This window comes from Accipiter gentilis, chromosome 28 (genome assembly GCF_929443795.1).
Source record: "Accipiter gentilis chromosome 28, bAccGen1.1, whole genome shotgun sequence".
NCBI lineage: Eukaryota > Metazoa > Chordata > Aves > Accipitriformes > Accipitridae > Astur > Astur gentilis.
In genome coordinates, this window is record NC_064907.1 from 1,892,383 (window position 1) to 2,006,212 (window position 113,830).

A 113,830-nucleotide genomic window follows, 5' to 3' on the forward strand; every position below is an offset into this window, starting at 1 on the left:
ACACTATTTCTGATGCAAGCCAGGATGCCGTTGGCCTTCTTGGCCACCTGGGCACACTGCTGGCTCATATTCAGCCGGCTGTCAACCAGCACACCCAGGTCTTTCTCTGCAGGGCAGCTTTCCAGCCACTCTTCCCCAAGCCTGTAGTGCTGCATGGGGTTGTTGTGACCAAAGTGCAGGACCCAGCACTTGGCCTTGTTGAAGGCTCCCTCTCAGTATCTATATGCAGTTTTCATGGTATTTTTTAAGCTATACTTGGCCCCTGTATATTAGTCATGTCCTTGGAAGTCCCCTGCCATTCTGAGGTTTCTGGACTGCTCTCCTGCAATTCCCTTGTCTAGAAGGAAAGCTGGCGTAGTCACAAATCAGACATAGAATGCAGCACATTGCGGACACTCTGGAATCACTGCCTTTTTAGTTCATAATTAAAATGCATTCGCATATCCAAAAACTTCTGCCACAGTTTAAGCTGCTACATCCAAGATAGCTCCTCTACCAGGCCTTGCTAGCAGCAACTGTGATGAATAGAATAGGAGTTGGAAGGGACCTACAACGATCATCTAGTCCAACTGTCTGACCACTTCAGGGTTGACCAAAAGTTAAAGCATGTTATTAAGGGTATTGTCCAAATGCCTCTTAAACACTGACAGGCTTGGGGCATTGACCACCTCTCTAGGAAGCCTGTTCCAGTGTTTGACCACCCTCTTGGTAGAAAAATGCTTCCTAATGTCCAGTCAGATAACCAAAGCATCACCTAGTGGTCTGTTCATGATCTGGTAGATGATAGTGCTGTGAAGCACGTTTTTGACTGGCCTACAGAGAGACCTATGTAGTACTAAAGAAGTTGCAAAATAATACAATTGAGATGCTGTTGCCAGGCTTTCAAGAATCAGGAACCAGGATCTCATGTTTTATGTGTTCAACAACTACTAGATTTAACAGAAAAGCTCCCAGATAACCTTGCTTAGGCTTAGCCATTAGCTCCTTCCCGCTGCTCCCTGCTGATTACGAATACATTTGTTCTCTGAGGACACTTTTTTTCCCTGACATCTCAGGGAAACAGGCTTAAATTTGGTATTCATGCTACATATATTTAATTCTACTTTGTACACAGAAGTCATTAAATGCCATGAGGCATCAATATGGATGTATTTTAAATTGAAAAAGTTATGGGGTGAGAAATTGCATTAGAGCAGTTGTTTGATTTGGAGAAGGAATCTCCTTTCTCATATATATCTCATTAAAGGAAATCAGTGCAAGTTCCATCTCAAATAATTTTGAACAAGTAAAAGCCAGTATGATTTTTATGGAGAGAGAATGACTGAAAGCTTCTACTTTGCCATATCCAACCATAACTGAAGTTTGCATTTATATCAGATATAACTTGGGTTCAGGTTCTCCATGGGCATTTTAGAGTGATTATCAGTTCCCTTGCAGCAGCAGAAAACAATCACCTATAATTGTATGTAACCTATTTTTTTAATTGAAAACTTGTATGTAACCTATTTTTTTATTGAAAACTGTCTTGATAATACAAAATGGCCCAGATATTTGTGTAATTTTATTTCCCCATTAAAAAGTTGAGCAATCAAGACAACTGGTAAAAGTAACTAATTTTCTTAACTATTATGTGGAACTTGTTTGTTACAAAACCTTTGCAATAGGCTTCCTTCAATTTCTGATGTCTCTTCTTCTAGTCTGTTACAGCCAGCCTGCCAGAGTTCAAGGAGCTTTTGAATGATGCTCTTAGTCATATGGTTTATTGGTAGGTAGTTCTGTGAGGAGGAGGGAGTTGGAGTCAATCATCCTTATGGGTCCCTTCCAACTTGAGATATTCTATGGTTCTATGATTCTATATTATATTTACCTATACTGTTATCATTGTGCTGTGCCCTGTTGTTGCTGGGATATCTTGGATGCTTCTGGGAGCTATGCCCTCCCTAGGATGCCAGACATTCCTGGTTTTGGACAAATTTAGAGTCATGGAATCATAGAATCAATTAGGTTGGAAAAGACCCTTAAGATCATCAAGTCCAACCATTAACCTAGCACTGCCAAGTCCACCACTAAACCATGTTCCTAAGTGCCACATCTGCACATCTTTGACAATACCTCCAGCGGTGGTGGTGACTCAACCACTTCCCTGGGCAGCCTGTTCCAATGCTTGACAATGCTTTTGGTGAAGAAATTTTTCCTAATAGCCATTCTAACCCTTCCCTGGTGCAACTTGAGGCCATTTCCTCTCGTCCTATTGCTTGTTACTTGGGAGAAGAGATCGACACCCACCTTGCTACAACCTCCTTTCAGGTAGTTGTAGAGAGTGATAAGGTCTCCCCTCAGCCTCCTTTCTCCAGACTAAACAACACCAGTTCCCTCAGCTGCTCCTCATAAGACTTCTGCTTCACCAGCTTCGTTGCCCTTCTTTGGGCACACTCCAGCACCTCCATGTCTTTCTTGTAGCAAGGGGCCCAAACTGAACACAGTACTCAAGGTGCGGCCTCACCAGTGCTGAGTACATGGGGACGCCCACTTCCCTAGTCCTGCTGGCCACACTATTTCTGATGCAGGCCAGGATGCCGTTGGCCTTCTTGGCCACCTGTGCACACTGCTGGCTCATATTCAGCTGGCTGTCGACCAACACCCCAGGTCCTTTTCCGACAGGCAGCTTTCCAGCCGCTCTTCCCCAAGCCTGTAGAATTGCATGCAGTTGTTGCGACACAAGTGCAGGACCCAGCACCTGGCCTTGTTGAACCTCATACAATTGGCCTTGGCCCATCGATCCAGCCTGTCCAGATCCCTCTGTAGAGCCTAGGCTCCTTTTGGGTCCTGTCTTTGCTTGTAGTTTTTTGTTTGTTTATTTGCTTGTTTTTAATTTTTTTTTCTTTAACTACATATAGCATTGACAACAAAGAATGCCATGTCAAGGAATTGCTTGCGCTTAAGGCAAACCTGTCACTTGCTTCATTGTAATTCTTATTTATTGAAATTGGGTCTCAAAACCTTTAAGGAGTTTGTTAACTGTCTTCTAACAAGTCGAGCACCACACACTGCTAGAACAAGACTTGGTGGTACTTCTTGATAAATGTGAGAAGTAGCTCTCAGGGTACTGTAAAAGGGTGGGAGGAGACAAAAGATGTCTCACACTGGATCAGCTTTGAGGGCGAAACTTGAGACAATGGTAATTAATGACAGAATATTATGTGATGAGTCACAAATGTACGTTTTACTAATGTGACAAACAGGAGCAGTGAGAAATGAGATTGCATGATAGGCTGGGTGACTAGTTCTTTCTCTGCTCATTTCATGGCTTCATGCACTGGATCCTATGCTTTGTGTGTGCTTTATGATTTTCTAAGTATAACTAAAATACGTGTAGGTTGATGTGAAGCAGAAGACAGTTCTGTGACACTGCTGAGTGCGCCTAGCAAAGAAGAGATCGTGTTCGCTATTTGGAAATATTTTCCATATTTTCTCATTGTCTATGATTCTGACTATGATCTCTGTATGAACTTGAGCAAGTAAGTCATTCTATTTCTCTGCTTTCAACAGACTGTTTATAAAGACATTCATTATCTTCTTTTTAAACATGATTTTGATAATAGAAGGAAACTTGTTTTAATTATTTCTTTTCCTAGGGACTTTTTTACCAGCTGAGAACCAAATGGAATTTCACATAGAAGAGATGCTGAAGGAGACAGGAAAGACCTTCTGCCCATGCTTACCTGAATTAAGAACAGTGACTGTATTTTCAAGAGTTGCTCCTCCTGATGCCTTGTCATACAAGAACAGTGAAGGATCAAGAAACACACCTGATCTAGGCACTCTGGATTTTTCTCAGCATTTGCTCAAATATTAAGATATTGGCTGTCCTCCCCTTCCTTTCAGCCCCCTTCCCTTCCCCTTCAGACTCTGCAAAGTGAGCAACCCCTTGTCCCCTGCCTGGGCTGTGCCAGCGGAGGGCACTCTAGAACTGCTTTTGCCAGATCAGACCTTGCCCAGGATATCAGTTCAGGGTGGGATTCTGAAAAAAAGTGTTCAAAACCATTTGAGTAACCTGTTTCACCCAGATGCTGCTACTAGATTTCTCAGCATTTTATGCATTTTCCCCTTCTGTGCACTTTAGAAATAACCTTCATTGATTAAGGCCCAGACTACGTGTAAAAATGTGAGCAATCATAAATGGCTCCAGTTGGTCTGCTGAAGTTTAGGTTGTCTTGTAGCTCTTTGCACATAACAACCCTTCTTTGTATCTTAACTGTTTGCAAGTGCTGACTTCACTGCTACCACCAGTGGGACAATTTGCTTGCGCTCTGACTTACTATATAGTAGTCAGAGAAAGGAAAAAGGGAAAGGAAGTATTTTAAAAGGCTGTAGAAAGCTGTGCTGCATACAAATGCCTTGTTGGATAGCCACAAATCCAATCTATCTGCAAATTCTTATCTTAGGAAGGGGTCCTGTCTAATTTTAATTCTAAAAATACAAAAATCATGCAGTATGTGGATTTAATGGAACATTTTGTCATATTTACTGTGAAAAGGAAGTCAGAATCATTGATGTTAAGAGTCATCTTTTGATTTCTTGGAGGAAGTCTGGAGTCAACTGCTGTGACAGGGGAAGTAGCAGAGTTGCTGGGGAGTTTTATTCCTAATGTCTCAGAGTAATATCAGATTAGGCTAATCTTTATGCTGCTAGTATAAATCATCCACTTTGAAATGGGTTTTGCATTTGCATCTAGGGTTGTTAGACCCCTCTTTGGGCCTGCCTGACTATAGCTAGTTGGTTGAGTCAGTGCTGCTCTAATTAGTGAGAAAAGCACTGAGCCCTTGCTTCCTGGAACACCAAGACTCCATGGTTTAGTCTAGATATCACAGAGTCCTGCAGTGAACATCTCACTCATGAATTAAAGTTACTATCTTTCAGTGAAACCATTAGAGTGAATGAAGTAAATGCATTGTAGATACACTCATTTCTACTGGTAGTAGAAATATTTGCTAACTTGACTATTAACCCTGGACTGAAGGCTAGAGTTTTGATAACTGCTGTATCATAAAATTTCAAATAGTTATGAACTGGAACCTGCTTTACATCAAGAAAAGTTCCATATGTTTCTGGCAACAGAAAGGTATTGCACTACATACTCGTTAAGCAAACAAGATATTAAGTAATTGTACAAGGAGGAAAGGAACCTACAGATAATATGGCATGAGATTTTGACAAGCACTATGACACTTTACTGCTTACTGAGTCTTTTTAATTTAAGAGCACTCTGAAGTGGGTTAATGGATTTCTTTCTTACCACTACCTTCTTGAATATTTTTAAAGAAGAAAGTTTAGAGAGGTTTTAACTTCATTTTGCTATAAGTTTTTTTCTCTTAAGTAACCTTACATGCCTTTGGCAGTGGGGAATTTACAACTATTTCTTTTAACTATTTCTTTAAACAAAAAAGAAAAGCCTGTATGCATTTGCTTAGAAAAACTATTAGAAAAGTTGTAATATTTAAGGTGATACTTTTTACAGGAGCAAGTTCAAATTAGTCTTTCAGCACTGTGAAGCCAGTATAGTTTTCCAGAAGTTATGACTAAGTAGTAATCTAGTATACTAGCAGTTATTATTAATTACTATTAACTATTAAAATACTATTTAGTGTGCTACAAACTATGAGATTATTACTAAGTAAAGCTGGCAATACTGGAAACTACTGTAGATTCTAGAAGCTTTAGAATATTTAAGTTTTGGCTTAGAGAGGGTTAATGTTAATAGACTGTGCTTCTACACTTGATATTTCAGTATTTTAAGGCTTTTAAAAAAAGCTTGTCTAAGCAAACATTTAATTCAGTATATTGTTAAGTTACTCTTAAAAATTGTGGGTTTCCTTACATGAGGATGGTGATTAACTTTTACAAATGAGAGCTGGGGGTTAAAACTGATAGCTCCATGAAAATATTGGCTTAATGCTCAGTAAAAGCAAATGGAAGGAACTGTCAGAAAATGGAGAATCAAAGAGAGAACATTATTGTGGCACTGTGTCCATCCATAAAGCCATATGGTATCTTAATACCATGGTCTGCTCTAGCATTCTATCTTAAAAAGAATATAATGGAAATGGAAAAGATCCAAAGGAGTGTAACAACTTAGAGAAGGCACTGCTGGAGACGGGATACTGAGCTAGATGGACCTTTAATTTGACCTACTACTTATTATCACAAATGTACTTTATTTTCTCAGTTGTATCTATTAAAAGTAAGTTACTTTATTTAAGGTACCTTTATTTAGTTTTATGTAATGAATACATGAATTTAAATGTTGGTTTTATACCCTATTACCTTAATTGCCATTTCCATCCAAATGTATCTTGGTATCATTCAAATTAAAAACAAATAAATAAGTAACATATGACTCATTCACTATCCTTAATGATAAAAATCTAAACAATAAGAATCTGCATATATATATTACACTATGAAACTATGTGAAACATGAACTGAAACAATGTGAAAAATGAACTGTATCTTTCTGGTTGTCAAAAATAATGAACAAATTTACTTTAAAGGTTATATTTTAATGATTATGCTGGTCTATGAGAATGATCTGTGTCTTAGGAATTAAGGCACAGAAGATTAAAATAACTTGCTTAAATCAATATTTCCTGCTTATTGATTTGAAACATGCTTAAAGTTATCAAATACATGTATAAGACTGTAGTCAATTCACCTAGAGAGAATATTATTACACCTGACTAATTTCATATCAGCATTTCACAAAAGGTAATTTTTTTTCTGGTCTAGAAAAATGAGAGTAATATCTGGAGTATTCAATCTTCTGATTTGTTTTGTTTTTCCTTCTGGATATTAGATTCACTGTTTCACAGTTCAAGCATTTAAACTTTCAGCCTGAACAAGTAAGATTTATAAACTACAGTTTCTTTGTATTTAATGTTAGATGTAAATAGTAATTAAAAAATGAAATAAACTTCAAAAGAAAATATCTTCTCAAAAACCAATACATTATAATTTCTATATTTATGTTCTAGTTATATAATATGGCTATTTATTAACATTGTAAAAAGTCTTCCTCTAAAATGTTTTTAAAGGTAGCCTTTACAGAGAATTTTTATAAAAAAATCCCTATTTTACAATGTTACAAAGAGAAAATTTTGGCTTAATAATTTTTTTGGATGAAATATCTTTCTGAACTGGGTATTACTCGTTTTAGCTATCTTACAGTAATTTCTACAGTATATTCCAAAATATTGCAGGTAATTTCAGACTTGTAAAGACCATCTTCTCCCTTTCCCCCACAATTATACAGAAGCTTAAGTTTTATAAAATTATCCCTGAAAAAGTCTTATTTACTGTAATATTCAAGGTCTAAAAAACTTAGTGGAATGATAATCCAGTTTTATTTTGACATGTGCATGTAAATCAATGCCCCCAACATTTATTTTAAAATTCCACACAATGAAATTACAAATTTGCAAAAAATGTAAAATTCTCAAAATGCAGCTCTTTCTGGAGAAATGCTTGTGGCACATACCCATCTTCCCACAAAAGACATTCCCATGACTACCCTACTTATTACTATTATATCTCAAATCTCTCCTGGATTTTGTGGAAGGAAAGAGAACAGAGCTGCCCAACTGAAATGAGGCTGTCCCTAATGACTCCAATTTTCCAGCATCAGGCCAGAGCCCTACCTCATTCCTATCGTATCTTTCTTTGATCTCCTTACTGCCTACACAAACTGGCTATTCAGAAATAATTTTGGCCAGATACAGGCACTTTTTGGCTAGCTTGGGAGCTGAGAATCTGTGCATTTCTCCAAGCTACACACAGATAAATATCATATGTATATTCCTTCTGGTTAGGAGTGCTTGCATGCCCCGACAGTGATTCTTAGCCATCCCAACCACAGAGTACAGAAGGCTGTTTGGGGATGTTTTCGTTGTGGGATGTGTTCAGGACTGCCTATGAGCTTGGGCATTAAATGTAACTCATTTGACTTTTTTAATCTTAAAATGAGTGTAATAATATTTAAGTACTTCATACAGGTTTTGTTTGAAGACTCAAATTATATTTGTCATGACCTGCATGAACATGCAAAGATTTTCAAATGCAGATCCAGAAATATGAACCCATATTTAGACATATCAGTAAATAATATAACTTTCAAAAGCAATTTCCATTGAAACTTTTAATATGTTTCTGTGATGCCAACCAACGTCTCAGACATACTGTGTGACTTTCGTACCCATACTGATACATTTCATACTGCATCTTTTTTTACCAGAAATCTCCTAACCATTCACAGAAACTTTTATAAACTTTTCTACATTCTTATGAAGACATCACCATTTGCCAAATGCTATTTGTACCTGTGTAGGTATTAGCCACTCAGTGCACCACAAAAGTGTGCACTGAATACTGAAGGACAGATCATGTTTCAGCTACTGTTTGAGCTAGACTTACTCTAAGAAATTGAATTCTCTCTTCTCAGTGAAATTACAGAAAGCAGCAGAGTACATCTCATTCAAAGAATGGTAATGATCACTGTTGAGCAGATAGCAGATGACCTTTTGGCCTGCAATGTCATATCTTGTGAAGAAGTGAATACCATTGCCTGTGAAAAGTTTGAACAAGAAGACTCAAGAATGATGATTTACATGATTCTGAATAAAGGTTCAGAAGCCTGCAATGTTTTGGTTAAGTCTCTTGGGAAACATAAGCCTTTTCTCTTTCATGATCTGCAAGGATATTGTAAGTATTACTGCTTATATTTTTGTCTTCTAATCAGGAGTTAATTATAGAAAAAAAACATGAAAAACTTGCAATGCACTCATTTTTACAATAGTCTTATAATTCTGTAGTTAAGTAAACTCTAATTTGATCTGTATGGTCTAAATTGTTTCATCTGAGAGAATAAGAGAGTGAACACTAAGAAATTTTACAACTGTTAAGACACAAAGAGGGGAAACCCAAATCCAGTGAAAAATTCTGAAAAGCTGAAAATCATCTGTGATCAGATAGTTGAAGTTCATACAGTTAAACACATCCCATCACTTGTTTATTATAAGAGAGTTGTGGGTGAGCTGAACACTGAATTATATGAGTTCTATGGACAAAATTAATATAAAATCTAATGGGGATAGGTAATGAATTTTTCAAACATAAACCTCTTCCCTGGAAGCTGAAACTACTTGTGCACAGGCTGCAAGTTCATTATGTTGTTAAAGGACTATCTTATTGTATAAATGTAAGGCATACACGTAGGCTAATCTTTCAGCACTCCCAGAGAGGCATGACATTTATTACCAAAACATTTCCCTAAAATAGGTTTCCCTGATTTCCTTCAGTTTGTGGGACTGTGCTTCTTTACTCCACCTGCTTCAAAAGTCTGATCTTGAAATACATGTCTGACTCAGCCCTGTCCCTTAGTTTCCATCTATGCACTTTAAAAAGTAGTGCATACAAAACTTCCAGGACTCCCTTTAGAAGCTGTTTTTTTTGTAAGCTTCAGACTTTCTAGATGTTACTACATTTTATTGCGTCTAGGATGGAAGGTTCGATTAAGCTCACCTCCAAACTGTATGAAAGCAATTCTTAGACTAACAAAAAGTAACACAAATGCAAAAGACATAGTTTAAAAAAAGAACTAGATTAAAAGTTCATTCAGTCCAACTGTCAAAAACTGTTACTGATTTACAAATCTATCTCTCTCAATACTCCAATACCTTTCATCTATCTATAAATGCTGTATTTCCATATTAAAACCTTATTACATGAAAAACTCATACTTTCATCATGCATTTGCACATATAAACTTTCATATGCCTGTATGCAAGCTTACATTTTTGGAATCCAATGCACGAATAGGGTAAGTCCAAAAGGCCCTCAAATAAGGAATTAAGTGGAGCCAGAGTGGTGTCTGCAGACTGTATAAATCTTCTGCCCAAGGATTAACTACAGCCCTTATCAATTAAGTCTTACCTAGACAGTGGACAATAAATACATCTCATGCTTCTTGCTTATCACCATTTCATTAATTTAGCAAGTACATTCAGGTGGTTCTTCCAAAAGTACTGAAATTTTAATTGACAAACTCATTGACTATTTAATTCACTGTTACATGATCTGTTTGCCTTAGGTACTACCAGGCAAGTGGAACAAGAACAATTAAATTATTTGATTCAGGTTTTAAAGTATGTGTATCTATCTTCAGCTTTTCAAAAATACATCCTCTGGGTAGTGACGTTGGCATAATTTTTTATTTTGGAACTGCCTATACTGATGTTCTGCTGTGGAAAAAAAATATACATAATAGCAGGAAAGGGCAGCTGATGCTTAACGTCCTTGTGGAGGAACTGAAAAATCCCTGCATTATAGAAGGAGAAGCTAGCAAAGGAAAAACAACTCGTCTTAAAAGAATTGCTGTACTCTGGGCTTCTGAAAATTGCTCCACTTTGAAAATCTGCCAATTTGTTTTCTTTATCAGTCTGACTAGCACAAGACGTGGAATATATCACTGTCTGTGATCAGCTTCATTTTGAACACCACCTCATCTGCAAACAAGGTTTCATGAAAATGCTACTAGTACAAAGGCAAAAGGTTCTTTTACTGTTAGACAGATATGATGAATTCAAACCCCCAAACTGTCCAGAGATAGAAGCAATGATTAAAGAAAACCACAAATTCAGGAACACGGTTATTATTGCTACCAGGACTGGATCTATTAATAAAATCAGACAGTTTGGGTCACTGATTGCTGTAATAGGAGATCTATCAGAGGAGAGTTGCGAGAAGCTCATTAACAATGTCTTGACAAACTGGTTCATGGTCTGTTAAACCAGCTTAAAGAGTCCACTTACAAGAAGAACCTTATGAAGACTTGACTCTGTCATCATTGCTTGTGCCATCCAAATGGGTGAAAGTAATTTTCATCCAAGCACCCAGACTCTACATTTCTCTGCTTTGTATGACTTGATGGTGGAGAAAAACAGGTACAAAACAAAAGAAATAACAGAAAATCATATGATGCTGAGAATAAATCATTGTGGAGGCTTAGCTTTAGATGGAATATTTGATCAAAGATTTGATTTTCAGTCTGAGGATTTAGCTGACATAAAAGAAAAAGTCCTGCTAGCTTCAGGTCTTCTAAATAAATACACAGCTCAAAGACTGAAGCCAACATATAGATTCTTTCACAAATCATTTCAGGAATACACTGCAGGCAGAAAACTTTGCAAACTATTGACATCCTGCCAAGAAGCAGAGGTGAAGAAAAGGTATAGTTATCTACAGAAAATTAATATTATTTCCGATATTACTAATAATTATTTAAATTGATCGTCTACACTTGTGGATCCTCTCTAGATGCCACTAGAATAATTTTGGACTTACTGAAGAGAATTGATCAACATAGAGATAATTCTGAACTGTTTTCATTAAATAATCTGGCTTTGGAAAGAGAATACACAAAAAAATCAGAAAATATAACAGAAAAGGAAGATTTAAGAGGAACTGACAAGGATATTTTTGCAGAGTGTGTCATTAATTTCTTTTATGAAAGTTCTTCAAAATCAGCCTTGAGCAGAGATTTTGAAGAGGGTTTTTTTGTGATAAAAGTATTTACATTAATACTCAAAATATCCCAACTTATTTCTCAGGTTTTTTTAGATACTTATGAAGTTGTCTTAGTGTACTAGGACTCATTAAGTCACACTTTTTTGGAAATTACTCAACAAGTAAGGAAATAGATGACGAAAATGTGGAAGATCTTCCAATTAATTCACTTAACACTTGCATTCCTGAAAAGGCTGTCTCCTTATTCTTCAACTAGAACCAGAGCCTTAGATCTTTAGAAATTACACTGCAAGATTTCAACAAGTTAAAGAAATGTGATATTAAATATCTGGGCAAAATATGTTGCTCTGCTGCAAGCCTCAAGCTACACATCAGCAATAGCGCTGGTATCACAGGACATTGAAAGAAGTCCTTGAAACCTGTGAAAACTTCCAAGATCTTACTGTGGAGTCCACACCTCTTACTGTGGAAGTTCAGCAACAGATCACAACAATGGCAAAGCTGAAAACCTATATAAAAGAGATCTGCAAAGTGAAAATCTGGAAGGTATAGTAAATGAGATCTTTTAGATAAATGTGGATGAGAAGGCAAAACAAAGGGGCTCATGGCTGCCTTGTATATGGAAGATGCCTGGTTTTGATCAGTTTGACAAATGTTATATTCCTAGAATGCAAATCTATATTCTTGGTGAAAGTGACTGCAGTCTACTCAGTTACGTAAATTTACTTATGTTATTTAGTTGTGTAGGTCAGGTCTGGCCTCTGAATTCCTGTAAATTGCCATTTCATTATATTCTTGGTTCTTGGTACACAATATATTAAAAAATCTGTTTTTTAATAAAATACTAGGTGGGAGAAAAAATGTAACTCCGGTGCAAATAATACACAGTAAATGAGATGATGTCTATACGCTAGCTGAATTTTGCAAGTGCCGTGGGATACAGCACACCATCACTTTAACTTAGTTTTCACAACAGATGCATATGGTTTTGACAACCAGATGAGAGTGTTGTAGCCTAATCTAGACCTGTAACATTGGACAGAAATTTTCCCTCATTGCTTCCTACATCTCTGTCATAATATCTGGCTAAGCATTTTTTTGAAAGAAGTCTAGTTCTGATGTTAATACCTAATGTGATGGAAAATCCTCACTATCTTTTGATAAGTCATTCCCATAATTAATGAAATGCTTCTAGCTTGAATAGTTGTTTTCTCTGAAAACTGCAATGGCATTATAAAGAAAAGTGTAGTAATTATAGTGTAGTATACTCCAGACATATCTGAGGTGAAGGATTGTACAATTAGGATGAGGGACATGTATTTCCTTATGCTGTGAATGACACACATCCAGGATCCTTCAATGTTATTGTTAGAGCAGGGCACTAATGGAGGATGGGTGCATCTGCTGCTGGACTGTGCTCTGAGCTTTTCCTCATTCAAGCTATCAATGAATGTATCTTGTCTTGAGAAATGTACACAAGCACTGATGATACCAAATCTCAGAGATAGATGATCATGAGTCCGCAAAGCACTCTTGCAGTGATAAAGACTAAGCACATTGTGGGCAGTACCAGTGTACCCTAGGAAGTGGTTATTCCCTTCTATTCTGCACTCTTGAGGCCAAATCTGGAATATGATGTGCAGTTTCAGGCTGCTCAGTATAAAAGAGATACTAACAATTTGGTTAGAATCCAACGGAGGGCCACTAACATGGCTAGGGAGCTGGAACACCTGATAACCTGATACACAAGGAGAAGCTAAGAGAACTGGGCATGGTTTGCCTGGAGAAAAAAAGGCCAATGGGGAAACTAATTGCAGTCTTCCATTACCTTAAGGGTGTTGTAGAAAAGATGGAAACTTTCAGAGCTGCACAAGTAAAGGGCAAGAGTCAACAACGTCAAGTTTGTAACAAGGGAAGTTGCAATTGGATATAAAAAGTTTTTTACCATGAAGGTGATCAAACATTGCAACAGGGATCTGGAAGTCATTTAATCACTATCCTTGGAGATTTTCAAAATTCGTCTGGACAAGGCTCTGAGCAACCTCATCTAACTTTAAAATCAGCCCTGCTTTAAGCAGGAAATCGAACTAGATGACCTCAGAAGTCCTAACCTGATTTTTTTGATCATTCTATGACATATGACCTCAAGATTATTCTGGAACTACATATAAATTTATGCTCTCTCCTGTGTGCCCACATATGCCAAGATTGTTAGGAAGAAAAGCATAAGAATATAGTAACAACAGCCATACTGATTCAGAGGAAGGGTCCATCTACCTTGGTTCATTGTCTCCCACAGCACTTGTAAGTGGATGTCTAAGGAAGAGCAAGAACAATGCAAGAATCTATAATAATTTCTTCTCAATAAACTCACAGCCTCTGTTTTAAGCTCAGACCAGCTGCCTGTGTTTATGATTTGTTTATTCAGTGAGCACCCCAAAGGGTCCTGCTAGTACTTGTCTGTCTTTGCTTTGAGCCCATGTAAACTTCCTGCATCTGCATCATCCTTTGGCAAAGGGTGTGAAGGACTATGTCCTTAATGTTTGTTTTGGACTATTTTCAATTGGTGACCTCTTGTTCTTGTACTGGAAGAAAAAATCCAAACAGTCAGTCTCTACCCAACCTTTTCCTTGCACTCATTATTTTGTAGACCTCTGTCATATTCTCCCTAGGTTATTCCTTTTAGATGTTCGTATTTTCACACAAAGCTATTATTTACTTTTCACAAGAACCTGATATCAGTGAAGTGTATCTGTTCCACAAATGAATTTGTTCCTGTATTAAATTAAAATGCTGTGTACATCTATGTGGATTTTTTTTTTTTCAGCAGGTGGACTTATTGATGGAATCAAGAAACTTGTGAATGCTGAAGGGCTTGTAGTTCACATAGGTATGGATGAAGGTAATACAAAAAAATTAGGTAATTTCCTCTCTCCTATTTTACACCATTATCAAGTATATGGTGCTGAGAATGTGAATGTTTTAACAAGTTGGTCTTAAATTTGTACACTATTAGGACATGAAAATCCTATCATCTAATTTAGAGAAGTAATTTCTTATATATTTGTGTTGAAGTCTTGATGTGTTCTGTATCCTGATCATCACAAAGTATTTCAGTGCTCCTTTCAAGTCAGTAATGCATGCTGTAGTCAAACAGATCTAACATACTGATCCCAGGACTGGCTAATCTGCATGAACCACAAGTCAGGAGGTTGCAAAGATGATACAGTTCCCTTCCCTGACCTATTGCTGACTTTCTGCAAGGTCAGCCACTGGATACCAAGGTTGAAAAGCTTGAATAATGTTTGCTAGGGCCACACAACCCAGTAACTGAAATAGAGACGGCAATTCATATGTCTACCCATCCTCTCTTTGATGGCATGGTAAAAAAATGCTTTTCCTGGATTTGTTCCACAGGAAGATCGCATTTGATCCTCTATGAGTTACTTTCTCTGGGCTGAAGGGCAGTTCATATTGATTACATGATACAGTAGCTGAACAGGAGGCTGTGTTTATAATTTTTTTTCAAACAAAACCTGTCATATATTTCATGGCATCAAAATATAGATAGTTGTATGCCAGACAGTAAACATCTAACTCTGTCTAGCCATTTGCTGTGATCAAGACATTATAAACATATCAAAACAGTTTATCTAACAATGTGACCTGGGTTGTTGGGTTTTTTTCCCCATTCCATTCATAGCTGAAGGTAGCAGAAATTTGAGAAAGCTATGCTTATTATACATGAATCAGTTGACAGCTATTGGGGATGACATAACCTACATTGTAAGACCGGTCTCTGGTGAACTGGAAGAAATCCAACTAGTCAACTGCTGTATCTCCAGCAATGCTGTGGAAATTCTAGGTAAGAATAGTAATAGTAACTTTACAAACTGAATAGGCGTGTTTTGAAAATCAAAACATAATTCTATAACAGAAGAAAAAAGCATATAAGGATAAAATCAGAAACACTTAGGTTCACATTAAGATTCAGTTAGCAGAGATGTAGAATGAAGTAAGGAAAGTTTTATATAAAGCTTTTATATAAAACCTAAGTATAAAGGTTATATAAAAGAGAAAGATAAACTATTGCATAGCTCTGTAAACAAACAAAATAGGAAAGCAAATAATGGATGATGCAAGCAAAACTAGTTTTCAAAGTTTGTTTTGTTTCAATCATTACCAAAAATATTAGTTCTGATCAGGTACCTACTCAAATCATTTAACAAGGTCAAAGTAGTACAAATAAGGATAAATAAAAATTATTTAACTAAAACACATGAACTTAGGTTAGCAGAACCTAGGGAAATTCACAATTAAGTATGTAAGGAACAAGCTGAAAGAATCATTGAACTATAGACAACTGTCTCTGAACATTTGTGGAGGCAGGAAAGTGGAAAATCCAGTATCTTTTCCTTGAAAGGAGGAAATCATAGAGAAGCCAACCTCCGTCTGATACAAGAAAAATTCCGAGACAGATTATCACACATTTTGTAAGCACTTAAATTATAGAGATAAAAGGTAGTGTGAACAAATCACATCAAACCTTTCCAGGGAACAGGGTAATAAGATTGTGAAAAGATAAGTCTGGATCTATCATAACTCAAATGAAGTTTTTAACCTATCCTATACAACATCCTTAACAAGAAGCTAATGAAATACATACAAATAAAATGGGTGCACAACTGGTTGAAAAATTACTTTCAAAGAGTTATCACAAATGTTTCACTAAGTGAGAGCACATTTTCATACAATCAAATCCTTCCTTGTTCTAAACAATATTTTAACTGATGGCTTAAATGACAGAATGGAGGATACATGTATAAAATGTCAGATGATACTGAGCTTGGAAGGCTTACAAGCCCTGTTGGAATACAAAACCATAAATAAAATTGGATGCATTTAAGAGGTGGTCCAAAAACAATGATAGGGGATTCAGTATAGACAGATGTAAAGGGCTGTAGTGGGGAATGAGACATGAATTTCATTAATATAAAATGGAGATTTACCTGTGTAGCAGGAAAGAATCAGAGCTCTTCTGTGGAAGACTGGAGATATGCTATTGCAAAAAACATCTGCTGGTGAGTCCTGAGCAAGAAATCTGTGCCCAACCTCAGTATCATAATTTAAAAAGGTACGGAGAAATTGAGAGAGAGCACCAAGAACAGCTAGAGGTTAAGAAAATGTGACTTAGGAGGAACGGTTTGGTTTTGTTTTGGTTGAGAGACAAGACTGAAAAAGATATGATACATTTTTTATGCTCTTTAAACATTGCTACAAAGAGATGAGAATCAACCATTCTTCTTGTCCACTGGGAGAAGAAAGTAGCTAAATTTGCACAGAGAATATTTAGCTTGGGTATTGGCAGAAACTTTTTAAATCCGGGAAGGTAAAATAGTGCCTTGGGAGAATATGGAAATTTTCAAAGAGCAAGATAGATAAATATGTATCATGAATGGTTTAGTCTTATCAGTATCCTGCCCCATTACAGATGTTTAGACTCTAAGTTCCCATATAGTCCCACTCTTCCACAGTTCTCTGATTCTGTAAAATATACATTTTTATATCATAACAAAAAAACTTGACAGCTTTGTGAAGCAGGAGGTTGAAGTCTCCAGGGCTTAAACCACTAAAGAATCTCCCATGTGTTCAGACAGCTTTGCCCTGCTTCTCTGTTGCAAAGACAACTTAAACTTGTCTCATTGCCACTAAAGATTCATTTAGCCACCAGAATATAAATTATACAGAACCATTATGCCAGCTCTTACAGCTGGCCAGGTCCTTTATTATATCAATTCCTAGAGACACAGTTAACAACAAGAGAGCACAGTTTGCATCAGAGAGGTGTCAGAAAAACAAGAAGACTCTGGAGGTTTTTAAAAATCTTGTCTTGCTGTTCATTAAAAAACAAAGCTAAGGAAGGTGCAATAGAAGACAAGTCATGCTGCACTGAAAACATGCATAACAAGTTTTTTTCCTCCCATAGCTCGGAATCTTTTTAATTTGCCAAAACTGAATGTACTTGCTTTGTCGGAAAATTATTAGAAAAGAAAGGAAAAGATGTTATCCACAGACTTTTTAAGTCAGAAGTTTTCTTTATCTAAATCATTTGAATTGGGAATGAGCTTCAATTCTAAGACCTATCCAGACAGAAATTCAAGAATTCTTTCCTCTTTTAAGTAGGATATAATTGGTATCCTGAACCATGTCCTCTCAGCCAATGGGAAGTTTTTAGAAGTAAGGAATATTGTATGCAATTGGCTGCTCTGTCTTTGCTATCAAAGCAACAATCCTGGAGTTTTTAACCTACCAGTATTTTCTTCACTGTTGAAATGTGATTTGGTTTAACTTTTTAAAGTGATTTTACAGTGAGCTGTTATAACAACAACAAAAAAATTGCACTTATTTTCATTTAGTTGATGGCTTAAATGTCCTGCCTAGGATGAAAGTGCTGATGCTTGCCTGGGGGAATGATGTAAAGGTTTACCTAAAAAAAATTGTTAAAACTACTGGAAACAATGCCACAGCTGACGAAACTTGGGTTGAGGAAATGGAGCCTCACTGATGTGGAGGTTAGAATTCTAGGTAAGGAAGGGTACTGTGGATGAGCAAAGGATGAAGGACAAAAACTAGACAAAACTCAAAACCATTTCAGGACACCCAGCAATAAGTGAAATAGCATCAAGTCTGAGTAGGGGATAGAGAGAGATATATGATATATATAGCATTAGATGAGCTAAATAATGCTCATGTTTCTGCTCAATGAGGACCATTTTTCGCTGCATAAGTAGTGCAAGGAAGACTGCAGGCAACTGGAGATTCTTGTGAAGAATCTCCTTGAGAGGGAATTGTTTCTGATTGATGGATTTATTATCTCCTCCATAAACATGGCAGGAATAGAATTGGACTCTTCTTACATTAAATTGTCCACTAACATAACATCTGTTACAGAATGTATGTCAATAGTAGAGTTAAAAAAGGCCAATGCTAGTATAACTTTTATCAAGGTAGATAGCTGAAGATTGGGGAGATATAAAAAACTGCATGGATTCACATCACTCACCCCTTCTAGGGATACAGTAGAAATGAAATGCCAAAATGAATGAGAATATTCATGACCTTGATCTTGCAATGCTTTTGTGTGAGTGGTCATAAGCAGCAGTCCATCAGCCCATTTAAGCTAATGACCTCTCTGTAGTTAAAAGGATCCTGTTGTATGCAACATACTGCAAGGTTATGTTTTAACAAGGAAGAAAAGTCTAGATATGAAAAAATTTGTGATCTGTGGCTGCTATATTTTACATTCTTGGTTCTAAACAAGGAAAAAAAGTAATATGCAAGCACATGTTTAAATCCTTTTCTATTAAGTGTGGTAGTGTTTTAAGCATAGAAGTTCAACTGAATTCAGTAAGACTCAATTCTTCAATATCCTGAATAGGAATCATTCTCTTCATTAGGGCTTGAAGCAAAAATAAATACATAAATACATAAATAAATATATGTTCACAGGCAATTTTTTTTTGAGAAAGAGCACCTGCAGAACCTTCAGCATTTGGACTTGGCAATGAATTGTGTAGTGAATTGTGTGTGAATTGTGTAGCAAGCGAAACAGCTTTCCTTCATGCAGCCACTGATCTCTCTCAAGAAGCTGATATCTGTAGATTTCAACAGCAAACAAGATTAGGTGTCTGCATCACTGTTAATGTGCAAATATTTAAAGGAGAATGAAGTCACTGGATGGAAGTTTTATTGCCATGATCTTGGACTTATGGGGGTGCAAAGAAAAACTGCGAAAAACAATTTCAGCTAGTGCATTCTTAAACAGAACAAGCTTTCCCATGGGACATTCACTTACAATCCTCCATATTTGAGAAATGCTCTTTTCTATAACCACTCATTGAATCAGCAGCTCTAGGGTTATTTGGATCTCCTGGTCTGCTAGTGACTGGCGTGAGAATAGTATCACATCCTTTTCTGGGAGAAACAGGTCAAAAGAAAGTAAGAGAGAGATCACCTTGCATTAGCCCCAAATCCAGCAACCTGTAATGCCTCTCAGTCTTTAAATGGTTTCAAGGAGTGTTTACTTTATCTGTGTGTGCTTTCTATAAGCTCATTTTTATTAGCTTTAAAGTTTAACTGTGTAGATTAAGGAAAGCTCTTAATAAAAAGGTAACAATGCCTGCAACTTGATGGATAGTAGGTAGGTGTTTTACCAGGGTTTTTTTTCAGTTAGATAGTGAAGTTGTCTGACCTAGCACAGAGAAGCTTTTCCTACTGGCAGGGCAATTCTAGTATAGCTACATCTCTATCATACACTACAGGAAAATGTATTGTAGAGACAGAATATGCCAATGAAAAGTTAGAACTCTAAAATAACAACAGTATCATTAGAGCATATTAGCTCTACAAAAAAGGGCATGGTCACACAAGTGACCATGAATTAAAGAGAGATGTAACCAAGAACTATTCTGCAGTTATTAGCCACAAACAAATTCTTACTCCACAGCAAAACCCCAGAGAGCTTATTTCAAGTGACTTTCACCATTTTTAATCTACCACCATTTTGACTAGTGAGAAGAAGTCAGCATTTATTGCTTTCTTTCACAGTAAGCTACCTCACATGTGACTTGCGCTAAGAATTTACACGTGGACATTATAACAAGTTGCCAGTGTACTCTTAAGTTCATACTGTGGTCCACTTTACAGGAAGTTGGTTGTTTTCTGATACCCTTAGTTCCTGGTGTAGACAAGACAGAATGCAGTCTCCAGGCCCTCATAGTCCACAAATATCCCAGGAAAGAACCATGTACACAAGGCAGCTCCAAACACAGCAAAAGAAAACAGAGGATTTGGTCACATCTGTAGAAAGCAGTGGCCAACCAAAGACAGCGGACTCTTGTTTCCTGTCTGCCACTGGAATGAAGGGACAGGAGCACCAGTTAGAGCTTCTGTTTCACTTCTCTAGGGAGTGTTGAACCATGGGTGCTTGTATGTCATAAACCCCTTGACTCTGTGTTATCTCCTCATAAGCACTTGTACTTGTGAGTTCTGTTTTGTGCCGGAGAGTGCTTCAAAGCTGTTTCATTCATCTCCCTGTGCCCTGCCAGTGAAAAGAAATACAGCATTTTCCCTGTAGTTAGGGTCCTTCACAGGCATGATCCCAATTCAGCGAAAATGCTTAAGTTATCTCTATTGACAAAATCTGACACAGGCTAGAAATACTTTTTTTTTTCCAAGCAGCAAAACCCTATATCAAATATATAGACTGAAAACTGAATAAAAAAAAATAGAAAAATGGGTTTAAAATTACTAGGGTGCATCTGTGAAAACAGACACATGGATTTCTGTAGTAAATACTTATTTTCTATTTTGACACAGAAAGGAGATCTCAAAATAATACAGTTTAAAAAAAAGAAGATAGTTTCATCATCATTTATATATTTCGATCTTCTCAATTGCTTAGTTGCTTAGCAGAGCAACTTTGTGCTTCAAAGCTCTATTTGAGATTGGTCAAAATGTGAAAGAATAACCAAGCTCTTGGTAAACCCTGCATCCCTCTTCCCACAGCTGTATTTGATTTCTTTCCCTCCTACTCTCTCAGCAGGCTATATTTCTCTCCAAAGACTGTAGCTAATGTTGGTTACATTAGACACAATGAAAAGTTGAATAAATAGAGACCATTTTTGTTCTGCCTATTCCTTTGTTTACACTTTGTCACTGGCACCTGATGCTGCAGACCCAGGCAAATTTCTTGCCCTCTACATCTTGTTCTGTAAGAAAAAACAAGTAGAAAAGCACACTCTCTGTTTTCTGGTGGATATTGAATTGCAACATACTGAGTATCCTTGTCTTGAGATGTCCACTCTGATAGTTAAGACATATGATACAAAACCAAAGAGCTCTATTAGGCCTCATAATTAATGTACTAGGAATTGGACAGGTGTTTGAAACAACCAACATATCTTCAAAGGACTTCATTTTCCATTTAAAGGTAGTTGTGAAAACTCAGATCTAGAAAGTGGCTGACAGAAAAGGGTTGATAGGTATTGCTGAACCTGAAGAAGAAAGTCTGGGTAGTCCAGGCAGGTGGCCTTGTAAGAACAAGATCTTGGAGAGATGGTGGTAAAAATTGAGTCCTGGAGGTTGAATGGAGATGGGTGACCTTTTTTTGAGGATGATTGCAATTAAGGCACCTCAGGGAGAAATTTAGGGAGCAAACCAGGAGCTCGGACAAGATGCTGAGAAATTAGAATGACCAAGCAAATATTTACTTTGTACTCCAGGTGGCTGTGTGGTTTTGTGGCCACTTGGCACCTTGGCCATAATAGGAACAAGCTGGAAACCTGAGCTATAGAACAGGCAGATTTGGGTAAGGCCTAGAAAGAAAATAAGAGCCAGATGAGGGCTTATGTCTGATGCTATGCCAAAACCCAAAGGACTATGCAAACACTGAGACAATCACCTTCCTAGAGCTACAAATGGGATATGTTATTTTTTTTCAGTGGAGAAAGGGAAAGGAGAAGAGAACTAAACAAGTCCAGGAAGTCAAAAAAATGAAAAAATGATGTTGCTCAGATAGTTAGTGACAAATCTGTACAAGTTTGATTTGACAGTGCTCTCAAATTGAACTGCTGACTTCACTTGTTTTTAGGCTTTCATGTTATTCAGTCTTACTCTCTCAGTCTGAAGACCTTTCTGTTTTCTATGAAAAAACTAACAAACCCATGCATAATTTAATTATTGTAATTAACGGACTATTCTCTGCTTTCCAATATGTTGTGTTGTCTTTTATCCCGGAGTGTCATGTTTCCAGAGAGAGTGCGTTGCACTGGCAGCCTTTTGCCCTCACTTTGTGCTGACGTAACTAAATACATACAATGCATATCAATGGAAAATCAGGCACTAGAAATGTGGAAGATTATGTTGTGTAGAGGACTGGAGTGTGTTCCATGTCTTGTGAGATCAGAAACAAGTGCCATTAACTCTAGTCCTTGGAGGAATCCTTTACTTTTGGTAAGCAGTGGAAAAGCCTTTGTTAAGACTGCTGATACGGGCAAAAAAGCAAGCAGCCAAAGAGCAATGTTTTAACCACTTCAAAAATGGGTAACCGAGCCTTTGGAAGACAATTCTAAAGAGGAGTCAATTGTATCCCTGATAATCTCAATCCTGCTAGAAGAAAGGCATAAGACGACCACACCTGAGTTGTTCCATGGTGGAGTCAGTGAGTAAACCTACATTTTGATGTGCTGTTTTCCTCACTAAACCAGCATATTTCAGTACTTCTACAAAATATTTCAAAAGTGAAAAATTAACCAGCAGTGTTCTTCCCTCCTTGCTCTAAAGCAAAGGAGCCTGAGACATATATAAAGGTGATTTTTCACATTCCCACAGTTGCTTTTCCCCGGTTTTCCTCCACAGTATCTTGGATCATATTCTTTTACACTTTGTACGTGCTTGTAGTAAGCACAGTAGTGCTGCCTGTAAACTGAACAATTTTAGGTTTGTTTTTACAGCCTATCCCCTTCCTTCCTAAAAGTCTGATGATTAACACGCCGAGTTATAATGCTATTGCTGCACATGCACGACTTAGGGATAAAAAGATGCTGATGAGATACTTAAAATGTCAAAACATAGATATATAGAAAGCAGGAAACTGCACCCTACAGAAGATCATTGTTTGTTGTTACAATACTGTATAGTGTATGCTTTCAATGATTTATGAACGATCATTTAATCTGCCTTCCCAGCCCTCTGGATCTGAATTAGTCTCTTGATAGCTCTGATTAACTTGGCCCCCTTCAGTCATATAATGCTGGTTTTGCTCGTAGATAAGCAGCTTTTGGTTTGTTGTATTTGGACTGTTTCCCACAAGTGGTATAAATGTGTTCTTAATACTTCTTACAAGTTTGTTAATAAGATTAGAAGGATGATTGTAATATTTGTTGACTACTATCCAGTATACTGCTAATCCATTATGGTGGTGAGGAAAGGGAAGTACACAGCATGGATTTGAACATAAATCTCAAACAGTAGCACTTGTTAACTTTCAGCAGCTTATGTATTTTATTGTGCTCATTGCTAATTAAAATTCTTACACAAAAAGCTTGCTTCACCCTAGGCTTGACCTGCCTCATATGATGCACTGAGGTGGCAATTTCCTTGACTTAGGGTAGTTTGGGCATGTGACAAGTATTCTCTGATCACCTTCCTTATTGTGAGTCTCTAATAACTAGCTAGCACGCAAGAAGAGCATTAAAGTCCTCATTGTGTTAGTTCTCCTGTGTGAAAACATAATGGGTTCCACTGGAAGGAAAATAAGATTGGGACTATTTCTAACCATAGAGATTCCTTCACATATGGCAAGCAATCCTTTCAATTTATTCCCCTGCATTTGCTTTCCTTTTCTCCTTTAACTTTACTTCTTTCTACCCCCATTCCTTTTTTCCTGCAAATCTTCCCTGACATCCTTTTTTTATACAAAGATATTTTTAACAAAATGTATTTAACTAAATTTTGACAGTGATAAAGGAGTGATTGGATTACTTTTGTGGGAGCTGCAACTGCCAAAATTCTTTCAAGACTGGGACATCAAAAAATTAGCTTGAGATTTGGATCAAATGGTGCCACCTGCCAAAAGGCAGAAAATAACAATAAGACTAGATTTGTCAGTGTTAAAATTCAGAATTTTTTCTCCAAATTACAAAAATGTTATAGGGAAAACAGCAAAGGGTTGTTCCTCCTCAAGCCCATGAATATCCCAGTATCCAGACAGAAATCTCATTGATCTGGAGACACTTGCAGAAACCTAGCTACTTCAAGGCCTTCTTCATGGCACATAGATGTCTCAGGAGCTCTACTCACAATCCCTTAGGTTGTCTACTCAGTTACCCTAGACCACTCCAACTGAAGGTTTGAAGGTACGAATGTGGAGCATGCCTAGCTCCGCACTGCTAGTAGCAATAGTGTTCTGGCAGTACATTCGCTGCCTGCCCCATCCTGCCAGCAGGAAACAAAACTTCTCCAGGAAGGGAGAAGGCGAAGAAAACCCTGGAGGCCACAGGTTGAAATTTGAACTGGCCAATTGAGATGCGCCAGGTACACCGAGGTGACCCTCCTGGCCAACAGGATTAAATGACCACAGGTCAGATTCGACCGGGGTATAAACGGGGTCCCACCGGACTCAGAACAGCAGGTCTGCAGTCAGGGACTCCGCCTTAGGTCGGGGCACCGCCCGAGGTAACTCCTTGAGGCAGAGAGCCCTCAGCTTTTAGGTGAGTGATATGCGCGTTTTGAGCCATCACTTTAAATCTTGGGGGTTCTTAAGTCAGCTGTGTAGTATTAATTCTCTTTACATCATTGAGCCTGTGGTTTTACAAAATGTTACTGGACTTCTAACTAACTTTTACTGAAGAATAAATCTGAGTTTTAACACCTGTTGGATTTGGTTAGTCGTGCATCCGTAACAAGTGTCTTACTAGAAAACTGGTAGGAGGTCATGCACTGAGGGCAAGAGGGCATATCAGGTCACAGATAAGCCTGAAAAAGACCTAAACAACCCCTGTTCTGAAAAATATATTAGAAGATGAGAGTGAACTTGCATGATTGGTAGGAAGCAAACCTTTTCCAGCACTACATGAAAAGAAGTAAGGGTGACTAGGAGGTTTTTCCTCAGGGTTTAGGAAAAAAACATTTCATTGAAGCCACAGGCTGGAACGTGAGTCAGTGTATTAATATACCACAACAGTCATGGTTACGCTGTTATAACATATTCGTCAACTTGTAAGCATATATCTTCCCCAACCTTGAGGGATTTTCACTGGCAGATTTGCAAAAGCATAATCATCTGAGCCAACACTCAGAGGCAGCTATGCACAGTTACGCTCCACTGACGTCACTGGGAGTGCCTCTGGTATCTTCAGTGGAGCCTGGGCTTCACTGCTCCTTCACTTCCCCTGATGCTTGAACATGCATGGTCTTGCCTTTTGCAGTGTACTAATGCTAGTCTGTGCCTGGCACAGAATCACCCTTAAAATGTTGTACTCCATCTGCTGACCATAAGAACATCAGGATAAGCTCTGTGAATTTTCAGCAAAGATTAAACAAAAATTACAGATTGAAGGGAAATGAATTACTGAGCCACGGCTCCACATAAACAATCAATGACTCTACTGCTGCTAGATTAGAAATCAGGAATCACTCCTCAATATTCACTTAATTTCAAGCAGGAAACTTATTATTTATATCAAAATGATGCAAGAGCAATTTGGGTTTTTTTAATTAAACCTGGCACCGAGTTTCCATTTTGAAGACTGATCTGACTCCTACAAAAAAAATCCACAATAAGATTTCAATCTGCAGTTTAAAGGTAGAGGAAAGCCAGCTTTGTTCTTGAAAATATGATGTTCATATGTTGTCAACTGTAACAGCAGATTTGCTAGCCAAAATGCTAAAATAAAGATGGAATAACAAACTGAATGTAAACCATCCCATCTCCTGCCCTAAAGACAAAATAGAGAATATTTCCCCTCCAGACTTGATTAGGAGAAGTTTTGTGACAAATGAATATAGTTAATATTGTACTTGAGCCAATATTATTTTATTTAGCAAAGGCTCTAAGAAAACATTATATTAACTTCATGTTACCGTGAGAAGTTGAAAGAATCCAGAGGTGCAGGGTTTTCTTTTCTTAAAGGAATTTTTCAGAGGAAAGTACAAAATGTAACCTAAAAAGATGGAGACTTGTGAAATTTTTATTATTCTTTGCTTAGTATGATTAGTGCTGTGTATTTATTTTAGTTTAGGAGCTTCAATAAAATATATAAAATAGAAATAGATACTGACTCACGTTTTTTTTCAATGAACAGCATATGCTGGAACTTTTCTGACCCTGGAATGCATATGAGCCAGTCAATGATCTGATCAAGTGCTCCAAATAAATTATGGGCGTCTATTATATTTATTATCAACCACTGGGTGTCACTGTGTCTCTACAAATGCAGCTAAAATGGCCTTATTTTATTAAGGAAACAAATTCATATCAGTTGCATTTGCAATATACACCATTATTGTGTCTTTTTATGGAACTGCCAGGTTACTTGTTCTCCCGTGTATACAAAACTCTTAAGATACCTTAAGTTCTATATACTGAACAGCAAATGAGCAGAAAACCAGCAGCCGACTAGGAGGTAGCCCTAGGAAAAAGAGAGAATCCTTCATTTACTTTATACACAGTCTGTAGCTGTGATTGCTGGCACTAGCACGGTTCATTTTACATTTCTTTGTTTGCAATGCGTTGGCTACAAGAGAAGTGGCTACCATAAATTTTGTCCAACCTCTGCAACTATTGTATTATTAAAGCTTCATACCTTATTGCAGTTAGAGGCCATTCTCCTTTAAAAGATTCATAGTAGCTATAAATACCAACTTTAGCATGGAATTCAGCCTGTAAACAACATGTGCTCCAGAAGGAAGTTCTTTCTTGAGTGAATATTTTAAAAAGATTGATTGTGGCATATAACAGCTCGAAACTCTGGTTTCCAACCTTCTGTTTCACCAGCAGCTTTCACTCCAACCGAGGAAGCAAAGGCCAGGATGAATTTTAGGCTCTGGACAGACCATTGTACATATTACATCCCCCAAATACTTCTCCAACTATTTAGGTTTCAAGAGACAGAGCATTGTTGTCAATAAGAGTTACCACACCCTGCTCGCAGGGACAGAAAAACTAACCTCACCAGCACTAGCCCAGCCTGGGGCTGAGCTGTGCTGGGCTCCTGCCAGCAAAGGCTGAGGGGTTTTTGCAGGACTGACAGCGGGTAGAGCAGACGCAGAAAGAGGTGCTGCTGTCAGAGGAAGAAGGAACCTGGATCCTGCTCACCATGATGTTTTAAAAGTCCTCACTGGAGAGCCCAAGCGTGTGAGTGGCCTCTCACAGCCTTTTTTTCATACGATTCTGCCATGTATTGTTGTCATGAGCTGCACATATGCAAGGCTCAGAAGAAGTATGTGGTGATACTTTCCTGGCATCTGTGGACTTAAAACCAGCAGGAGCAGAAAGTATTAAGACTGGCAGGTTCTCCTGAAGGTTTAAGATGTGACATTTCTTTAGCCTTGATCCTATGGTTGCCACAGAGCAAGGACAGAAAGTGCTGGTGAAGTGCTTTTTTATTTAGGGTTAAATTCATGTGATGGATTCAGCTATCTGAAGCATTATAATAGAGACAGGCAGCTGTAGGTTTCAATGACAATATTCTGATTGATCAATCACAGCAAGAGAGGCAGGAAGGTCAGTGTCCTGATGAAAATAAGAGAGAGAAGTACTGGCTTAGTGTGAGCCATACATATTTTGTCTTCTAAGGTCTGAATATGCATTAGAAACATTCCCCAGTGAAGAGCTGGAGCAACTATGCAGTTAGCTCTGCCTCTGTGAGTCTGTAGATGGCTAAGCAGTTGCATAGATTGAGGCCTTGAGGCTGCAGTTAGAATTGCCTAAAACTTAGTTTCTTGTACTCTGGAACATGAAAGATTTCCCCTCTAACCTGGAATGGAAGCTACGGTCATTGTCATCCCCCACAGATTTCTCTGGTCTTCTTGCTTTGTTGTTTTTTTTTTTCTTCTCAAAAGGCGACAAAGCTGACTTATCTCCTGGGGACACCCCGGTGGGTTTGCTGCCGCAGCTCAGTGGCCTGGCATAGTGCTCTGCTCTCTGGCAGAGAGCCCAGGACACTCAAAAGCCCCTGGTCTGTGTCCTGGCTTCCCAGCTCCTAACCCCAGCTCAAGCAGCCTAAAAACTGCAGTGTCTACACTTGGCACCTGGTCCTCCGGTGGGGAGAGAGGGGAGGTCTAGTGAGCCCCTGCATGAACTGAGGCTCCTAGTGCTCCTGTGCTTGGTGTTAAAGCCTGTGGAGTTGGCGAGAAGGGAATCCTCCAGCTGGACAGCTAACCATCGGCTAGCCTCAAAAGCAGGTACTCGTGCTTTGCATGTTCTGTAAGCACGGAGTAAATCTACATGGGGGCCACCACCAATCTGCCATTAGTCCATCGCCTGCCTAAAAATTAATTCAAACTCTGAAGCCCCAAATCAGGTCTATACCTGTGGAAGCAAGATTTATGAAGAACTGCTCTCTGAGGTGCTGCTTCTCTCCTCCCAAGTCTGTAATGGCAACATCCTCATCCCCCTGTCGCGGTAGAGACGGACACGACAAGTAATAGATCACGCAAAATGGCTACTTTATTGTTCTAACACACCTTTTTATCCCCTTCTTCAGAGTATGTGTTAGTATATGATTGGCTTAGTTAGTAACTAACAATTCATGATTGGTGAGTTTGTCAGGACGGTTCTTCTTATCACTATCTTGTTTTCGTACTGGTCTTCTCGGATCTTTCCAGACTTCTCAAGGATATACTACAAGCTGCTCAAGGTCACGCTGTTCTCGAACTGTCAGGAATTCCGTAGACTTGTTGCATCCCCCGACAATTCCCCCTTTTTGTATTTGTGCTAAAAATATCCTGGCTGCCCTCTGCAGGGCCCTTTGCAGAAGGCTGAAAAGACAGGGCAACATTAGAAGCATAGTTATCACAATCAAGATCACTACCCCCACAGTCTTGAGCAGAGATATCAACCATCCAGACAATCCCCAACCCTCAAATATCTTTGTCCTTGTGCTAAAAGCAAGAAATCAATTCCAGCTCTATTTTATAGCATAGCATGTCTGACACTATCAATGTCTAGCAGTAAATCTGATAATACTACACCAGTCTGTATTCAGGGACCCCAGAATTTGTGATTCCTGGGGTGGCAATAAGGGTTAATGCCCGATCCGTGAAAACCAGGCATTCCCATCCATTGAGTCCGTGACCTGCTGCACAGGGGTCTCCATCAATAAGTTCTTAAACTTTGTCAATGTCAGTGTAACCCCCTATGAAACCTGTGAAAAAGGGATAGCTTGGTGTTGTTGTACTAAGGTATAAGAAATCTTGTCCAGTCACGTCAGCCAGGGTCATCCAGATGTTTTCTTTGGTTTGCGGTGGTATCCATGCCTACGTCCATCCGAGGACTGTGAGGTAGATGAACCATCTGTACATTCTCGTGCTGTCTTGCTCCGCAAATTCAGCCCAGCAATCGGTAGGTGCCAGCTTTATGTGGGCGTCCCCACGGAGGCAACGATGGCCTTGCCGTACACCAGTCCGATGCTCTTCGGAAAATCCCGGTATTTATACATTTGTAGAGGAACGGATTTCAGCACACGTGGCCAGCGGGTGCCAAAAATCCGCCTCATTTGCAACCTATGACACATGCGCTCGCTGGCCAGGCGCGCTGCATGAGTCATAGTCATCCTCTCTATTGGTTCATGGACTTTGTGATGCGGTTGCAATGCACAGAGAATCTTGACCTGTTATATTGGTCAAGGTGACCTACACTTAGTTTTTGGTTGAGGTGGTATTAATATTGCCGCACCCTCTGGGATGTTCCAGATGATGATGGTCATTCAAATCAAGCGGGAGTCCATTGTGGGCCTGTATCGGTAGAAACACAAGCATAACCTCGCCCCCAGGTTAACAGCTCACATGGTCCACTCCACTGACCAGTAACTAAATCTTTAATGTGTACTTTGATGCCTCTTTGTAAATTCTGTGTTGAAAAAAGAGAAGTGTTGAAAAAAGGAGGTAGAGAAGAATTATCCCCATAATAGAAAAAGCTAAGAACATAAACCACGTTATCTAAACATGCCTGTGGTGGTTCCCCAATCATTCCCCCTTTTTGTTTTTGAAGCTGCTGCTTCAGTGTGCCATGTGCACGCAGCTCTACTATTTGTGGAGAACCATTTTGATACACTACTTTGCTGTTCCAGTTGTTGTTTTCATACCATACTACTGCTGCTTTACCTGTTTTTCCAGAACCATCTGTGAAGACAGTAGGGCTTTTCACAGGTTCCGGCTGGCTTAAGCTTTTTTGACCAAATGGTATTTCTCGAGCAAATTTCAGGAGCGGGTGCGACGGTAGATGATACGAGATCTGTCCTTGAAAACCCGCCATAGCCACTTGCAGCTTGTAATTGTGTGCCAGACACCATTCAAAGTACCAGTTTTGAACAGGTAAAACAATAGTAGCTGGATCACGTCATGTTAGTTCTACACATCATTTTCTGGCTTTTACGATTACATCAGCAATAAGTTCAAACAAGCCAGGAGCAGTTTTTTGTGGCCAGAAATGACAAAAACATCCATTCTAAAATATGCAATGGGTCATCCCACTCAGAATTCCACTGCACCAAAGCACCAAATGGCACAGTTTTGTCAATTAGTACAAAGAATTGTACCAATTGAGACAGATCAATTTGAGAAACAAATTTCTGGTGTATACATTGTTCCACCCTGTGAATTACATTTAACACTTCCTTATTCAATATTCTGGGTTCTGTTGGATCATTGGAATTTTTTAATAAGTCTAATAGAGGTTGTAACTGTGAATTGGTGAGTCCAAGATAGGGCCTGATCCAGTTCAAGGATCCCATTAATTTCTGTACATCACTGAGTGTCTTAACTGCAGGGTTAAGTTTCACAGGTTGGGGCACAACCTGCTTATTTGTAATTGTCATTCCCAAATATTTCCAGGGTGCTATTTTTTGCTCTTTTTCAGGGGCAATAACTAACTCATATTGTTGTAGCAAATTCGTGGCCAAATTGTTCATGCCATTCAACTGCTCCTTGTTGTCTGACGCTAACAGAATGTCATCCATATAGTGATAACTATAACTAGTAGGGAATTTTTCCCGTACAGGTGACAGAGCTTGTGCAACAAACGATTGACAAGTGGTTGGTGAATTTTTCATGCTCTGTGGCAGAACTCTCCATTGATATCTTTTTGCTGGTTCTGCATGATTGATAGAAGGCACAGAGAATGCAAAAATTTTTTAAATTTTTTTTTTTTTTTTTTTTTTTTTTTGTCTTGTGAAGCTAGTGGAATTGTAAAAAAAAACAACCCTTAAGGTCCATGACAATGATTTCCCAATCTTGAGGGATCATGGCAGGTGAAGGCATGCCTGGTTGCAGAGCCCCCATCATGGCCATGACAGCATTGATTTGCCACAGGTCATGCAAAAATCGCCATTTTCCTGATTTCTTTTTTTTTTTTTTTCTTTTTTTTTTTTCACAAACACTGGAGCATTCCACAGACTGTGAGATGGTTCAATGTGTCCGGCAGCTAGTTGTTCTGCTACCAATTCTTGCAGGGCCTTTAATTTTTTCAAGTGGTAGGGGCCACTGATCCACCCACACAGGGTTATTTGTTAACCAAGTTAAAACAAGCATGGGTTGTCTAACACCCTGCAGCACAGTGGCCCCCGTTAAAAATCTGTGATAATTCTCACCCCCCACTGCGACAAGCAATCCCTCCCCCATAAATTGAGGGGAGCTGCCATCACATATGGTTTAATAACTGCTTGTTGGCCCTCAGGATTGGCAATCGGAACTGGAGTGGCTGCTATCTTTGCACGTGTGGATCCTCCCAGCCCCACTACTCCCATACCAGCCTCCTCTGTTGGCCAGGTAGACGGCCACAGATAATCGGCAATAATAGTCACATCAGCTCCGGTGTCCAGGAGCCCTGCAAGCCTTACTGTAGTCGGAGATCTTCTGTGATTCGACCGTGTGCACGTCATAATTGGTCAGGATGATGAGGCAGTCTGAGACCAGCAGACCTGAGGGGGGTCCCGTGGAGCTGAAGCCTCCAGCGCATCGCAGTCGCTGTTCTGCTTTTGAAATAGAACTCGAAAAAGGAACAAGTTGAGCAATGCGAGTACCTTTAGGGATTGGTACTGGTGGGTAGGGGGTCGAAATCATCGCACAAATTTGACCTGTTAAAGCAGCATCAATAACTCCCACATGCACGATTATTCCATTCAACGTGTTACCTGATCTTCCCGGTAACAATGCACTCAGTCCCCGTCCTATAGGACCCCTTGCATTAAGAGGGACCTTAACGATGTCTTTCGTGGCTAGAGTTACTGTGTCGGCGGTGGATACATCCAACCCTGCTAAGCCAGCTGTCGCAGCTGACAATTGTTCGCAGAGAGGAATTGGCCGGCTGTCGGGAGGGGATTTGTTCTCCTTGCGCACCCTCTCACACTCATTTTGTGGTTTTCCTGTAGCGGCTGTCCATTAGCATGAAATTTGGAATGACACTGTTTTGCAAAGTGTCCTGATTTCCCACATTTCTTGCAAGTAATCTCCGGTGAGTGGTGCACCGGTTGTTTACCTGGTGATGTTTTGTGTGGAGAAGTTACCATGATGTGCCCTTCGCTGCCACACCCAGAGCACTTTCCAGAATTTCTCATAGCATTCACTATGCTGGTCACTGTGTGTACCAGCGTCCCAACTTTAGAACATGCAGCTACCATGTCAGGGACAGAAGGATCTCCTGGCAGAGCCTGTATGATCTTTTGACAGTCCTCATTAGCATTATCTTTTACCAACTGTTTGCATAGCATTTGTCTTAAGACCGCATCTTCTACCTGTTTTTCCAGGGCAGCAGATATTTTTTCTACAAATTGTAAAAAGGGTTCTGTGGGGCCTTGGCGGATAGTGATGTATTTTTGCTTCGGAGCTGCCATATCCATTGTTCGCTTTATTGCCATAAGGCCTATATTTCGTGCTTGTTTGAGAGCCAGCGGAGGCCATGTAGCCTGTAGCTGAGGGTTACTATACTGCCCTTCACCAAGCAAAGCATCCTCTCCAAGGCCTAATCTCAGGTCACCCTGTGGCAGTCGTGAATTATGCAGCGCCGCCGCGCGTGCCATCTGCCTCCAGGTGGATTGAAATACTTGCAATTGTACGGGCTGAAACAGCACTTGTGCTAGATGCATAATATCATATGGACACAGCAGATCTGTGCTAATTATACGAATAAGTTGCATTACCTCAGGAGAATTGATTCCAAATTTTTGTACTTTATTCTGCAAATCCTGCACTACTCTCCAGTTTATGGGATTGTGCTCATCGTGCCGGTTTGTGCCTGCAGCAGCTTTGAAAACAGGAAATGTAACAGGAGCCTCTGCTGTGTTATCTAGAGGCTTTAGAAATGCAGGTGTTAGAGAGCATGGGCTGAGGCGTTCTACTAGATCCCAGTTGCCGGAGTCGGCAGCATATCTTCTAACTCCCTCCCAAAATTGATCAGGGGATCTCGGGGCCACAGTTACTGTGGACGGAGGGAGAGTCCATGGCAGGGGTTCTTTTGGTATGGTTTTATCTGCGAGCTGCAGGGATCGCATAGCGTCAATTAGAGATTTTTCTGCCTCAGCTTCATTTTTGCTCTCATTTTCCGTGCGGCCCTCACATTCGGTTTGAGTCTCACCATCCTTTCGGCCCTCACTTTCGGTACGGCCCTGGCTTTCGTTACGGCCCTGGCTTTCCGGCTCAGTGTTAATCGCCACATTTTTCTCTTCGGGGGGGGGCTGATGGAGTCACCCCTTCTGCCGCTGCACCAGTAGGTGAGGAGGGCCCCTCATCGCCCGGTAAAGTAATTAATGGTGTAGGAGGAGGAGGTGAATAAGGGTATGATCTGATTTTGCTTGTGAGGGGTTTTCTGCCCGCAACTGCTGATATTGCAGCATCGGCCGCAGCTGTTACTTGAGCAGAAACTTTTTCATTGATAACATTTTCTGATTTCTCATCTGATTTCTTTTGCTGATCTTTCGCATCACATTCTGCTTTCCATTCCTTCAGAGTCTCACGTAATAGACGCCATACAATCGCCAACTTACAGAGCTCTTTCTGTCCTTTAGAGATCTCATCAAACATTTTCCAGCCCACTGTTTGCCATGCATCCACACTGAATGCAGTAACTGTTGTGGCTGTAAAGCCTTGCACCTTACACTGTATTAAAATCCGTTTCAGGCTTTGTTCTGGGGTTTTAACCCCTTTTCTTTTTAACAGGGCTTTCCAGGTAGACAAAATCGTCTCCTTGTCTTTTGTTAATTTCTGCCCCATTCTAACAGTTTAGTCCCCGGTGGCTCACCTTATTAAGTGTCTAGGCTCAGGTCCGGACCAGGCAGATTCCACTGCTCTCAGCTTCACCGGGCTCCGTCTCCACAGCTTTTCTCACTGCCGGTATACTCTTTCGCAGCTCTCGTCGCCGCTGGTATACTTCTCTCTAGTGCTGGATTTATCACCGTTAGATGATCTGTTCGCTCAGGCGCATCGGGGTCACCATTTGTCGCGGTAGAGACGGACACGACAAGTAATAGATCACGCAAAATGGCTACTTTATTGTTCTAACACACCTTTTTATCCCCTTCTTCAGAGTATGTGTTAGTATATGATTGGCTTAGTTAGTAACTAACAATTCATGATTGGTGAGTTTGTCAGGACGGTTCTTCTTATCACTATCTTGTTTTCGTACTGGTCTTCTCGGATCTTTCCAGACTTCTCAAGGATATACTACAAGCTGCTCAAGGTCGCGCTGTTCTCGAACTGTCAGGAATTCCGTAGACTTGTTGCATCCCCCGACATCCCCCTTCCTGACACCAGGCAGAGCCATGTGCAGTTTGGCCCTTCCCCTTTCCCAGCGAGGTTTTGCAGGGATGGAAATGAGAGGAGCAGTCTGTTGCTACCAGGATGGAGCCTGTGGTGCTGGATTATTTCTTCTCTGATCTTCTTCTGTCAGGAGGGCCAAGCGATGGACCATGCTTGCTCTCTGCAGAAGCTGTCATCAGCTGCTGTAGCCCAGAAGCAGGGCTGTGAAGCCAGCAACCAATTAGAAGGATTTCTTCTGAATATTTTGAAAAGTGCTCTCTTCTGCAAACCACCTTTCTGTTCACATACTGTAAATTTTGGGTCTTCAACTCCTTCCAACTCAACTCATCTTATGCTTTGTCAGAGCTGGCCAGAGCTTTAGACCTTGGAAACACAAACTCCTGAACAGCCCACTACATGAATTTTCAGAAAACTGGGCAAGCTTTTAGAGGAAATATGACTGTGATTTAGGAAAAGTTTGTTGAAACCAAACTACTTCCAAAGAATATGTTGGGTTTGACAGACCAGCATTTTCCAATGACATTACATTTTGTCCTCAAATTCCTGAACAGCTCCAGTCAGGTCTTCATTCTGGTTTGGTGACAGCAATGACATCCCATCATCCAGTCATGCCAGACAGCAAATCCAGTTTTGTAAAAGGACCTTTCTCAAGCTGCGAGTCTCTACTTTGCAAGGGGTCTTGCCACTACTTTAAATTACCATTTGCATTTTAAATTTCTCTTTCTTGAAGGGAAAATTGCAGTATGCTGATAAAAAGGAACACCAAAGGAATACATTTATAGTGAGATCATTTGTTCAAATGCAACCAACTGCAAGTGTTGATGACATTTTTGGAAAGGAAGGTTGAGATGATTACCTTGAGCCAAATAACAAGAAATCAGGGTGTTTACACACTCTCCTCCATTCTGCAAATGTAGAAGCAAGATCTGTGCATGTATGTCTCTTGGTTGAAGGCAAATAGGGGTCATAAGGTAGGAAATGACAGAACTAATAGGAATTTGCTGGCATTCAACTCACATGCTGTGATTAAACTGACACGTCCCCCAAAACCCAGCAGTTAAGAGACACTTGCAATACTGCTAAGAGGGATCTTCACCAGGAGCATCAATCTTCAAATATTTAGAATCCCTTTGTGCAGGATTACCTCTGAGGTCTTATTTGGTTTACCATGTTACACATGCTTTTATCAGCTATGTTTATTTTCTATCCCAGTCCTGCATCTTGTAATGATGTGGCACGTATATCCAGTTTCCTACCCCTAAATCCTTTTTTTTCACAGGCTAATTGTCTGAGTGCTCTCTGACATTATTTATTTACTTATTTATTTATTAACCATTTTGAATTGTAGTACCAGACAGATACTGTGATTTTAACACTGCAGTCCTTAGTGGTAAGATCACCACAAAGAGCATGCATGCAGAGGTTCTGATTTTGTTGGTCTGCACCGAGTAGAGTCTCAGAACGACATAAAATGTGCCCTGTTTCAAAAAGGCCTGTGGGCAATATTGTTGGATCACCAAGATCCAGCAATAAGAGTTTAATCCTTTAAATTTCAGGTGACTGGTAAAATCAGATTCGAAGATCATGATCCAAATTGGCCTCAGAAGTGCTTGATTCAAGACAAATCAAAATGTAATGGGACTTGCTTTTCAAGGCTATTTCTGATTTGCCTCCTTGCTAAGGAAATAAGAAGTTCAACAGAGGGGGAGAGACAAAGCATTCTGGAAATACCAAACAAGAATTTGGTACCATCAAACTTCATCTTGTTACCACTTAGATTTGTCTTCAAAGTGAGATCAAATGCAAACCAGCCATAATGCAGATTCAGTCCAAAATCTTTTCTGTCTACTCTTAAGCAACATTAAACACAGTGACAGCCATAAAAGTCCACTATGCGCTAAGGAAACTTGTTAAAACATGCATACTTTTGATCACTTGAGACAATAAATTAACGGATTAGCAAGCACTCCTAGACTCAGGACTTTAGGTGAGTCAAGTTGAAAATACTTACATTTTCTGACCTTAAAGTGAACTTTACTGAACTGTGGACAGATGGGGTTACCTTGCATTGTTTGTAAGGTATGGTAGTGGCACAGCTCCTGACAGATCAGGCACTTCCAGGCTCACCTGTCAATCAGAACTGAAGGAAGCAGCTGAGAATGAGAATTTTCTTTCTCTGGCCTTTTGTACACAGACATAAGATTTGTTCTGAGCTTCATGGTTACACTTCTGTCCCGTCTGCCCAGTTCTGTGATGCGGGATTTACCACAAACTTCTTTACAGGTCACTTAGGAGCCTCTAAAGTACATAGCATGTGAGGAGCTTATTGCTTAAGTTTTATGGGACTCAAGCAAATAAAAGTGTTTGAATAATAACAATTTCTCTTGAACTCAATAAACCTGGAGGATTTTTACATAGTTAAAATGGCACACAAGCCAGAAGTATTATTAAAACTGATTCATCTCAGGGCTGTTTTAGCCTGAGAATCTCACAGCTGGTTTATTTCATGGTTTCTGTGGCTGCAACATCCTCATGAAACCAATTTAATCCACCCTTATTCATTTTTCTACTGTGTTGTAGCTGTCATCAGTGTATAGACCCAGTGCTAACCTCAAGGATATATTTGAAAAATAAAGGTAAACTTGAGTTTATAGGTTATGGTTAAACAGATAAAAAACCCTATAAAATATCAAGGGCTATCTAGATCTTCAGTTCAATGTAAATTCGGAGGATTGCCATAGAAACAAGTGCATTTTTTTTTCATACTGGAAGAAACTGATGAATTAGAGCAGTGAGTTAAATAATTTAGAAGATAGTATGGATGACTGCTTAACTCTCAAGCAGCAAGCTTGTTCTATTTATGGCATAGTTTCCATTTTTTCTCCTCCTTTCTGTATGAATTTCAGTAATTTGCTTATTCATTAATAAAGTATTAAGTGAGGTCAGTGAGCCCACTGCCCTTTTCTATACCACATGGAAACTTTGAGTTTAGGAGATTTGCTTCTGAGGTCAGATGAAAAGGGTGCATAGAGAACATGATCAGCTTGAGGGCAGAGGTAGTGATGCTGACGTGTTGGCATATGTGAACAGTCCTGTGACTGTTTTATCAAATGTAGTGTGATGACACTGTTGCATGACTGATAGTTTCATTTCAGAGTCTGGAATGATGCTACATAATTATCCTTCTGCCTAGAAATAATAGGGCAAGTTGAATGTTGATCCAGCTAAATAGTTCCAGGAAGGGATTATTTCACTGGTAGAAAGTGCAGTTGTAATGCAGAGGATCCCATTTGAATTAGGCAATGCATTACTGGGTGCATAATCTCTTAGTTGAAAGTATGACATGGGCAGAATCTCTCATCATATTTGAAAGGGATGCATAAAGACAAACTGTTAATGGCCAGGCATTCAGACAAGTGAGAAGGCAGGAGCAAGGTCCCAAAGGCGATGGCAGAGGCTCTGGAACGGAAAATAAAGAGATAGGTGCTCTGGAGGTCAAACAGCATTGTCACGTGCGTTCACCTTGATACCAATGAATGTTCTATCAGTGCTGGAGAGATCACTGATGGGTATCAATGAGCAGTTTGGTCTCCATGTCTGTTTTAAGCTTTTTGCTGCTAGTCATTCGAACTCCCTTCAACAATAGTTTTAGCTCTCATCAGCCAAAAGGTGGACAAAGCAAATGCTACTTAGCAAAAAGAAGACCAAGTTGCTCCAAACTCTAATATATGCAGCTTATGCCACAGGACAAGATACAGAGAGGCAAGCAGACAAAGACAGTACATGATACAGTGTCAGGAAAAAAACCTGTCAGGAGTCTCCCTGTGGGTGAAAATGAACCACTGACTATTATGCACCTAGATTTAAAATCTAGGGAAGCAAAATTTTTGGGGAGCAGCAAGTGTCCAAAATCTACTTCAGTACCAGTCGACTGAAAAAAAAAAAAGCTGTGTAAAATGAAAACTTCTACTGAAAAAAGGACCTAAAAGGGGCAACTAAAAGACTAAATGCTTGCAGTTAACATGAAGACTATTTATAAGCAAGATACCAAAGGCTCAGAACAATGGCAGGACTTCTACCATACAGACTTCAGCTATATCAGCACACTCCACCCTAAGCCCAAAGCAATCAATTGACATGATTTAATATCAGGTTAATGGAAGGTATTTGAAGTAAGAAGACTGGCTTTCAAATATCTGAGGCTACCTTGAAAGGAGGAAAATGGAAAGTAATATAAAACCTGGCAGGTTAAATATAAATGCATATAAGGGAGTAGTCAGAGAACATAAGGTCAGAGAAGAAACAGTAAAAAAATTTTTTTTTTGTAGCTGTGCTCTCTTTGGAGACTTTAGGAACATTTCCCCATCAGACTCCTTCTTCCCGGTGGATGAATCTGAGGATGTGTGGCAGACTGAATTGTCAGTGGAAGTGGAACTATCAACAAAGTGAAGAGTAGCAAATCACGATATCCAGATGTCATTCAGAACAGAGTTGTAAAGGAACGCAAGCCTGAAATAGCTGAACTATTAACTGTTGTGTACGACTTCTTGTTTAAAACCACCTCAATACCAGCTGAAAGGAATTTCTTAAATTTGTCAGAAATAAGAATTCAAAACCATTGAAAACACCAGCTAAACCAGTAAAAACAGTGGTAGAGAATATAATCAGTGAGATGGAAAAGGGGTTAAACAGCAAAGTGGCAAAATTTGCTCATGGTACTGTATTGTTCATGGTAATCAAAATGAAAGCTGACTGTGAAGATTTGCAGGAGATCCTTATGATGCTAAGGGAGTAATAAAACAACAAAGGAAACAATGCATAAATGTAAAGTAATGCCTGTGGGAGAAAAAAATCCTATATACATGTTAGACTCAGAAATAGTTTCTATCTCTCAGAAGAGAGATTTTTAAAAGTAAATCCTTACTAATGAACAATTAAGCTGCTAAAATGCTGGGAATTATTTGGAAAAGAGTATGGCATGAATCCATAGTGGACCCAGAACTTGAAAACTCTGTACACTTCCAGTGCTGTCATCTCAAAAAGTTTATAGTAAAAATAGAAAAGAGAAAGAGAATGACAAGAAGGACTGTTGAGGCTAAACAATGGCTTCCCTGAGAGAAATGGCACGCGGCCCAGAAAACAACAGAGGGATGCTGTGATGGACTCTGTAAACAGAGAGTAGCAAAGAAAAGGTGAATAGGAGTTAATTGTCCACTGCCTTTTCTAATATATGAACTATGGATATCAAATAGACCTAGCAGGTGACAGATTCAAAACAAACAGAAGAGACACTTCACATAATACATCACAAGTTCTTAAATCTCTGAGCTGAGTGTGTACCAGGGAAGCATCACTAGATACCTTCCCTATTCTTACACTTGGATTCTTCCAAGTATAAGAAGAGGGACTCTCCTAAAACTTGGAGTCTAAGGGGTAGGATGCTATTCTCATGTCTTAGAAGAAGGTTGCTATTCTCATGCCATAAGACAAATTAATTTCATTCCTCTCCTTTCCATTTTCTGAGTTTATTTGTTAAAGGCTCTTATCATGTCAGCACAATATACAAGGACCTGGAATTGAACCACTGTAGCAAGAGCTTCCCGAGAAAGCTGGGGATAAACAGATAAGTTTAGTTTCTGTTGAACTTCAAGCAGAAGTCATTTTGGTTAAACACATATCTCCATAGAGAAAACATCCCTTTTAAGGCAGAACAATATTAGATTACAGGGTATGTGACACCATTTTTCCACATTCCAGTTTAACATTCACACAAGCTCTTCCTCCCAGATGTGACATTTCGCCTGACACTTACTGCATGTCATGCACTGGCCTGAAGGCAGTAGGTGAAAGTAACATGGCATTTAAAGAAAATGTTCCTGACTGGGTAGCCATGATCTGCAATTGCATGAAAATCACTACCGTTTATTTACAGTGGCTTGGTTAAAGATCTGTACCCGGCCCAAGGGCATAAAGCAGTGACCTAAAGTCTTAAACAGAATTCCACTTGAAATAAAATAAAACAAACGAAATATGCCACAGTAATAATATTTGAAAGATCTGCTGAGTGGTAAAATAAACACTGGCTGTATTTATCTGGCTATCAATCTGTGGAGAACATGAAGTAATTTGTCATGCTGGAATGGTGAGACTCATGAGCATCTTTGGGATCACTTAACTGACACACATGAAAACTTAGTGGGAAAACACAAGATCCCTTTTTTAACTTGGTATTACAGTCAACACTGAGTAAATAATAATTTCCCTTTCCTTTTCCCAGAGGTCATCAGTCTTATTTACCTCAGGAATTCCAGCTTTTCTCAATTTTAATTTAATATCTGAAACAATCTTGTAATGTGCACTAAGAAAGCATTTTTTGTATATTTGCATATTTTAAAAAGGAATTTACAAATAAGCTGGATTGGTTTAAACAACTGCATTTTAAAGCATACATGATGTTCTGTAAGTATATTTGGGAGACAGGATGTGTGGATTACAGCGGTTTCCCTCTGCAGATGTGATGCATAGGCTTGGGAACCGCATACAACTATCCCCATGGTACATACCATATGGAGGTCTGCGGTGCAGAGGAGGAGCTGGTGTGTGGCGTGTGCTCACACCTGCAGTGCCTGCTGCGTGTGGCATTCCAGCCACACGCCTGCAGCTCAGAGAGCAGCCCAGGGCTGTCTCTGTTGACTTGATGGAAGAGCAGTACCTGCCAAGCGGAGCAAAGCACCCACGGAGATGGGTGCTTGAATGGGTACTCAGGTGCAGGATATGCCCAGCCTCTCTCCCCTAATATGTGCCTGATCCCATTTCCAAGTCAGGCCCTGCATTCATACAAGGAAAAGGAGCAAGTCTGGGCTCAAATATGGCCCAATGAACAACACAGATGCATCCATGATTCTGGGGAATTTTCTACCCAGTCCTCCTTCTGCATCATATTTTTGACTGCCTAGTAGGTGGGTGAGAAGATGCTGACTGTTCTGCACAAGAAGAACAGAAGAAGCAGCCATTGCTCTTAGTAACAGCTACCTATTCAGGTACATAAAATTGAATCAGAATCACGAGGCTGTTCTTTCATTTTGTGTATCCTTGTGCTACATTTAGCACATGCTCCCACATTTTCAGCAAATAAGGTAGGAGCGCTACAGACACCCTCAGTGATGACACAGCTGCCTCACTTGCCATGTACACCACTGAACATTGAACAGAAATGTTGCTGGACAAAGCAATAGATAAACTTTCAAAGATTCAGTGCAGTGCTTAACAGCAATGAAAAAACAAATCCACGATATATAAATAGAAACACTGCTTATAATCTGGCAGAAATAATTTTAGAATGATTTCAAGTGGACAGCAGTATGCAAACATGTACAATATGCACAGAGATTAATATTCAGGGACTAGTATGAGGGGGAAAAGTGGCTGGAGTAGTGTCTGAGTATATATTCTGGGGTTACAGAGAGGGTAACAGAGCAAATGGCCTGGTTCTCAGAGGAGAGCTGCATGAGAAGTTCCAAAGCATTCTCTTTCTTTATTTTATATCCATGAGCAAAAGAAATAAAAATTACCCAGAAACAAAGGATAACCTACTTAGCACTGAAATCCTGAAGCCATCAACTCTTCCTGTAAATTCAGTGTGCTTTTGATGAAGACCTTATATATCCAGAGCAGGGAAAAGAAAAAGGAATGACCAGGAGAAACATTCTGAAAGGTGGCTTAGTTATCTATTTGGGGGATTTAAAAAAATGGTGAGGAATCAGTGAGCCTAGGGCAATGACAATGCTGAATATCTTGCCTTCTTTACATTTTGCATCTCCTTAGGCTTCTCATTAGAACCAGTATCTCTGATCTGAAACAGTAGGAGTCAGCAAGATAAATGTACTGTAAGAAACACATTTTCATCAACAGTTCAAAAGCCTCAGTAACAATGGTAAAGCTTCAGCTGTCCGCTGTGGGCTGTAGCAGCAGACAGCATGGGTGGAGCCTCAGTGCAAGTCTTGGCTGCCTGGTTTTTTTAGGGAGCTTGAATAAAGATATTTATTCTTGGAAGAAAATAGGTCAATTATTTTCTATGGCAACTGGAAAATAAACACACAAACTGGCAGCAAAACATCTATCCCCTGTTTAAAAAAAAAAAAAAAAGAGAGACCAAGTAAAATATTACTTTGTAATATTCATTACTAAACTATTTATTCAGTTAAATTCCATGTTAGCTTTTTACAGCCTTGCAGAACACAGTCCACATTGCTAGGAGCTGATGGGACAAGCCCAAAGAACTGCTGTGGAAGCTGAGCCCGAGCGTGAGCCTAAGCCTGACCCAGTCCACTGCTGACAGTGAGTGGGGAGAAATTTCACCTGGATGTTCATGCAGCAGGAAACATGAATCATGAGCACTGTCTCACTTCCAGCAGGATTTGTGTGTGCCTCATTTGTATATAAATTAAATTTACATCTTAAAAGATGTCAGTATTCCTGGGTTGTTGAGGTCAGAGGGAAGGTATTTATTTACTTGCTTCCCTTATCTCTGCAGAAGCCAGCATTCCTGGCTTTTAACAGGGCAGCCAGCCTGCAGTTCACTCACTTCTCTCAAGCTTGAGCCATCTTTGTTTCTGCAGATAGGTTCTTCTTTCCAAAAGTCAGAGGGTTTCCTCAGAGGAAGGAAAGGAGTCTCCTGGCTCCTTTCAAAAGAAATCTGACTTCCCCACCATCTTTCCTCCCTTTAACAAAAGGGAGCCTTAGACCCTCTCAGACTATTTAGGACTTTCAGTTGTACATCTCCCTGTCAGCCTGTCTTCCTCTTTGTTGACAATGGGTGATGTGCCAAGCCATTGATTGTGAGAAAAGGCGGGTAACATATACCATTATGGTTTATACTCATCAACTGAAACTCAGATTCTTATTTCTTATATAAATTCGGAGTAATTCACTGGATCTGAGTAGCAGGATTCACTTCAAACTTAGAGTCAATCTACGTCAATTGATGAAGCTTTACAGAAGTACAGCTAACATGGGAAGCCAGCCTATCTTCTTCTTGGAAAAACTCAGTTATCTGAGGTATTTAAAAAAAAAGTATCAAAATGGTGGACTGTAACTGAAGTCTGGTTTTATAAAATAATGGTATCTCTGAATACCATGAAAAAGGGACAGCAGGAGTGAGGTAGTAGAAACAGCACTGAAACATAAAAATATGAAAATTCTTAAAAATATCTTTGTATTCCGCATGAGCGGAGAGGAAAAATTGGTACTGCTATTAACAGCATGTTTTGATCTAAGCAGCTGTTAGATCAGGATCTCCTAAGATCTGCCAGTTGAGAAGAAAACTTAGTAATGGATTCAATCACATATCTTTTATGCAATTGGACTTATATGAATGTAAAAATCCCGCTTCTTTGACTGCAGAAAAAAATCAACCAACCTATGACAGCTTCTTCACTTATCCCTTCAAGACTCTTTCTGCCAGAACCTTAATCCAAGAGTCACTTCTCCAGGCTTCCCACAAGCCTACACAACAGCTGTTCAGACTGCTGAAGCTGCTTTTTCTCTCTCTTCCAGTGTGTGGTCTCACTCTTCCTATCCCGGAGTCAAATCACACACACACGTGCACACACACACGCACATACTTTTCCTAGCACTTCATGCAGCCAAAGTATCTCTGCTCACAGCATTCAAATTCCTGAGCATCTTTGTCTTGCCTTTATTTTGTGCTGAGTATCTAAGAATGCAAGAGTCCCAGGGCCAGAAAAGAAAGCAAGAAAAGGCTAACCTTGATCCAGGGACTGCAGTATTAGGGATCCTCAGTCCTACAAGTGGGCAGATACGGGCTCTAGTGCCAGGTTCCTTGAATTAATTTTCTTTCATCCAATAAAAGTGCACTGTGTGTTGCACCCTTTCTGGGGAATAGACTTTTTCATCTGAGTGCTTTAAACAAGGGGGCAGAATCAACACCTTTCCTTGCTTGCTCTAAGTGACAGAACACTATTCCCAGCATGGCCCAGCAACTCCGTCCTCTCCTTAGAAACTGAACATGTGATGTAGGAGTCATCCTTTGAGCATATTTTTCAGATAAGGTCTGTGAAGGGTCATAGGTAAAGAGGCATGAAGAGCTAGGATAACAACAGAGCTATATTCCCAGATTAGTTTACTTCTGAACATGTATAGTATCTACCTTTAGGTATCTAACTAACTTCTGATCTCTAAATACTTTTAAGATTAAATATTTTGAAGCAGTAGGCTTTTTGGACCTCCTTCTAGAAACTCCTGCCTATATGGAGCATAGCTAGAGTTTAGATAGTTTGCACAGTGTCTTCAGTTCTGATATTCTTTTTGAGTCAAAATAGTGCTCTTTACCTCAGTGATACTAATCTTCATTTTTTCCATTGCAAGTGAATCAGCGCTGGGCCCAGAAGCTGTGAGCCACTGGAGCATAACTCTAATAGGCTCTTACCCTTGGATAATTTTAACAAGTAAAGATGCCAAAGGATACTTGGGTTTGGAGAGCAAGACTGTTTTCACAGTTTCTATCCACTGTAAATACTGCATGAACTTCTATTGGTACAAAACACCTCTGTTAAGAGACCAGTCACAAAACTTTTTTTCTCAAACATCTCCTTCTTTACTGACAAATCCTTGGCAAAAGGAATTTTGGTAAAAACATGAGTTTCACTCTTCTCCTTTCTCATTTTACCATCAAAGTTTCCATATACCTGTTTCTTATTTTCCACTTGTGGAACAAACCAGAACCAATGCCATTCCCAGAGACAATGCGACACACAGGCTTGCTTAAATCAGAATTAAGTGGGGAGAGAGAAAAAAAAGACAACCTAACTAACTCTTGCATTTTCTAACAGCCCACATCCCATTTAAGCCATGGCCACCTTACACTTTGCAGGCAAAAATTTCTTGGGCAAGAGAGGACATATGGGGGTTTTTTGCTCTTCCTTTTAGTTTTCATTCTTTGTTCTCCTGCCACAGCTCCACCACCCTTCCTGTTCCCCGAATAGTAATTTGGTGGCATGTCTGAAAGAAGGTGGGGGAAAATGTTGTGCCAGAATATGGCAAGAGTGGCTGATAGGAAATAACGGAAGAAAAGAGGAGAGGAGTTGAGCCTTGTGGCTACAGAAGGCTAAAACAGTCATGCTGCATCAGGGGTAATCCAGTGAGCCATGTCCAGACCATTCCAGAGCAGACCCCATGCTGAGGTTGAAGGGGCGAGCCCTGTCCTCCTCCCCATTCAACCATATCTTCCCAAGATGCCATTTTAGAGGTGTAAAATGACCTTCCAATAAGGATAAAATTACACTTCAGAGAGAATAATTCATATCAAACAACCAACAATCTGGGTTTTTCACATGTTAAATGTGGATTTTAATGTGGAAAAGCACCCTGCAACTTTCTGGGTACTGGAGAGTTAACTAGTTACTCATCCTGATTGAAATTCTCCCGGCAGGCTGGTGTGAACAGTTTTAAACATCTACACATATTGCCGTAAAACATACAAATTTTTATTCCACAATACAAAGAAGAACAATGAATGTGGCTTACTACTCACTCTAGTGAGTAATTACCACACAATAGTAACAAAAGGCATTTGGGGAAGACAATGTAAGTGACCACTAAACCTATTTTTGGTCAGTATATCTATGGTATTGAATAACTGACTCCATTTGGTTTGATTTGCTGGCCATCTACACTGCTAAATGTTAGTTTGTTCCCAGCAGCTCCTTAATACCTTCTAAGGCAAAACTGGGATGTGGGATTGGGCATCGTGGTACTAAGTGAAAGCCCAGGGTCAAAGGCTTCGTGCTGTGCATGCCATTAGTCTGCTCGTGAAGGAGTCTGCTCTCATTTCCAAAAAACTGATAAAAAGAGGTGCTGACATTGATGCTGGATATGAGCAAGATGCTAACTAGTATTTGGAAGTGGAGACAAAGGAGAGAGGGGGAAAGACAGGGTGGAAGTTTTGGTGATGCTTGGTTGTCTAACATCCACCACAAAAGACTTCCTGAGAACAGTGTTACAGGGTTGTGTTTTACTTGGCTGAACTGAGCACTCCATTAGGTCTCTATTTATTTGGATTCCCTGATACTTTGATGAGATCCTAGAAGCCTCAGGAAATTAAAATGAGCAATATTTTTAAGGCAAGCAACATCATCTTTTTGTACAGCTGGCCAAGAAGGCTGTTGAGGTTCAGCTGTTTTCTACGCAAGGGCCTGTCTTGGAGAAAGCAAAGACATCAGAGTCTACCATTTAAAGGGAACAAGATGAAGTTCAAAGGCCTTATTAAATTTCAATCCTAAAAATACAGCAGGGAGGAAAGCCATTTTTCTGGTAAATGGGTCCACATTTATTTGCAGGCTCATGTAACTTAAATCTAAATCTAAGTCTAAATCTAAACTTTTTGCCAGCTGATGCAGACAGGGTATCTTGACACACAAGCAAGGAATTCTACATACAGGAGGAAATGGAACAGTAAGAGATAAAATGGGATTATTTGAGAAAACCTTAAATTTAGGTAAAAGAAAAATGCTTAAACTCTGTTAATGGAATACAAGTATTTTTTGTTCAGGGAACTGAAGAGTTAACCCATTTACAGATAATGTTACATTTTCCAAAATAAATTCTCCTACAGTGACAGCACTGAGTTGGTGAGAAGAAAATTAATCTCTTATCAATGCCCTGTTTATTTTGAACATCTACAGCTTTATGAGACTAATAGAATGATTTATCAGTGGCTCTGAAATACTATAAACATGTCATCCAGAGTTTCTACATGCACTTTTGCTTTGGGATCTCTAAGATAAATTCTACAACTGAATTGGTATTCACATTTGCTAGGATAGAAGATGATGTGATTCACATTTCTAGGATTGTTACTAGATGTGGCAAGCAAAGAAAAGAGGAAATATTAAAGGAAGAACTAAAAGGATCAACCCTAATTACTACTCACAGCAACTTATTATGAGGTCCTGCCAGCCACATGGAAAAATGCACTCCCTTTTAATGCTATTAATTCTACATCCAGAAAGAAAACCATAAAATAGCCTTTCTTTCTTTTTTTTAAGATGGCACCCAAGATTGCTCTAATTAGCAACAGGAGACTGAAACCACACAAGAAAATAGCTGAAACATAAGCTTAAAGCTTGGAAAAGAAGACAAAATTCCTCAATGTGCTTCCCTTTTTAAGACTGAAAATGGAATATCTAATTTATGCCACAAACCTGTGTTTGTGGCAAAGGTTCGTGTAGTCTGTTCTCTCACAATGGTGGAAAACTGCAGTATTTGATCAGAGGAAAGAAAAGCTCCAAATGCATTCAGTGGGACTGAATTCCTGTTCAGAATCACAACTGCATTTAGAATCTTTTGGCTGATTTGATCAAAACTTCTTACTATGTTCAGCACAGAGGAACAAGAAAATAATTGCCAAGAACCAATGTCACAGAAGGACATGTATTAGCAAGTTCCAACTTGTTAGTGGAGTAGGAGACACTACTGTGTTCTTCTGTTGTAATAGAGAGCTGCAAAATTCTCATAACTTGAATGATTATGTGCTTCAATATGCTAGAGGTACAAAGCATGTACATAGATATTTCATTTGATAAACTGCCAATGCATTTCTCATTGTCCACTTCTTTGGTAGGAAAAAAAAAGTATGTATGTGGGCAGGAAAAGTAACAACCCTGATACAGCTATATTCAAACCTGCATCCCTAGAAGTGCTGACAGTAAGTAAATTCGTATGTATTCTTGGTAATTTCTTGTCTTTATCAGTCATCAGGCCCATCACTCATGATGAAAAGGCATTCTTTAAAAATGAAATAATGCAAAACATGTGAGACCCAGAGGGCTTTAAAGGAGACTAGGTGGTCTGCTCACCTCTCCTTCTGCACCACTTCACTTACTTCTCTATTTGTTTGTTCGTAATGTTGGAGGATTTTGGAGAGATGGAGATCTGTTTTCTGGGGATGTGATAGAGCAGACATATAGCTAGCACTTACACAGGGTCAACAGGGCTACAAAACTCCAGAAGGAACATCTTGGGAAGAAGATCATACATAGTCTATGAGAAAGAGACCAACAATGTAGCTGAATGACACCCTTGAGTTCAATTTGTTCTTTTTCACTTTGATTACTAACAAATTTAAATGCTCTGTATACATACAGTCCCTGTGAATTTTTGGAAGACTAACTATAAAGAGAAAAAGTTAGTTCTAGTGAGCTTAAAATTTCACTCCAGTGTTATGATATTTAAATAATCATTAAGATTTATTCAAACAATATATATAGGTTTGTTTTGATATTTCTGTCAGCATTATAACCATTCCTACAGTTTTATTCTGCCTGGACACATACAAGATTGAGAGGGGAATAATTAAAGAATCATTCTGAGCATATGCAATCTAACAATGAAAGATAGACAAATCTGCTCTTGTATAATTTCTAGTTTCACTTCCACATTGATAGAACAGTTTTTAGACTAAAGATACTTTACTACACAGAACTGTAAGAAATAGATGAAAATTATATAAAAGAACATTGAGGTTTCATTGTGATGGCCTCAGACAAAAGGAATAACAATGTTGTCCATAAATCCTTATTTCCATCCCTTCATATACATGCAGCACCAATAATTAGAAGATCACATATGATTTTTTTCCGGCAGGACTTCTATTTCATTCAGAACGGTATATCATTACATTTGTCAGTGAATTCTCTAAAAATCTCATTAGATCCTTGCTGGCCTTGCAAGACCTGAATCTATTGAAAAGAAGCTCATTTTTCCTGATTTTTCACAGCAGCAGTCTGCAAAACCCTTCATGAGCTGGGCTTCTGAAGCCCAAGGTGGGTCAAAATCTTTGTTGGGAGACTTCAATTTACATCTAATTAAGTCTATGAATAAGTAAACCTTGCTTTGTGCCTGCCATAAATTCCATGCTCTTTGAGACTTTCAATTATCACAAATTCACTATTGAAACCACTGCTGAGCTATGAAGATCATCTTCAATAAAACATACCTCCTAAAATCTGCTGGTAGCAGTTTTCAGCACTGATTATAGCTGCTATGCTATAAGACATTGTCAGCACTAGCTTTTTCCTGTTGTTGGGGCCTGCTTTCTGCTGCTTCTTTACTGCTTTGATTATATAGCAGCAGTGCCAGAATTATTTATGTTAGGATTTTATACTAATGGGTATCACCATACTGTGAATGTGCCACTCATTTTTATGCATATTTAGAGGCAAAGTCCATATTATACTTCTTCTATTCTTGCTCCTGATTGGAAATCTAATTGTGAGGATTCAGCACTAATAAAATTAGTACAATTATCAGTGCTCTCAATTCTTAATTTTCTTTTAACAGTCCTGCAATAAAGACTGCAGATGTTCTCATTACAGAAAAAAAGAAAAGGAAGGGAAATTTCTAGCATTCCAGTTTTGACAGAAAAAATTTTAAATGCAAATTTTAAATTCTGACACCAAGAATCATTTAAAGAGAACCAGAAATCCATTAATACATTTGTATTGTAATTTTATTTTAAAGTCAGTCTTAGTTTTGGGGGATCTGCCTCACATTTTATAAGAATGTTTGATATGTGACTTTTTATTGTGAAACATAAAGCACTATATGGCAGAAATTTAGTTTAAAAGCAGAAGAGAGAACTTCACCAAAAGACAGCAGCAAAAAGAATTTGAAAATATTACTGCAAGTTAGGAAATGAATTCATCCTAGAAGAACAGGTGAAAAACCCCCTTTCATCACATTACTTAGGAAGCAGGATCTGGATTACTGTAATATCTGGTGTGGCTCACACTGGTTTCAATCCCAAATAAACTCTTCTGTGCAATTATATGGGAGAGGAGCTAGAGTCTGGTAGGCACCAGATTTTGAAAATGGCAAGAAGATTTTTGCTCATTGCTCTCACATTTATCATATTTTCATTCTATGCAACATCACTAAACAAAATGATAAATAGTAGCTACTTATATCCTACATTTAACTTTCTGTCATAAAGCTGTTAATAGTGTAAGTAGTCACCTTGACAAATATTAGGCACCCATAGATTCCTCACTAAATTATCTGATTTTTTCCTGATCCCAAATTTGCCATCCAGCCAAGAACTAATTTTGCAGCTTAGTGCTGTCAGACAAGAGCATGCTGCTGACCTCATGTTCCTTAATCTTGTCACTGACTTTAATAGATGACACCAGAATCTTGTGGATACTTTATAAGCACAGAGAGCTCAAACTTTCTTAAGATATGTGCTTCCTGACTCTGCCAGGCAATGAAGTACAATGAAAGACTGAGAGAAAAAAATCTCTAGTTAGTACAGTCACCTAGACAAAACTAGCTTTTATATAATCTGGGACAGTCTCACCTTTCTGTAAGAAAAAAGCTTTAAGGATTGTCATAGCTAATTTTTGGCCAGTGCTTTTAAAAGCCTGTGGACTGCACCCACACACCCACCACTCGGCAAATGAAGGCAGTTAAGTCAAGGGTGTCTTTCCAGAAGATCCCTGGACTTCAGTAGCAAGAGGCTTCATAAATAAACAATTTTTGACAACCCAAAATCCAAAGAAAAAGAGGTGATCTGGAGGCATCTACTGTGGCATGATCATGACAGCAGAAGCAACTTTACAAAGACACTGTCCAAAGTTAAGATTAATTGGTAGAAGGGAACAACTGTCTGACCCAAATAGTAAATACATTAGATTGGATTGACATACTGCAACAGATGCATAATTATCATCTTGCCTAAAAAAGGGGAAAGAAACTGGCAAGAAACATGATCATTTCTGACAGCAAAAATTATAAACAGTAAACATGCATGGAATTACCTGTTCAAAATCTTGTTGTTATTGACATTCTCTGTGCTCTCAGCTCTGATGGTGTTCATACAAAGACACATGGTGGGCCTGGCAGCTGCATTACCACCATTTTTAAAGTGAAATTTTCAGGCAAGAGTATGCATAACAACATAGTTCTGTTTCTTCATGTATTGCATATGATAGAATCAGAACCAGTGAAATCTTAGCCAGTGTATTTATTTCATAAGTTCCTTTCCCTGTAATACCCAGTGACAGTCAGGGAATGTACTCTTTGATATGTATTTACTGGTGGCTCTCAGAAGCATGGTACTGTTTGTATAGCAAAGACAGAGCATCGGTGAGAAGGGCATGGACCTCTCCTCCAAACAATTTATCTTCTCTGCAGCCTCACAGACAGAACTTGTCAAAGGCTGTTGCCAGAGCAACTAAAACCTCTCACAAAATAGTATTTCTGATGTGAGACAGCTGTGCCTCAGGAAAATACAAAAGCAACTATTTTCAAATGGCTAGTGTGGAAGTAACTTGTTATGAAAATGCCATACTGTGATAAACAGCCATAAGAAATTACAGTTTCATGGCTGGTGGGATCATCTCTTGTAATGTTGGTTTTCTGACAAATAGAAAAATAATCTACAAAACAGTGTTTATGAGGAGGCTTTTAGGATAAATTCAGCCGTTTTCTCCACAATTGAAAAAAAGCTCTTGATATTATAAGCCTAATGACTCACCTATGGGATAAATTCAAAGGACTGGCTGAAAAGGGTCATGATACCCTCATCATTTCCCTATGCATCTGTCCAGGGAGCAAGAAAAGGCAAGAAATCAAGCTGTGCAGAGCCTGCAGAACAGTAAGAGAAAAGAGGCTTTTGGGTCTTGAGGTTGAAGACTATGACTATGCTTTACTGCTGTACTACAGATGCTAAAAATACCACTTCCATGTAGGTTTCTTTTCCTGTTTGACTTAGCATGCAGAGCAGATCTTCAGTGAGAAAGCAATTCCCTTTCAGTCTTTAGCTAGAGAAGATGCATTTAGGCTTAAGAAGCTTTTTTAAAAAGTGACTAAGGACTGTCTGAAAACAGAGAGTCTTTCATTCATAGTAAACATATCTTTCACCTAGTCATCAATTTATTTATTCTGGTGGTTTTTTTTGTTGTTGGGTTTTTTTTTTTAATTTGGGCTCAACTTCAAGTTGAAATTCATAAAGAAAATGTTGATTAAGAGAAGGTAAGAGACAAAGAACTGAGTTACAGCGTATACAACAAGTTAAGTGGTATCAAGTTATTTGAGCAGGCTATTTTCCATTCCCAGACCATACAGCTTCCCCATAATTCTTATGCTGCAAAGCACATGAAGGTATAAAGGCAGCCACTGGCACTGGATACTTTAATAGATTACATTCAGAAATGGGGTTGTATTGGAAAGTGACTGTGACTGAAGAAAATCTCTAGGGCAGCAAATGTCATTTCTCAGTTTTCTTGAAGTTGGAAATAGTGATAAAGAAAAGATGTGTTGCTTATGAATGTCACTCACTCCTGCAGCCACCTTCATCTCAGATACAGAAGACAAAGGAAAGATTGGTGGGATTAGAAAGCGAACACTGACTTTTGCATTTGTATTTTTCATTGGGGATATCAAATTGCAAGGTGCTGAGCATGCTGTCCCTTATTGGACTAGCTTGATTTCAGTGACCCATATAATTTATTTAAGTTCACCCTTGAAGATTTTGCTGGATTAGGCTGACAATGTTTGATATTTTGCAGAATCAATTTCAGAGCTTTCTCAGTGGTGTATATTTCTTCAGAAGATGTAACTAGCATGATACTAATTTCAGATGTGATGGCTATGTTTTGAAATCTCCTGACACTAGATGTCATGACAGTTATGTCATCTGAAGAAAAGTATTATCTACTTTTCATAGAACATCTGTAGGTTTTTTTAAGAGTTTAGGACTCTGCTATGCTATCATTTGTCAAACTAATTGAAAACTAGTTTCCTATTTTCTTCTTCTTCTTCACTTTTTCATGTCATCAGTACTCAGATGCATAACTAGAAGTATAGAGAGATGGATTTTAGTGCCATAGCTATGTTAATCAGGAGTCAGTCTGTCAAAGTTAATGGATTATATCAGGCTCAAACTGAATAAGCATTGTTGACTCAAAGAAATCAGTACCAACCCCTTGAAAATTATGTTAGTAAGACCTTCTGGGAACTTTCTTCTTTATCAGATTAGTCTATCTAACCCATACTATATGGTCTCCACTTTACGTCATTGTTTCTTGTTTTCTCTCCCTCTTCTAAGTGGAAAATTTTCGTTTCCTTTAAAATACAAGATTACCGATATTTGCATTGCCTGCATAAGATCTACCTTTCCTGATATCCCACTTACCTTCTTCAAGAATTAGGAAGAGAAATGTGCCATTTTGCATTAAATGTAGTTCACTACAAGACACTGAAAGAGAGTGCTTTAACATGGTAATTTCATTGTGTGTTTGTGAGCCATTTCCATTTGAATCAACTTAATATTACACAGTTTATACGTCTGTTAAAAATGACTGTTAGCAATGTTTGGACACAAATATAAGTACTGGACAGATTGCATTTTAAAATGTCTGGAATGTAGCTATGAATATTTTTCTAAATGACGTTTCATCTGTCCAGCTTCCAAGTGCTCCAGCACTGGAGCACTTAAATTAGAGCATTTGTATTTACTAAACTGGTAATTTCTAGAAATCTATTTGAAGAATCCTTGTATCATTAACATTGTTTCTATACTGATGACTTTTAAGATTGGAACTTTGATCACTTTATTGCTTGTTTATATGATGCTATTGAAAAAAAATCAAACAACTATTACATAATATTCAGTAAAGGAGACACTGTATCTATCCTCATTTTCTTACTTTCCTGCATTTCTAACAAAATGAAGGTCTACCCATTGGTAATCAGCTTGCATAGACTGAAAACTTAATTTCAGAAATAAATCCTCTTATCCACAGGTGATTATTTTGCTTTTGTCTCTGTAACTGTCTCAGCTAAAAAAAAAATGGGGTAATGATGTGGAAGTACCTTCTAAATTACGAAAACGTATGTCTGCCCTTTGATCTTATCCTTTCTGTGGATCCAGTGCAGCTGTTTACTCATGTATTATGTGTAGAAAGACAGGAAGATTCAGACTTCCACATATGCAAAGATCAGAAATGAGAATACCATCCGTGGGTATGTGGAGCTCCAGTGGCATTTCATAAGTCTTCATTATCAAATGGGAGATACACACATCTACTAAGCCAGTTCTGAGAACAAATGCTGAGATAAGAAGCAAGAATTTCCAGAGTCTGAATGGAAACCTTGTGAGTCTACCAAATATCTTGAGATAAACTCCTGAAGTACCTTAGATAATGTCAGGGAATTAAATAGGAATTTGACTCTTGAGTTTAGTGCAAACATGGTTTTGCTTCTGTGTTAATAAGCTGAGCCAGTGTGTGTTCTGATAGATGGCAGGGAGATCAAGGTCCTCTACAAAAGGACCTTTGAACAATTTCCTCTGTCTTCAAGAGCTCCTTCAGACAAACTGACTGAGTGGAGAGTGGAGAAAATGCAGGCTTGCTTCATTTTCCACATTTTTCTCATAGTGGATTTCAAATAAAGGATCTTCTTTTTGAGGTCCTTAATTATTAAAACTCTTCATACTCTTCTCCTTGTTCTCTTGTGACTCTCCTTCCTTTGCCCCAAAACTTCCTTTCTACTTTAAAATCACTTTGACAATTGGGATATGAGCATGGCCCAAAGCTGTTACTTTCCCATCTGGTCATGAAGTCCTGTTTGCAGTTATTACTTTCTGGATGCTCTTTTACTTTAAACAGAATATATGCAAGCCTTGTAATATTTTCTGTCTTTGAAACACAAGAGAACTTTTTTTTTTTTTAAGATCTTAATCATAAATTTGTTTCTTGGACAGGAATATTCACTTGGCATTAAGCAACAGTAAAGGGCTTTGTTTTCACTTCAGGCTGCTTTAGAATATTTCAAAGGCTACAGGAAATATTCTTTCTATGATTTATGCTCTATCTTAACTGTGCTGCAATATTTCCAAAACAATATCGAAGGATGTTCTTTTGTGGGTAGCTAGGAACAAAAATATCTTGTTTAACTTTTGAGCTATGTATACTTTCTTGGCAAAGATTAATTTGAGAGATGGATAAAAGATAGCTTTTTTGCTCCAAGGAAGGGTTTTACTCTAGCAGATTGAATTTTGTCACCAGTGCAAACCTTTTACAGATTGAGTTCAATTATAAGAAATAAAACTAGGAGAACTGATATTTCTCTGGCTATTTCCCAGTGACTGTTGCTTTGACAGTTTTTTTGTAAGTCTTTGTCACACAAGGTATCCTAGTGTTTGTCCTCTATTTCTCATTGTTTGAAAGGAAACCAATCTCAGGGTCTAACACAACTCAGCATGGAAAAGGTGAGGAGTGAAGAAGAAAGACTTTTGTCAACCCTATCTTCTCCTGACTTGTATGTTGTTTTTTCTTCTCTTTTTGTCTACTACTGCAACCCTAGGTATGGGAATAGAAACATAAGACTCTTTCTAGAAGCCTGATGAAAGGATAAAGATCATCTAAAACAACACCTCCATCAGATTCAGTGTCAACTTGTGTGCAGAACTCTGGCAGAGAGGAGCACTGGCGTGCCAGAGGAAGGGAAATTTCTATATGATATTGTGCTAGGAGACTTGGGGATATCTGGAATTAACTGGCATTTTTATGCTTCAAGAGGCTGGGGATTCTTCACTGAGTAGAAGTATTTTATGACAATTCACTCTATTTTTAGAGTAGCTTTCAAGATGCAAGTTTTTTTGTCACAAGATTGTGGCAACTGTGGGATGTTGTTTGTTGGTTGTTGTGGGATTTTTGTGTTTTGTTTTGTTTTGTTTTAAGAATGCAGTAATACCTAGATTTATCCAAACAGATACTTTCTTTTCTCTTTATTGCAGATACTGAATGTGGCAGTTGAGTTTGATTTAATTGATGGTGGAATTCATAAAATAGAAGTCATGCAGTATTTCCTTTTTGTTTAACTTTCCTACCATCATTTAAAATATGAGCATTATTCATTTCTGAGATCTTTTGGAGACATTGTATGTTGAGATGAAGTGCAAGTTTACTTAAAAATAAAGACAACAAATTATATACTGTAAATGTTCACAAGTTTACATCACAAAGCCCATTCAAATTTTAATGGTAATATTTGCATTAAAATTCCATCACTTCCTAATATTTGCCCATCAGTTACACTCAGCAAATTAAACTGAGGTGGAATTCATAATATAATGACCTCTCTGGTCCCTGTTGATGGTCAGTGCATCCTGCCCAGATGTGTACAGCTAACTTCCACTCACTGACAGTCACACTTGTCTCCACATGTATATGAATGCATCCTGTTGTCATCAGGATGACTTTTATTCGAAAAGAAGTTGGCTCCTTTGACACAGCCATGCTTCCCCCTTCCCAAAATGTGCAAAGAGACACATTTCTCTTACCACTTTTGTGCTGAGAACAGACCCTCACTCACACACACCTCTCTGTGGCATGTGAAAGGACATTTCTACACATCTGTGGACCCTCTATATGCCCCTTTTGAAATATGCTTCACCTCGGTATTTGCAAAGAACTTTCTACAGAAGCTGATACTGATCTACCCACGAATGCAGCTGGGATCACAGTGGCAAGCTTGTACTTGCTTTCAATTCTCATATATTGTATTTCATTGCAAAGTGGCTGGTTTTCTTCCTCAAAGGCTGGGCTGTAGATGCTTTACACGCATCTACTGTGAACTTCTGGCAGTCTCTGAAACTCTAATGCTGATGGTCTGTGGCCATCACATGTGCACAGGCAGAATAGAAGGAAATATGGAATATATAATAACAGAATACATATTTCTAAACCTATTGAACATGTAACATGCAACAGTTCTGACTTAAAATTAATCTTATGAAGCAGAATTGCTAGTATGTTTGTGTGCCTGTGAAATGTGTAGTTAAGGAAGACTCACTTTCCTTCCTCTTGTCTCTTTTTGGCTCTGGTAAGAAAAATAGGCCATCTTTACAACAAAATGTGGCAGTTACAACTGAAACGTGGGCCTGTGCTCACAAACACACTTAAAAAGGTATGAAATTGTGTTTACACCCTTTTTAACTGCAAATTTCTGTCTAAAGAAAAATTAAGATGTTTTCAGTGAAGGTCTGGTTTTCTAGCCTAGACAAGCTGGAAGTCCTCTCCAAAACAAACTTATTTTTTCTAAATTTGACCTACCTTTAAGAATTTCCAAATAAGCAGCTATTTGTCCTGTTTCTGGTTTCAGTCAAGACCAAAACCAACACATTTGTATTTCATAATGCTGTAACTGAAGTTACTAAATTTTTTTGTTTGTATTAAGTTGAATACAACATACTAATCTTAAGTTGCAGGGATAAAAAACAGAACTGGAGTACCCAGAAATTGTTGATGCCCGTGCAAATCAAAACTAGCAAGGTCTGCAGAGTTCCAGCTTTTGGGTTTGCTCCAACACTCTTAATATTGCAAAACAGACTTCTTAGCTAGGAATCCTAAAGATGCTCAGAGAATTAAACATTTAGAGAAAGGAAAGGCTGTACAAATATTTACTTATGATTATTATTGTGCTACTTTCAGATCCAGGCCTCCAAACACTTAATAGGTGTACTTTAGTGGGAGTACTTCCACTGAGTTAGTAGAAATATTCATCAGCTTAAAGTTAGACACAGATGTGTTTGCAGGACTGGAACTTTATATTTTATATGACTGGTATTAAATTCACCTTCCAACTGTAGCTTGAAAGATCATTTCATAATGGCACTCATGGGGAAACAAGCTTAGAAATAATATATGGTCCTGGAAAAAATATTTTGAGTTCATAAATAATATGATAGAGGATATTTTCAAACTTTGGAATAACTTTTCCATTGAGGCAGGTTTAAAGACTGTTTAAAAGAAACATTAAGCTTGATTTAAACATTGGAATATATTGCCATAGGGAAGAGAGTATATGTTTTCATTTTTATGAATTAGGTTTTGCTGAATTATCTTATATACTGCCATCCCATTTGCATTTGAAAGGGGCTTGTTTTACAAAACACAAGAAAAGGACTTTTCATGCCTAAGGTGGATTCTCATCTTCTGTGAAAATGTGTCATGTATTTCTTGAATCTGAAATTTAGGTGTGCTCACATGCTATGTAAGAGAATTCAGTATGCTAGGGTCCAACTAATCCTTGCTTTTTGCCCTTTGCATTGTTAGTAACACTGATACAAAGTCTGTAAAACTCCATCAGGTCATAGTGCCACCTGCCCTGGTAGAAATGACCAAACGTGGTGCAGAGTAGCAGTGCATAGGGCCCAGCATGCTTCTCTACTGAAACAAAGCACTGCTCATAAAACTGTAGTGAATGGACAAGGGTGAGGGGGGGCATAATTCTCTCACTGTGGTGTATGTGAAAGTGGCATCTGATCTGGAGCCTGCAATGCAGTGCTGAAAGCTGAAGGAGGTGCCTGAGAAAGAGAAAAACCACAGGAAAGTGACAGCAAAGCCTTCTTTTATAGGACAGAGAATTATAGGCCAGCTGAGAGGGACAGTAAAGCACTGGGCTGTAGAAGCATTTGGGAAGACAGGATGCGGTACTAACAGTAAGCCATCTATTTTTGGTAAGATTGGGGTTTTTTTCCAGATGATTTCCAATTTTAGGCTACAATTAAATTTAAACTTTTAGGACTTTTCTATGAGGCCAAGTGGAACATCCTTGTATAGTTCCACACAGTACTAACAAACCTGAAAAATTACACCCAGGAAATATTTTTCCCCAACTTGTGGAAAAGCCATAAATGTAAGAAGACAGAAAAATGATAGGATTTTATAAAGACTATTACAAAAAAATGCAAAAAAAAATTAAGACCAAAGAAGATCTTCATAGGCTTCATTAAACAATACTGGGAATACTGCATAAAAAGATGATCATTCTCCATCATATACTCTGAGACTGCGCCAAAAGGACCACTGGCATATGCAATCTAGTCAAGAAACTAGACCTCTTTTAATGTGGTCAATACCTTATATTTAGGAGGTAAGGTTTTCTAATGCAAGATTCAGAACAAACAAAAGTGCCAGATGGTATAAACAAACTGAAATTTCTGTGTTTGTCTAAGGAGGACTGCCTGAGCAATATAGAGAGACAACCATAAAACTTTTCCTCTAGGACCTTTTTCCAAGCACAAGAAGCACTCTGAGGTCAGAAGGAATAAGCACAAAGGGGCTTAAATGCCATGTAATGCATAGGAAATTACAGACAGTGCTGTCTAAATTAAACCAAACTCTTCTTCAGCCTCTGGTGTGTCACTAAGAGGTGCAAAGATTATTTAAAGCTACCTTCCTTCCCAAGACACCCAATGCTGTACAGCTAGTTTCCTATGCTGTGAGCATATTTCTTGGCCACATACCTGAGAGACAAAGGAACTGGACTCTGCATTGACACAGATCTACTGGATGTGCTCCTACCATCCTCCATGCCACTTCACTGAAGGTATGCAAAATTGTAAATCTGCTCCAAATCCAGTCACTTGGTCGATCAAACCTCTGCATGCTGCATTCAAGATCTTTCTTCCTAGGAGACAATGAGTAATGTCATGACCAGGATTCATGAAACTGAAGTCTAAACTTGGTTTCTTTTTTAGTAAACATGTTCATTTTCTATCAGTACTTTTGTGACTCCCATAACAGGGATTGTAAGATTTATAGGCTTTCTAACAGATATATATACATGTCTGAATTCACAAGTACTTTGTAGTTCCCACTAGTTAATAAATAATTACTGGAAGGTACTTATTTTACCATCTTGAGGCGATATACAATTAAAGAGCTGTCATTTTGTATCAGCTTTGCCCATAATAAAGATTTGATCCAAATTCACACATTTAATGATGTCATTGGTTAACTACCATTCCAGGTGTAATGCCAATGAAATCTGTGGAGTTCCATCATTGATAAAGTCATCCCAATGCTGTTTTGTTTCAAGGCATTTGCTGTAGCAAAAACTCCCAAATTAGGGAGCAAGTATATTTTTTGGCTATGTCTATATTAGCAATCAGTGCAATAGAATTGGATCTGCAGAATGAAACACAGGGCAGAGGATCCAACCTCAACACTGTGTGTCTCATCCCATGGACTGAATACTTATTAGCAGTTCAAATGCATTAGACATGCTCTTGGAGAATCTCCCACCTAAGCTTCATATGGAAGGATCCATTTTGCATACTCCATAGCTTCTCCATGACACAAACCAAAGTACACAAGCTGGGGTTATGAGGAGATCCATTTCACAAGTGCACTCCTGACTGGCACTAAAGTGCCAAAGTAGATGAACCTTAATGTTCAGAGATGCGAAAGACCAGGATTAACCACTCAGACCTTACTTTGCAGCATTGTGTAAGAGGCCTAAAACAGGTCTGTGTGAGCTAATTCTGCCTGGAAGTACAGTGATTCCACTTGGGGTCCCAACAACACTGTGGGGTCCCTGAGCTCCTTAACCCACCATTCTCATTAGTGCTCATTTTTCAACTAGTTTTTCAGTCTTATCTCAACAACCTCTGCTCTGCCATGGGGTCCAGGCTGACATGCTGTTAAGCAACCATTGAACAGAGCTATTATTGCCACAATAACAGTTTTATGTAACGTGTAGGTGGAAGAATCAGGTTCTAAGGGAGACATCACTGAGTTTTGCGGCAGTGCATGATCTAGTCATCAGTTGAACCCAGACCTGACTCCAACTTTTATCTTTAAACACAAAACCATCTGTCTCTTTAGTACAAACAGTGTGAATTGTTACTGATCATAGTAAAGATGAATACACTTACTTTAGTCTTATAATTCAACTTTTTACTTTCCAGTTACCACAAGATTCACAAGAGATTAAGTTATGGGCAACAACTACCAAATAAATTAGTAGTTGCTTAACAAATTATTCTTGTTTCACTAAAGTTTGAGATGCCAGAATACTTTGGTATTAGTTTCCTTTGCTTTTATTTGCCTCAAGATATTTGAAAGATATTTATTATCTTAAACACTGCAGAAAAGTGGAGTTTGCAGGGAGAGGCAATATTTTACATTAGATCAACTTATTATTTTACATTAGATCAAACAGAAAAAGACTACCCTTTGGGATCAGAGTCTTTTCTCCAGGTCACTACAAGCATTGTTTTGAGCCCTACACTTTGTTTTCCATGGCATTATAAAAGCTTTACAGAAGCAGAAGTGCTACAGATTTTATGGGTGAAACTCTTAGTGATGGGTACTTAATTTGAGTCACCATAAACATTGTTTAATGGCCTTATTGTCAGTGAAGGACAAATATTGATGATTCTGCTGAGGTGTTCATGATCTGTGACTGTGCAGAGCACAGATTTAGGTGCTCAATTCCACCAAAGAATTGAGAAACAAAGTGATCATTTCAGGGCTGTGAGAATATAAAGGGTTAATGCACACCTTGTGACTGACAATCCAATGCATGAATTAAATAAATGGAGATACATTAATCCTTGGCAGAACAGATTAGTTTCAGGTCATCTTACATTAAAAAGCCATGACTAATACATAAACACTGTTCAGATCCAGACATGATTTTTTTTTTTAACACACATGGTGATGTCTGCATGTATGTGGCTTTTTGAAGAAGAGGAGTAAGAAGAAGAAAAGGGAGAAGAAGAAGAGGAAGAGGAAGATATCAAAGCCATCATGTTTCCTGCTTAAGGATTAAAAAATCCCCACTGTAGACTATGGTAAAAGGCTACGACTTGATTCTAACTTGGTAGGAGATACAAATAACAGTGTAGACAGATCAATAGTATTGCAACTAAATCATGGGTGGAAAGCAACTGTAAAAAGAAGGTATCTTACAAGCTAATACATTGGGGAAAAATAATCTGAAACATATAGAATGCAACAGGAGGAAATACTACTAGAAATGGAAAAGGACTATTTGTAGGGAAACAATAACACTGAAAGGACTTCTGTAATAAAGAACAGAGATATTCTCTGTGTCACCAGAAACTTGAGATAATTATTTACACAGAATAGACAGTGTAAAGGGAGAATAGAGTGAGAGAAAAGTGGGGAGAGTCTGATGAAGACTTGCTACCTTCACGAGGTATCTTTATGGGGAAGATCTGCTGATCTGTCTATCAAAGAAGAGATATAAGCAGCCTAAATAAATGAAAGACTAGAAAACTAGGGCTAAACTGTCTTCACCTTATTCATATGAATAGCCTTTTGAAATCAACAAGACAAATACTATAAGCAAGCCAGACACAGTTAGACCTTCAAGAAGTATTTTTACATGAAACTTAGATTTCTTCAGACAATGTGCTTCACTGAGTCACTGCCCGGGACTCAGAAATACTACTGATGTTTCTAAATCCCTGACTACAAAATCTTGAACATGCTCATTTTTCTGCATACCTCTACCCCTTTTATTTCTTACTTATTTAGTTTGGAAACCCTTTGAGGCAGAAACTTATTCTTGCTGTGCAAACACACTTAGCCAAGGACACATTTTTGATGGGAATTTCTAGATACAGTTAACACACATCAATACACATTCAGTATAGCCTTTTAAATACATATTCACAGCACAGGTTACTTCCCTTCACATCATCAGTCAGGTCTAAACTCCATTCCTATTACTTTGGCTTTTTTTGGTTTTAGTCATATAAATACATTTTGAGAAGGGTTATGTTCATCTGAGAGGGACATCTTTAGATTAGCTGGATTTGAGTAAAACATTTTAACTTCTGTACTTAGCCACAGGTGTAGCTTTCCACTATAATTTTGTCTAGTATTCTATTATCAGTTCACTGTTATAAGTCAAAGAGTATGTTGGTACTAGTGTAATATAGAAAGTAAACTTGCTCGGGAAGTTCATGAAGTTTAGGATTCCATTATGAATGTCCCTAAAATATTCTGCTAATGCAATTCAATTAATTTTTTTAACCAGAATTACCAGGTGGCCTTGGACAGCTGTGATTAGCACTAAGCAGCATAAAATACTGAATCCTGAAGGAAAAGATTACTTTGTCAGCCAAATGCACAAAGCATGAATTCCCAAAGAGGATCAACAATGTATGAGTTAATGGGAGATTAATCTTTCAGAACAGCAAGTTGTCATACATGTAGACTAGCGTATGTACTCTAAGCACTGTGAAAGGAAAGAATTTCTTCAAATTTTACATTTTGAGAATGCTTTGTTCTTAAAACACCACTACTTGCACAAAATTTTTTTGCAGCTTTTCTATCAAACAAGTTCATGAAACATAATACAACTGACCTTTACAATGTAATGCACTGTTGACAGCCACCCAATCAAATGGTGGGTGTTTGAAGATGCTTTTATTAAATGTCTTACGCCACATTTAGATTGCGTTATTCGCACAATGAAACAATATTAGAAAAGTCAAGATATTTTAGTTATATTTACAGTTTCAGTGGGTTTTTCTGGTAGCTGCTTAAGTATCAAGTGTAGTGGGCCACCTACGCTCCTTACTTCGAGTCATGGTAGAACACACACCCTACCAAAATCTCATTTGGTTTTAGGTCCATTTTCTTCTCCTCTACCTCTGAGTGACCCCATCTGCTCACACCACCCTATCCTTTCTGCACAAACTTTCCTCTGACCCAGCTATCTCCATCTAATCCCAAATATGATCTTGTCTCCACACCTTGCCTTCTAGCATTTCTCATTTCCACTTACACAAAACATTTCCTAAACTGAACTGCTGAGGAGAGATTCTCCATGCCATGTAAGAAGGCTGGAAGAGCATCAAAGGGCCCTGAAGTATTGTATCTGGTGAGGGATCTATTCCAGTGCTTAATCATCTTACACCTGAGAAGTCTTCCCTAGTCTCTGACCTGAATTTCCCACAGTGCAGTTTAACCATATTATATTTTTTCTTGATCTCCAATAAAAATGAAGAACAATTTGTTTCTATCCTTTCCACAGGACTCTCTGTGTACTTAAAGACTGCCCTCACATCTCTCCTCAGTTGTCTCTTCCTTAAGACTAAACAAACCTCATCCTTTCAATCTCAGAGGTCAGATTTTCTAGGCTTTTGATCATCTTTGCTGCTTCCCTCTGGTTCATAGATTTCTTAAAATGGGCTGCCCAAGCCTGAGCATAAGGCTCCAGATGAGGTCTTGCCAGAGCTAACTGGGAGAGTTACAATGTATACTTTTAAGGTGTGTCTTACACATTTTTATGCATCCTTCATTATATTCAGTTTGTGATCTACGAAATCTCCTAACTGTCTTGCCCAGAAAGGCCATCTACCTGTTCGTTCTCCATCTTTCAATCATGCAAATAATTATTTCAAACTGTACTACTTTGTGCTTGTCCTTATCGAAACATAATTTATTTATACAGTATTTCAATAATAAAATAAAATACTAAATTTTTTTCTATCATCTAAGTCACTAGTGAAAATGATGAAAATACTGATTTAGGAAATTACTTTTCTAAATGCACTCAATACAATCATCTGTTTTGACAGAACAACATTAATAACTAACTATCCTTTGAGTACAGTTTTCTAACCAGTTTTCCATTCACCATGTTATTAGATTTATTTTACCATATATCCCCAAGTTGCTTATATCATCCAAGACCAAATTAAGATAGGCCATTTATTATTTCTCCAGTATCCACATGGCCAATTACAGTGTTATAGAATGAAATTAGATGAGTGCTACATCACTTGTTCTTTATAAGCTCGTCCTGCTATTTACTTATTACCCTGCAGCCTTCTAGTAATTACAAATACATTGTTAAAATACCTGGTTTGATATTTTTCCAAGAATTGAAGTTCAGTCAACCTATGTCTTTTTTAAAGAGGGGCATTTTGTTTCTTTTTCTGTGAAACCAGGGAGAATAACATAAAGCTGCCTTTGAAGAATCCCTCTTGGTACAAGCCATGGCAGGATCAGTACCAGAGGTTGTGGGAGAAAGGCACAGATGGGCCAGGGTGGTTGCACTGAAGACTTTTCAGATGAAACTGCTACACATTCCAGACACATGGAAAATACATCACAGAAAATACACTGAACACACTTGGCAGAGCTGAACTCCCCTGTCACTTACTATCCTCTTCTTCTTTATAGTGTTAACCCCAATAAATGGCATTTTAAATGATACTTTACAGAGTCTGAGTGCCTTTCTTAATGGGATCCTAATGAACCAGCATCTCTTGGTGCAAAACACCATGCACCTAGACAAGCGCAAGTCATTCTTCCCTGTACAGATGTTGAATGTCACTTCTCATACTGAGTTTTGTAACTCCCCAGCTGGCCTCATGCTTCATGATTCCCCCTTTTCATCACTACAAAACACAGGTGCTATGTGCTTATTACTTTATTCATTTTTTCTCATTGTTCTGATAACATCAGTTTCATTTGTCATGCTACCCACTAGCTCCTCCCTTCCACACCACATGAGACTGTGTCAATGATAAACTGAAAAGCAGAGGCAGTGAATCACCCCTAGAAGCTATGTTCACACCTCTTCTAAAAGCAGCTTTGGGAGTGGCTGTGAGCACACATCAACCTGCCTGTTGCTTACCGACATGGCTGACTTGTGGACACCTGCAGCCAGACAGCCTGCCTGGATATGCCAGCATTGCATTAATTCTCTTTGGGTGCCCAGGCATACAGGAGTTTGCATGCTCCATTAGGCACTGTCCCATCATATCTGGGGCCATGTTTGCAGGTTCATTGTCTGCACAGACAGTGAATTCAGTCTTGAAGACAGCCTCAGTGCTCTGCCCCACAGACAGCATGGGTAGGTCTAATGGTTTCCTTGCGGCATTTGAATGTGCTGCTGTTAACTCATTCGGAAGTCTATGTATGCAAGGATTCAAGACCCAGTTCACCTCAAATTATTGATGTGAAGGATTGAGTAGCCACAGAAACAAAAAGCCATACAGATTAATTAAAATATAGACCAGCTATATACTGTGACTTCAAAAAAAATCATTAATGATCACATTATTTTATCTTCTACCTAAATAGTTTTCTGCTTGAATGTTTTCCAAATAATAATCCTTTCTTTGATATAAGAATGTGCTGGATTTCTGAAGATTTTTTTTTAAGGGATAGAGACCAGTTGTTGATTTTTGAACAGGATGCATATATTAAACATCTACACCTTCATCCTCATAGATGGTGCTGAAGTAGTGTGAGTTATGCCAGGCTGAAGTCAGGATGGTAATAACGTAAGATCTGATATTGGCAGGAGAAAATAAGTTAAATCCTCATAATAACATCAAAACAATTTCATAAATGGCAACAAAAGAAAAGTTATGAGGAACATGTTACTTATTTAATGAGTCCTTGGCCATCTTAAAAATTTGAATGACTAATACAGCTTCATTACTTACACAACCAGAAGTCTAAGTATGAAAGTTGTAAAGAGATCTTTTAGACTTGCCTGTGCAACCAAAGAGAACTTGTGTAGAAATAAGATGTAAAGATTTAACAATAAAGATGGTGTGTTTTGCTTTTCTCCAGATGTAATAAAAATTGCTCAGTGATATATTTTCTAATAAGCATGTTGGAATTCACCCTTTACTGTAGTTTTGTGGCTACAGACAGATGCTCATCTCAGTATGAGCATAACCCAGAGAGTGTATAGTGAAGCAGATTTAGGTACTTAATTACTGTTCCTCATTCATCCCTTCACAAATCCTCGGAGAGAACAGAATGTTCCCTGCCTTGAGTTACAGTTTTTCCTCTTCAGTTTTGCATCATATCACAGGGGATTTTCCAGTTCTTTTTGTGTTTTCTTGTCTTTGGTTCCAGGCTTTCCTAATCAAAGACTTAAGTAGTCTCCATTAATGGGGCATAAAATTTCAAATACATGAGAAATGTATTAGTATGCCTAACTTCTTTGCTACAACTATGTGCATGTTTAATTTGCTCCCACTGGACTTACTCCTTCATTTTTGTGTTGACAGAAAAAAGAAATTGAGCAACTGCATCTCTTCATTTGTAATCTTTGAACTGCTCATCTTTATGCCTGTATTGATACTGTGTCTAAAAATGCAGACAAGGATTTGATTGCTTGGAAAATAAGGAGACCTTTTTTTAAGGCCCCAGAATTCCAGATTACAAGATATGCTTACCTGTCTAAGGGCTGCAGGGTGAGATTTATTCTTACCTGATTTAGCCTGTTGCCAAAATAACTCAACCTAGCTTACTGTAAGATGTATTATTCCCTCAGAATAGGGGAGGAAAAAAAAAAAAGTCAATGGGAAGCTTGTTTATAGACCAGTCTAACGTGAACCATTAAATGGGAGAAACAAACACACATAACCCTATCCCAGCCATCCAATCAATATGAAATTACACTCATAATTAGAACCTGTGAATGAGGGATAGAGTTAATTTTCTTCACAATAGCTAGTACAGTGCTATGTTTTGGATTTGTGCTGAAAACAGTGTTGATAATTCAGAGATGTTTTTGTTATTGCTAGGCAGGGGGAGGGGACACAGCTGGGACAGCTGAACCCAACTGACCCAAGGGATATCCCAGGCCATAGCACGTCATGCTCAGCATATAAAGCTGAGGGAAGAAGAAGGAAGGGGAGAAGTTCAGAGTGATGGCTTTTGTCTTCCCAGGTAACCGTTAAATGTGATAGAGCCCTGCTTTCCTGGAGATGGCTGAACACCTGCCTGCCCATGGGAAGTGGCAGTGGGAAGTGGTTTTGCTTTGCTTGTGTGTGTGGCTTTTGCTTTACCTATTAAACTGCCTTTATCTCAACCCACAAGTTTTCTCACTTTTACCCTTCCGATTCTCTCCACCATCCTGACATGGAGGGAGTGAGTGAGCAGCTGTGTGGTGCTCAGTTGCTGGCTGGGGTTAAACCACAACAGCAAGGTTCGTTCAGCCATTCCTCTTCTCATGGGTTTGGGAAATAGCAAGGCTGTTTTTCCAGAAACCTATGCCAACATCTGTTTTATAAAAGTAATTTTGTATCCTTTTAATCACTTTTGTTGCTCCTTTGAGCTCTAGCAACCCAAAGGAACAACTAGCTTAACTGAGCTTTCAAAACTAAAACCAAATGAGTGCAGGGATCCCTCAGTGACTTCCCCAGCTCTGTTTTAAATATGTTGCAGAATGGCTCTTGAACCTTGTCTTGCCTTCTGAGGCTTCTCAGAAGACTTCCATAGCAGTGTCTATCAAATTCTGGGAAGAAAGAATACAAATGGCAAAGAAGAATAGGCAATGAAATGAGATCCAGGAGGGAAAGGACAAAGACTATATGTAGACAGAGATTCCTTTAAGCAGCTGAACTCAAGTTTTGGGATTAAGTACTGCAAAATTGTGTCCATATCTTTTATCTTCTCACTAAGCCATCGAGATAGCAACTGACAGTTCACCTCCTCAGCCTTTGGTATCTCCACAGTAAGTTGTTGACCTGTGTTCCTGATGCTCCTTTAAAAGGGAAAGGTATCATTTATGGAGAGATATTGTTCAGGTAGCAATTTTCTTCCAAAAATAATTAGACACTACAGCATTGTTGCAGAACATGGATTGGTATGAGAATAGACTACTTGCAAGCACATCTGCTCACAATTCATACTGATCCCAGGCTTGAGGACAAGATGAAGGAATGTGGGAAGCACTATTTCCAAGCTGTTAATTCATTGTCTGTGAGCAATGGCAGCAACTGTTTGCCTGTCAGAATTCCACATAAATAAAGCGTGATTGGGAGACACTCCCAATCCCCTTGGTTCTCCCTCTGTGAAGTATGAGAACCCTGTTCTTGAGTGCTAACACAGTTTTCCCAGAGAGTCAGTCCACAAATGGGGGTTCAAGAGTCAGAAAAGACTTTAGCAGGGGAGCAAAATGGTTTAAGACTCAAAGGCTGAGCTGTCAAGAGCAGCCAGCCATTTACCGGACAAAGAAAAAATGTTGAGGAAAGAAATGGAGAAGGAGAAAAAGGGAAGAGGAGGGGAGCGCTGAAGAAAGAAGTATGTAGGTCACAAATTTTCATGTGACTAAAGCAAATGACCAGAGGTCCACGCTTCTGGGATCTATTGAGAGCTTTCCTATGACTGACGTCTCTCCCCTTGTATCTCTGCAGGTTCCCAGTGGTATAATTCCTGCTATACCACTTACCTGTTTTATAGGCATCCCAAAGGGCTTTAAATAGTTGGAAGGAAAGTATCTGATGTGTGCCAAATTTTATCATTATTAGAGGAGATTAAACATTGCAGATAAAACGCATCTTTCTCCTTCGGACTGTCCCCCAAAGTGCTCTGCAGTTGTGTCAAACTCACCAAAAGACTAACTCTGTGGCCCACCATTTCAACTGATCTATAGCAGCTTTGTGGTTAAGGCACTCCAGAACTATTTCTTATCTCTCTGCCACTGACTTCTCCTGACAAAACACAATTTTCTCTATGTCTTAGCTCCTGATTTATAGAATGGGAATGTTCCTAACAGGCACATTACAAAGATCAGCCCATTTATGATGTGTTCACACAGTCCATGTAGTGTTGTACTTGTGGGGAAAAAAATTTCTGACCTGAACAATGTATTTGTAAGGCCAGAAAAGTAGATTCTCAATCTGCTGCTCCTGTCCAGCATCTACATTCCCCATTACCAAAACAGATGATATCTGTATGTAAAATTTCATGAGAGTGCATTAGAAAAAAACTGGACAAGATTAACACATACCAGAGACTGAAGTAATATGCACAATTATCTTGTTGGAAAAGAAAAAATAAACATAATAATCTGAATAAAACCAGGACTTGCAATACTTAGATAGGAGGCACACCAATTTTGATTTGAATGAGTTACCAATTCAGTGCTCATATATCTACTTAAGCTGTCAAAACATTACATGCTATGGAATATATTATATATATTAGATGGGTCAGATTTAGGCCACTTCCTTCCCACATACAAAATCGGAGGTGGTTAAGTAGGGCACAGATTTTCAGCTTGTTCATGAGCTCCCATAATCCTACTCTCAACAAGTCCTGTAGCAGGAGCCAAAAGGCAAACAGAAAGAATCAGAAGGAATAATTTCTATTTTTTGTTATTACTGCCTATCAGCCTGATGTTCTCAATGCTTTCCTCTGACAGAAGTTGTTAAACAGTCAGGCATGATAGGGAGCAGATGACTTAATCATTTGACCACATCTCACACTCTTCAGAAGTTGCCTGAGATTCTCATGCACTTACTACATGTTGTTGCAGTCTCTGTACCACTCCATCACTCCACACACCAGAAGTATTAGATTGACCTGATCTACTGCTCTGTAATCTGCAGACCGGCTGGCTCTTGTACATAAGGCTGTGGAAAAGGGAGAAGACTAGGATGCTGCAAAGCACTTGCAAATTATGTCTCAGTAGGGCTCAGTGTTGAAAATAAGAATATAAGAAATAGCCTACTGTGCTGGACCAGTATTCTGCCTCCACTAGTGGCTAGGAGATGCTATTCAGGGAGAGCATGCACTCTTGGCTGCTATCTCCCTGCTACTCCTCCCATGTCCACAATCATTGATTAAGGAATTCCTGTTTATTTTCTTTCATACAGTTTTGGACTGGTTTACTGGTTTTCCAGGAGTTTCTAATTCCATTTATCCTCTGCTGAAATTATCTGCCTCCAAAATTTGTGGCAACAAATTTCAGAACTTGACTGCCTGCTGTGTGAAAAAATATATACCTTTACCTGTTTTAAACCCTTTTCCCACTAGTTTAAATGGGTGACACCTAGTTTTATTACTGAAGGATTTGGTGAGTTAGCAGCTCTGCATTCACTTCACTGAGTGCCTTCACATTTCTCACTGAGCATTCTCCACTCAAGGGGCTAAATTTTCAATTTTAAGTCTCTCCTTTTAATGCAGTTGCTTGACATCATTAATCACTTGCCTTTCTCTGCACCTTTTCTAACTCCACTATGACTCCTTGTGATGTGAGGATCAAACTGCACACAGTGCCCAAGATGTGAGTACTAGATTTTTGTATTGCAGCAAAATGATGCTTTCTGTTATGCTCTCAGTGCCCTTTCTGATGAATTTTGACCTTTTTTTTTGTCCTTTTAACTACTATTGTATCTTAAGCTGATGACTTCAGATAACTGCTGGTGATGATTGCCAGCTCTCTTCCCTGGGGTGTAACTGCCAATTTCAAGTTCAACATCCCATAAGCACAGTTTAGAGTATATTCCCCCAAGATTAATTACTTGACTTTTTTATTACACTGATGCTAATTTGATACTTTTTTGACCACTCACTCAGCTTTGTGAGGTCTTTCTGGAAAACAGGCCTACCAAAAGGCACATTCCTCCACTGCAACTGCAACATGCAACTGCATGAGATCCCTCATGTGACTGGAGCACTTCCAGCACACAAAGCACTTTGCAGATACCCTGCAGAAGTGACTCAGCACCCAGGAGCATCTCTCCTCCTACCTGAACAGGCTCTCAGGTGCTGGGAGAGCAGGAGGTTGAAATAGCTGAATGCTTAGTAGGTATTTCCTATTTGCATGACAGTAAAAGTGTTCTTCAGCCATTTCTGGAATGACTAGAATATAAAATCCTTGCATTTGAGTGTTTATGATTTAATCTTTAGGATCAAAAAATTGAAAGAATTTCCTTGCCTGAACTGCTGTGAGAATTTTGCAGCCTAGAGAAGAGTTCACATACCTTCTCCTTCACTGGCTTCTTTGTGTAGTGACAGCTGGTCTGTCAGGTCCTCTGACCATTCAGTTTGTTTGTTCAGTCCTTTGGGATCCATCTTTTATGTCAGGCTATTCTTATCTACAGGGACATCAGAAACACCAATTCCCCTGCCATGTCCATGAGGAGCCAGAACACAGAAAGGTAAAGGAAGCATACTTCACATCCCATCATGGATTTAAATAACATTGTAGCGTAGTATCAGGCAGGAAAATTAATATCAACTGTAATGACAGAGCCAGATTACCTCACTGTTTTCAAAATTTCCCCAATATGAGACAGATTTAGCAATGAAAAGTAACAAATAAAAATCTATAAGTGGCCAGGGAAGACCTGGCCAGAAAAATGTCAGAGACAGGAGACTTATGTTACAGTCTGTAAGAATCATGCGAAGGGCTGTCAGAGTCAGAGTGGCAAACACCCTTTGGACTCTTTAATCTAGGAGCTAAAATAGTAGTACACAAGCCAGTTGCTTTGATGGGCTGTGTTTTATGTGCTGTATGAACTTTGCTTCTCTTTATCCATGCTTTGTTTCCAAAGCTTGTACTGAAATGAAATGCTTCAGAAACAGACATATTTTGGAAGCAATCTTTCAGTCTTCAGTAAAGTATTTGAAAGACAGTTCAATCTTCTAGTGGTCTCGTACAATGTGAAAATTATTGGTTCATTATCTTCATGGGTCTGTCTTTAATTTAAAAAAAAACTCACCACAATAAGATTATACCATAAAAGACAGATCATATATTCTGCCTCAGGTGGCCACTCCTAGAATCCAGAATGACTTAGTCCATACCCTAAATTAGCATTCCCTAGAAAAAATTAGCTGTTTTCCTTTAGAGCCTGTCTCTGCATGCCAGAAGCTTTCACTTAAACCTTTCTTAGCAGGACTTCCACCTGCTTCCAGGGCAAGGTCTCTCAGGCAAACAGTGTCAGCCTCTTACAGGACAGCAATAGCCTAATCTTAATTCCTGACAGTAACATAAGGAGAGACACTGAGAAAGCTGGGATTGTTCAACCTGGGGAAGAGATGGCTCAGGGGGATCTTCTCAGTGTGTGTAACTATATGGTGGTGAGGAGCAAAGAAGATAGAGCCAGGCTTTCTTTCACCCAGTGAAAGAAAAAGAGGACACATATTGAAATACAGGAAATACCATTTAAACATAGGAAAAAGCTTTTTTCACTCTAAGACTGGTATAAGACTGGAACAGGTTGCCAAGGCAGATTGTGGAGTCTCTATCCTTGGAGATAATTGGAGAAAACCTTGGAGAAAACCCAACAGGACACGGCCCTGAGCAACCTGCTTTAGCTGACCCTGCTCTGAGCAGGAAGGATTGGACTTAAGAGTCACCAGAGGCCCCTTCCAATCTCAACCCTTCTCTGTGATTCTGTGTGAACATCCATAGGCTTGGAAATATGAAACTTGTTGCTCTGCTTTCTTGCAGATTTGTCACAAGATACACAAGGGTTTGAATGCAACTCTCCAGCATGTATGTTTGGGATAGGATGGGTTTACACCAAGACAACTCAGGAGAAGAAGAGGAATAAACTTGAAAGACAGATGTATAACTTATGTTTGGACATTGGGCTCTGTCACGTGCTGTAAAGCTGACTCTCCACCAGGAAGTGAAAGGCAAAATCCCCCAGAACCAGCATAATAACAGTTCAAGAACATGTCTCAGAAGAGAACTTGCAGATACATTTGCCTTCAGATTTTAGTGGAACTTGCTTAAGGATTCTGCTGAATCAGGACTAAAATCCACCAATACTAAGAGGCACTTCACCTCTACAGGGTGACCTACTTAATTACACTAATACCTTTTAAGAGATTTATTCCTCTCCTGAGGTATGCATTTTTCCCCAGTGTTTTAGGAAAGCCTATGACAGACATTATGATGTGTTAAGTGAACTTCTAAAGATTCCAAATAGTCTCAGATAACAAAGAACACTTTTTCTTTAATGTGCTTTAGAGAAGTAAAGTAAATATATCTGGAAATTTAAGATCACCAGCTGAAGTGTTTATGAAGTTGAACATGAGCTATTTGGTTGTAACAATGCTTAATTGTAATTTAGTGGTATTATTTGCAAATTTTTTTGTCTTTTTTATGACTTGTTTTTTATGGGACTAGGCAATTTACAGTGCTGTGCCACTATGGGTTAGAGCATCATGCTACAAACTGAGATCCACCTTTTATTGTTTCATATGGCAGCCTGGCTTCTTAGATAGCTCTAGAAATCATTTTCTGCAAGTATGACTATGGACAAGTACCAGTCTCATTCACCCATCTTGAAGTAACACAGAGGTTTTAGGCCAAAAGAAATCCCTTTGAAGAGACTTCAGTTGCCTAACCAAACCCATTAGCTATTCATTTCCAGAAGAATGCAAAGATTTAACCACAGGACAAACATTGCTAATAAACATACCAGAGCTTACTTTCAGATAGTGCTGAAAACAGTTGTCTTTCTAGCATGACCAAGGTTAGATGAGTTCAGCACCTGTCGTAGCAAAATGTGGTAAATGTTGAGCATGTTTTTCTAAACCAGGTGTTGAACTCCCTTGACCTTATTCACATCAGCTGGACAAATGGACAACTGTTTTTCCTCAACAAAGAGCACGTGTGTGATCTTGACATACAGTAGTTTCTGTGATTTTGAGAAAGCCAAAGGGTAAACTCTGAAGTTTGCAGCTTAATAATTTCAAAAAAGTGGAAATCAGCCCTGAACTAAACACCTTCTCGAAGCTAAACTTGAACTTTAAAAGGTTTGTGATTGATTGAATAATTTAAATGATGCCTCTTACAAGGACACCAGTTCTTATTCTCTCTATTCAGCTCCTTTTTTCTGCCACCTGGAAACCTATAGCTGACCTGTCCCTTAAACATCTCCAGATGCACTTGTTTTTCAACCTCAACTACTTCTGAAATCTTTGGCACCCTAACCTCTGTAATACCATTTGGCACAGGGCTATTGCTTTCTATAAGATTTGTTTCCTTGACATTTATATTAGATAGGGTTTCCTTATTTCATACCAGTTCCTCCAGGAAGGGTAAGTGAATTTGTTCCATTCTGTAATGTGTTGGTAGTGTGATAATCACATACCAATTATCTGGGTAGATGCTTTCTTTCTGATTTAGGTCTTCTTTCCTCCCAAATTATAATTGCATTACCCTTTTCCAGAGGGAAAATATACTATTCTATATAATGGCTTTCAATGGAAGTTAATAACAGTGTTGTTCACAAGGCTTTGCCCTTTTACTTTTTTTGTGATTTTCAGATGCTTAGTTCAATGGACCAAACAGTTAGACCTGCCATTTACAGAGTATCAAGTTGTACTGGAAAAAAACACATTTGAAAAGTTTACAGTTGCATGTAAACATGAAATAGTAATATTTTAACTTGTTTTCAAATCATTAAAATACATTAGTATTTATATGCAAGTATGATGTAAGAAGAACTGCAAAGTGTACAGCAGTGTATATTAATGTTCACATACAGACATAATAAAAAATACAAACACAAATGCTTCTAAGCTATTAAAAGAACAGAAATTCTGTTGCCAAAGCAAATAGTATTTTACCAAGTAAAAATAATTAATGATCTCTTATTTTTATTCCTATTCTTGTGATTTTGTATTCTCCCTGCCCCTAACTAGCCACTTGATATACAGAAATAAAGTAATTTTAATTTCTGTGCTTAATTTCATGAATGCCCACTGTGAGCCATATCTAAAAATTGATTCGTTCAGAGAAGAGATTATCATGAGTGGGGAATTACTGTTGTATTTTTCAATTTAAAAAGGGGGTATGAAGTTAGTTCAATATATGGGCTGTCTGTTCCTAGGACTTTTCAAGATATGCATCATGTGAAACAATGAAATTATTTCCTACTTTGTCTATGTTCAGAAACAAAGGGAAGGAAACAGCCTTATAGTTTGTATACTGAACTGGAATTTAGGACATCTATATAGCATGTGCAAAATAAATGTCTGCTTACTTTTAGTGTTAACACTCATGGACTGGAAAAGGTTACTAAACTTTCCCCTAAAAATATATATTGCTCCTGCTTTTGCCCATCTTTATGCTTTCTGGCATAAGAGCTAACTGTTTTGAAAAGAAGCTAATTTCTCCCTCATGATATAGAACTAATTGTGAGTAATTATTTTTAAATGAAAACATGTTAAAACAAATAGACTACAAAAGACAAGCAATGTATGTGTTAATGTGGTGGGTGCTGGCAATTTGTCATGCAAGCGAAATTGTTTTTTCCTCCTCTTTTTCAAGCAGTTGACTGTTTTTACACTCTCACTGTAAGGCCCATGCACGTCGTGGTCTTCCTCCCTCCCACAGGAGCAGGGCTGCTGTACTGTTTCCAAAACTTGTAGTCAGAACATTCACCCTCCACATCCTCACCTATTACATGGGTGGCTTATCCTGGTCCTGTCCTTGCTACCAGACCTTCTCAGTTCAGGTTCACCACCTGCACTCCTGAACAGCAGCACCTCATGATGGCACTGAGGTTATTTAGTTCTCACATGTAGAGCACATGAACACCTCATATGGCAAATGCTTTAGCTGACAGTAGTAGAAAGGATTATATCTATATATTCCTACAAAGCCAACTTGATCTCATGTTCTGTTTGGTACATTTTTGCCATAAAACCATCTAACATGTGGTTAAGTGGGGCTGAACAGCAGAGCCATCAGCCCTGGCAAGGGGTAGTTAGTAGATCTTTTTAGTAAGACAAGCAGTTCTCACAGTAAGAGAATATGGTCTGGCCTTTCTTGCTGCACTACAGTAGATTTCACTGATGTGTTAGTAAGGCTCTCTGTCAGATAGCAGTCCCAGTCCTTGGAGGAGCTGAATCTGTCCCTGACAGGTCAACATGGTGCTCTCTCCTTCATGTCAGTGAAAATAGTCTTTTTTTTCCCTGAAAAAGTCATGCTTAGGACTCCTCCTGGGTGTCTCTCCAAGAGAAAGTCCTGTTTCTATCCCAGTTGAAAAATGAATCTGTGATTTTTTCTTCCTAAACTGCTCTTGCATGTTCTATATAATCCATGGTTTTTTTAAAAAAATCTGGACAGGATGAAAAACACACAAAGATTTTCCTGTCTTTTGAAATTTGTATCTCAAGGCTTGTAAAGGGTCAGTTATCTCCACACAGAGACTGTCTTAGTAGGTCACAGATGATTTTAAAACCAGTAAAGCATCAGCAAGGAAGGGCAGCACAGTACAATCTGAACCTCCATTACAGCTCAGATGGTACTAGTGACATCTCTGTAGGATGTTTTCATCTCTGCAAATTGCAAAGCTGCCATCTAGACTCCATTCACCTACTCTGTATCTACACTACACAAACGCAGATACTTTTAGGCACAGACTACTTTGTCATGAAAAAAGATCCTTCTGTCTTAATTCATTTAAAGGACACCAGGGCACTTCTCCAGCTACACAGTAGTATGCTGGAGGTACTGTCTGAAGTCACATACTGTGTGAATACACATATAAATAAGCATTCAAAGAAAAAGAGAGTTTACTGGTAACTGGGATTCTTTCAGTTTGTGTTGTCTATGGGTATATTGCAGCTTTATCCCCAACCTCTCTCTTCTGAGTCTGTGAAAATGTGCAGGATTTATGAAGCCAAGAGGAGCAGCTTAGGGCCATAGCACTGCTTACGTGCATAGTCTAGCTTTCTGGGGAGGATAGCTGAGAGGGTGGAGGCACTGAGCACTGCTGCAGGTGCTGTCCAAGCAAAAAAACCTGCTCAGCTATGCCAAGTAGCACATACACTGCATATCCTGAAAAAGTCCAGCTATTGGTGAGCAGCTTCCCTATTCTGGAAAAAGAGCCTAGTGCCAGGAAGCTGATGTTGTGTATACCCCAGCAGTGGTCCTTGGGATGCTGCACTGCTGCCAGAAGTGCTTGTGGAATGGTTACAAGATATGACCAGGCTCTTGCCGTTAGGATAGTCATCAATACAACAGCGAATCAACCAGCTGTTTGCCAGGCTCTTTACAGATCCATGTTCTGGAATTACACAGGTCTGTGTGAAGCGTCACTTAACCTTCATCTTGTAATACACCATTTTGTTCCATTACAGCATTATTATCCAGCCACAGGTTTTGTGTTTAGCTTGCATTAAATATTTTTTTCAGTAGTACATTTGATGAGTATCAGCCACCTTTGAATTAAAGATTTACGTAAATAGTAGGTACAAAAGTACTTTTGAAAATACAAGGAAAATAATTACTTAGCAGGGAACAGGTAGAATTCTGCCCCAAACCAAAATAAGTGAGACATTAAAACAGTTGAAATGGAGTTCTTTTACAAATATACATGAAGTATTTGCTTTATTACTATTACATAAAAGGCTTATAAAGTAAGCCTCAGTCAGAAGCTCAGCCAGCGCAAACGCTGGGCTGCAGCAACTGGATTTCTGGATGAGAAGTATGAGTTTAAGGAAGGCAGAAAACATTTTCCATCTACTAACCTACACAACTCCTGCTTCTCTAACAATTTAAACTAATAGAGCACCTGGCCCTTACTACTTTCTCCATCTTATTAGAAACACATTGACTCCAACAGCTGCTTGGGAAGCCAAGAACCACATTCATCACTGGGGTATCTCATCTGACATCAGTGAGATCAGAATTTGGCTTTAATCCTCCAAACCACACACCATTTTTACACAGGAACTATGTGAAAATTAACTTTGAGTGCTATGCTAATTTACTGTATTCAGAGAAGGACACTGAACGCTTCTCTTTGTTCAAAACTTCTCATAATAGCATCCTTAATCTGCTATCTTCAAGTGAAGAGCCTTTTGGTATGGGAAAAGGAAAAATTAGAACTGCTTCTTCTTCAGCCTTGGGGTGAAGACAGTGCTTGTGGCACTGTGTACCCACAACAGATACAGAATTGCTGGACCAGGCAGGCAACAAGCTACTTAAGAACACAGACTCAGGAGATACACGTAACCCCTTTTTTTCCCTAAAATATCTGTCTAAGACTCTGGCAACAGCCAGTACTTCTTAGTGGCAGTTGAGCTCTTATTTTGCAGCAGCAGATAGGGCTGGGCCTTCACACCACACACTGTCAGGAATATTATAGCCTGGAGAATAGCCTGGCTTCTTCTCATTGAAGAATGGAAACTTGCTGTATGATTTGTATGTTCTGATTTGTTTTGATTTTGGCTGCTGAATAGAAATAGGAAGACACAATAAGTTTTGTTTTATGGACAGAAAGTGTATGAAACAAAATAGGATGGAAAAGATAATTGTATAGGTACTGATTGGTTAAAACTACTCTGTCTTTTTTCTTAATCTACAGATCTTCCAGAGAATCTTTATTATTTTTAAGAGCAGCTTTAAAATGAAGCAAGGACTTCTGGTAGAAGACTTTTTACAGTTACACTTTCATTTTAGCTGGATTTTGGATGAAAATTATGTTTGTGTTCATAACATTTTAATGGTATTTCATCAATTCTCTATGGCATCAAAGTGCCCATAGTGTACAATTTGTCTCTTACACTATGTCAAAATTCTGGTCTTTATACATCAGAGCTTTCAGTCACAGACCTTATTTTTAATACCTGATTCAGGTGTATTTTAGGTGTTTGCACTTTGAAAAGGTGGCTCCGATAAAAAATGGTCATAGTTTAATTTTCAAACTAAACTTCCCTCTGAAAATCAAAATCTTCTTAGTGCCTTGAATTTGGATAATTAGTCACTTTCAAAAATTTAGGCTGGTACTCCCAATAAATTAAATCAGAGATGTCTATCTATCTCAAACACAGGATAAAACCACAAATGCTGGACACCCCTCTCACTGTGCCCGTATTTGTGCATGTGTATGCATGCATATATATATCACTTATGCAAAAGTTACTAAGTTTTTCATAACAAAGTTTTTCTAGCTACTTAATTATTTTTGTTGTTCCATAGACTGGGAGTAATAATTGCAGGGAGCTCTGAACAAGTTGACTTTTACGTAATTATAAAAAAATCAGCTTTCTGGAATATTTATTGTGTGATAAGCATTGTTTGGAAAGTAGTTTTATGTGTTATAAATAATTGACTTTTAATTAACCTTTCTTTTCACCGGCCTTTCTTAAAAGAAAAAATAAAGAAAAGGACACACGGCTAGAATTTGTTATGGTATTTATTACAGAGCTTTTAAAAATGTTTTCATAAATGGTTGACTAATGATGGAAAGATTTAGATCCTGCACTCTAACTTGAGCTTGCTCTAGTGATCTTATCTATAAATGATTAGCAGGTTTATGGGATAGGTAAAAGTGGAATTTTCTCTGGTTTTCAGTACAAATCATGCTCAGAACATGTTCTTTGGCATCCTGAAAACCAAAATAGAATAAGAATGTGGTTTTTAATATGAAATATTAATCTAAATTGAAGTATGTTCATCCTCTGGGGGTTCTATTCTGATTTTTAGTGATTACCAAGTATCTTTATAGATGACTGATTTGGTGATTGCTCTACCCAGCATTCAGCACTAGAAATATGTAGCTGTGTAACATTACAGATGGGATTTTGCCAATGAGACATGAATATAAATGGCAAATAAGAAAAAAGATGTTTTTACATTGTCCTCTGAAGAGGGCAACTTATGAACCTTCCCCCTGCCAAGTGCTATCCTACACATGTGGGAACTTAGGCTAGTAAAGTCAAAAGCAGTCTTACCTTGTCTAAATGGTATAAACCTGGAGCAACCCCATTGTTGCCTTCTCCAGGTATTTCTTTATGATTTTGGAAATGGAAAACTGAGAGATTTACATAGTTGAGCAATTGCCTACAAAGCCTGGGGCATGAAGCTCATTAATGCCCTAAATACACTGACCACATCTTACAAGGCAGTTGCTTGAAAAAGCCATCCAAAGGTATAAAGCCAAAATGTTTTTAAAAGAAGCAGAAGCAAAATTTCTTTCAAGAAATGGTACTATTAAAGAAACAGGTGCTACTTTGTACTCAGATATTAAGAGTTTGACTGCTAGTGGCATTAGCAGTCTTAATATACGCAAAATATGTTAGGTGCTTATTCACAGATTTGGGATGATGCTTCTCATATCCCTTTTGCTTTGGGGGGTTATTAGCAAAAGCCTTTCTTATGACTTTTGAAACATTAGAGGAGATCCTATGTTATGGCACTGAGAAGGGGACCAGTTTACATACTTTTTTTTTAGATACTGTGACAAGACATTGCTTTGCATATTATTAAATTTTAAAAGCAGACACCCTTTCTTACCTGAAATGAGGTACAGGTTATCTGAAGGGAATGTATATGACAATTAATGAGTAAAATGAATGACAGAAGTCTCAGTAGGTACTAAACCTTATAGGCTTAGTAAAATTATGAGATACATAAATGTTAAGAGGCTAATCTAAAATGAAAATATATTACAATTTTACATTTCATTATGCTTTAATTTGAAAAAAAATGTTAGTGTCTGTCAGTTTATATCTACAATTGTAGTTACCCTAAAGTCTGATAGGACATAAGTTATTTGAAAGCTAGTGCAGAAAATATTCCTTATGGTTAGAAATAATGAAAAAAAATCAGTATGTGCGTATGTATGCAGATGAGAACACAGATGCCTTTGTCTTTCTGAAATTGAGTGGGGAAAGGCTCAAATGAAGGGTGAAGTAATTTTGGCAATTTGATGAAAGCTTGCAGTACACAGGCAGATCTCTCGGAGGCAATGCCCTCATCAGAAATAATGCTGAAAGGATAATTGATAAGAAATGGATATCCACAAAATGCTGGAAAAGACCACCAAAGCAAACAAAGGCTTGAAATCCTGCCATCTCTGTATCACTTGCTTATACACAGATTGAATCTATTCCATGCCAAAGTAGTGAGGCCTACATGTTGCAGAGGAGCAGAGACTACTTTATTTTCATGTTACAACTATTATCCCATTTTAACTTACTGAGAATACCCACCAGGATACCACTTCAACATGTGTAAAATAAAGTACTGACAGCAGGATTTTATGGTTTGGAGTCCTGCAGTTTGAAGGCTCCATTAATTTCTTTGTGGGCTGGCAAATGGGAGTGGTGTGGAGTAACTTCGAAGAACAGGGAGTCTCCTCAGACTCCATTCTGTCACTCTCCCTACCAACTGTCTAGTGCCTTTCATCCATGCCACCTATTTGTTTAAAGCCAACTGTGATTTTAATGTTAAAAAAAGCACAAATTAGTTTACGGAGACAGGTGTTGATACAGAATGCTAAAGAACATTTCTTTCCTTGTTTGTAAATGACCACCAGAAAAGAAAAGAAAATTTAACCTGTATGAACAGCTGTTAAAATTCTCCTTCTGCCTTCAGGGGGTGATTATTTTCAGTTCTTCAGGGAAAGGTCATCCTGTTGTCAGGCCTTTTCATTACTCTTATACACCATCCCTAAAAGGTTTCTATTGCATGAGGTGTACACCAAGCTTGCTGCAGTGATGCAGTCTGACTATAAGCTACGTCCAAAGACAGCGTGTAGCTCTACTCATCAGGCACTGACTGACACTATGGAAAATTTTTGCTGCACATAATCAGGCCTTCACCACTCACATCTTTGTGACTAAAGGTGCTACTTGTTGTGGACTAAGTTTTTTCCACTCATTTTCCTGCAGTTGCTGCATATAAAATGTTGGGAATAGAATTTTGTTACCAGGGAAAACAAAAACTGACTGAACTGAAAAAATGCTGAAAAAGAATTTGCTCCAACTTTCTCCCCTCACAGCATATATACAGAGTATTAATCTTCAGACAGGCGAAGGATGATAACTGGTGTCAGCAGGCATGCACTGTGATCAACAATGATTTAATTCCATTCCAGTTCTAACATTTAAAAACATTATGCCTTCCAACTATCATCAATCAAGTCCTTGTTTAGGAAATACCAAATTAGTTGCTGTTGCTAAAAGGCCATCAATAGGTTTTTATATTTAGGGGGAATATTCCACTGTTATTGTTTGTTCAGATTTGGTTGTTGGCTATTAACTTTTCAATAGGAATGTTACAAAAGGCTTGTTCAGCACATCTGTATCTTCAGACTTGAGATGGAAGGGAACCATCTGCAAAGCATAAAGTATCCTTGGCACAACCATGATCTTACAGGCAGCTGCTCTCCCATCCATGAGAGAGGGAGCTGGTTTCAGTGCCTGTGATTTCCTTCTAAATTATTTTAAGTTACTGTGGTTCACACAACTGACTGGGGTTATTTTGGCATGTAAGTAATCTGATTAAGGTTTGATCACTAACTGGATAACTGTGGTTTATTAAACAGTCTAGTGGGAAAAAATAAATGTGTTCCATGCCTAGAAAGAATGAATAACAATAAGATATTATTCTTCAGTTATGAACTGAATTATTTAAATCTACCTTGACTTACCTCACTGAGTTCAGTGTAGCTTGTTAAGGAGAGGAAGGGGAAATTTGAGCCTGTTTTCCCTCTAACCCAATTTATAGTTCATATAGTCACACCCAGTTTATAGTAATTTTCTTCCATTTTTCATTTTACAGCTTACATTTTATAGATAATATTACTGTGTTTGGACAGATTAAGTTCCAGGCAATTTTGCTGCACATTTTGTGGCCTCCTACATAGTAAGTATCCTGCAGTGAGTATCATGTGTTTGCACAGTTGAAGGAAGAATGGATTAAATACAGACAAAGCATGACCATTTGAAAGTGTGGTTTTGTGTATGAGTAGTAGAAAACTCTATGAATATTTGAACAATATTGTTAAGATGAGTGAAGTAGGCATGTGTGAGCAGCTGGTTAACTACTTCATGACATGGCTGCTCCATTAAACTGATCTGAAATTGTACTGATTTTCTCCAAAAATGTCTGGTGCCAGTTTCAAGCTACATTTTTCATGGCCTGATCAGAATGTTGAGAATGCAGTGGTCCACAGATTACATCATATTTTTCTAACTGAACGCTTCAGTCAGGCTTTAACTTTTCAGTCTAATTCAATGCCTGTTAAAATCAATGGAGAGAGCTTGCGAGATTTGACTAGGCAGTGAAAATACAGAAACTTTAGAGGGTTCTTTATAGAAACACTCCCTCTAACTTTACTCTTAACTTAAAAGTTGCATTTTCTTACCTTGTTCCAGGATAAAGCTACTGTTTAGGAAAGATTTGCAGGAGTCCTATAAAATACATAGAAATCAAAATATACCCACTAACCTGAAATGCAAAGTAACTTTCCTGGGGCAATTAATCCAACTGATGGGAAAATCATAATCAGAAGCATAAGAGACATCTGCCTAAATCTCTACATTACAATAAAACACCTTTGTCCCCAAATGCCTAAATCAGCTTCTTGATCTGTAACACTGAGGATTACATTACATAGCAAGGATTATGTTGTGCTTATGTCTCTGTTACTTCATATGAACATGCCAATTAATACTGGTGTGTGTTCAGGTAAGTTTGGTGAATGGTTTCCTGGAGGAGTGGTTTACTGTGGAAAGGTTCAGACAAAGAAAGCGTCAGTCAGTACAATTACAGGACTAATCTAAATCTGATTAAGAAGATAAATGGAAATTTTCTATATACATTTAGATGCATTTATATTGATCCTTCAATATAGTTGTGCATGACAAGTTCATCCCTGGAGGAATTAACATGGGCATCCAGAAGAGGACTAGCTTTGCAGAAGCATGCACTGTGGTAACAAAAGTTATTCTGCTGTTTCTGTAAATTGCAGTGTCCAGTCTTTGCAAAAGGAAAGAATATGTGAACAATGGATCACCTCATCTCTTTCTTCTACCTTGACAGCTTAAGGAGAGAAAGTTTTTATTGGGGGGGGGGGGCTTATTTTGGGTTTGGAATTATGTTTTTATTTTTGCCTATGCTCCTCATTTGCATTAGAGTACCCTTTCTTGTCTACTCTTCTTTCCTGTGTCTCAATGTCTTCACATCTCTTCTTTTCCTTATCATTCCCCAAACATTTTCCTCATTCTCTGCTTCTATTTCTTTTTGCTTTAATCAACAGTTAATTCAAGTCTCAAGTGAACTCTCCCTTTTTAGTGGTTTGCCTCAGTCTCTAACCTCCCCTAGCTGTCTTTACTTCCTCTATAGTGGTTTCCTATTACACTGCTTCTAACCTCACTTTCATAACCTTCTCACTCTCCTATGTCTTTCCTTCCTGGTTCTACTGTCTTTGAAACCCCCTCTTCCTACCCTAGACATAGTGAATAGTTTCTATTCCCTATTTTCAGTTTTCTACTCCTTGTCTGACAGTTTCCATGGCTTTCCTCCCTTCTTTCAAGCTGTCTTAAGGCTGCCTTGCCTGCTCTTCCCTGCTCTTCCTTGCTCTCACTTCTGGCCCTCCATTCCTTTTACAAAATACTGTGTATCTCACACTTTTCTCTGCATGCCTGTCGTCTCCTGTCAGTTCTGGTTATGTATCGTACACTCTCACAATCAGCAGATGTGGGAAATAAGATATTTTTAAGAGATTGCTGCAATTCAATTATGAGAACAGGCACTGGAAAGACAGAGCACAGCTCCTCTAGTGGATAAGAGACCGGTGCTGGATGTGACAGTTTGATTTAGTAATCAAGATGAACTTGAACATATCCCATGAATGCATCCCTGTGCTAGAGGTGGGTTTCCCTATTCTGAAGAGTTTTGTTCGTATGTCAGTATTAAAGAATTTCCTAGGCCACCAATCTCACTCCAGTCCCGCAAAATTTCAAAAAGACTCTGAGCCATGTGCAGACTGAAACACTGCAATGGCTGCCTTTGCATTTCCCACCCATGATTTAGGCTTTTGAGTGACAGCTTTTTCTTTAGCATGATAGGCTTTCGAACCTGAAGTTGACAGATTCTATAATGAGACCAACTATCATACTCTTAATTCTGGCAACCATTTTTTTTTAAACTTTCTGGCAATCACCAACTAAAGAAATTCAAGGAATATTGAACTCCTGGTGAAGCATCTAAGTCCAATTTTAAAAGCAATGACAATCGGAGGAAGAATATCCTTGCCTTTTGTATTGAAGACTACAATGTACCAACTAGCACATCAAATTCTGCACATTGATAAGCCAGCCTCAGCCTGTGCAGTTTCCTGCCTTATGGCAGGAGACTTTGCCCGCAGAAGACATACTTAAATACAATATACCTAATTTTGAATTACTGTATTTAAATAATAATTCTGTTTCTCTCCTCTGAGGAAAGTATTTCCCCAGTGACAGATCAGCGGTGCTTCCATAAAGAGAAATGCAAAAGTGTGTGTGGGCTATGCTAAAGATTTCCTTATATCAGTTCATAAGGACAACATATTTTGACATATCTAGCAGAAAGTTGGAATCGCCATGCAAAGGCTTGGAAACGCTGTCATCAGTGGGTAGAATTAGCCATATTCTGCAGTTGGCAAAACAGTTGCTTGTTTTTTGTGTCCTCAAAATAATTTTAACACAACCTGCCACTTAAAAAAATTGGATTTCAGTTATCCTAACAAGGGAGAGTTTTCTCAGCTGAAGGGAGCTTCAAAAGGTGAAGCGTTTCCCTGCTGTTCGTGACTGCCAGAACTGTTCTTCCCTGAAGTTGCTGCTGGCTGAAGTTTCTGTTGTAACAGATCTGTGGACCATATTATGAGAAGAAAGGTCAGATAAGCACTGATCCATTTTTCTAGTGTGCTTTAATATATAAGTAATAACTATGAGATTGTAACCTGGTGAGCTAGACTTTGTGCAGCTGCCAGATACAGGAAAGTTTGTTCTGTTCAACTTTCGTTTCATTTAATTCTTCTCTCTAGTTTCTAATATAAACATTGCTTTCTTTAACATAATCTTGTTTCATGAATTGTTACTAAAGCAGGCTGCTCCAAAGTGATGTAAATGAACTTCTGACCTCTGGGGGTAAAAGAAAGGAGATAAAAGATACTTGACCCGTAGCACTCTGCAGAAGATAGGAAGCCAGAATGTTGCCAAGATGCTGGCAAGAGTTAGTACATAAAGCAAGTCAAAAAAGGGGGGGACATGTCAGCCGCAGGACCAAATACTGACAGGGACCAAATACTGACAGGTGTTAAGAAGAATTCTCTTTTACAGTGTGAATATTTTATTTTTTTTTTTACTTTGTAAAAACATTTGCCCTCTGCTGTCCTGCAAACAGCTTTATTAGAAGCACATTTTCAAATTATATAAAGAATCACAGCCAGAGCTGGTTATTTCAATAAAATGTATTTCACTTAATTTGGACCCACTTAATTGGGACAGATGCGTTACTGAAAAACCTTCTAGAGAATCAATTCACAACAGTACATAGAAAAGTCAGGGACTTAATTAGGACAGTAGTCACAAGTTTTCCTTAATGAGGTGTATTTGGCCACTGCCATGAGTTTACACGGTTTTTAACCAGGTGTTAAATATGTGTGAAACACTAAACTTCAATCTTTGCATAGAAACATTGCTGAACAAAGATTTAAAGAAGAACAATAAATGAAGTTCAAGATTATTATTTGTCTTTCCTTTAGCACTCCATTTCATTCTGACCCTACTGCTTCCTTTTGTGTGGGTTTCAGTGTCAGGTCTGGGAAACACTACAGATTTCCATTTGTGTATGTGAACGTCAACATTTTTAAAAATATTATTTCCTGAATAAGCTAGGGACCTGGACGGTAGCAGGCTTCCAGATCCTAGAAGGTCACCTGTGTCATTCCACTTGTGTTATTTTAGCTCTAATGTCCCAGTTCCAGGCCTCAAATTGCTCTGGAGTCCAGGTGAATGTGCAGGCCTGAATTATTCAAAATTACTGAAACACCGTTCAAACAGCTTTTTCTAGCAGTAGACATTTTGGTGTAAGGATTGGGAATGCAGCTTTATGTGAAGTAATGTCAGACCATAAATTCCTCCCCTGGTACCCAAAGGACAGAGACACATTTGTTTCATTCCATGGGACTTCCACCAGAAACTGCAGAGAGAGCTAGTCAGTGAAGTTCAAGGCCTTTCACCATTTTCAGTGAGGTTTCCCTAAACTGTGAGGTTTTAAAAATAAAATACACTCTTTATCATTGCTTGATATTTACATTCAGAGATCCTATCTACACAAAAAAAGGTATTTTTCTGTACAGCCTGAAATGTGAATTCAAACTGATGTAAAAACAACTTATGCTTTCTGAGGACATCATTATTTTTTAATGTGTTATTTGATTTAGTTCATTCATTTTGAGAACAGCTAACTGAAAAGTTGTTCTAAAATATAATATTTGTAAGGAAAGTTTGCAATTAGACTGCTGTAACTGGGGAAGAATATCTTTTGTTTTCAGCTTCACAAAGGATAAAACTGGAGTTCTCGTATGTCCTGTGGCAAAAGGGGTCAAGGACACTGTTAAGGAAGATTTTAGAAAATAAAGGATTTTTAGATAGGAGATGATTCTTCAGTTTTCTGCTAATGCACATAAAGTTAAATCTTTCACTCTCTATATTTAGGACAGGTTCTTTTCAAGGCATTTGGATGTCTAAACACAGGGGGTAGGTTCCTAAGGTACTCCTGGTGTTGTGAACTCACTCACAGTTAAATCAGTTCTCAGAAACCATAAGAGACAGCTAGAAATAATCTTTTAAAAACCAACACAGTACTGAAGAATGTGATCACATTTACTAGAACCTTCTTGCTTGTCTTGGGGAAAACAAAGAACTCCAAAGTCAACTTATTTTTTATCCTCACCTTGATACTCTCAGCTCCACAGGCTGCTTGAGCCTGCCCTAGTGATTCAGAAGAGGGTTGGAAAGAGGAACTCCAGTTGCTTTGCAGAGCAAGGACCCTGAGAATAAATATTTTCTATTCAGCTGTGAGCAAAACTCAGAAAACTGGAGGACAGAGCCATCAATCATGGGACGCTTTGATATTCATTCTGCTTTGCACAGTCTGGAAAATCTTCTGCTTGCAATACAATAAGAGAGAAAGAAGCAGCAAGCTTGTATGAGTTGTTATGGATGTGAGCTGTCTTCACATGTGCTTAGCTTTTCTAGGGACTGAAGGAGGTACTATCATTATGCTGGCTTGCTTTGTCCCCATCTGGAGCTGAACTGGTTTTGGGGATAACTAGGGTACTCTCATGAAGCATTAGGCTGTAAAAGGAGGAAAAGTAGGAAGCAGCTCAAGACATCAACAGAAGACAGAGATCCAATCTCTGCCCCTCCTCCATGTAAAGCCAGCTCTGTCCCTATAATCATCATGCTATACCATAGTATTTCCATACACATGATTAGGGGGCATACTCTTGAGGCCTCACATATTTTTATTTTTGCAAGTTAGATCTGCAGCCCTCATCTCAGTTCATGTATAGAAAATGTGACCCTTAATGCCTTTCAAACTAATAAACAAAGCAGTTATATTTGGACAGCAGCATAACTGTAGAAGTGTCCAACAAAGTGTCCCAGTAGAACTCCAGCATATTGCCTATTTTAACAGTCTGTAATTTGAGTGTTTGTTCTCTTGAGTACCTTCAAATTATGCCAATTTCTAGAGATTAGAGTCTAGGCTAAGTACTCTCCATGAACAGATGTACAGTGGATATCTGTTTTAGTTGGAATAAGGTATATATTTGAACTGATTGCTCATTGCCTGAAAAAGCTATTCAGCTGGCTATAAAAATTGTGGTTTTGACATGGGAATGTTCCTGTGGCATTGTTTTACATAGCAGTGGTTGAATCTGAAACTTTAGATTCTCTTCGGACACTTCAGCTGTGATGTGGTTTGAACTGGAGTACGCAAGGCTCTCTTTGATTCCCTACCAAGGGAGAAGTAAAATATTATTGCATGTTTTTGATGTCCAGAGAAGTCTACGTTACGTTCTCTGCAGGATTGCCTTGTTATGGTGCAGGTACATTACCTTCCTGGTAAGTAATGACAATTTATTTTTCTCATGCAGGAAGTTGAATTAAAGGAGTCAAGCTTATAAACTTGAATTTAGTCTAAATCACTTACTGGAAAACATTTCTGTTTAGAGACAGAGCAGTCACTAAATGTTAGTAAAAGACTCTTATTACTGCTGTTTCATAGACTGACTCAAAACATAATCATGGGCATATCCCAAGACTTCATCTGCTTCAGGCAATGCAGTTAGAAATTAGATTAAAAAAAAAAAAAGCATTGTGGATGCTGTGCTCCATATACAGCCTGAGTGTTCCTTGAATAAGTTCTTGAAAAATGTAGATGAAATGGGGATGTATTACCAAAAAAGTTTATGTGCACGCATGGATTTCCTCACTCCTTACAAAGTAATGCTGCCTCCTGATAGAAGAAAGAAATTAGAAAATCAGCTACTCACTTACATGAGTGTCTAGAGCTAGAAAAAGACTAAGGAAACGTATGTCACAAAAGACTCTGGATTTTGTGATTTAATTATTTTGACAAATAGATACGTTGTTGATTCAGGGAGACTGATGTAGTACAATAGCTGCTGCAGATTAAGTTCACAAAGCAGTGAGCGTTTTTCAGACCATCTTAGTCACCATTCATTGTTAACACAAATTAGCTTAATTTCAGTTAGTGGGGAATCTTCTGTTTACTAGGTTTAATCTTACATATAATTGGAACTTTATATTGAAGGAATTTCTGATGTATATTTTTAGCTGAGTTTTTACATTTGCATTACATTTGAATTAGGCATTTTTGAACCATGCATGAAGAGCAGCTGCAAAAAGGATGATCTGTGGTTTTTAGAGTACACTGTGAAAAATATGGAGCTGCTAAACTCCATTTCTGACTGTTCTTAAATGAATTGAGGCAAAGTTTCTTTTGGAGTTTTGCTTGAGTAAGTCCTATAGGATTTGGCCTAGTTTTGCCTGTCTTCAGTAAGAACAACAGTGTAACTGTGGTTTGTTCATAGGTTGTCACAACACAAATGGCCTCTTGAAACAAAGACCTAAAATGTCAACTTCACTACACTGTATGAGTATTGACTTTAACTTTGCTTAGTCAAGAACATTATAAAAAGAAAACTGCAGATAGATGGAAAAAAGGCAGAGACTTCAGAAGGAAAAAATTCAGTTGTTTAAAAATAGGTTGGGTCCTATGTGACCATTTAAAAAAAATTAAGCTATAACAGTCATATTTTTAAAAATAAAATATCTCTACTGTGCAACTTTTGCTTTCTTCCAACAGAATGGTGTTGTGTTGAATTTCAAGGCTGACCCTGGAAAGCATCTTAGGTGGCAAAGCAAAGATCAAGGCCAATGTCAATTTTTTCTAATTTATATTTCTCCAATGCTTTCAAAGTCTGGAGGCAAGATGAAGTCTGACTGGATTGAGGGTATTATATTCCTATATATGTCTCATGCAGAAATTTCTTGGGACTAAGAAAATCATAGAAGAAAAAATCCCTTATACTTTTTGGCTTAGTATAAGATGTGCATATGTGAAGTGTAACTCAGGCGAGGCTTTTCAAAATCTCTTGTTTCAGACTGATACTCATGACTGTGGCGGGTATCCTCGAATAATGAAATTGCTATTAGCAAATGACCCTCTTCTCCAGAATCACATGAATGCCACTGTGCTGTGCTGAAAGAAGAAAATGAGGTCGTATTTCACTTAAGGACAGAATGAAAGCTGGAACTGGTTTCATATTTCTCGCCATATTTTCTTTTCCACTCTCTGTCATATCTGCATGGATGATGGTTAACAGGGTGCTTTGCTTCTATGTGAGGAAGGATTTGTTATTGCTTGCTCACTATTTTCCGTAGCAACACAATGTCTCTGTTTAAGATCCAGTGGAGATGAGCAAACAGAAGAGCCTTTAAGAAGCAGTTTGTGAAAGAAGCTAAATTAAACTTAACCCCTTCAGGTTAACTGTACAGTCAGTATTTATTCTGGTATTAAAAAATGTCTTGTTGAGGGCCAGAATGCCCTCAATCTTTAAGCACAACAATGGCCATACTGGGCCAGATCCAGTCTCCTTAGCACTGAAAACCATCTCTGCCAGTACTGATGAACAGAAGAACACAAAAGCAGGGCAGACATGACATGATAAATGCCCTGCTATACCCATACAGTCCTTCCCTCCCCAAGTTCTACAAGCTGCAGCTGAAGAACTTTCTTGACTAGAAGAGGTGTCTGTGTTTTTAAATGCAGGTGTGTACAAAGTGGTTGGTTTGGAAATAATTTTATCCTTTATTTACTCCACTAATGGCAGGAGACAAATCATAGTCTCTCTGTTTGGTTGCACACTACAGTCATAGAACATGTAAGAAAAAACAGGCACAAATCTGAGATTGGAATCAGAGACTACTTGAAAGGTCCAAATAATTTACTGAACCTTTTAAAACCACAGAATGAGTATAGAAGTACATAGCATTAAAATATCTATTCTGATGACCACATTTTGTTTCCAGAGAATTAGAAGAGCAAGTGAATAGTAAATTAAGACTCATGTGAGGCTGTGAAAGATGAAGTATCCTAGAGACATACTCAGCACATGGAAAAGGCTACGAAAACAGTGGTAAGGATACACACAACAAAAGATTTGTGCCCTAGACTGGAAACTGAAATATGTGTAGGACTTCGTGCACAGGTGCTGCTCCTGTAGCAACATTTCGTAGAAGCAGTAGCCATTTACAACTCACATTTCTTTAGAATCCTTCTCCCTACTGTATACTACATTACCTACCTGGTGATAGCAATAGTAGCTAAGAACAAGAGAGAGAGGTAAAGAGCATTATCTGGACAGTTTTTCCTGTCATTGCAAAAGATTTTGAATTGAACAGTCCAGTCACCAGCACTGTCAACTCTCATAACTTTTATTGTAAGTCCTTCCATATGTGAAAGGTGCTTTAAGCCCTAAGTCCTGGAGTAATTTGCTATATTGTAATATCTGCACTTTTACCTTCCTTTCCCTCATGACTGCAGAGAAAACCTTGAAAACACACACTCTAAAGCCTGACAAGATATCTGAACAAATGAAAAGAATTACCAATTTTTAGCTCCCTGACTACCAAGTCAAACCCAGTTCACAGGACCCTTGTTCAGGCAGGCCTGCCAACACCTTACAGAGTTGTTTGACTTGGTACAACAGCCCCAACTCTGCATCAAACTGGTCTTTTTCTTCAGTGTCTGTCCAGCCAAGGGTACTGTCATTACTTTGACAATAGAAAACATCCTGAAGTAGTCATGTACTCACTCTTCAATTTAGAAAATAAAAAATTGCCACTGCTTTGAAAATAAGAATTAAAATAAATGTTAGCTAATCTGTGACTGCTCACTAGCAGCTCTTGGGTTTATAATGTTCGCTTTCTATTTAACAGAGATAAATTTGGATTCCAAGTATAATGCTCTGGTATTTCTACTTTTAAAAATCATTAGAAACCATATGGAGGTGGTTTGCAAATACTAGTGAAACATGCAGTGCGAGAGCAGCAGCAGTACTCTGGTAAAAAGGGCACCGAGTACATCAGGACACAAGGAAGGGTAAAGACTTAAGTCTGTAAGTAAAACCACATCTTTTTGTCAGCCTTATCTAAACTGGCATAAGAATACTGTTCTCTCACCCTTCTGGTTTTAGTCAACCTTGTTTTCGTGGTTTGTTTCATCACCAGACCCACACAACTGAATAGCAGCCATTTTACATGACTTAGGCTACTGTACTATATTGAAGAATGGATGTAGGATATTGTAATTAGGATTTTTCCTCTGCTACAACAAAATTGTGGTTATAGACACTTTTAAATATGATTAAACAATCTTAATATGCCCAGTCATAGAATTACGAAAATATCAAGCAACAGTGAATGATAATATAGTTTTTTTACCTCAAAAACATTAAGTTAATGGAAGCAACATACCGACACAAAATAAGTAGCAGCACAAAAGAGAGTAGGGAGAAAATTAAAAATGCCCAGGAATGTAGGTCTTCAATTTAAGCATGCAACAGCAACAGAAGAGACGCAAGAAGACACACAGAAAAACATACTGCAATTTGTGTAAATAGTTTCTATTTTCACAATCCAATCTGACAGTCTTTCTGTAATAGCTACATGTATAGCATGGGATGTTTCTTGGAGTAATTTGTAAGTTATACAACTATGTGTTTCTTGTAATAACTGCTATTTTTTTACCCAGCAGGTCAATGTGATAAACATAAGATAAAAATAACTGCCTTAAGGCTGAATCAATTTCTAAAATTTCTTTACATGTGGCTGAATCTATCATTAAAATCCAGACATGCTGACAAAGTACCTCAGATCCTATCTGGTGTTAAGGCTGTCAGCTTACCGCTCAAGAGATCTGAACAGAGCTCATCTTTCAAGCGTCCATTCACAGATCTGACGCGCACGTGCACCAGCTGCGGAAATTTGGGGGTTTTGCTGTATAGTAAAACGCAGCTCTCACTGCTGGCACGCCTCAGTCAGGCCCTGGGGCAGCAGCTCGGCCTGAATGTGGTGTGGCAGCGGGCTCGTGCACAGGCCCTCAGCTGGGCTCAAGGGGCGGCAGTGCTGCACAGGGCTGCGACAAAGGGGTGTCTGCGCCACACAGGGCTGTGCCAGAGCACCTGAGCCCGCTGGGGCACCCGGGGCCAGCGGCCCCGCAGTGGGACCTGTTGCTTTGCCCCCATAAGCTGTGTGGCAGGGCCCTCTTTCATCTTGTCACACTGTCCCTCAGGAACAACGCTTTCCCCTCACTGCCCCTGGGCATGGGTAATCATCCACAGCATTCAAAAGCAAATGAAGGAAAGGAGACTGTAAATTCAAAGGAATTTAAAAAAATACATATTATGAAGAGTCTTACCGCCATGATGTCTTCCAGGGGCTCCCACTTCTCCTGAGGTTGTCAGGGTCTGGGGCTGCCTTTCCTCCCTCAGCCACTGCTCGCTGACTCTAGTGGGCAAGCCCCAAGATTTAGGCCAGCCCAGCCCTTCACCCGGCATCTCAGCTGCTGTGGCAGAGGGTCAGGTTCTTCCCGGGGCACTGCGCCCAGGCCTCTGGGGACAGCCATCCACTGCTGGGGCTGCTTGCAGCCCTGCCGTCCCCTCAGTGGCCTCCGTGACGGTGTGCTGCATCCGTGCGCAGGGCTGCTTCGGAGCTGTCTCTGTTTCACCTCGGTGCACAGGATGGGGCAAGTGATACACACAGGGCCCTCACAGAAAGAGTGGGAGCCCTGAGAGAAACCCTCTGCTCTCCCCCTCTCCTTGCTTCAGGCAGCCCCAGCTTCTCCAGGCTCCCAGCGCCTTGCTGCCTTCTGGGTCCGTGACAGGTCTCTTCATTTCAAGGTATTACATGTATTTCTTACACTCTGATTAAAACTTAAGAGTATAGTTTCAAAAGGCACAGCAAGCCGATCTAAAGCTCACTGCCACCAAAGGGGGTGTGCGTGCTCACCTGCCTCCTCTCCCCTCCTCGCTGTCAGGCTGGTGCTGGCGCTTGCCAGAGCCCTACTTATGTACCAATTCCATTAGCTAAAATGGCAAAAACCCCACAATGAAAAAAGGAATATGTCTCTGCCATACTAATGAGTTAAATCACATCACAGCAAGGCCCGGAGTGTGCCAGAGCAGGTGTAAGAAAGGAGGTGCGCAGCCAGCAGCAGGAGGACTGGGAATAGGAGGGAGGAGAGATTAAGTCTCCTCTTGACCATGTTTGATTCGTTTATTGAATTTCAGTCTTTGTTTTATTTTAACTCTGAAACCCAGGCATAACAGCCTGGCATTGTCAGGCCTTTCCCCTCAGTCACTGGTACATGCCAATGGAGTGCTGCCACCATTTTGGGACCTGGCTCAAGCAGCCATCACTGCTCCTCTCACTGCTCACAAGGGCCACCAGTAATGAGTTTTCTCCTTTCTAAAACAAACAAGAAAAAATTCCTAGGACAGGAATTATTTTTATAATATTTAGGAAGTGATTTTACCATTATGCTACAATGGCTGAAATGCAGTCTGAGACCCTTTCATGAATGAAAAATAGAGCCTGGCACAATGCCTAGATGTGCACATCCCCAAGGTTTTGTTCAGAGAAACATTCTTCTAGAGAGTAATGTAAGCTTCCCCTGTGCAAGCCAACACACTCATACAAACACCTGTAATTTTCTAAAGTGGGATGTGAATATTTTTCTTAGAATCACACAATAAAACCATGAGGAAAATCCTGTGCAGAAGAAAGCATTATAATCCGCATGTGCAGTAATCTAATAACATGATCTAATAATGTGTTCGTATGGGCCTAATCTTGGAAAGCTCTCTTGGGTGTGATAAAATTTAGCAACTAATGAAACATATCTTTTTATGCCTCTCCTGGAAAACTGGAGGCAGCCAATCCATTGCTTTTTAGCTTTACTCTTATCCCTCTTCCCACCCCACAGACAGAATTGTTTTTATCAGTGCTGAAGGTAGATTGAAGAGTTTCTAGTGTAAAGACATAGGCATAGAAAAATGCAGTGGTTGAAGTTTAAATCAGCAAATTTGAAACAGGAAATAAAATATATTTTTAACACTGAGGTACATAACTGCTGGAGCAGTTTACCACAGGCATGGAAAACTCAGCATGTTTTGCACTCCTTAAATTTAAATTGGCTGTCTTTATAAAAAGATATTTTCCAGTCAAGTTTTTGGGGTAACCATGGAAATTTCTGGATAGGATAGGCAGAAGGTCAGGTCAGGCCAGACCATTATAACCATCCCTTTTTGCTACAAACCATGATTATCATCCTCTGTACCTAACAAGCCATAGGCTGATAGCCTTCCAGACAAGCAGTACATTTTCTAACTGTATTGGGTTTGTGTGGCAAGATTTTTGTAGTGGGGAGGGTTACAGGGGTGGCTTCTGTGAGAAGCTGCTGGTAGCTTCCCCTGTGTCTGACAGAGCCAATACCAGCCAGCTTTAAGATGGACCTACCATCTGGACTGGCCAAGGCCGAGCCAATCAGCCATAGTGGTAGTGCCTCTGTGATAACATATTTAAGAAGGAAAAAAAGTTGCAGGACACACAGAAATGGCAGCTCGAGAGACAAGTGAGAACATGTAAGAGAAACAACCCTGCAGACACCAAGGTCAGTAAAGAAGGAGGGGGAGGAGGTGCTCCAGGCGCCGGAGCCGAGATTCCCCTGCAGCCCATGGGGAAGACCATGGTGAGGCAGGCTGTCCCCCCACAGCCCAGGGAGGTCCACAGTGGAGCAGATATCCACCTGCAGCCTGCAGAAGACCCCACGCCAGAGCAGGTGGGTGCCCAAAGGAGGCTGTGACCCCGTGGGAAGCCCATGCTGGAGCAGGCTTCTGGCAGGACCTGCAGACCTGTGGAGAGAGCAGCCCATGCTGGAGCAGGTTTTCTGGCAGGACTTGTGACCCCATGGGGGACCCACGCTGGAGCAGTGTGATCCTAAAGGACTGCATGCCATGGAAGGGACCCATGCTAGAGCAGCTCGTGAAGAACTGCAGACTGTGGGAAGGACCCATGCTGGAGAAGTTCATGGAGGACTGTCTCCCGTGGGAGGGACCCCACGCTGGAGTAGGGGAAGAGTGTGGTGAGTCCTGCCCCTGAGGAGGATGAAGCAGCAGAGATAACGTGTGATGAACTGACTGTAAACCCCATTCCCCATCCCCCTGTGCTGCTGGTGGGGGTAGGTAGAGAATCCAGGAGTGTTGTCGTCCCCAGGAAGAAAGAAGGGGTGGAGGGAAGGTGTTCAGAGATTTGGTTTTATTTCTCATTACCCTACTCGGGTTGATTGGTAATAAATTGAGTTAATTTTCCCCAAGCTGAGTCTGTTTTGCCCGTGACAGTAATTGGTGAGTGACCTCTCCTGTCCTTATCTCAGCCCAAGAGCCCTTTGTTATATTTTCTCTCCCCTGTCCAGATGAGGAGGGGGGAGTAATAGAACGGCTTTGGTGGGCACCTGGCATCCAGTCAGGGTCAACCCACCACACTAACAAAGTTGACTTGAAAGCTGAAGGTGGAGTGTTCCTTCCCTGATTCCACTGAAGAGTAGATGCCCTGAGTGGCCTGCAGAGAACTGTGAATTTGGAGGATACTCTACAGTTAAGGCCAAATACAGTTAGTTCACCTTACGTGACTACAGATTTTAGATAAAGTCCAGCCTGGAGTAATGAAGGTGGTATACAGTCATGCATCTTCACTTTCCAGTTTCATTTAGTATTGGCCACTTCTGAAAGTATTTGGAAAATCTTTTTTTCCTATATTGGCAATTTCCCCAAAGACCAAAGACACAGATGTCATTTATTATCATTTCTCTAAGTACATTCATTGTAATTTTCTACTAGCAGGGTACATGCTACAAAAAAATAAAAAAAAAAAAAAAAAGGAGAATGGAAACCTAACTTCAAAAAACCTGACAAGTGTCAAGTCCTATTACCAGTTGACTTGAATAGCTGCACTTGATATGGGATATATTTTGTCTAATGCCCAGCTAGCAATAAGTGTTCAGAGGGAAAATTTAATAGAAAAGAAATAGGAAGAAATAATAAGCTGTAAACATCTATATATAATGTAAAACTGTACAAGATTCCTTAGCAACAGTAATGCAGTTAAATCAATATTCTGGCATCAGTGCTGTGCATTTCAGGATGACAAGTTTTGGTATTTTCCAGACTCTTCCACCTTATAGCTGCCCATTAATTACCTTCATTTGTCAGCTGGCAGTACAAACAGGGTACAAATGTTTAGTCTGCTGCATGTGTTAATATCTAGGAGCTGCAGTAGACAGAAGGTTTCCAGAACTCTGCTGTATAAGCACCCTATGAAATTGCTTAGCTCTGATGTTTGCTAGCACTACTAGCATGTTTTCTTTTTCTTACAAATAAAGTAACATATGAAAATGTCTCAAGCTAACACTAGCTTATTTGCATTCTTAACAAAACCATTTCAGAGCAGAGTAGTAATTCCACCTCAATTATCAGTTTTAGATGTGCTTACTTACAAGTTGCATTTTAACATTCAGTTTTAGGGCCAGACTGATTTACACAGTGGAATATTTGCGTAAGCCACCTTGTGTTCCCACCTCATGAATAACAGTGTAGGAGGAAATGGAGGTAGAAGCAGGTCCATAATCTAGCATGTTCTGTAGGTCTTCTCAGGCAGTGAAGCAATAGCAGAGTGAGAAAAGCAGCACATTGAATGTTACTGCTATGCTCCCACCAAGGGAAACAAACTTGATCCTAGGCATTGCCTCACTCAGTCACTTGCTGGGGCAGAAAGTGAACCAGAGTATAAACATGTGTATGCACAAGAGCTTTCCATCAAGCCTGGCACTGGAACAGGCTTCCTCATTGCCATGTAAGCCCAACAGTGCAATGCGTCATCAAGACTCTGACTAGAAGTACAGTACCATTCCTTTTCTGAAGTACCCATTTATTAGCAGCAGACAGTTCCACATTGAAAGAAATCCTAGCAAAAGGCAAAAACTAGGACCCTGCATCAAAACTCCTACTGCCAGTTAGTTAGGAGGCATCCTCAGCCTTTTTGATCACTCAGACAGCACTATAACCCTGTCAGCATTCCTTGGACTAGAGCTTTTCTATGAGCAGCAGCATCAACTGTTCTTAATGCCACTTCTTTTTTCCCAGCTGGGAACTAACAGAATAGATATATGCGGGATTCAGCCCTGTTCCTCAAAAGGATTTCCCAGAGCATGACATTGTGAATTTTTTGATTTACACTTGCTTTCTCAGGCTCTTTTTGCACTGCAGCTGCAGAAAAGTGGTCATTCAATGACCTACTAACTTTTTCCACATAAAAAGCCAGCAGCAGAAGAACTGGCATATTAATGTAGTTCCTCATGTTGCAGTAAGCTGGTATGGATGTAACAGACAGATATGATAGGACCCTGATCTTGCAATGTTTTACAAATATCACCTAGCATCAATAGATTTCTTATATATTTGAAATTAAACACAAGTTAATATTGGTAGGACTGGTGTTGAAGTCAGGTCCAATAAAACTATAGGTCTGCACAGAAGAGAGAACCTAAATGGCCTTTGCTGTCTGTCCATGTGGAAGTACGTACTTCACCTTGTCTGTAAGAACTGCTGAAGACAGCAATAATGCCAGTTTACTTGTTTCTATATGTTAATGGAATATCATGAAGATTTCTATACCTTCATCATTGGTGCTTCCGGCTCTTGCTGAGGCAGCCTGCGGGTTTATACAGCTGAACTTTCCTCATTTATTTTATACAGATTCTTTTTTTTCAGTATAAACACAGATCAAAGCTAAAATGTATTAAAAATGAAGCTAGAGAAAAAAGATGGCAGCTGATCCCCAGAGGGAGGGTTTGAGCCTCCAGGTTGGAGAGACTGGGGAATTTCCTCCTTGTGTCTTAAAGGCTGTTGCTAAGGTGACCACTTTTTCTTCAAGGAGCCTGTGGGATGGACTAGTTGACATACATGCAATATTTCTATTACTAAGACAAAAGAGAAGCACAAGCTGTGGAATCTGTCAGGACAGAGCACAGAAACCCACTTACAAGGCCCTTTCAACTACTGTACTTGTTCCTACTGACATAAGTTGGTAACCTCACCATTTTTCCCCTTTCTTTTGCAGTCATCTTCATTTCAGATGAGAAGGAAAATGTTGCTGTGAATGGCAAGGAGATGATACCTTACTACCAGCAGATATCCAAGGAGAGCATAAGCTTTCCTAAGGAACAGCTCTCCAGCTAGGCATAATCCTTCCATTACAAGTTCAGCAGGTAATCATTCTAAACTTAGCACCATCTGTATATTATCTAACAGTATTCTTTTACAATATAGGAGGTAGTACAAATGAACCTGAGCTTGCTTTACCCCAGAAGCTCCTGTGTTACTGAATAGTTTCAATGGTGCTTCTAAGTAGCACAAATATTTGGCTTGTTTTAGAGCTTAGAATGATTATTTTTACATTTAACCTTCTAGCATTCCCAGTTTTCATAATTTTGTGGTTTTTTACATTGACTTTTGTATCAATATATTTGACATTCACATCAGTTATGTGACTGAGGTTGCAAGACCTCTGTTTTCCAATCTATTGTTTCCCTGTGATGATCTTTTTATGAGATAAATTAATCTTGACAAGTGTTTCCTAAAAAGGAAGAGAGAAAAGTTTCCACTGTTGGCCTATTGAAAATCAAAAGGTCATTCAAATCTGATATAGTTTAAAAAGTTTTACTGTTATTACTGTTTTGATTAGAAGTGTACTGTTTTACCAAAATAGTTATATGCAGGAAAGACTGTTGGGTGGACACCCATATGTAGACGCATTACACTGAAATAGCTAATACAGTTTCTAGAATAAGCATGTTCATCTGCACTAAGGAAATTCTGTAAAACCTTGTAGAAGTAAAACTAGTGTAGATAAGGCTCCCCTAGCAATCTATGGCTCATCTAGGAATAATAAACAATAAGCCCATTCCCTGAAGCTAACTTTATAAAACTGTTGTAAAATACGGAGGAAGGGTTTACGGTTTTTATCAATGAGCTTTATTCTCCTACCAGGTGAAGTGAATGTGACTCCCTTCCCCAGTAACAATGGTACATTATATTCTTTGCTTGGCACCTGCTCCTTTAAATTAGGAGTGACTTTTTTGATCTTTAACCTTTAAAATTTCTCTCCATCAGTGATGTAAAGCAGCTTGCAATATGTACTTGAATAGCAGAGATTTTTCACATTGAAGGAAAATTTAAGCATGTTAAGTAGGTGGATGGCAAAAGAGGATCCAGAAAGCCTTAATAATTTCTTTTCAGTTCATTTAAGTTCTTTTATTTCACCAGATACATTGATTTTATTTAACAGACTTTTAAACTTTTATTTAACAGACACATTGATACTCAGTCTACAGGGAAGTAAAAGTAAAAATGGAGTATGGCAAGACAATGTAGAGCCAATATGCTTCATTTCAATCACTGTCTATTTATAATTTTTAAAGAAAGATTAAAATAAATTTTCTAAATAACCAATTAATGCAATAAAGCAAATACATGAATTTACTTAGACTTGTATTTACATCTATTTACCTATTCTGTTAGAGGAATGTGAGCATTGTTAACTTTGGAGTAAACAGGAGGCATAAACTATTTGATCCTTGGTCGTCTTTTGCTTTGTACTCTTACTTTTTGAGGGAAGAAAACCAAAATATTAAAGGTGTAATACAAGTGAAGAACTGTGAAAAATGTGCCTCCTCCTTACCAGCTACTATTCCTACTGCTGAGAAGGAGCAGGTTCCAAAGCAGGCAGGTGACGGCTGGTGACAGCTAGAGAAAAGTAAGGCTTATTTAGTGTGGGGGTGGCTGGTTTCCCAAGCTCCAAAACTTCAGCAAGAGCACCTGCAAAAACTCTTGGAATTACCTAATGTGCCACAGTTTGTGTTTCTTTTGCAAACTAAAAGTTAATTTTTGTATTTATGGTTTGTTGTTACTTTTTATTTTGGGAGGATGTATAATAATGTTCTGCAATACATTGTATTTGTATGGAGCATTGTTTCATAAAATCATCACTTCCTCAATGCTGAGCCAGTAGGAAAGAATGAAATTTCATTGTAATGTCACTTAGATCTATCACCAATCAGCTCTGGTTTCTTCTCACTTAATTACTCATCTCATCCTAAACTATTTATATCTTAGAAATGCTTGGTTTATTTTTCCCACTCAGAAGGAATGCAACTAGAACAAATTGAAAACAAAAGGAAAAACCTGAAGTTGCTTCAAAATGAGTGAGCATGGAGTTATTCTTCTGAAAACCCTTGAGCTTCTTGATAAATTATTAACACTTAAAAAAGAAAAAGCCTAAATTGTCAGACATTTAACTGCAGACTTTTTGTGCTGAACCTTCTTCCTTTTTAAAGATTTGTAGTGAAAACACTTTTTTTTCACAATGCATTAATTCGTCCTGCTTGTAGAAATTATTTTGGAAGATATCATTTTAAATACGAGTTTCCAGTAATTTTTCCACATTACTTCTTTGCTTGTGGATCTGTGCTTGCAGCCAGTAATATAAAACAATAGCTTCATTTCTTTCAAAGTTGATATGTTTTAGATTCTGAGTATGTTATTCAGTTCCTCTAACATAGTCTGGAGAACTTCTGCAATACATGAAGCTGGGGCTTCCCAACACTAAACCAAAGCATATCATTAAGTTGCTTCCCACACGTTTAAAGTTCCTAACACCTTCACTATACCTGTATTTTAAATGTGTGGGGAACATTCTTTTCTAACATAATGTGATTTCAGCTAAGCTGTGACAATTCTCAGCAGCTGAGGATGTCTTGCTCAGTTGTCACATATTGCTATAATTCACCTTCTCTGCAATAATATTTGCATTACAGCTATTAAAATCCATTAAAAATAAGCCATGTGCAGAATTTTTGGCTTTACCAATGAGGACAACAAATAGAAGCTGTGATATTATACCTTACGGTTAAGATCCAGGCCATCTGGGCCCCAGGAAAGTCAAAATGAGTTTTGCCATTACTTTAAATGACACCAAGTTTTCACCAGATTTTGCAACTAGATCTGTCTAGATACACTCAAGATGGATTTTTTTTCCTCCTTCACAACGGCATGAAAAAATGAGAAATTTTCTCAGAAAATGAGAATCATATCCACACAATACATTCTTAGCCACTGTTTCTAGAAGGATTGCGAGCTACCTCTGTGGTATGCTTCCATTTCCCCCAGTCCTGAGGGTGATCATCAGTGGTGGTTCAGCTGTATCAGATTCCAGCCTCCCCAGATCTGTGAGACCCCACAACACCTTATCAATAAGGATGAGATGGAAACTGCATGAAAACTCTGAGATTTCTTGCCACCACAAATGTGCAAGAGCGGTGTAGCTCAGGTGCATACATTTACCTTATGAGGATTTACTGGTTAACAACAGCCCTGTGCTCTGTAACAGACCTGCAGACAACCAACTGCTTTGCTGCTACAGTCTGGGTCATGGTGCATGCAGGACAATGGGCTGCAACACAGCATACAGTACTAATAGTGGGTGGATAGTATCCAGATCTACAGGGTCTTCCTTTCAAATGCACATGGCAGAACTCTCCAGCTTTCTATCAAAGAAAAGTCAACCACTGCTTTGACAACAGCCATCTGGAAGTGAGTGGGACACAAAGATGGCCTTGTAGCGAAAAGAGCTAAGTACTGTGGAAAAACATCTAATTCACACAAGCACTCAACAACTTTTAGGTTCTTTCTTTCAATCATTTCAGTGCTATTATGTATCCAAATAAAGCCTGCTTATGCCTAAGGCTGGACTTCCCTTTCAGAAGTAGGCCTCACCACAGTGATCTCTAAGTTCAGGAATTCAGGACTATGTTACCATAACACTTAAGTAGGAATAAAAACACATATGCTAAGGTAGCCTCTAACTGGTTCACCACATGGCAGGCTTTCTACTTAGCAACAAAAGCCAGTACTAGCATCTCACTTCACTGCTTTGCAGTCTGTAGTGGCTTCTCATTTCATGCAGGATATAGAGAATCCCTAATGCTAATCAAGGCCCAAGACCCTAGCAGGCTCCTCCATCTCAAATTGGGAAGTCCAGGCACTAGTGAAATCACTTTTGGGAAACTCCATAATCATCTGTGTACAGGAAGGATGAAATTAAACTGGAATGTTTACAGAAAAGAGCTAGAAGGATCATTAGGGAGTGACAAGCCTTTTAATAGATTTAAAAAGAGCAGCTTGTTTAGTCTAGCAAAATGAAGATCGAGGAGAAAATTAGTTCTGTTGACAAATACAGTGGTGAAGAGTGGTAGACATTAGAAGGAAAAGCTATTTAGGGTAAAAGACAGCACTGGCACAAGGGTACAATCTGACCCTTAATGATTTTAGAGTGGAAAAACAAGGAGAAGGTTGCTGCAAGAGTGAAATGCTGGAATTATGACAGCAGCAGTGGAAACAAAGGGTTTAAGATGGAGTTTGACCTAGCAATGAAAGAGTCTTTATCATGGGACTAGCTAAGATGTTGGAGATTGGTCTTGATAACTGTGATACTTAATGCAGTTTTATCTTTTTAAGACCTAGTCTACAAACAAACAGGTACTGAAATAACTCCAGCCATTGCCTCTCCAGCTGTGAGCAGGACCTTCACACAGCAGCTGCATTTCACAAGAACAATGAAATGAGTCCAGGCTCCCTTATGAGCAAGAGAGACAGGGACTCGGCTTTACTACATTTGTAATATGTTACCTGTAGAACTAAGGATGAGCTTCAGATCTCACTGCATTCATAACTAGATATATAACTAATTTGCTTGATTTCCTACAGTAAGATTTATAGGCACACAGACACATTCTGATTTTAATGATCTTCTTGTTATTTCTACAACTGGGGAGAAAGAGTGAGTGGGGAAAAAGTTCAGTTGTGATTTTCATAACTATTATAAAATGTTCATTTTTAAAACCTTTTTGAGAAACATAGGCAGGTGTCTAACTTTAATGAAGGATTCTTCACCATTTCCTTAGAGCAGTTTCTTCTAGGATATGTGTTCTGAGTCATCTTAGGAACTTAGAAAAATAATTTCAGAGCTACTTTAAGTTTTGCACTGCTGTATTAACAAATAACTTGGCAAAAAGACTTTGCCTTTACATATGAACAGGCTTGTGACTGTTCCTAGAATTCTCTTTCTCTTGCAGTATATATAACTTCTTATACTTCTGTCATGGCCTTGTATTCTCATGCTATCGATCAAAGTCCTTCTGATTCTCCAGTCAGAACAGATAAAAAGGGTGTCTAAAGAAAATCGGTCTTTTTCCTGTCCTGTTTGCTGAAGAGACACCCAGAGGTGTCTGCTGGGCTGCCACATTTCCATGCAACACAAAGTGGCCTTGCTTTAGATTAGGTTTAGATTTGCTGGTTTTAAATTCCTCATTGTATTTTGTCTGATCAGAAGAAACTGTTCATCTAGTACAGTATGTGCTTGCAGGCAGACTATAAAAGTATCAGTTATTCTCTTTCAGCATATTCAGCTAACAGGTAATCTTACCCAAAGATCTAAACTATTTATTTATAAAACACAATTAAATAATTATCTCTGGTGTAAAGCAGTTACTGTAGGGAGGGTTTGGGCCCGTTGGATCTAGCAGTGCAAGTAGGACAAGAGGAAAACAATCCTATATATGGATGAGATGAAGAAGATTTATGAGATCATCTTGAAATCTCCCCAAGATAAACACCAGGAATAAGTTACCATAGAGAGCAAGTGGTGATTATCTATATGTTCTATTCCAGAGTAGGATCCTGTCATGGTTACATTTCAGTTCCATGGTCTAAACTAGGCTGAATGGGAAACTTCCAAGGCCACCTGTGTATTACTGGAAATATAGTTGGGGATTCTGTGAAGGATTTCCCAACTCAGTATTCATTTTTGCATACATTTTTTGTGCTCTAGACTGGTCAAGGGGTGGTGGCCAGAAGAAAGATACACTTAATACTTTACTGTGGCCTTATTACAAGGAACTGGGGGGGTGGGGGAGGGGGGAAGGGAGCAAACCCAGAACCACTGGAGCACTATAAACTCATATAGCTTCCTACAGACAGGTCTGTTTTCTGACAACCACTCAGATGTATAAATAATGTATTTTAAAGTGATAATTCTTCCTTCATTCCACAGGAGCTAAACCCTGCTTCACTGTAAAAATGATCTGAAGGATATTCAACAAGAAAATTCCTAGAGCACCATGGACTCTGCTTATCCTCAGGTCAGATCTACAGCTTTCAGTTTGTTAAACAGTTTCACAGTAGAGAAATCCTAATTTCCTCAAGCCTGATTGGTACCGTGAGAATCCGTCACAGGTATAAATTGTTACAGCTTTCTGGATGGATTTGAGATATCTTTTTGTTTCTTTTCTTCCTTTTCTTTATCAAGTCCAGACATCACGGAGTTTTATAGAACATATGTGAAATCCTATTTAAAGTAACAACTTACATTGTGGAAAGAAGAAAAACCAGCAAAACTGTGTCATATTTTGCTTTTCAATTTACTCTTTTGCAGCTTAAGTTATGAACTCTTGGTTTGTCCAGTTAGAATATCTAAGGATATTTCCCAGTAGCACAGCTTTCTAACTGTGGAAAGAGCTTCATACCTTTTTGAACTTTCCTACATCACACACACATTTGTAACTAGAAAAGCACTTTAAGTGGACAGAAAACACGTTCAATAGAAATGTAGATTTAATCAGGAAATGTGATTGTATGGATTATTGCATGAATTTTAGAAGGAAAATGTCAAAGTTCAATATTCCAGATTGTATGTCCTTCCTATTTTAATTCCATCATGTGCAGCCTTTTTGCATACATAAATAAAAAGACCTTGCTGATCTGAAAAGCTGGCATGTATCAACTAATAATTTTAATATAAATTTAATGCTGGTAGAAAGTATAATAAATATGAACAAGCAGGTAAAGAATGCAAATAACAGTATATATCTAACTCCCTTGAATTAAGACTAGTAGAAGTTTGCCCTGTCAATAGATTTTCCCCTAAAAGGAAACAGCTCACAGAATCCAAAAAATAGCCATGTGCAAGCCCAGTTTTACATATCTCAGCCTGAGAGTGATGAACTTTTTATGAGATAGTTTAAATTATATCTTTAAGACATTTCCTAAAAAGGAAGATATAGAATTGTCCACAGCAGATTAAAAGATGTGTTAAGAAACAATGAACAAACAATCCAAAATTGTACTCCATAGTATTTAAATTTATTTGCACTTAGCACACATCTAAATCTCAAAACACTAAGTCAAATTCAGCATAAATTTATAGTTCGCCTCACTTCCTAGACTTCAGTGTGGGATACAACACAGTACACACTTAGCCTGGCTTTATAAAGAAATGTGGTTTGGAAATCTCACTATGGGTTCATATGTGTGTGAGATCCTGAAGTACTTTTAGAAACCTTGGTCTGCTTCAGTCAGAGCTGATGGACAGGTAAATGGCTCAGTTTTGTTTGCTACAAACTTGATGAAAATAAGCAGCTAGGCAGCAGAGAAAGACCCTTTTTAGTATGCCTATACTCCCCTACTGCAGAAAAATCTGTATCATGAAAGGAGCCTTTTTTAGACATGAGACAGGATTTCCCCCTGCTCCCAAAGATGTGAAAGCTCTTAAAAACCATGATGCATTAGCAATGCTGGTTTATTTGTATGAGTGTGCGTACTTATGTCTTAATATGCATATAATGTTATAGACTGAGTTTTATTCTATACCAGAAAAAGCTGCATTACCCAGTGCATCAGCCACTGACTTATGTTCTTTTCTCAGATTTGCCCACAGGCATGATGTATCTTCCAACATGCCAAGGGCTAAATAGTTATGATTTATTATAGTAAGGAAGCTTTCAGACTGCACCTTGCAAATGCAAGTTAACAATGGAGAGGGAGGCAGTAGGACTTCTTTTTTTATCCATATTGAGTTTTCATAACTGCAAGAGAAGCCCTACAAATAGAAAAGTGTGTAATTTATATTTTGCTTGCTGTCATGTTATATGATACAGAGACAGCAAGGCATAGTGAGTACACTTTAATCCGAGTGACACGTCACAATGTGCATAGTGAAGAGGCAAAGCCCACAATTCCTGCAGGGGAGAGCTCTAAGACTGCATAAACTGGTGTGCTCTTGGGCTTCTGGCTGTGCGGTATGCCCTGGCAATTTCCTGTCTGATATAGGAGAAAGACCCAAGCAGACATTCATTTTCCATTCCTATGCTCAGTTTTCAGTAGGAGGAACTGAACATACGGGGCAGAGGGGAGCTAAGCATGCTTTAGCGATGTCTTGATGTTGTTCCACTGAAGGATCTTAGCCTCAGTGTGCCCTATGTCTCCATTGCTCAATGCCAACACAGTCTGAATGGATTAATTTCTAAGTTAAGTGGACAAGCCTAGAAGGTTTTTAAGTTGGTGTGAAGGCACTGAGACTTAGTGAGCAATGGCACGGCCTCCTGCAGATTGTGGGACAGCTACATGTTGGGCTCTCAGAGACATTTTTTTGTTGCATGAAGTGCAAAGTAATCCTCTTGCTATACGACTCTCTCCCACCCTGCTGAAATGATCTGGTGAAAGGATGCCACCCCACATGCAGACTATTTAAGTTTTCCTCCTCTCATTCAATAACAGTAGGAAACAAAAATATCCTTTGATTACTCCCACAGCAGCACGCAATCCACAATATTAATAGAATATATATTTTTCATGATGCAGCAGTAATTAAGGATGTCCGTTTCTCTTGCTTTCTTTAGGAATAGTGTCAGATACTCCATGGCTACAGGGTGGTTTAAGGTTACAAATACCGCTGGGGTAGAGACTTTCATGCCTCATTTAGAACGACTTAACCAGAGAGTTATTTCATGGTGGTCTGGTTGCACCTGTTTACGCTTCACTGATTCTGCACGAATTTGACCTCTGTCTGACATCTCTGCTAACGTGTCATGGCACAGTGAATATTCCTCTGCTGCTGGACATGTGTTGTATTATTTCTTCAACCGTGGTGACAGCCAGGTTATTCTAACTGCTCTCCAGACATAGGATAAGACAGTCCTTAGTCCCCAGCACAGTTCCAAAAAGACAAACAATAATAGCCAAACAAATAAATTAAATGCCTTCCTTTTAATACCTGAATATTAGATTTCCTGAAGCCATCACTATCCTATCTTGCCCTTTTTTCCAAGTCATGTAATCGTATTGCCTTACGATTGATTATAGTTCAAACCAAGAGCAAAGCCTAGATTTTTTTCTTCAAATGATACAGTTTTTCATGGGAATTTATAGAAAATATGATTTTAAGGCCTCTATCATTGGAACTTTACACAGTGTGTTTCACATACATATTTACAATACCATGTTGCCTATAGGCTAGTAAAGCACTGCAGTTCCATGCTACAGTACTCCTTAGATACTCCAGCTAATGCTCTTAGGCTAAGCACTGCCCTCCAATTTACCTGCAAATTTTTTCATCTAATTTGACAGAACAGACAAAAGTTGACAGAAGCACAATGTTATCTTTCTTATTCTAGAGATGTCAGTCTCAGCTATGGAGAGGTTAAATGATTTGCCCAAGTTTGTGCCCACAGTTCAAGTCTGTGCTAGATCCAAGAGAGCCTAGAAGTTCAGGTTAATGCTGTAGTTGGAGGAATCTTTCCCTTTCCCTCTGTTCCTCCTATTAGCTTGGTTGTCTGCCCTGGCAATGGTAGGGAAAACTCCTTTCACTGTACCAGTGCAAGCACAGCTATCAGTGTTGGAACGCTAAAGTATGAGAAATGGCATTCCTCAGTGTGTGCATCCTTAGTGTGGTTAGGATTTCCCCAACACTGCTCCAGGATATAGGGCTTACTATAGGATCCGAGTTAACATTTAGCATATTTGCGGCTTACATTCAAAAGTAATTTCATAAGCTAAATGCAGTGAAAGCTCTTGCAAACCTGTAGATGCAGAAGGTCAACATTTACAGTCAGCCTGTTAAATTGCTTGTCTCCATCTGCATTTTTCTAGTGAGAGCAGTTTGGATAAAATAACAAGTGACATGCAGCTTTTCTGAATTTCGAAAATACTTAATGATTAAACATAAATACATGAACCATGAACTGCAGATATGTGTATCTGCCAGGAGATGAAATAGAAATATCATGAGTAAGTCTATTCTCACAATTTTTCCAACCCACCAGATAAAATTTACTAGAAATTAAGGTGGAGGAAAAAAGAATATAACCCCAGAAATTTTTCTGTACTGCAGCAGAATGCTTTGTCAAAAAAGAATAGGTGGAAGCCCTGAGAGACAGGGCTAAAATCCCACAGTATCATTCATAAACAGAAAGTAATGGCTGGAATTCTGTTTCCTATAAAGAGAATAAATATTAGAAAACAAATAATCCATCCAGTTATTACATTATAAAATAGATGGCAATGATAGCTGTTTGGGACTCCAAGCATTTAAAATCTTTTCTTTTGATTCTGATAGTGCCTTTAGATGTCTAAGGAGCCTAACATAAATGTTTTCAGTTAAAGTGTTTTTTTCTTCCAGTTGTCTAAACATAGCGGCAGTGAGCATGGGTTTCTTAAATACTATTCTTGGTGCAGATTTTTCTTTTTAAGTATGGACGATATCTGTAGGCAGCTAAAGAGTAACCTAGAGCTTATCCTATGCTATAACATATCATGCATTTTTAGTCCACATGGAACACAACCAGTTGGGGATTTGAAGATTGAAGGCAGCCTTGGTTGTAGTGCAGTGACCATGAGATGGTGGAATTCCAGATCTTGAGAGGAGGGAGCCAGGCAAAAGCAAGATCACAACCCTAGACTTCAGGAGAGTAGACTAACCTGTCAGGGATGTGCTTGGAAGAATCCCACGGTTTACAGTTTTGGAGAGAAGAGGGATCCAGGTGAGATGGTTTATTTTCAAGTATCACCTCCTCCAAGCTCAAGAAAGGTCCATCCCAATGAGAAGAAAATCAAGCAAAGTGGCAGGACACCTGCATGGATGAACAAGGAGCTCCTGACTAAACTCATATATAAATAGGAAGCATACAAGAGGTGGGAACTGGGTCCACTGACTGAAGAGGAATATAGAAACACTGTCAAAGCACGTAGGGGCAAGGTTAGGAAAGCCATATCCCATCAAAGTGAATGTGAGGTGATGGTGAGAGATGTGAAGGGCAAGACAGGCTTGTGCAAGTACATCAGCAGCAATAGAAAGCACAGTAGGGAAGCAGTGTGCTCACTGCTGAAAGAGGCAGGGGACCTGGTAACAAAGGTTGTGGAAAGGGCTAAGGTATTTGATGCCTCCTTCACCATGCTCTTTACTGGTAAGACTGGCCTTCAGGCATCCTGGGTTCCCAAGACCAGTGGGAGAATCTAAAGCAAGGAAGGCTTACCTTGGATGGAGGAGGATCAGGTTAGGGAATATTTAAACAAAATGGATATATACAAATCCATTGAGCCTGATGGCATGCAACCACAAGTGCCAGTGTTGTTGCAAGGGCATTCTTGATAATCTTTGAAAGGTCATGGTGATCAGGAGAGATTCCTATGGACCAGAAGAAAGTAAATGTCACTTCTATCCTCAAGAAGGGAAAGGAGGATCTTGTCAGCCCCACCACAATCCCTGGAAAGGTGAGGGAGCAAATAATCCTTTAAACCATTTTGAAACAAATGAAGGACAAGAAGGTGACTGGGAGTTGTCAGTTTGCACGTACAAAGGGAAAAATATGCCTCATCAACCCAACAACCTTCTATGCCCAGTACTGCTCCCTGGGCATTCACTCTTGGGTAACAGGATGTTGGCTAGATGGAGTCTGATGTGATCTGTATTCTTACGTTCCTGTGACACTGATCTGTGTCATTGTAGACCTAGAAAAGTACCTCTTCGCACAAGATGAGGGGAGAAGCCAAGCTAAATATTCCTTGGTGAAGCTGTGTTTATAGACACTATGAAAGGTCAGTGGAGATATCTTCTATCCTGGGAAATACTTCTCACAAAGTTACTCTACTACCTAAGACTGTAGTTCAGATTTATAACCCCCAAGTAATTTTCTGAAATTTGACACATGACTATTTAACATTTGTTGGGCCAGGTGGAGGGGTTGAGCCTGGTCTAACCTAACTTTACTGAATTTCCATGACTGTGTCTCATTTTCTTCTAAAATTCTGCCATGGGATTCAGGCAACATAAGCTTGGAAGGAGGAAGATGGGAGGACAGTGTCCTGGCAGTGTAAAGTTGTTGGATGTGGGGAGCTTCTGCACACCAGGTGGAAACCTGGTGTTGGTCAGACCATGACAGTCACAACTAACCACCGTATGGCAAAAGGCACAGTCCAGAGAGCCAGAGGTCCCTTTTGGCAAAGCACCTGGGAGCTGTAAGCGTGCCCAGAGGAATTAAAACAAAACCTTTGCAGTTGACAAATTAGTTCATAAGGCAGGACTTCTAATCTGCAGCAGTGCTGTTCATGTGAGGTTCTTGGTCCTGTGTCTTCCAACTAGACCTGTTCCTGGACCTTTCTCCTGTTTCTCCTCCACTCTTGCTCCCCACTGACCTGTTGTGTCTCTGGTCACCCATTGCTTTGACCTTGTTCCCCTGCCTTGGAAGACTGGAACTGTCTTGAACAAAGGCTTCTGCCTTATGCTCACTCATGTATCCCTTGTAATCAAATTCTGCATTTGCTTCCTGGCCA

At 39.0% G+C, this 113,830-nt stretch overlaps 1 protein-coding gene across 1 annotated transcript; it reads left to right on the top strand.

The window, feature by feature from the left end:
- The first annotated feature begins 5,952 nt into the window (after positions 1-5,952).
- NLRC4 (NLR family CARD domain containing 4) lies at positions 5,953-101,350 on the top strand. The gene is given in 8 exon segments (XM_049831488.1): positions 5,953-6,047; positions 8,495-8,754; positions 14,408-14,497; positions 15,281-15,442; positions 17,564-17,617; positions 17,994-18,067; positions 18,069-18,162; positions 101,232-101,350. Coding segments are annotated over 8 exon segments (948 nt in total).
- The last annotated feature ends 12,480 nt before the right edge of the window (positions 101,351-113,830 follow it).